Source organism: Schistosoma haematobium, chromosome 1 (genome assembly GCF_000699445.3).
Source record: "Schistosoma haematobium chromosome 1, whole genome shotgun sequence".
Taxonomy (NCBI): Eukaryota; Metazoa; Platyhelminthes; class Trematoda; order Strigeidida; family Schistosomatidae; genus Schistosoma; species Schistosoma haematobium.
The window spans coordinates 61,552,163-61,678,164 of record NC_067196.1 but is presented as its reverse complement, the minus strand read 5'-3'; the positions used below and the strand labels follow the sequence as shown (position 1 = coordinate 61,678,164).

Genomic DNA, 126,002 nt, shown 5'->3' with positions numbered 1-126,002 from the left:
TCTTTAATTCTAAGAAAAAAATATTTCACTAACGTTGTTTTCTATACATTGGAAATGAAATTTTTGTTTGTTTACTAAGTGTGTATGATCATATAGGTACATAATGTCATAGCGACGGATTGTTTACATTATATAAAGAAAATGAAACTTGACACAATTCAGTTTGTATAGATTTAGAAAAACAAACACATCTCAAAAACAGATAAGAAAAAGAGAGAAGAAACACTGCGATTTAGATATTGTTAATGAAAGGAAAAAAAGCCACGAAAAAAAACAATGGAAGCTTTTATTCACATCATTTACATTCTTGCCGTTAGTAACTGTGGCTAAAAGAAAGAAAACGATCCGTTCAGTAGACTTCTATGTAGCATGAAAACCTGCTAATGGTTAAAATGATAAATAATAGGAATTTTTTATTCAAAACTTTGCAGACTGTATTCAGTTTGTTTAATAGTTTAGTAAAAATTATCATTAAAATTAAGTAAAATTTTGTTATATTGGTAGTTTAGTGAATTAATTATGCTGAGGATATGTAATTACTCATCACAACCTCTTAGCGTAGGTATTATACACTATGATCATAATTGGTTTAGCCGACTTTTATATGTACACAAGTATGCCATCTCATCGGGATCCTTATCGATCTCGATAATTTAGAATGTCAGTGAATTTTAGAGAAAAAGATAAACTAAGAGTTTGATGATTTTTGTCATTAAAACTTGGCGGACATATTAGTAAACGTTCAATGTTTCCTTCACACCATATCAAATAGTGGGTAGAAGAATTCTGACGTAGTCGTATCATACTCATCTTGGAATACAGTAAATGTTGTGCTAATATTCTCATCACATAATAAATCATAACTTTAGTTTCATATGATTATTCTTCACAGTTTCTGACAGTTCGAAAATTGTACTCAAAGTTTTAAAAAAAATAAACCTGAATTATCACTTGATCTATATTACCAGGTGTTTTATATTTTGATCCATTTGACAGAATCCTCATCTTAGTTTAGTTTGAGGCAACTATAATTGAAAGAGATACCAACCTATTTTTATATTTTGTATGAATTCAGAAATCTGGTCAGCATTGTATGTGAAAGACCTATTACGTTTGGACGAGTATAATAGATATAAATTGTTCTAGATATACCTGAAATGTAATTGAAATTGTGAACCGATAAAAGAGAACTACGAGTAATTTGATCTTATAACATGTCATTGCCCGTGATCATTTGATTACTTTGAACTATTCGCGTAAAACAATCCATAAAATTTTGCCAAATTCATTCAAAGAAATTCGTCAAAGTAATTCCTGCATAAACGAATCATTGACCAGTGTTTTATAAGGATGAAACGTATATTATTCAACCAATTTGTATCCGAAAGATAAAATTTCAAATATAACATATCATCAAATATTTCTTCATGACTATTTTGTGATATTAGATAAGATGTAGAAAGCCCCGTTTGAGAGTGATTGTCTGTTAGCTAGCACTCAACAATATGATATGTCAAGAATATTGACTGACCCGAAATCTTTGGGTTTCGAATCCTATCACCTTGTTTCACAATCAGAAAAATTACCACTGAGTTATTCAGAGTACATCTTACCCTTTTCAAGAATCAGATACTGACATTATGTTGTAGTTTACCTAGACCGTTTTAACAATCGAATTCTATTTGAACAAGTCACGTTCCTTAAAAAAGCAGATATATACTCAATCTGAACGATAGAATTCAGTCAATACTCATGTCATAATGACAAAGTTTCGTTTTACTTTTATATAACCTGTATTACGTCTAATTGACGAAATCAACCACAGTCATAAAGAATAATCATTTCTCCCTTAGATAGTTGTAATCAAGCGTCAGAAGGCATTTGATCGATGGTTCATCACGCTTCGTGAAGTGTGTTTTAATTTTCCAAAAAGAGCTAGTCCTCCCAAACTTAAAAATATGCCTTAATAACAAGTGGGGACCAGCAGGAAACTCAAATCAAGTAGAACACCTCATCGATCACCTCCAACCATATAAAATCAAAATGTCAAATTACTTAAACTGGTGGTCACAATTTAACTTAATATACAGAAAGTGATCATTACTAAAGGACTAAATGAACACGACATTAAAAACTACTGAATAAATATTCAATGTAAATATTCATGTCCATTAGGATCTCTCCATATTGGATAATAAAGTTCCATAAATAAGATACCCTTTATTTATATTTTATGATCAAATGGTGTTCCAATTACTGATAAGATCATTCACATCATAATATTATTTAAAATCTATTTGTTTTCTTTCTTAACTATAGTCTTTGAGCATCCATAACTATTCTTTAGTTAAAAAAACATAATGACCATTATTCATTTAGTTCCAAACAAGTTATCAAACCTTTTAGATCTTCAATGTAAAGAAGAAAAAAAAAACGAACACACCTATTCATTCATGTAATGTATATAAACAAATGAGAAAAAAATACGAATTAATAAGTCAGGAAATCAGTCATCAAAATCTAGAATCGTATTTTGTTATTTACACACTAATCTAAAGGATTATATGAATATAAATTAACAGGAAATGTATTTCAACTGGATAATGGATAACAGATAATAATCTGACATATAGTTGCTTAACGGTTGAATGAATTTGAGGGAAAAAAAACTCTATAGTTCAGTCATATAAACAAATGAAATCGTGTGGTGTTTTTGGTGTACTGCTATATACCACTATGAAATGTTGTTTACATTAAGTTTTAATCATAAAACAAGTTGGCAACATATGGAAAATTCATTGTATTCTCCTTGAATGAAGGCTTTTTTAGTTCTGTCTATCTGCATATTCATGATATTACTACAACAACAACTACTACTAATAATAACAGTAATAATAATAATAATAATAATAGTGCTATTATTCATATAAATGTTAAGAGATATGTGTTGGTTTTAATCTTTCATATCCTAATTAAGAAAATGAAATGAATCTTTGTTCTTTTCTTTGGAGATTTGTATACTATCAAAATCTTAAAAATCATTCATTTTGAATAAGATTTTTAATGAAAGAAATAAACAAACAATAAGAATTTAGAAAGATCCGTTATAGTTGTTAATAAACAAATTAGTGATGTATTTCATTCGTCAGTAAATGAAGTTCATGGGTAATTATATATACAATTTTTAGAAAGAAAAATGTAAAAGACATTGAAAGATTTCAGTGAGCAATCAATTGTAATTACATCTCAGTCATACAGGAGGTCGCGACTCGGATGGCCCAATGGTAACGTCCCTGACAGTGAAGCTGGGTGACACGAGACCGAATCCGTCAGGGAGCACCAGTTCCCACAAGATTACAGATACACCTTGCTGACGAGTGCCAAGTAGCACGAAACCCGAGTCCAGGGTTTCCTGTTGACTACCTCCAACCACCATCTTATCTCAACATAGTGCACGCAATGTTGAGTCACCTAGACTGGTGGCCACATTGCAACTTGGTCGATAGCCTTTGATCTGCACTAAGAAGGACTTGACACACATGACATTGATCACCACCCAGTGATCAATTAACTGTGATTACATTGAAAGATTTCAGTCTACAATATAGTTAACCATATTCTTTTATTGTAGTCTAAATGACCAGATCTTGACATTTTTTCTTTGAAAATTACCTTGACATATGCAGTGCAAATGAAATTATTTTCTATGTTAAAAGAGAATCCATATACACATCAACATTTTAATTAGTCGTTTCTGAATTTTTCTTCTATAACTTTTAACAGCCTAGCTAAAATACTGAATTAATAAATGAGTTCTTTGTCGTTTCAAGTTTAATCATATGATATGTCTATAGTTTACATCAAGCTGTCACAAGAATAGTAATTACATAGAAAATAAGTGTTTGAATATATTGTCTTTCTGGTAGCTTCAAAAAAGTAAATAAATAGTGATCCGAGAAATAGTATTTGAATTTTATCAAAGAAAATGATGTTAAATACAAACTGCATTATTCCAAGGATCTATTGGGTGATTAAGAATGACCATGAATTGAATGTTTCAGTCATTAATGTCTCTTTTAATATGAAGCTAAATCCAAAGCTATCTGATGCTTGTACGCTAGATTAGATTCGTAATAAGTGGTTAGATTTGGTCAGCAGTGGTATCCGAGACATATATTTCGTTCCGATTGGGACTCATTAGCTAGGTGTATATAAATCACAGATAACATATCCATAATCGTAGTCTTTCCATTTGTTTTGTATCAATTTGTGTCTTAACGGTGATATCAAGGCGATCCGAACAGGGTGCTCATATACCAACCAACATTGATCAAAATTCAGCCAAAAGTATCAACAACGGGCTAATTTCAAATTCAATTAAATCTCATACCTGTTTTTACAACTGAGTAGTTATCTGGACTCAGTAAACAACTGGATAACGTGACAGAGCTTAAAGTAAACGGAACTTGGTTTGAGTTGCAGAGTAAACGCCAAGTCTGGGAACAAGCCACATTCAGCTGATGAATTTCAATTAGGACGAAACGCTTGTCCTGTTTTCTACTGCTAGCCACATTCCATCTTTAACCTGTTATTTTATTTTCACTCTGATAAATTAGTGAGAATGCTACTTAAGCATAGATGGTTGTTAGTGATAGTAGTTGCTGTTTTTCCTACCTGGAATATTTAAATTATAGAAGTGGCTAAGAAATACAAACGTTGTATGAATTTTAGTGCTCTATTAATCAGCAATTTTTGCTAAATAGTGATAGTTAGATGTAGTCAAGATGAATTAAAAGCAACCTATTTCGTTCATCAGAACAATTAAGATGACTTTTATATATCACATAATAAAGAAACGTTGATAATGCCTTTCTTTAAGATGATGAAGGGAATTACATACAAGAATAAATGTTATCTGCACTTTAACAGTAATTTAAGATGAATAAGCTAATCCTTGGTGTAGTTAGTGTCTGTCAAATGAACTGATTACTATGACAAATAATATAAGAAATAGTCCTTGCTTATGTAGAAATATCGTCTACCGTTTATCAATGTTTATCGTAATGTTTAGGTACTTTGATTAGTTTTCGGAAATCAAGTCATGAAAAAAAAACAGGAATCTTGAACTAAAGAGTATAAATCAGTCGTAAAAAACATAGAATCTGGCATAAATATTCATAAGTCTTAGTTACTACGCCACATCGACACATCAAGAAAAAAATATCAAGATGAATACTAAAGTATTAAAATTAATGGTAGTATTAGTATCAGTGATAAGTAAAAATAGTAGACATAGCCGAACTGAGATACATTATCTGATCTTGACTTTTTACTATACAGTAATGTCGATAAGAAAATATAACTTCAATACATCTAATTATCAATATTATGAATATTGAGAAACGCTAAAGACAAACGACGTAATTGTTTGACTAAGATCACTTGTTGAAGAGGCAGAAAATTATGCACTAACATTTAAAGTATTCCGTTTTAAAAGTAAACGATATATTTTCGATATTAATTTTAAAAATACCTAACTTATTAAAATTTCTTACTTTCGTTTTCCTTATGTATGCATATTGGCCATTATTTTAATGATTTTAAAGCCAAATCATTTTGCCCAGTTTATTTACATTATCTATTCATATTCAAAATAGTTTGTTTAATTGGATATTTCCACAATTGTTATACAATACGGACTCAAGTGAACAGCCTACAAATATTACTATACATAAGATGGATAATGGCTAGTAGTGGAATCCAGGATGCGCGTTCAATCCTATTTGGGACTTGTCAACTGGATGTACCTGCATCTCAGAGTTGATGTTCACTTCAGAACTCGAACTCAGTACCACTCGCTCTAAATGCCATCGCGCTATCCACTTAGATATTGAGTCCTGATGGTCACTAGTTTGTGCAATGGGGTCAAAGGCAGAAATAACTGAATATATCATGCAAATCTACATTAATTCGAGTTATCACACTTCACATCGGCCTCTTACGTCTATGTAAGGTTTCACTAAGGATAAATACATATGAGATGAGGTCCTCGAGGTATCTAAAGTTATCAGTGAACTCAACTCCTTCAGTTAAAATCAAACTAGACCTTACATTTGAAGGGTGATCAGTACTTAATAGACATTATCAGTAGAATTTTAGAGAAGACGAAACTTCACCAAGGGGAATCAATTTATCTGCTTACTCCAAATTAATTAAGCAATCTTTTGAAGATTCAGATGTAAAACGAGTTACTTTTTGTAATATATTTATTAATAAGGACAAATCGAATGAAAACTCATAGTGAATATTACTTAATATGAACAGACTAGATAATAAATCACCGAATGTGCATCAGAACAAATAATCAAATTAGGTAAAGTTTATCACATTTCAATATTAAGGACAACCCTATTAAACAAATAATTAATTCAACCAGAAATTTGTTCCACTTATGCACAAGCTGATACAGTGCACATTGTTGCGTTAAGATCCGATTTCGTATAAAGGATTTTGTCTATTGAATAAAGAAAACCATTTGTAAATTGATAAGGTCCATTTAGCGATAATAATTGGATTTTTTCGCCTTGATATATGAATACACCCTCTGTAAGGAATTAAAATAATGTAAGTTGAAAAAATACAAAAAAACATAAGCTGTGAAGCAGCGGTATAAGTAAACAACAAAAGTATTAAAATAATCCATAGAAATAATCTTTTTTTGGATGTTCCTATACAAAGGAAATATTAAGGTTATTCATCGCATTTTTAATGGTTTTGTTAATTCTGTATAAAACAATATGTTCGGTAACCCAATCAAAGATTAACAAGCACCCCTTTCATGCTACTGCCAACTGTATTTATAAATTTATATATACCTGCCAAAGCAGATACATTGGCAGAACAGAAAGGAGGGTATATCTTAGATTTTTTGAGTTTGTTCCAAAAAGCCCTAGAACAAGAGGACGAACGACTCTAAACAGTGCAATTACTGGACATCTCTTGGATACAGGACACCAGGTCGATACCTTGTAATCTATCAAGGTGATTACTAAACAGTCGAACTCCAATCTTCTGAGGTTTACTGAAGCCTTTGCTATCAGGCGTCAAAAATCTGATTTATGTGTTCAAAAGAAGATGGTTACTGATATTTCCTTGCATTCGTGACAACTATCCCTTCGTTGCATCTAAAAACTTTTTCTTGCATTTATTACATCATTGGGTTTTTTATTTCGACTGTCTTCTTGATTAGTAATCTTATTTTATTGACTGAGCTTTACTCATTTTATTCTTATCAGCGTTTACTTATTATATAATCATTTGTTCTTAGCCCTTTGGACTTGTTATAATCAGTGTTGTAGAATGTTCTTTTACATAGGGTATTAATTTGCAATATTCAGTCCATTAAATTTATTTACACCCTTGCCATACTATACTAATGTGCCTTCAACGTAACTTCCAACAAAACTCTTCCATGTAAGTAATTTAAACCCATTTCCTAATAATGTTTTAAATATCACAGGTTGTAAACAGCTGACGAGAACCAAACGAAATAAAATGAATTCATGCTATTCTGCTAGAATCTTTGTTCTTGCTCTTTTCAAAATGATAAAGAGATCTATGTGTATGAAATGTTGGAACAGTCAGAATCCTGGAATAGCAGATTTTGGGATTATAAAATTTATCAAACACAAGAACATTAAGAAAGTCTTGTAGCTCTATAACACGTCATGTAAATATTTCATTAAAAGACTTTAATCCCAAATTCAACAACTCTTAACCTTCATATATGGATACTAATGAGAAATTTCAACAAATCATCAACCTAACAAAGTGTTCGTCTTGATAATTACAAACGTAACTGTTTCTCCACATGTCCAATAATATTTTATTCCAGCAACCGTAAAGTGTGTTGCACCAAAATCCTTTACGATATCTTAATCTTATAAGCATTGGCTGACACTTCTTATATTGATTAATTGGTAAATTGATAAGGATAGTTTAAGTGTTAACTACTTATTGATATGACCAGCTATTGAACATTCAATTAATAATAAAAGTTGATAAGCTAACCAGTCTGACTCAAAACTGTCAACAATACTAATTCACTTGGTATTGTTTTACTTGAATCTTCCCATTGATGTTTAGGACTGCAGTAAATCAGTCTCTTATTGGCATATATGCATACTGTGCGTATTACTTCGATATTACCTTAATTTACAAGCATTATAAGCAAAGATGGATAGTGACTAGCAGTGGAATCCAGGACGCTGCACAAGCAAGTGGCTATTAGGACTCAGTAGCTAAGTGGATAACGCGATGGTGTTTAAAGCGAACGGTACTGACCTCGAGTCCCAGAGTGAACATCAACTCTGAGATGCAGGTACATCCAGCTGACAAGTCCCGAATAGGATGAAACGCGCGTACTGGCTTCCATTGCTAGCCACTATCCATCTTTACTTACAATGTTACTTACAATATTATTATCTATGAAAGTATTTGTTATAATCTCTTTTTCTTACGGTTATGACCCAGCTATTCCTATTGCTTAGTATTCTTGGACACCGATTCACTCGACAAGTCCCCAAATCAGAACACGGTTGAACAGGAAAGAGATTATATTCCAAATAACAAAATTAGATGGAAGTAAGATGCAAGAAAGAAGCACAATAGGGAAAACGTCAGTATACTCATAGTTTTTACATGAAAAGATTCTAGAGTATTCTCCAACTATCGACTAGTACTGATTGGATAAGAATTAGCCAATCAGCGTGCAGCAAAGCAATCGTGCATTGAGCATGCTTTAATCCAGTCTATGTCCCGCTAACAGTATTGTAAGCCACTACTTGTACAAAAAGCTCTTTTTGAAAACGTTGACAAGATTTATGTTAAATTTATCATATTTCTTCGTAATTCTTCAATTTCTTACTATTCAACCATTTAATTAATCAGTGAACAAAAGTTTACTTCTAGGTAATATCAGATAAAATTTTAAGCTGTACACGATACTGATCAAATCAAGACTAATGAAAGATTGTTGAGGATTGATGTTAATATACCTAATATTTACAAATAATTCAACGAAATGATTATTATATTTCTCCAATCGTGATCATAATTAATTATTTAAGAAAATAATTCAATATGATTAGTATGTAGCTCACCTTCATCAGAATTCTTAGAACTAATGTCCAAACGTAATTGTTCACGCGTGAATGCATAATTTGCTGTGGACACATAATACACTTTACGTATATCCAAATCTTGAATTATCAAGTCAAGTGGAAATGTATTTCGGCGAAACACCTATAAAAAATATAAAGTATGGCTTTATATATATATATATATAGGATCTGAAAGAAGTGATTTAGACTGTCAAAAAGCAAAGTTGTTCATTGTTTAACTTGCCCGTATGTATTTCATTACTTTTATGATGTAAGTAGTTTACGAAAACAATTTTCATAAACAGATAATATGATATTTATGTACGTAAGAATATACCACGTTAGCTTGTTGTTCTAGTATATTTGAATAGCTACACAATGTAACTTATCTATCCTTTGAGTAGTTGCTTAATTACTAGTAGTGGTTGTTCGTTTAAAAATGATCGATCTTCGTTCTCTGAATGCCATCATGGATCACACCATCTGTAGTTCAGATTTAGTGCTGCTGATCTAACTCTAAAAACGTTGGTGTAGAGTAAACCGATTCAAGTGGCTCTATTGTGTAGTCGCAAAAACTGACTTTAAATATTTGGAAATTCTCGATATTCAATGATTGCTACCTTTAGAAAACCATTTGTATTTAGTAAGGACATCGTGAACATGAAAAATCATCCCCGTTTATGACCTAGATCACCATTCGGTACTTGTTGCCATTTTGAATTCCTGGTTTTAGTGGTTTTAAGACTTTTTATAAATGTTCCGTTAATGGCCTTCACATTGAGTACTATTTTTGACTCTATTACTGAATAAAATTCAGAAAAATCGTCAGCTTACCACTACAATGTATGAAGGATATTTATATATGGTAGTTTCCTCCGACCTATTGCAGCTTTATAAATGTGACTGCGGAGAGTATGAAACTCATAGATCGCACACGTCATTATATTTGACTTAGAATGTGAACTAATGTAGAACTTTTCATTTGTTTCTGTTTTGTTCTTCATAAATAGTCGGCTGTACCTCCTTCAATTTGGTTGAATTAATTCCATAGATCACAGATTCTCGGCAGAAATCCAGGACATCCGTTCTAATACACATCGACTCAATGTGATAAAAGTTGAATGTTCATAGTTTGGTAAATTGTCATCTCAGAAAAATTCAAAAATATATCAGTCGTTTGATTTGGACTCAGTAACTGAGTGGTATATTTATGATTATAAGATCTATAAATTCTGAGTTTGATTCCACGTCTAGGTGTAACTAATGAGCAATAATAAAAAAAAGTATCAAATAAAGACATAGCAGTCATTCACCGATCCTCAGATTAAAATGATCATCCAATGAAGATTATCTTCGTATTCACATTCATTAAAACACTTATTTTACTTGCATAATTGTTTAATAACAATAGTATTATTTCCCTACAAAATAAAAAAGCTACTCACAAAATCTTTTCGAAGTTTATCAGTTAACAGTTTTCTCCCCACTTCATTGTCATTATTCATAGAAGTCATAGCTTGATTTGTTGGTACTAGAAATGTATATGGTTCACCAATAGTCATTGACTGAACAAAACCTGTATTGTAATATAAACTAAAATTAAATGATTAAAATTAGATCACAACAATAAATCTTATCAATTACATTAAAATATAATCTTTCAATGTATTAAATGATTTATTTTAATTAAAGCGTAAATCTTTTTATTAGAAGCATCAAAGATTCCAATGAGCCACAGAAACCTTTTCGATGAAACAACACTGGCGAGACTCTAATTTATGGACGAGCCAATCAGAAGCCTTTTAGAGATTTAAAGCCTTTCATGCGTTCAGCTAAATAAACTTCTGGCATTATAGCTGATGTCAGTTCGTGATGAAAATCCCACATATAATTTCTAACTAAAGCAAATTACTACAATTATTGTGAACTGGATAATAAAAGCACCAGTAACACTGGCTGTAGCCAGGTACTACAATAATACGGATGTTTGGAGAGCGTACAGACTCCTACATAGGCTTGGTTATCTGCACCGTGTTGTGATCCACAAGTGGCATTTTGTGTATTCCACAAGCGGAGTGCGCACAAACAATCTTGAAGCTATGTGGTCGAGGCTGAAAGAGCTTTTGAGACTTTATAATGGCTCCAGAGGTCGACTATTCTGTATCCATATGGATGATTTCCTCTACTGCATGCATTACGACTTTAGAACCTCTGAACCTCTTTCTAACCTTGAAAAGTTTTGAGCCACGTGTAAGAAGTGTATCCACTTAATTTCCTTGGTTTTGTATAACATCTTTTTACTCCATACTGACTGTTTGCTGATTGGCTAATATTTCTCAAGGTCACTTTAGATTCATTCAAAGGTCGTCTATAAATTAAAGTCTCGCCACAACTTTCATTATAACAGTAACTGAAATAACAAAAAATAACTGTAGAAACTAAAGTACATGAAAAACTGAACGGTTCATTATGGAAACCTTTCAAAATGCATCAAATTATTAGATCTATAATATGTTTATAAAAAAAGATAATCAGTGTTGAATAATTATTGAAAGGTTTGATGCAGTTAGTCTTATCAAACCGAATGTTGATTTTTTTGTTGGCTTTTAATGCAATTAATTAATTCATCAAAAAAAACTTACTTAAAATCAGGGATTCTAGCTACATATTGTTGAACTGTTTCATATGGTAAACCTGGAATAGCATCAATAGTATGAATAATACCGTTGGTTGCCACTTGATTAGCATTGATAATACGAGATGCAACATAGCCTTGATTTGGTAATCGAGCTTCAATAAAAGTAGCTAAAAAAAATAATCCACAATATAAAAAGTTGTTTACTCATTCAATTATTAACTTTCATATAGTTTAATTGACTAAATAACAAATATTATGTTTTTGCAGACCTTCCGTTCTAATTCGTCAATAATCTAAATATGTTTTACTGATGAGTATAGATTAGCACGAAACCTAGATTTACAATTTTTTGCCATGTGCCATCAATCAACTAACATTATAACATGACTAAAGGTGTACTATTGTCTAAAAGGTCATTTTATATGGAATTTGACAAATAATTTACATAAAATAAAAGCTGTACAGAGGTTAAGTAAAGTATTTGTTGATTATATGTACTGTAGAAATATCAATATAAAATAACAAATCCCAAATAACGGATCTGATAATATTGAATCAACTTGATAGTTATTGTAAAAACAAGAAACAAAATATCTGAATTCATTCTTAATATACAAATACTTACTTAATTAGTTGTGACACTTATAGTCTCTCATAATTTAACATTTTATTAATGAAAGAAATAGAGACTGAAAATAATGTTTACTCAGTAAACTGGATTTCAATGTAAAATTATTCACAATATATAATAAACGGTTAAAGAGAGGTGCTAGTGCATAAAAAAACTATGGTATATTTTTCCTAACGCTTTATAGTTATTCATTAATTCAAAAGGTAACTTAGAACTATCAGTTCTGTTTTCTAAATAACATTATATAAAATAGATATGTCACAAAAATATGAAAAATTGAACATAGACGAGAGATTTAATCAATTTTATTATTATTATTATTATTATTATTATTATTATTATTATTATTTAGACATTATGGGACAACTCAATAATTTTCAGTGGTTCTTTAATCAACTCTAAACCATCATGATAAATACTTTTAAATCATCTCAAATCTTCTCAAACCCATCAAACGACTTTCCGACGATTGTTCATCCGGTGCAATAAACAAATTTAGAGGTAGAAGCATTCACATTATAATGCTCCCTCACGATCAGTCATTCAAGTTTTTTTCATTTTTTTTTAATTCACTAGATTCAACTTTAAACAGATTATAGAATTATGTCTTACTTTTGAATTGTGAAATAGCCAATAATCAGAAAAGATAGTTCAAATGTTACTGTTGAATGAAACATTGTACTATTAAGTGGAAACAGAATTAAGCAATTGCATGTATTATATTTCATCCGATACACAAGTTGTTTTTAATCTTATAAAGGTTAATTATTTTCGTATGTATTAAACCTACCAACTCATTGCAATATGATGAAAATGACTTGTAATTTACAAGATTTCATCTAATCAATTTTACATTTTAATTAACCATATACTTCCCAATGCTTACATATACTTAAACAAGGATTTTGTCGATCTTCCCTTATTAAACTGCTGTGAAACGACAGAGAAATAATTGAAAATAACATAGACCGTACTACACTTACACTGATCGATTATTTTAAAGCGGATAGCATCTTCTAACTTTTCAATAGGGATACGACGATTTAATGTCATTTCAGCTTGATATAACTTCATAGGTAAAAATAAATATTTAAGATAAATTGCCTTAAAGGGAAAAATAATGAAAAAAACTTTAATGTTCAATTATTGACTATCTAATAATAATAATAATAATAATAATAATAATAATAATAATAATAATAATAATAATAATAGTAATAATAATAATAACAATAATAATAATAATGAATAATCTTAATATTTCCTAATAGAGAAATAAAATATTTAGGTTTATTTACAAGGTTACTAACTTCAAATGATTACATAATAGCAAAGATAATGTAAGTAGTTTATTCAAAAAGGATTTAAGAAATAATATTATGCATGTAAATATTGAGTCATTTGTTGAACCATGCTCAATATTGAAAGGGGTTCGAATCAATATTTTATGCACCGCAGAGGCATTGGCAACCCACAAACTCAAGCCTGAACTTTGCGTGCAGAAACGATTTGTCCACCCTCTCATCCTTCCTTGGCCCTAAATCCCTTAATGAGTATGTTTCTGTATTTTTTGTTTTTTCTGCACTTTTATTTAATTATTATCGTTATTTTTAAATTACTATTCTGCACTTTAAACTCTAATAATTTATTATTACCTTATACAACTTTTTTAAAAATTATCATTCAGTTTATTATTATGACCTTTGTGTTTGTCGCTTTTCTTCATATTTGTCAACTGAACTATTATCTGACCCACAAACGATTTCCTTCCTTACCCCTTGATTAATATGTTAACATCATTTGTTATTTATTCTCGAATCCATTTTGGTGATGCAATTTTTTCTATCCTCCTATAGACATATATTGACTAGTATTTTGTTGATCAAGAAAGTGTTCTGAATAGTGTCAATCAGTCAATCAGTCAGCTATAACGTAGGATCAAGCACATACATGCATCGGTCCAAGTTGCCATACCTCATTAGCACAATAAGATGAACACCAAATTCATAGAAGTAGTTACTTCAATGTTAGTAATGCATAACAAAAGATTGTATATAAGGGTATGATACGGGGAAAAATAATTAGTTCGTAGAAAGTATAAAGTGAGTTTGATCTCATGGTTCAAGGGAAGACAAAGAGTGTATACACTAACGCCATTGTAGTAGATTCTGAGCCATGTCAACCAGAGTCTCCAACTATTGGTTACGACAGTCACACGGACCCCAACCAAGTAGTCTGCATCTACCAACACGACTCAGGCTAGAAGTTAGTGACTTCAAGCATTGATGCCACGTTTTGGTTTGGCTGCCCCTAACTTTCTTCCAATCATTCCCAACACCAGTCAACATTGCGCGCTGTGGTAACCGGCGTTCAGACATACGTAACACGTGGCCCAACCATCTCAGTCAGTGAAGATTCACAACCTCATCAACTGATTTACCATCATTCCCTAATACCCCGTGTCTAACTTCACTATTACTTACCCGGTGATCCCAACAGATACAAGCAATATTTCTAAGGCATCTGTGGTCAAATACTAGTAGCTTACGAATATCTTCTACTCTTAATGATCACATTTCGCAGCTGTAAAGTAAAACAGAACGAACTGCCGTGCAGTATATTCGGCCCTTAATTGATAAACGAATATCTCACCTTCTCCATAGGTGACGTAGGTTGGTAAAAGCCAAACGAGCATTTCCAACCCGTGCAGAGATTTCATCAGACACCAACCCACTATGTCTGATCAGACTTCCTAGATAAGTGAAGCTGTCAACGCGTTCGACTACTTCACTCCCTATTCTTAGTTCAGGTGTTGACGCAGGCCAGTCCTTAAGCAACAACTTGCATTTAGAGGGAGAGAAGCGCATGTCAAACATTCTAGTACGGGACTCCTCAGAAGTGCACATCCACGATCTCACAAGCAAGATGGACTTCCTGGAGTTCTAGTGGGAAGCCGTGATTAGTGAAGTTCAACCGTGTCTGATGTGAGACACTTACCCACCGAAGACAATCGAAGATGGTCGCACGATTTTGTGGATTGGTTGAAGTCAGACATCAACACCGTTGGATGTCGGTTCAGCGGTCTAGAGGTTAAGTATTCATGTGCGAGACCGGTGTTTCTGGGGTTGAGTTTCGCGTGCGGGATGTTGGATTAGCACAGCTGAGGAGTCCCATAGTGGGACGAAACGGCCTTCCGGTACTTCCATGTTTCCATTGGTGGTCTACCATTAATCGATTCATGATCTCAATAAAAATAAATGTTGTCGAACTTCTTAAACTCTTTTCTTCCCAGTCAAGAGTTTGAGTATTTTTGTACTTGATACTTCATCAATATGATACTGAATATTCGACCCATTTGTATCGATCAATAAACTCTTAAATTTTCTACAAGAATAGCTAAACTACTTAATAGTAGTATAACTGTTAAAATTAATAATTACTGGAGTCATTTCATTAAAGTCGTCTGCACAAATCAAGTTGACAGCACGAAACTTGTTGCCTGTCATTGCTTCAAATAAATAAGATAGTGAAATTCACAAACTTGCTGGACTCGTCATTTTATGTTTGTTAACTGAAAATTTACAAGGGGTGTTGAAGTTCCTAAAATGCATTCTAAAAGGTAAGATTTTTCTAAAAATAAAAAAATTTGTAAATTGTATTTGAATGTGAACTTGAAAAAAATTCTAAGGAATACAATAAGATACAGTCGTATGTTAAGTTTTTGTCTGTTGTATTAGAAAAATTGTGAATAGTTCACCCAATATCCATTTCGGTATACAAAAAGCATAAGAGTAAATGTGCATATTAGTCTTTAGGAAGATGTATCCACCTTAGTTTTGCAGTTGATAAACTACAACCATAGTTATTAGTTTACGACGTGTTAATAATCATGAAACTGAATAAAAGCAAATATTTCCGGGCAGTTAAACTAATGTTTTAAATCACTTAATTAACTCGCTTCTCAAGTCTAGTATCAATATAACCTATGAAGATTTCAAAACTTTTATCCATCAATTAACAGGTCTATCTCTTAATTGTTTATTTGCACTGCCTGAATGATTTCTCTGAACAACTCACTATAAATAAAATCTAGTTCTTAGGTAAAAAAGAATGAAAAAAGATAAACAAAATTTTTTGTGTCGAAATTTCAACAAAGATAATAAATCACAATGTATGTTACTAGTAATGATGATATATTTGTGATATCCCAATGGGTAGAAAAATTGAATTGTTGACGTCTTGTGACTTGGTGTAAAATGCTTCTTCAAAGAATAAATAACGTCATTAGTAAATACAAGCATCTTGATGGATTACTGAGAAACTACTGTTTTTTTGAAATATCATGTGAAAAAAAAGAAATGTATGGACCAGATTGTACTGTTCACTAACAAAAAGACGTTCTGAATATTATAATGATAGAGGATAGAGTCTGCAGGTACTAGATACTATCCGAAAATGGAATTGATGGAGCTCATAGTAAAAGAATCCCATAAACAGGGTTTTTAGTAATCCTTGGATTAGTATTAGTTCGCTATGAAGACCATATATACAAATTAAATTACCATCTACAAGCCTTTAAATCAATAATGCAATTTCAGAAACACAATCTGTACTAATAGTTACTATACGAAGATAACAATTTTTCAATATTTGTTATAAATGTCCAGTTTCAGCCTCCTGAATATTTGATTAGTTTGTTCTACCATATTTATTGTCTGACAGTTGATCTAGTTTTCTTCTATGTGTAATTAATATCTTCTGATTATATTACCTCAAGTTAAATGCTCCAAATGAGTAAATAATTCAAATAAATTTACCTTTTCACTTGTAGATAATTTATTAAAATTTTGCATGGCTTGTGCATTCGGTGAAAAAATCGTTATGTCTGTAGATGATGTTAAGATGTTTTTACAAATTGTATCTGACTGACATGAAGATAACAGATTTCTATATTTAACAAGTGTCAATCAAAAAAATAAATAAATACAACAAAACAGTAATGAAATGACCATCGTTAAGCAAATCAACAGTGAAAACTGATAAATCTCTACGAATAGATCGATATTCAGTAGAGTATCTAATCTGATATTCAAATTTATGGACAAGAAATCAAGATACATTTAATGGTTTCCATTCCGAAGTGTTTTCTAAGAAAAAAGAATGTAATTTGATTGAATTATTTAATGTCAGAAGGGGGTTTGTGGAGATTTTAGAAATTTCACTAGTTGAAATCATTAGTCAATTGAAGCTAGAGCACTATGAAAAACCTAGAAGCAGTGGACGGTCGTTTTGTCCTAGTATGGGACTCCTCAGCAGTGCGCAAGTGCTTTATTGTTTAGTCAGTTAGTAGATATTTGAAACATTTTAGTTTTAAGTGACGAACTCCTCATTTTTTTAAAATGAGTTTGAATCATCTAGACTGAAATTATCACATATTTACGTCATTTTGTACTGGCTGTTTAGTAGTGCTAGTTCATGTTAGTTTTGGTTAGCTGTTCATAGGTATTTGCAATGTGTTTCGACATTCATTTTTTCTCTCAGATTTATATTAAGATGATTTTCCATTAAAAGTACAGACTTGGGAATGTTATCAAAAGAGTTAAACGAATAATATAAGAATACCAAAATCACTTGACTGTATAGAAACTTATTTGATTTAATTATGTTTAAATATGGGACCGCACTGAATACGAAAGCAGACAACTGGATATTAACTTATTCTTGCATCAAGAGTTAAATATGCCGGTGGTTTTATTGTTTGTCAAATAATACGGGTTCCTTGTAACTTTATACACAATTCTTCCTCAAAAAATGTACGTAATCTCTTAGATTAGCTTTCTTTAATCACTAGAATTCTTGGACTAATACAAGCAGACTTTGAGAGACTTAAGTAATGACACATATACGAAAGAACTGATATATTTCTGATTTATTTCACCATTTGTAGAAAGGTGTTGGACTTCCATCCAGTTAATAATATACAGAGATACTTCCTTCACATCGAAATCAATTATGTACTGTTCCCATGCTATGGTGGCTATCGGTAACAATGTGTTTTAGTTTTTTTCTACTATGCGAAATTAAAGAGTTATAGTTGAGTTATGGTGAACTAGCACACTTCTGCTTAAAATTATCAGGCCATAAATGAATGACATCTTTAATGGTCAGAAAGACTATTCGCGTGTAGTGTGAAGTCTCTACTGCGGTTCTTGGTATTTATGTGTTTGCTCTAGCGGATGAAAATGTAATATTTAGGTTGTAGAGTTCTCGTGAAGTCTAGTTCGTCTAAAGATCTGTATAATGCAAGACTAGCTTAGTGTAAGGTGACTATAATTCATGAAGACTACAAGAAAATCTGTAATATTCCAAGAGCTAATGCTTATCACATCACTATGACTTACAAGGGAATGCAAGGATTTATGAGAATAGAACCAACTGGGTGCAACTCCTGCCGTATGCCCTGTGTGATAGCTCAAGAAAAACATACTGATCGCTCTCAGTCTTATTTCAACAACTAGTCGCTTGATTTACTTTCCTGTTAAATTGTTGGTAATGATTCGCCAACCATAAAGCTAGCAAGTAACAAGAAATTACAATATTATTTCGTATTAAGAGAGTGAGAAATATCTACTAGAGTACTAACAGATAACTATCGGTATATAAAGAAACTCCTTTAAGACTGGGTAGTTCTAATGATTGAAATTTAATTTTTCTCAAGATAATCAGTCGAAGGCAGACCTGGTCCCAATTGATACTATGACTCTTGCTTTAACAGCTCATAGTAATGTTACTGTAGATAAAATAAACTCGAATTGCGATCTGAGTAGTCTAGAATTTGTCAGGATCCGACTAGTATTCAGTTTAGTGTCCTGGTCTTGAAGGGTTTAACTATGTTTTCCATAGCTGGGCACCAATGAGTCAACAAGTTTGTCTCATTGGCCAGTCGGAACGTTTTCACACCCTTTAGACGAGTGTCGGGGTTGAACAGTATCTTTGATTCGAACAAATTTGTGTGCCCTAAGAAAGCGTATGGATCTAAAAATTCTTGCACATGATAACGAATAGGAAATCAGTTCTATTTTATTGGTTTTCATATTCGAAGTAATTGCTAGAAGGGACAAATGACTGTAAATATATGACAGTATTAGAAGCAAAACCTTGGGATTACGGAGAGACAAACTACTGTAAAACTTTTTGCTGTTATTATACTCATTAATGAAGTTATAATTTGGAAAACTATTAAACTTCATTATAAACTTGATCGTTAGCACTACCAAGTGACAGCCTTTGCTGGTTCTGCAGATGACATCATGAGCCTATCGTAAAGTTCAGCTTATCAATTTTATTCCTTACAATAATTCCCAGTCTGCAGCATCAACCTCATTGACGAAATAATTTTTCTGCTGATTATCTAACATAGTTCTATTTATTCACTTGCTAAATTGACATTCACTACATTTTATCACAAATTCCAGGTGTATATGTGAGTTTTTGACTACAATAGAGGTGTAAACGAGTTTTACTATTTTGAAAAGTATCCATTTCTGAGAGTTTACATGCCGTTAATTGATTAAATGTAGGTTCTTATTGTATTGATCATACGCTTTAACTATACGTCTCAATGTGAAAATGTGATCCTTTCTATTATATTCATTCAGTTTTTGCTACGAAATGATCTCAGCTAGAACACAAAACCTGGAAACCCTAGAATTGTACATTCATGGTTTCGCATCTGAGGATCAAACCCGGGACCATCAGTTTCGCTCTCGAATTCTTAACATTAGTCATCTAACTAAGACCAGTTATTGATTTAAGCGATGGAAACTACAATTTCTACAAACCACCCTATACTACATTGAAATTATTAATTATTAACCAACTTACGAATTAATTCTATTCAGAATTTCTTCTCGTGTTTCAAATATAAATGCTAATGGCTTTTGAATGATATGAACGATTGCTTTTTGTATGATGAAACTTTTATCTTCCAATTTCGCTTCACTATTTCCACTCGATATTATAGCTAAATATTTAAAAAGTTATTCATTAAAAATCCGAGAGTAGGAGTAATATTTAATACAGAATTATTAAAGGAGTTTATGAGAATGATCTAATTAGAATAGTTCAATTTGTTTTCAATGACTCCGCCTGGAGCCCCTCTGGGGCTACATCCGAACCCAAGTTCAGATAAAGGAGAGGGGGTCAGGCATGGGGCTAGCGACCCCAGCCCGTAGAAAATTAACTCACTAAAAAACGCTAACTAGAAAAAATAATTCAAACCATTTAAACTCTGCCCTGGGAGTTAAAAGGTCTTCATTTAGAAGAGTTATGACGCTTCATGGTGAAAGCCGAGTTCCTTAGGAAGGCATGAGGCTGATGCCCCTTCTGATAACTAGATCAACCATTGAACTAATTTAATTTGTTTTCAATAAGAAAACAATGAGACTACCTAGATGTTCGTATTTCGTATAATGATAAGTTTAAAATCCCTATCATCTCTAATTATTCAAATGAATCTACAATACAAATATACGTTCAACTAAATTTTCTTTATTACATCGAATTTCGAGTATTCTTGAAACAAATGAGTTTTCCTGTTAATGCTGATGTCTTGCACTTAGATTAATTTAAGTTAGAATTCGATATCAAGATCTAACTAAAATCTCGTAAATATCTCAGCCATACATTAGATAAGTCATAGATAAAACAGCTCAGTGGAAATATCTATAAATGTAGTACCCACATTATCAGTTCTCTTAAGATTATGGATATACCTTGGTAACGAGTGTCAAATAGTACAAAATCTATATCCATGGTTTTCTGATTATTACTGTTAATCATCAAACATCAATCTTGAGTGCATACATTAGTTTCTGTTTTCATAATATAAAATCATTGTATACATCTCATTGTATTACTTGAAATTCAACCAAAACAACTCTTGTTAACTATTCAGAATAAATGAATGTTTGGCTAATTAGTCTATAGTCACAATAATATGTATATCACTTACTTGAATCACCACTACTTTTGTATAGTTGGGCTGGGTTTAATTCACTCAGTTGAATACTAGTTGCAGATTGTGGTCTATTGGGAAAACCAGTATAAATATTCATATTAGGTTTCACTGAAATCCATTCGCGATAAATAAGTTGATTTGGACAATAATGATAAGATAAAACCTAGAATAGAAGTGAAGATGAACAGATTGTTAAATGTGGTAGTTTAAAACAATTTTAACCACTAACTAAGATCATTTGGGAAACAATTAGCAGGCAGTTAGTTTCGGCGAAATTCTCACTCTAGTTTGGGATTCCTCAGAGGCAGTCATTCACTATCTCTTAAAATAGATTAAACCAAAAGTTATTAGATCTTACATGGAGTATGCTACCGATTCTCCACTAAGTTAGAACCTAATGGTTTTTACTTTTACTTCACTCATGTTGTTATTAACATGTTCATTGAGAAATCTAGGCAGTGAATTTTAACCTCAAGTTTAACTGTTTTGACTCCATAGACCAAATATTTCATTAGATCTTCTTAAAATACATCTTGGAAAAGGCTACTGGCGAGTAAAAGGTCATAATTTACTTTTTATTATCAGTAGAGGGTTGTGGAGATTATTAATTTTTCGATTGATGTTAGACCACCATAGAAAGCCTGGGAGCACTGGACGGTCGTTTCGACCTATTGTGGGACTCCTCAGCAGTGCGCATCCAAGAACCCACTCACGGGATTCGAACCCAGGGCCTTTGGTCTCGCACGTGAACGCTTAACCTATAGACCATCGAGCCGATATCCAACGGTGTTAATGTATAAAGTCGATCAGTCCACGAAATCGCACGACCATCTTCTCTTGTACTGAGGTAGATACCTGTCTCTGCCCGACACGGATTAACTCCACTGGTCACGGCTTCTCACTAGAACTCCGAAAATTCCCTCATGAAGCTAGTCACTAGTGAGTACATGGTCATAATCAGTATAGGGTTGTGGAGATTTTTAAGTATTTGATTGAGATCATGAATCGATTGATGTTAGACCACCATTGAAAACCTGGATTCAACTTGTAAGATCATGATTGAGATATACCATTAATTACTAAATTAGGATAGAATGATTTACAAATACAAATACAAATTTACACTTTTCATTTTAAGTACATATGAACTAAGCCACTTACAGAAGCTAGTAAAGTGATATTTTTTCTTAATCTGTTCAGTTGAATAATTGGTAATGAGCTCCAACCAGAATCATTAACAACAAATATAGTTGAATAGATATGTTGCGCTGGATATGGTGCATATTTAGGTTCTTGCAATAATAAGTACCATAATTCTTTTGATATACTGTTGTGGAAATATTGAAAGTGAAAATATTAATGTGTTTAGCTTGTTTAAAAATCAATATCAGTATATAATGTAGAAATTATAAAAATTTTGTTATCAGAATGGGTTTTGTGGAGAGTTTTAGAAAGTTCACAGGTTGAAATCATGAGTCAATTGAAGCTAGACCACCATGGAAAACCTGAAAGCACTAGACTGCCGTTTCGTCCTAGTATGGGACTCCTCAGCAGTGCTCATCCACGATCCCGTGCCCCGCGGGATTCGATCCCAGGACCTACTGGTTTTGTTATCATATATCAAAGACTGTATTTATTTAATGAAATATTCTAAACAAAGTAGCAGTGAACAGTTAGTTCATTTTACTATAGGACTCCTCATCAATAGACCGTTTACTGATTTTGTTCACATGGAGTCTATTGGTTTTTCAGTCAAATTATGTAACGATGAATATTTTCATTATTATATCAAGTATAGATAGTTTTACACAATTTTGCAGTACATGAAGTAACAATGCAGTATGTAAAAAAATCCATGTCATAATCATGTTTAATTTTGCATAGAAGATATTTTAATTCAAAATATTTGCTTTTAGATGAATATAAGAAAATTATTGCGGTGTAAGTTCAACTTGTAAATGAGTTCCATTGGAACCTACTCGGATTTAATATTCGATCAAAACGTACTCTCTACAAATATCTTAATTCTAAAATGATTTCAATGGACTGTCATAGATTTTATTTCAATAAAAGGGACAACCAACTGATTCCAATAAATGAGGAAGGTTTAAATCTTTTCTGGTACTTGTCACATTTCAGTAATATCCATGTATATGGATAAAAACTCTAAAATTATAATCCATTAATATATACTAATGTATTTTAACAATGTAGGAAAATTATAAAAATCTGCTGAATATCATAAGTATAATGAAAAAAAATTCGACATTAAATTACTTTTATTTCAGAAAAGTTAACCTGCCTTATAAATTTTGAAAATGTAATAACAAGACAGATTTGATGTTGTAACATGCATGACGTACATGAATTCAACCAGGTACTCGAGTGAAACGAGTTCGATAGGAGGTTTGTTGACTGGTCAAATCGACGTGTAGGTGAACGCATTCTTATATATATACATATATCCCTTAGAAAATTAGGCCACCAATGGTATGTCATTTGGCTGATCTCTTATTGATGTGAAAAAGTGTGATATATCTGTTTAATACATTTTAATCCATTCAACTTGATAACTTGTCAAACCCTATAAACCTTTCACATAAACTTTGAATTCTCATAAGACTTCCAAAATCAAATCTTAATTTAGTCGTGACTGATGGTTAACATGTACTGTAACAACCGCATCGAAAAATAAAATGTCAAAAATATCCTAACAGATCTTCTAAATTGAGCTATCACCGTCAATAATTCTGAAGTTAACTAATTGACTATACATGATTAACCTATAGAATAATGTGAACAGCAAGTTTCAGTCCAAAAGGTTATGTAAAATAAACTGGTGTAGAAGTTTTGAGTTGACATCTTAGTTGGGCGATGTGGCGGAAAAACTATCACATCAATAGTTAAAGTAGTCGTAAACATATTCTAGCATAAAAGCAAGCAGATAATGTAATCTCTGTTAGATATGTGCTCGGTTCCCGTGTTTCTTCTGTTTACTGGCAAAAATAGGAATAAAGACTGAATTACTGATTATCCTTTTGGTAAGATCAGAGACAGAAATGAAATACTAGATTAAAATAGTATTTTAATCAATAGATAATCTATGCATCTTGCTTAGTTGTTTTTTGCAGAAATAAGTTAAATTTGAAGACATTTTTCATCAACGGTCATCAGTCAGGGAATTATTAAAAGTCATATAACATTTGACAACTGTCTCATTTTAGTTTGGACAGTTTTGTAGCTCACATCTGCGACCCTATAAAATAATGAACTTATAAACTTCAAGTATAACAGAAAACTCTGGATTCTTAGACAAACCAGTTTAAATTCAACAGTTCACACGCTCAAGGAGATCTGTTTTGTGAATAAATAGCTAAATAGAAACACATGAATCCAAAAGATTTATTTGGAAAATATATAAGCTTCAACAGGCCAGTGTAGTTATCTCAACCAAATACATTACTTACCCTAAATTTCCTTGTTTTTGTAAAAATTCCATAAATGGTGATGAAATATACGGTGTGTATAATACTTGATTTACTATTTGTATTATTCCGTTTGAAGCCATAACATCTGGTGTCACAATTTTTGCATTATTTACAAAATATAAAGATGTAGAATCTGCCTGAAAATTACCAAAGAAGATTAACTAATTTTAGACAATACCTCTGGATAATCTCATCACAGATATGTAAAAATTTAGCTGGATTTAATCGTCATTGTCTGTTACAGACATATCCAATCTAGCTGAGCCCGACATGCCGGATGAGTAGTACAAAATGTTATAGCATCCAGTTAATTATGTTATCAAAATTACAATCTAATAGGCAGCAATATTTCGAAATTATTTGGGTGGATGAACGTAATACCTATTGTCGTTGTTAGTTGTCTTCCAAATGTTCTATACATTTGAGATTGTTCAAAATAAAGGTTGACAAGAAACTCATAACTTGCTGTAACCATAAAAATACTATTAATGCGAAATGGAATCAGGAAAACACACAATCACTTCAGACAATCTTCGGTAGACTTCATAAAAATGTAGTAAGAAAATAGGTGAAAAGTGTTTATTTTATTTTCACTTGGTGATACACCAATGCAAATGTACAGGAAAACACAAATCTTCCACATAGTTACAATAGCTTGAATTTTAGTCACTCGATTTGTGTATGGGCTGTGATACTGCCCGAGCACCCAGACCGAGCAAGTGGTTTTCTTAGGGGGGGCCATACCCAAAACCTTCGACCTCAAGGTCTGGTCCACAAGGCAGTGGAGCAACGTAAGGAGCTGTAGTCTCATGGTAGCCAGTGACTAACAATTTGTTCCCTCCAGATCCTCGATCCTAGGTGCGTCACTAGTTTTAAATCAGGGTTTTCCGACCCCTCTAGGTGGGTCCTTCATATCCACCAACCCGGTCAAAGCGCTGGACATTCGCTTTTCGTCATTTCATCTTCGTAAACAACACCCTCACCACGAGGAGGCAGTGAGTAGGACTTCGCTGGCAGTGGCTGTATACTCGTGGCCATGTGAGAACATTTCGAGAGAGAGAGCTAGCTCTCCCCACCCTCGACTGTACCAGGGCATTTGTGTGGCACATATTTATTCAGCGACCCTTTGTACCAGTATTTATGTGTTCAGATAAACAAAAAAGTAAATAAGCTTGAATTTTAAAATTACTTTGTAAAACAGAAAGCCATTAAACTGAATTATATCAAGAGACGAGATGACTTTTTCAATGCATTTTGATTCCCCAGTACTTTATGCATCACTGTGCCATAAGAGTATCAGTGAGCAACACCTAGTCTATCTCAGATTTTAGAAAATATATTACTCAACCTCTCTATATTTTTCCGAAACCTAAAATTACAATGCAAGGATGATTACCAAGAATAAATAGTTCAAATAGATCATTCAGTGACTCAGCTCGGTGAATCGAAATATTAGATAAAGAAATTTCTACCAAGGTTTGAATTTCTGGTTCAGTCAACGACACATGTGACATTTTACCATAACACTTGTTGGGCAACTCTAAGTATTTATATCAGGTGAATTAAGTTCCTGGTGTTAATGGGATAAACCAACTTTATTCCTGTAATTATCATGAGTATTTTACTGAATTCTTAAAAATCACTGGGTTCATGTTGTAGTTAGATCACTAAAATCGTTTGTGTACACTAACAGAAATGCTTGATAAATAAAATCTGTAAACTCACTATAGTTGAAAATCCGAATTGTTGATTAGCAAGTAATGTTGTATATTCAACACCTGTACCGAATCCAATATCGACGAAGTTCATTTGTTGACCTAATTTTGTCCATTCTCTTGTTGTTACACGTACAGATGACTGACCAGTAGTAATCCCTCCTATGATAAAGGAAGAAATAATAAATAAATTTTAATCCGTCTATCCACGAATACAGTAAGCTAGGAAATTACTATTACGAATGCTATAAACAGGGGTTCTTTTTCGAAACTGTTATTAATATTGCGAATAATTTTCGTTATTATTTTGAGAAAAGGTTTGCAAATACTTTATTGGGAAAGGATCAGATATAAATGTTATGAATCATGATGAAATACTAAGTGGATTTACAAAGATAAAGATAATTCAGAGTTGTTAAACGAATAAAAGCCTACATTCTCGTTACCAAGGATTTAACTAAGGCTTAGGAATACTTAAAGACCGATAGAGTTCATTAATGCGATGGTATGTTTTTTACGAGGAGCTTAACCCACGAACCAGTTAAAATTTACTTCCCTTTGTTCGAGTCGTAAACGACGGTGGGACTATAATTTATGGGCAATCTTTGAGCGACGCTAAACTGACCGTGGGAGTGTCCACCTAATAACCAGGATCAAATGAGGGTTATAAAACCGTACGAGGAATTAGAATTACGATTTACAGTTGACGATTAAGGTTAGAAATTAGATTTAGGGTTTTCTTCACGAATCGATATCAGCTATAATGCTAAAACTCTATTTATCCAAATGGATGAGTGAATTTCGCGCCAAAATCCAAGACCTATTATCCTAAATCTGATTGGTTCGTCCATAAATTACAGTCTCGCCTAAACGACTTAAATCTATCAATAAACCATAAGATTCTAAACAAGTCATACAGAATGATCAGGACGAGTTAGAAGCTAAGTAAACAGTAATCATAATCTAAAACACTAGATGGTTTAAGTTTATACCCAGATACATCGTCTGTGATAATCACAGGATAGGACAACACTGACTATCAACAAGGTGCTTTTCCATTTGCCTACAAGTGTAAAGAGTAAGAAAGGAATTTTACAGGCATGATCGTTTTAATTAGTTAAATGTTTCAAAAAATTTACATCTAGAGAAACCAAATAACAATAATGGTTATATTGTAGATATTGTAGAGATGTATTAATAACAAGAAATGAGTAGAATCATTCAAATGTACTGAAATTTTCATAGATTAACTTGCATAAAACGTTATAAACTTCGTTTTTGTATCCATAGATGGATAGTGATTATACAATTACATCCTATGATAACTTATTTTCCATGATGTTGAATACGGTATTTTCTTTCGAAAGATTCGACCTGATTTTTACTTTATTGTATTTTTTTCCAATAGCTATTTATTAGTACCCTTGAGTTGGAACCTCGTTTTTCAATAAGACTCTAAGCTTTTATGTATTACGTCTGTCGTTTAAAAATGTGCAATGCACATGTACAGATAAAGAAAAATAGAATATGAATAAGAAATACCCAAACAAAGTATTCGTTTCTTTTTATTTATTTAAACATACTCTGAATTATATGACCATGTATAAATGAATGTTTTTGATAATCGTCTAAACTATACCATGCTAAATCATTAGCCATATGATCAATTGCATCGTTTGTAGGTAAAATTATTGTCAAACATTCATCATCACCAAAACAACCAGGTTTCTCGAGCAAATTCTGAAGTCTCATTTCTTGAATAAAATCTGCAAACTAGGGTGAAATAAAGGACAAAAAGTAGAATTTACAAGTTACTTTTATAAAAAAAAACGTAAGTCGTATAGTATACTTTATATAATCCTTAAAAAAAACAGGTTTACGTTGATAAGTATCATAGAAATGTCATGAAATTGAATTCATAAGTTTTATGTGAGGTTACTGGATCATCAGCATTTAATGATTATTCATACCAATGATTTAGTTTTAAACGATCCTGCTATATCCATATGATTAAACAAGCAACTAAGAATTTCAAATCCCAATAGAAATGATTACCAGTTTGTAACTAGTTTTGAACCTAACCAACTTAAAAAAAGAAGTTTGTGAATATAACTGAAGAAACATTGATATCGTCTGTTAAAAGAAAAGATTGAATATGCATGTCAGTATATGGTCATAATGAATAAAAACATGAAAATAAATCATTAATCCAGTTTGTGTTTCTTATAAAATATGCCAGTGAAAGTGTTCAGAATATTAACACATAAAATTGTATTATATTTATCTATATACATTAGGGACAAATAATCTCCATAATCATCAGTATGGGGTTATGAAGATCGTTAGTTGTCTGACTGAAATTGATTCGTAATCTCAATAAAATTTTTTTATAATGTTCACGAAAGAAAAGAACTATAGTTACTGGGCAGTATTAGAAATAAGTTTTATTTTGATTGCATTAAAACAGTATGTATACTATCATATACTCCAAACTATTAGGAAAAAATGAGTTACATACAAAAGTATCATTAGTCACCTGACTATTCTATCATAACTAGATAAATGCAACATTTGAGATATTTAATATAAAAATTGTATAGGATTACAAAGATCAAGGAATGACTTAATAATTCATCACCACGATTCAGAAGAGTCAATTTGGCTTTCATATATATTCAGTCTAGTTTTGTTGTAATACATAGAAGCAACTGAATTTTTGAAAAGTAATGAGCATAAGTATTAGATAATACATTATGCATAATGGGATATATCGTAAGTTTATAACGTTATATAAAATTGAACATTAATAGTTCACTGCAGATAAAACAAATCAACAAATACATTATAAATATTTACTTTGGAAGCGATCTTTTGACAAATTGATCTCATCCGAACTACAAGCAAAGACTAAATAGTACTGGACATTTTGATATATGTTGTTACCATCCAATCTAATAGCTTCCAAACCAAGCAATCAGTAAGTACTGTTGTGTTGAGAAACAATAAAGTTTTGAGTTTGAAAACTATCTCAGTCTAAGATCTATCATGTTAACTTCTTCAAACATTTGATTAAGGATGTAATTCTTTAACATCTTATTCAACCGTTTGGTTAGAATTACATCTTTTAGGCTTTAAATCTAACTGTACATTTCTATGATGGTCTTATACTATTTACAGCAATCTAATATAAATGTCAATAGTTGAAATCATAAGTCAGTTGAAGCTAGACCACCATGGAAAACCTGGAAGCACTGGAGGAGTCCCATACTAGGACGAAACGACCATCCAGTGCTTCTAGGTTTTTCATAGTGGTCTAACTTCAATTGGCTGATGATTTCAACTGTTGAAATTTCTAAAATCTCCACAAAACCCCTTCTGAGAATCTAATATAACTTGTATCCTAAAATGAACAAATTGAAGTAAGGTTATCATATCAATAATGATTATCAATAAAAAGCTCACTTTAGTTGCATTTGGATATGAAGTTATAACTTGCCATAAATTATTATCATTAATACTTTGTGTTTCTATTAGTAGTAAAGACAAGTATATAAAGTATATGAGAGAGAAGTAGTTTATCAACATTTTATCCATAAAATCCGTTGATGTTTTCATTTTTCAAATGTTAAGTAATGCAATATTGTTGATAAGATGAAATTATATACACACATTTTAAGGGTGACATCAAATGCATTTCAGACACTTTATATATTCATCTAAACAGCTGAAAATCAATCATTGAAAACTGGTAAACTATACTATTTCATATGAAGAATTGTGATATGTATATATAATGTTTATTTGCTTATATGAATTATCTGACCATTATTTAGTTATTTCAGTGTAAACAATGTTTACCCAGCTCGAGATCAAACGCACAATTTTATGTAAATTGTTAGCATAATCATATGAAGGGTGAAAATAAGGTGAATGAGATATATACACTTAAACAGTGAATCATACATAGAAATACGAATCACAAGTATACACCATTGTGAACTATGGACGAATAAGGATAAACGTTATATTTCAACACTAGTTTGACATATATCAGTTGTGTCATGATTTAGGTTTAATCATAGAATTATCTGAAAATATTTCATGCTATACAGTAATCAGTTTAATGAATATAAATGTTTTCGTGTTGACTACTTCAAGAGCCAATTTCAAATCAAATTTCAGACTCTTGAACACAACATCTCGCATTGAAAATACTGTTTTTGACCTTAAAACGTTGTGAATATTCGAAATTTCACTTGATGAGCATCTTTTTTAAAAACCTGAAACATATCACCAGATTTATTTAGATTATAATCACAATGAATTCTCATTATAAATTGTGTGACTTAGTAACCCTTGACCATTTGAACCACGTTTTCATTCTAAGTAGCTAATCGTTTATAAAGAAACATTGTACACATAACTATAAGATTGAACTGTGATACTCAAAACTAGGAAGTTTAGTCAAATGTATTTAATATTAAAAAAACTTCTGTAACGGTTTATTTCAGTTTAAATTCCTTAATAACAATTGACAAGATGAGGTTAAACAAACATAAAACTTCTCTACGTAGAGAGATTCAAAACATATTATTTAGGTGACTAAGTAAGCAATCTTTTAAGGACAGTAGCACACTGAGATGTAAAAATTAAGGATATTTATATTTTAGCCTGAAGTATTTAAATTTCTTAGCTTTACAATTAATAAGCTACTGGTTAGAAAATAATAATAAGTACTTATTTAGCCATTCAGTGAAAAACTGACTAAAAACTCAAGTAACCTATTCAATAACATAAGTGAAAGAGAACTTTCTAAATAAGGTGTGTTAAATGAATAATACATGGCATAACTGACTACACAACTTACCACCAAACTATTAAGTGGTCAGTGTTTAATTTTCTCACGTTTTTGTCCAACAATCTATGGTATGGATTTAGTAAGAATCTTCTACATGGAGACAATTAACCTACATTTAGATAAAAAAAACTATATTCCTTGACACTACTATTAGACACCAGCATCATTGATGAACACGGTGGTTCTGATGCAGATGTGAAGGCGTGGATCAGCAAAGAAAGAGCAACATATTTACAACTGAAGAATATCTGCAACTCAAAGCAACTGTCAACCAACACCAAGGTCAGAATTTCCAATACAAATGTCAAGATAGTTCTACTAGTTGGGGCGGAAACTTGCAGAACCACTAAAGCCATCATCAAGAAGATACAAGTGTTTATTAACAAATGTCTATGCAACATACTTCGCATCCGTTGGCCAAACACTATCAGCGACAACCTACTGTGGGAGAGAACAATCCAGATCCCAACAGAGGAAGAAATCAGGAAGAAGTGCTGGAAGTGGATAGGACACACATTGAGGAAATCACGCAACTGCGTCACAAGGCAAGCTCGCACTTGGAATCCTCAAGGTCAAAGGAGGAGAGTTGGACCAAAGAACATATTACACTGAGAAATGGAGACAGACATGAGAAGAATGAACAAGAATTGGGAGGAACTAGAAATAAAGGTGCAGGACAGAGTGGTTTGGCGAATGCTGGTCGGCGGCCTATGATCCATTGGGAGTAACAAGCGTAAGTAAGTAAAGTAAGTAACTATTTGACACTAGACATTATTACACCTTTAGTCCATGATTAAAAAGAAGTTAAACTGGATATGTGAACTTTGTTTTAAAGCCCATAGTTCCTAAGATAGCAACATAGAACAAATATTCCATTGTAGAAATATCTGCAATTTGAGATTTGGTATCAATAATATATCTTATCGTTATCTCTCATTATTTATATCGATTATTTTTATTGATACTTGAATATGGTACTGTATTTAATATTTCCCATATCCTAATCAGTTCATCTAATTGGTACTGAATAAATTATGTAGATAGATAAAGAAATATGGCCTATAAATGTTAACGCAAAGTAATCAGTATTTCCTATTTTTCACTGATTATCAGTAAAATATATTTCAATAACTAATAACTATTTGTCATCTCTATGCTTTATGTATATAGATTTTTCATAATACATTTACTTTGAATGTATCAAGGTTAAATACTATGTCAATTATTTGTAAGGGTTTATATTATTCCCACTGCTGATCTTAAGGACTACAATCGACCATTCCGAGTTTTAATCTGAGTAGTATTAATATCCCCATTGGGGTGTAGGCATACCCAGCTGACGAGTTCGATATAGGGAGAGGCACGCATTCTGGATTGCACTGCTGATTCTAGGGAAAAAAAAGTGTATCTATTATTCTTGTTAACAAATAAACCGATCTCTGCAACTAAAAAATTCGTTTTACTTGTATATCAAGTATTTGTAGGTTCCATTTAAGTTAGATAATTTAAATTAATAGTAATTTCGACACCACAATGTTAATACTATGCAACATTTCCATATCAACGAATACAATTTTCAGTTAACTGATTCGCCTAGTAACGTAAATAGTAAACAATCATTCCTGGTTAAATAATAGAATACTGTTATTAATTATTCCCTTCAAAGTGTTTCTATTGTTGTAATTCACTGTGGAGATAATTATTTCTGAAACTGAATTAAAAACAATGCAGAATAAAATTGGAGTTCTTGATTCATATAAATATCATGACTGAAATGTTAGTGTTATTTTTATTTAATTTGTAATGTTTTAGGTTATCTCGTTATTTATATTTTGACTGAAAATTTAATCAGTCTTAGTCGGTATGTATGCATGTTGTACGGATAGCTGATGAGTTTAGAATAGGAAAAAACGCGCGCTCTGGATTTCATTATTAACCACACTTAATCTTGCGGAAATAAGTAATAGCAGACAATTGTTCAGACTCGTTAAGGAAATCGGAATTAGGAACCCGACTGTTAGCGAAACAATCTCAGAGAAAGATGGACATATTATTCATTCTTAATCCAGGAGATTGGATCGATGGGCAGAACACTTTAGGGATCAGTTCAACTGGCCTTCAACCACACTTGGGTTTCCCACGATCTCTAGTCAACCTGAATGGCAAGTTAATGTAGGTCCTCCGTCTCTTTACGAAGTTGAAAAAGCCATAGGAAATCTGAAACGAGGGAGAGCAGCAGGCCCTGACAGGTTTACTCCTGAGATTTTTAAGGATAGTGGTTCAGTATTAGCAGTGAGATTAACTGAGGTGTTAGGTAGAATTTGGGAACTGGACGTAATCCCATCTGACTGGTCTCAATCACTGATTGTGCCGGTCTATAAGAAAGGACGAAAGTCCTCTTGTGACAATCACAGAGGAATCAGTTTGACTAATATAGTGTCTAAAATATTAGCTCCAATAATACTTCGACGCCTAACCAAAGCTTGTGAAGAACAGACTAGAGAAAATCAGGCTGGTTTTCGACCTGGACGTGGTTGTATAGATCAGATATTCACACTACGTCAGGTCATAGAACATAGACACATTCAGACGCCCCACAATGGTAGTATTTCTCGACCTTAAGGCGGCATTCAACTCTGTTAATCATGAGGTTCTATGGCAGTGTTTGTCACTGAAAGGAGTACCAAAGAAGAACATTAACCTTATAAAGGCTCTCTACTCGAACACAACTGGTAGAGTGAGAGCTTATGGCGAACTGTCATCAGAATTGATTACCTCAAGTGGTGTTCGTCATGGCTATCCACTCTCTCCATTCTTGTTTAACTTTGTCGTTGACGTGCTTTTAGAGATGACACTTCATCTAAATTTCCAGAGGTTGAACTTCTACCTGGAGATTCAATTATTGACCTAGAATGTGCCGATGACATAGTTCTATTTAGTTAAGACTCTGACAAAACGCAGAGTCTTCTGACCACTCTAATCAACCACTCTAATGCAAGCATGTTCGATATGCGATTCTCCCCCTCGAAATGCAAAATGTTGCTTCAGGATTGGGTTGCATTGACACCCGAACTAATGATAGGGAGTGAAGTAGTTGAGAGTATCGACCGCTTCACTTATCTTGGAAGTCTCATCAGCCCTTCTGGTCTGGTTTTTGGCGAAATCTCAGCACGGATACAGAAGGCTTGACTAGCTTTTGCCCACTTGCGTCATTTATGGCGTAGGTGGAATATCCGTCTACCAACCAAAGGACGTGTTTACTGCGCAGCACGTCGTTCCGTCCTACTCTATGGCAGTGAAACATGGCCAGTAAGAGAAGAGGATATTCGTGGGTTACTAGTATTTGATCATAGGTGTCTTCGAAACATTGGTCGTATATCCTGAGACCATCGAGTAAGTAACGCAGCTGTTAGGAAACATGTACTAGGCAAGGATTGCAAATCAATTGATGAAGTAGTGAAACTTCATCAGTTGAGATTGCTGGGACATGTGTTTCGTATGCCCAACAACCGACTGCACCGACATGCGATGTTTTATGGTGTAGGAGTAGGTTGGAAGAAAGCTAGGGGCGGACAGACCAAAACATGGCACAAGTCCATGAAGTCACTGACAAGTGGACTGATCCATGTTGGTAGGTGTAGACTACGTGGTTGGGGTCCACGAGATGATAGCAACCGATGGTTAGAGACCCTGAATGACATGGCTCAAAATCGTTTGCAATGGCGCAGGTGCATCCACTCTTTGTGTTCTCCCAAATTCTAATCTTCTGAATTCTTCATGTCCCTTTTTTCCTCCTTCCAAATTTGTTTCATTGGATTATACTCGTTGAATAACATGTTCAAACTCTAGTGTTTCCGATTACTGCTTATACTCTTACTACCTCTACCACTACGGGATTTGAATCGACAAGTGCATCTCTGTGTTAATGTGGTGTGGGAACTTGAACTGATGTACATACGTACGAAGTTCTACGTTGTTACTGACTGACTGACTCCATCTATTCTGTATAATGTTGATAATCACACAGAATAACCACTAATAAACACGATTTTAATATGTTATCAACCGATGTTCACTTACAATCAAATAATTTATTGTTCTTAATTAAGTGATTATTGATACTTTATGAATAAGGTATTTCGTTGTTTACAGAGGTCAACTTATTACTTTTTCATTCATTCATTCACTCACTCACTCACATACATACACAAGTACTTTCTTAATAGAATACTCTAGTGATTGGTCACTTTTAGGTAAGATATTTAAAGAAATCAATTAAATAAATTGATTTAATTAATTTTATGATAGAATACTTTAAATGAAGGATAATAATAGATAAAGGAAGCAAATGACATATATATGGACATTGTAATGATCTGACAAATTTCCTTCATTGATTGAATAAACTTTCTGTTTGTTTTTTTACTTCCACAATCAATAGTCGATCAAACCACTTGATTTGTTTTTTGAAATAATAAATACTGAAGCAAATAGTGATAACATAAATATAAAAAAAACAGGTCACTTACTGTTTATTACAGGATCCGGATAATTCTAAAAATCTATTCTTGTTCAAGTGATGAACTCGACAAGATTAAAGAATGATATGAAAAACGATGGATTAATAATCAGGAATTTAATTAATTTCGATGCGAAAAATAAGTGAGTTTGTTTTAATCTCATGTTTATTATTTTTTTAAAAATTATTATTAAAGTCAATAATCAATAAAATCAATAATATAGATATAGGATCAGTTGATGATATTATGAATTATGGATCAATAAAGATGAATTACGTGCATATTATACAAATCTATCCGTGTCGGGTAGAAACAGGTGTCTACCTCAGTACAATGGAAGATGGTCAGGCAACTTCGTGGACTGGTTGGTGTTAGAAACTATCACCATTGGATGCCGGCTCAGTGGTCCAGTAGGTTAAGCGATCGCGTGCGAGACTGGAGGCCTTGGGTTCGAATCCTGTGAGCGAGATCGTGGATGCGCACTGTTGAGGAATCCCACAATAGGACGAAACGGCTGTCCAGTGCTTCCAGGTTTTCAATGGTGGTCTAATACCAATCGGTTCATGATCTCAATCAAGAAAAACTTAACAATCTCCACAACCCCTAAACTGACAAATATCTGTTTAGTCTAATATTTCTAGTTGTTTTGTAGTGAACAATAACACAGGTGAGGGACGATTAAATGTATTCGACAAGGTATTACAGAGCATTTCACTAAAATTTGAGAACCATATAGTAAATAATTAATTTGCAAAATATTAATCCAAGCTTAACTCAAGCTTCACTGTTTCTTTTGCAAATATCAGTCCATTGTCTCAGATTTCATTGTTCATGCATTTTCTTACCAATTGCGTTCCGTTCCCGTTCTTTCCTCATCGATCTTCTACTGAAATACATTCTATGCCTGACCACCGTTATATACTACTTATGTGGATATAAGTAACCCACACCACAGTTTTAATAGTATGCTCCAAAAGAAATAAGTATAACTATATTGATGTATGAGTTTAGTTCATAAGTTTTTATTTTGTTAGTCCGAATGGAGTAAAAAGTGTAGATTTTCAGGATGTGATCTTCAAGACAAGTATTACTACTATTCGGTTATTTTAAATCAGTTCCTAGGCCATAATTTATTCCATATTCTTTTAGTTGGTTGAAAAATTAATTTAATAAACATCTTATCCCATTAATTAAGACATATGAATCCTATTCACATCCAAATTAACGTTACAACAAGGTTTGTATAAAAACTCATAGAATATAATCTGTAATTATTGTTAGTCACAAGGGAAATTCATTCTTTTAGAAAATCAATTTGACTGTGTCCAAGTTAAGATAAACCATAGATTATTTTTTACCAACTTTTTTAAACCTAATCGTAATCAGTCAGTCAGCTACAACGTAGGATCACGCACATATATGCATTGTTCCAAGTCGCCGCACCTCATTAGCACAACAAGATGAACACCAAATTCATAAATGTAGTTACTTCAAGATCTTTTATAAGGATATACTACAGGAAGAAAGAATTAGTTCGTAGAAAGAAAGTTATAAGGCAATTTTAATCTCACGGATTAAGAGAAGAAAAAGAGTGTATAAAAAGAGAGTTAGTTCTGGTGTTGACTAAGGATAGGGAGTGAAGTAGTCAAACGCGTCGACAACTTCAGTTATCTTGGAAGTCTGGCCAGCCCTAATGGGTTGGTGTCTGACAAATTCTCAGCACAGATTCAAAAAACTCGTTCGGCTTTCACCAACTTACGTTACCTATGGTAAACGTGAGATATCCACCTATCAATTAAGAGACGAGTATACTGCGCGGCAGTTCATTCTGTCCTACTTTGTGGCTGCGAAACGTGGTCATTAAGAGTAAAAGATACTCATAGAATATAATCTGTAATTAATGTTAGCCACATAGGAAATTCATTCTTTTAAAAAGTCTTTTCGACTGTGACCGTGTTAAGATAAACCATAGATCATTTTATATTCGCTGAGAAATTTCCATTATATTAAAACACAATTACATGAACGAAGAATTTCCTCTTCAATAATTTCTCATTAGGTTCTACAATTATAAATCCAAATTAATATTCCATAACATTGGTCAGATTTAAGGCAGAGAGTACATCATTTAAAATTGTAATATGTGAGTCAAAAATCAAATCAAATCGTTAATGTTGGGATGACTAATATGAGGTTGTTGACTTGAATTAGCTTACAAGTGAAATGCAATTGTAAGATAAATGATCAGAATAAATATGGTCATCTTCCATTACCTGAAGAGGACAACGGTTCCACATATGACATGATTAAACTACACTAATGATGATTTTTCCACCAGAACACCTAGAAGTGAGCCTCAAAGTTTGTGTTCGGTGAGCAGAGGATTAGTATTAGATTAAAGAGTTTGTGGAGATCACCTTTTCATACATTACATCAAGGAATGCCCACTTTTGGGCAGTCTCACACTAGAACAAGAAATACGTATAGCGCTGTAGTGCTATGCAAGCCCACATAGCTTATTCTGGATTCCAGACAGGCCAATCTATTCACTCTTCTCGAGTCATATTTTGACCTTGTTAACTATTTGCTTATCAACTTTGACTATTTTAATATGATTGTACGTATGTGCACTTCTTATCCTATTCATCGCATGTCTGTAACTTATTTTTGTTCGAGTATAAATATCGATTCACGCTTGGATAAATAGAGTTGACTCACTCGCGTCATTTCATTTCACTTCGCATGCCGATCAGCGATCGTACGAAATGTACATATTCGAAAATCATTCTCTTATTTGACTTATTTTATTCCGGTATTCACTAAGGCGATTTAAATCAATGATTATATACCAGGATTGGCAAAATGTGTATTTCAATAGCAATCAGCAAACGATCTAACTGGAGCCAGATTTAGGGCCACAACAGTGCTTCCAGATTTTTGACGCTCGTTCAACTAAGATCAGTCCGTGACGTAATCTATGAAAATCCAATTGTCTGTACAAACCTTGTATACTAAACACTCATCAGTCAACATATCTTATACTGAATTATCCTGATATATAGCATTTATGTAAGAGTAGAATTAGAATAAGGTATTAAATATAATCCTGGGTTTGAATCGCGCGTGCGTGATCGTAGATGCGCACTGCTGAGGAGTCTCATACTAAAACGAGACGACTATCCAGTGCTTCCAGGTTTTCAACGATGGTCCAATATTCATAGATTCATAATCTTAATCAAAAACTCAAAAATCTTCACGACCCTATACCGTTAATTAAAAGTATCAAAGAAATGAAGAATCTGAATTACGAATCTCTGTTATATCAATGCCCAGATCATAATGTATCCACCTACATAAAAAATTCAGATATTTATTGAGGAAACGTAAAATTATTATTATTATTATTATCTAGCGTTACTAAATCTAGCAATGGAAACTAATAATTTTAAATAACAGCATATAATCAGAAGGGGTTCTTTGGAGATTGTAGTAATTTCAACAGTTGAGATCATGAGTCAATTGAAGCATATAACACAAATCAACCTATTTAATGAGGATAAGTATAAATTTTGATTTACCTTAACTCACTATTTAATATACCAGTTTTTGAATATTTTAGAAGTTGTCCTCTTAAACAAAATGTACCAGTTAGAAGGATTGGTGGTCTTTTCCTATCAGATCACGGTGTTAAAGTTGAAATTCCACCATATGCTTCTAATGGACGTCGTGAACGAGTTCTTTGTGCAACATTTCCAAGTACAGCCAGAGGAGTTATAGGACCTTGGTTAGGTCCAGATATGCGAATGGCAAGTGAAATACATATGTTATATTCGCCTGTCAGATTCAGAATGCCAGTTGCTGTATTTATCCCTTTCACTTTTGCTGCTACCCGTGAAATGTATCATCCAGCCGGATCCATTAATATACCATTTGAAAGCGTAAAAAGACCTGATTCTAAAAGTTTATGTAAGCTAAAATAAAATATTACCCAAAATTTAAAATTTACTTACTTACATCCACAAAATAACTTATAATTGCTCATTCAGTAATCCATTCAAGTATTTCTACTATTCCTTTACTTCCTAAATGATTTGAAATAGTTTATATCCTACAACATTTCATCTAAATAAAAATAAGCTGATAAATATTTAAGACTTGGTTTCATTGAGAGGATGATCAGATGTGAGATTTATGATTTATGAAGCATGAACACTCATTTCATCAGATAGTAGTTTGATAATTAACTGATCTTGAAGGGGAATTTCCGAATTATAAACATGACATTATTTATTGTATATACATATCACAATTTATTGATTTAACTGACAAGTAAGATAACACCTAGTCAATTGGACTAGTAAATCAGTTTTAGTTACACAAAACAAAAATCAACAAGAATGGAAGACGATATTTGATTGGATGAGAATTAAGAACACCAATGAATATAAAATAATACTGAATCATGGAATGTCGAAGATTTATATAAAAATAGTTAAAACAATATGCACTATGTTGTGACTCTTACCAGGCTAATTATCACGTGAACTACTGTGCCACAACAGTGACGTATCGACCGGTATAAGCAGTCTAGCGTCCTTATTGGCCCCTTTTCTGCCTAGCCCTGCCTGTTGGGTCCAGAACACTAACATCAACTTCCACTATACGAATCATCTATTTCAATATGTTTTGTCTATATACAAACAAACAGACAAACCAGACCATATCACATCATAAAATAAAAAAATAACAATTGTAAAAGACCAAGCCCGAAAGTGACTGTGATTGTGAGGAACTGCAATTAATGAACTGAGTATAACTTAAGAATAGTTGGTCGTATAATCATAGTCTATAAGTCAAAATAAGGCTTATTATGAGAGGAGCATAAATATACATAATCTCCTTACTCAATAGGAATACAATAAGAATATATGTATAACATTAGTCCATTAATAGCTCTAAGAAGTTACATATAATTAATCTTCGCTAGGATATAACACACCGTCGTAACTTATTCTATTTAGAAAAATTAGCAATATCGAGAATAACCACTTCAATACATGAACTCAGTTATATATAATTTAATTTCCAGTTAAAATAAAATTTTTGTCTCCTTACGATGACAATAAAATAATAAAAGTACTCAGAACTGAGCTACAGAAACTTACACTACCACTAATATTGTATTGGGTTAACCAGTTTGTTTAATAAATAACGACAGGGTCTCGTTTTTTTATATTTGAATAACAGAAAAACTTCCATTCTATGAAATCGCCTAAAAGAGATCTCTTCCCTGAGTCGCTTGCTACGTGTTCTTGTAATTTCTCTCTCTCACTCTAAAGAAGCTTGGACAATAGAACAAAGTAATAGTCTACGACCAAATGACTTTTTTATGAACCCGTTACTACCATATATAATAGCCTAAAACATATTCTGTTCACTGTTTATTTATGACATTAACGTTTACGACAAAAAATAAAAAAATTTAGCTTAAAGTTAACAATGAAACATTTCCGTGATTTACTTTGGACAAAATATAGAAGATAACCAGACCACAACATGACGTTAATCTATTAGGTGACTGGTTATCCAACTGAGTGCAGTTGCGAGGTAAGAAATTCCTGGTTGAGTTTCCTAAGGTAATAGCTATCTATGTTTGATAACAGAGCTAAAGATTATCTAACTCTAAATTTTGAACACACTATGGTTCTACTTTCTTCGTTCCCCTATTCGCTTATCCCTTTATGAACTATACTGTTCGTATTTTATTTTTTATGATTACGGGTATTATTTCTTGAACTTATTTTAGAGCATTAATTTCTTTTTTCTGTTTTGATATCATAAGTCACTTTGAGTCGATGAGTATGTCACTAATAAGTTGTTTTTGATAACTTGTGAAGATTCTAATAAACATTGATATATATCACTTGTCCTTATTATTTCATTGTAGTACATAATGGTATTCAATCTAATAAAACTTCAGCTAGACTGAGAGGAAAACCGCCATACTCAATGCATTTTGGAAATCATCTTTCAACAGCACCCAGTTTAATTAATGCTAGAAGTGTTTCACTACTACAATGCCGTCTTGGAGATGATTGCTGGCATGTAGTGAAAGAATTTACGGTAAATGATATTTTTAGTTTAACTGATAATGAATATTAAAATTTTATCATAAAATCGAAAATGACTAGATAAAATCACTAATTAGTTCATCCCTGGAGTACTTAAAGTACTGAAATTGTACTTTTATAATTTTAATAGGAATTGTGATTTGAGCTGCATTCTTAAGATGACAGTCATCTTTACTCCGTTAAACTCATCCTTAAAATCATAAATAAATCACAGACTTCGTGTATGGGTTTAAGATTTATATGAGAGAGATTTAGCTTTAAGTTAAAATGAGCAGCAAATAAAATTAATGTCCATAGATCTATTAATTAAACATCAATAAAGTCCGTTACCTGTCACATTTAATGATTATAAACTCATTTGTTCTTAGAAGAAGAAAATTCTAGAAAAAATAGAGGCTGGTTACGAAATGTAAATGAACATATGTAGACCAGACCTTAAAGAGGGAATATTACCTCTGCTCTGAACAAGATACTTTACATAAATATGTGTATATGAAAAAACATGGATATTGATGTTTCAAAAATAGGATTTTTACTCGTTAAAGAGGGATAGTCTTCAGTTATTGAATGCTTTCTAATTATAGCAATCATCTAATTATTTTGATATACACGAATGAAATCATAATTTTCATGTAATATATAACATGAATTAACTTAGAATACATGACGAAAGTTTAGGACTGATATGCATGTACAAATTGTTAGATTTAAAGAAACTGTATTGTTGGATTAATTAATTTCTCCACTTATCTATATTGTTCACAGTACAGCTCACTAAGAAAACGTACCAGTGAATAAGAAAAATCCGGATTTAGTTCACAGCTTTACGTTGCATATGATGTTAGAAATACTACCCATAGTGCACCAATAGTTGACATTAAACATTGAGATGATTTTGATTTCTCTTTACTAACGTATTTTACAGTATGTACCAGTATATAAAATACAAGAACGATATTTTTCATATCTCAAGCGACTATATGAACAGTATCGTATTTAAATTTAAGGTCTTTGGTACCACAAATAAATCAATTGGTGAGTTTTACAAATTTGTTTAGTCCGAAACAGTCAGGTTAGATTATATATTTATATTAAATCAATGAGAGATAGTACTTAAAGTAAAAGGAGATTATAACTAATAGTTGGACCAAGTAGAAAAAAGATTTTAATTTCTAAAATCTGTTAGATCACATAAGATCAATGACTTGTTTTAGACTAAAATAAACCATACTTGACCGAAGTACGTTTTTTTCTTTCCCGCATTCGATCATTTGTTCAATTCACCATTCAATGTTTTTATCAATTCACTTGTTGATTAACCATCTCTACCACTTTATAACGTGACAAGCTGGACTAATTTCATTACGACCCAGAACACTGAGTTGTTTATATAGCTGATAATGATATTTAAGAGTTATTAGTTACCTACACCAAAATTAAAGATTTATAAGTTATTTCTTTGATGCAAGAAATATATTATTTTACTGTTCTTAGATTGTTCAACCAACAATTCCTTATGTCGACTGGCCATTAGAAGCTTGTGAATTAACGTCACAAACAAGTCGATGGTCAGTAAACAATACTGCTTCAGAGAATTTCTCTTCGCTTTCAATAAAACTGGGACAATTATTATTAAAGAAAAATAATTTTGACAATATTAGAGTTAAACAAAATGATAATCGATTAGAAAATGAAAACTTACCGTATGATTTTGTAAATAAAATCGAAAACTATTGTGGTGGTGTTTTCATTCACACAGAAGAACTAAATCATTGTTACATGCTAGTGAACTCAACTAAAGCAGAACAATTTTATATCAATCCTAATGGTGGATTGTTTTTCTCTCCATTACTTGATCCATTTTTATCTGTACGTATACCAAAACGCGTCTGTCCTACTTTTGAACAAACTATTTTCAAAGTGAGTATTTATAATGTTTCGAATTATTTGAATTTTAGTATGAACTAAGAATCCCAGAAATAACGTAATCAGATCAAGAAGTAATAGATAGGCAAAAACGAATGTACTGTATTTAGAATTCGAAATCAAGCATTTAACAAGTACAAAAGAATCATTAGTTCATTCAAACACCACAGTATTTCATTTGAACTTAACACTGATTATTCAGTAATATTATACATAATAACATAAAAATATTCCAATAAAAGTGAAATAGGAGAATGATTACAACTGGAAGAAAATTTATTCTCAGTAGGATTCCTTTTGGTTCCTTTTATTTTAAGACTTATATGTTTGGAAGGATGAAGATTCCAGATTCTAAGATGTTAATAGTGAAACTATGTATTTCACAGCCCAGTATTCCAATGAATCATGTATCAATACATAAACAGACTTAAACAATTATCTGAAATCTACTTTAAAAGAAAGATAACTTATTAGGCAGACAAATAGAAACAAAGTGGATAGTGGTATAAATGGATATTACTCAATGTTCTCATAATCCTTTCTTCTTCTGAATGGATAAGATCGTAATAAGAACTAAAATGACTATGTCATTGTAAACTTAATTATTCTCTTTGAATTTTTTTCACTACAATCATGAGAACTAAAAATGATAAATGTCACAAATATTTGTAGAAACGACGTATAAATACAATTACTGTCATAATAACAGATACTGGATATAAAGAGAGATGATTTTCGAAAAAAAGTTGGTAAAATAATACGAAGGCAATATTCACCGTAATTTCACTGAGATTTATGATTACTTACTTTTTTACTTACGCTTGTTACTCCCAATGGATCATAGGCCGCCGACCAGCATTCGCCAAACCACTCTGTCCTGCACCTTTATTTCTAGTTCCTCCCAATTCTTGTTCATTCTTCTCATGTCTGTCTCCATTTCTCAGTGTAATATGTTCTTTGGTCCAACTCTCCTCCTTTGACCTTGAGGATTCCAAGTGCGAGCTTGCCTTGTGACGCAGTTGCGTGATTTCCTCAATGTGTGTCCTATCCACTTCCAGCACTTCTTCCTGATTTCTTCCTCTGTTGGGATCTGGATTGTTCTCTCCCACAGTAGGTTGTCGCTGATAGTGTTTGGCCAACGGATGCGAAGTATGTTGCATAGACATTTGTTAATAAACACTTGTATCTTCTTGATGATGGCTTTAGTGGTTCTGCAAGTTTCCGCCCCAACTAGTAGAACTATCTTGACATTTGTATTGGAAATTCTGACCTTGGTGTTGGTTGACAGTTGCTTTGAGTTGCAGATATTCTTCAGTTGTAAATATGTTGCTCTTTCTTTGCTGATCCACGCCTTCACATCTGCATCAGAACCACCGTGTTCATCGATGATGCTGCCTAGATAGGTAAAGGTTTTTACCTTTATGTTTTACAATCAGACATCAATTAAATAACCAATCGAAACTAGAGAGTAGTGGGTAACTCTTGTATTCTACACCTCACCTCCACAGCGATGTGAATCTAAGATAGGATTAATAACCTCCGTTACTAAACTCAGTCATACATTTAAAACTTAAAGAACTAATCACAATATGATCACTGCAAAACCTGAAGGTCACGAGCTCGGTTTGTGAAGCTCCACTACTGTGACGCCTCCAAGTGTGTGGAAATAAAAATGTCAATCGTTTTCATAGTCAGTTCATAACAAAAATATATCTACAGCTCTAACAAATTTTCACTAATCGCCTAAAAAAATAATTTAGCACTAATTATAGTTTATTGTATTCATTATTTTAGGTAAATGTAAATCATTAATTTATGAACTTTCAATGTTCTAGATTCTAATTTCATTTTTCTTTCCGATTTACATTGTGTTATATGTAACTTCAAAGAAAATAGAAATAAGAAATACTTGGTTGAATTCAGCATGTCAATTTGATTCTCAACTCAATGAAATTGAAGGTTGTTCTGATATTTTTGAATTTCAATTACAAGATATAGTGTTAAAAAGACCTGCAACAATACACTTACCATTACCTCAATGGTACATTAATAAATTTAACAAATCATTAAATTCTTTAACACAAACTAATATAATTGTAAATGGAATTGAAATGGATCGTTTACCAGATGTACCTGTTTATTATGTAAAAAATACAAATGTAACATTATCTACTGATGATAGGAGATTAGTTATTCTGTTTCAAGTATGTCTCCTCAAATTTTTATTGGTATATTTTATGAAAAAATTTCATTCGATCTGTTACTAGAAGAAAGAAGATAAGATTCATCAATTAATTAGAGTTTTACTAGAAATATACCATAAAACTAAAGATAATACTTATTAAAAGTTTATGTAGTTTATAAACTTGAATTATCTCAATTCAGTTATGTTAAGTTTATAGCTTCATCCTACTCAGTGTAGTTTCTAGCTACCTTATACAACTGTGAATGATAATCTATTATACAGAAGAACTTATTGGAGAATGTGTAGGTAGTTAGAATGTTTGTAGACGTCCGTTAATACTGTTTATTATATTGGCTAATGAGCTTTCTAACGTAATATTTTGATACCTTGTCTTATGTACACTTGCATGATACTCTTGATAACTCTGTACGTTTATAGTTAGAGTAAAAGTTTTTTGAACGTATGAATTCCTACATTAAAGCATAACCTAAGTCCATGAAATTACTAACTACATGTATAAAATATGTTTTAAAACAGTGTTCGTTTGAACAAAGGCAATAGAATAAAATAAAAATCAATAATCGCGGGTTTAAAATGTCATATCTTAGAATACAATTACCTATTACTGTATCCTGTTAATGAAAACTTCATGATTATAGGTCCATATATCCTGTTTAATGTAGTTTCATTTCATGTACCTTTTTGTTAATACTTCTGATCACTTCGTTTAATCTTTGAATCCCTTACTTTCCAACTAAACCAATATCACAAATAATTTTCCTATTTCAGATTATATTTTTACTCACTAATGAATTTTGTTCATTGTATAATATACTCATGTTTCCAGGTTTTCCATGGTGGTCTAGTTTCAGTTGACACATGATCTCAACTATTAAAATTACTATAACATCCACACAAAAAGCCCTCTTCTGATATTCATACAATTTTATTAGAATCTCACAATTATTCACTATGTTTAATGTTAAGAAATTCATACAAAACTATATCATTTTGTATACTTTTTGTCTGATTTGTCATTTAGGAGAAGCTAGATGAACTCAAGTTTACTGTATATTATTTTCAATCTTAATCCATTCATAATATCATCAGACCATCCAAAACTATCAATATGACATTACTCTGAATTCAAATTTTTAACTCTACAGGTCATAGATGCCTAACACAAAACTTCATATCAGTTTCAGTTTGGAAAGGACAGGAGGCTTGATGGCCTATGTTAGTCCTGGCACTAGTGGCCTCTCAATTGATCCAACTTTTTTTTAAAAGTCAACGGATAGAGCCTTAACCACGTGCTGAGGTAATGAATTCCACACATTGGTGATTCGATGGGAAAGTCGATAGTCAGCTGACAAGTAATTTGTTCTGGGTTTGTGAACTTTTTTGGAGTGTTCTCGTAAATTCTCTGTTTTGGAAGACAAGAAAAATGAGGGCAGATCATGTGAAAACTTATCACTAAGCAATTTGAAATCTGTAATCAAGTCGCCTCTAATTCTCTGATATGACAACGCGAATAGATTTAGCTTGGCCAGTCGAGCGTCATACGGGAGCTTCGGTATTCCGGGAATCAACTTAGTTGTTGTTCTCTGAACCTCTTCCAAAAGTTCACTGTCTTTTTTTAAACAGGTGCTAGCCTCTTTTATGTGGTACTCAAGTTTGGGACGCACGAACACTGTATACAAAGTCAAAAACGTTTTAGCACTGACGTGACTAAAAGCCCTACGTATTGACCATAAAGTTCTAAAACCTTTGGTGGCTATTGCACGGTAGTGTGCAGTAGTCTTTAAGTATGGGCTAACAATAACTCCTAATTCATTGTGAATCTGGACAACAAGTAGCTCAGTGTTATATCATTTCTTTTAATAAAACGTTTAAATTAAAAACATCCTAAATCCCTACAATTAAATCTCGCAACATACCATGTAAACCTGATGTGAATGTCCTTTCAATTAGGCAAAAAACGATTTAATAAGATAATCTACTGTAGTGAAGAAGAACATCAGTGGGGACACAAGTACGAAATTACAGAACATCTCACTAAAATCTGAGAACCATATAGTAAGTAGTTAATTTGCAAAATATTAATCCATCATCTCAAACTTGACTGTTCCTGTCACAAACATCAATCCATTGTCTCAGATTTCATTGTTCATGCATTTTCTTACCAATTGCGTTCCTTTTCCGTTCTTTCCTCATCGATCTTCTATTGAAATACATTCTATGCCTGACCACCGTTATATACTACTTATGTGGATATAAGTAACCCACACCATACTACTACAGATGATAATTTCTACAATATAAAAACAAACATTCATACTCATAAATCTATATTAGTTATTTTATTATTATTATTATTATTATTATTATTATTATTATTATTATCCAGTACAACTGTTTTATCCCTGTTTATTCTCTTAATAATAGCCATCTGGATATATAAAACAAATTGTATGGCAAAGTGCTAAAGTTAATGAGATAGACGAAAGGGAAATATTTAAGATGAAATCATCTGAAAATATTGATTGTATAGAATCTAAGAATTTTTCGAAATGTAAAATAGATAATATTTTTGTGCAATTAGGATGGTCATATTTACTAGTTGGTATAAGAGGTGGATTGTGGCAAACAATGAAACAATCAGTTTATTATACTAAAAGAACTATTTCATTTGATACAACAGTTTTAGGAAGGTAAGCAAAAAATTAATGCATTTTGTAATTCATTTCAACCATAGTGATACTTTCAGTGTTATATATATTTTTTACTTACGTCTGTTACCCACTTCATGAAGAAGCATAAGCCTCCGATCAGCATTCTCTATTCAACTGTATCATGGGCAATCCTTTTCATGTCTGCTTCCGATTCTCAACATAGTTGTTTTATTTGGTTTTCTTATTTTCCTCTTCTCTTCAGGACTACAAGTTATGGCTTGCCTCGTGATGTAGTTTGATGATTTTCATAATGTATATCCTATCCACCTCTAATGTCTTTACCTGGTTTCCTCTTCGACTGGAAACTGGTTTGTTCTATTCCATAATAAGTTGTTACTGATAGCATCCAGTCAACAGACATTAAATATCTTGCTTAGAAAATTGTTTATAAATACTTGTACTTATATGATAATGATTGAAGTCGTTCTCCAAGTTTCAGTTCCGTACAGCAGAACTGTTCAGATGTTTGTATTGAAGATTCTCACTTTGATATTGGTTGACACTTGTTTTGAGTTCTATTTGTTCTTCAACTACATATATATTAAAGAAATACCAACTAGGAGACTATTTGTGTCACATATCTATGTTTCAGCTCAACATTTAGTCGAGGAATGTACAATTCAGTACTATTAACAATTGAGTGAGATAAGTGACGATGGTTGGATGACAATGAGTTTAGATGTTTTTGCTAACTATGTATGAATCGCTGAAAATGTTTACATAGTGTTTTATTTTCTTGAGTCACTGTGGATATGAGTGTAAAGATAGTTTATTATAAAAGTGGCTTTTGTTGTTTTATTACATAGATAGTTGTCAGATGATTCCATTCAAACATTCATCTTATTTTATTTTTATAATTTTCACGTTTCGCTTCAATTAATTAGTTCCTTTTACTATTTGAATCATTGTTTAAATTCCATACAATTCCGAGATTATTTTTATCTACATTTAACCAGTTCCCTTATACCCATCATCTCAGAAATGTTTTCATTTGTAGATATTTGTTCATTTTCAATTTCAGTTAGTTTGTTTCTATATTCTCTTGATTTTATACGTAACCTCTCAGAGATATTAATTTAGTTTTGTTCTGTGTTCGCATGAATGTTTAACTTGACTGTTTAAATTTCAATACTGGTAGTTATCACTGTGTCTACCATGTAATTAAAATGTTTCTGAATTACAACCACAATACATTTTACTTGTCTCTAAACCATCTACGTCATCAATTAATTTACTTGATATACTTTACTACTCACAAGTAGGTTGTTTGTAGTTATGTATTTGTGATAAATTAATAAGATTTACTCAATTGTTCTATTAGTAATCCTTTGAACAATAACTACAAACTACTTCGTTACGAAAGTGTGGAGATATACTAACTTTTATTTGCATATGACCTACTTTATTGGGTGCATGATACCTCAGGTCTCAATGATATATGTTTGTTTAGAAAATAACTTGTCGTTTAATAATGTTCAGTAAACTGATTGATTGGACTTATGATATTATGTCTTGTCATTTTAATCTTTATGTTAACTGTTTTGTTTGCTATCGCTATGCTATACAAATGAAGATTTGTAATGGTAGGAGCACGAAATTCAGATCGCAAAACAAATGATAAATTAGAGCACTTGATGACACAAATTGAATCATTAGCATATGCTCCACCCGGTGCAATACTGATTTGCTTACATATAACAGCAAATAATTGGCAAATTATGGCTAACGTTTATCCTGAAGAACGATTAAATGAAGTCATTGAAAAACTAATATCAACTGGTTTTATTCCACTTGTTCAAGTAAGTAGAAAATTATTTTCTTAATTTAAATACCGTTAACGTTTAATATTCAATGTTAGTATTTTCACTTAATAGTTGTAATTCAAAACAATAGTTTGTAATAAATAGTAGGAATCCCTGTTACTTTGAGGATTTCAGTAATTTGTATCCATCACGTTAATCTATGCGTTCGGGATTCCACTGCTAGCCACTATCCATCTTTGCTTATAATGCTTGTAAATTAAGGCAATATCGAGGCAATATGCACGGTATGTACATATGACAATAAGAGACTGATCAATCTCAGTCCTAAACATCAATGGGAAGATCTAAGTAAAACAATACCAGGTGAATTAAACTTCACCCCATTGTACAAGCAAGTGGCTATCAAGACTCAGTAGCTATGTGGATAACGCGATGGGGTTTGAAGTGAAAGGTACTGGGTTTGAGTCCCTGAGGTGTAGGTACATCCAGCTGACGAGTCCAAACTAGGATGAAATTCGCGTCCGGGATTCCACTGCTAGCCACTATCCATCTTTGCTTATTATGCAGGAGAAATTCGAAAACTCATTAAGCTCACTTAGTTATAACTTCATATTAAATATAAAATAATCAAAAGTAATAAATTCAGCCTAATATGTGACATACTAAACAAAACTAATTTTAGGCTGAAAGTAAAGCTTATATAAGAGGTGTTATTAGGTAGGCCGTAACTGTACGAAGCTGGCTTACTTTCTCCTTATAAATTTATGCCAAAAAAGAGAGTAACTTCAATGATAATTACATAAACACTAAAAGTATTCGATCCCTGTCTACTATATAGCATAATTTTGGCAAAACTATTTCTCTTAAATAATCTGAAAATTACTAGTATAGGGGTTGTGGAGATTATTAAGTTTTTGAGTGAGATCATGAACCGATTGATGTTAGACCACCACAATTGAAAACCTGGAAGCACTGGACGGCCGTTTCGTTCTACTGTGGGACTCCTCAGCAGTGCGCATCCATTTCCACAACCCCTATACTAGTAATCAACATGTGCTCACTAGTGAATAGCTTCATGAGGGAATTCTCGGAGTTCTAGTGAGAAGCCGTGACCAGTGGAGCTAATCCTTGCCGGGCAGAGACAGGTATCTACCTCAGTACAACGGAAGTTGGTCACGCAATTTCGTGGATTGGTTGATGTTAGAAACTATCACCATTGAATGCCGGCTCAGTGGTCCAGTTGATTAAGCGTTCGCGTGCAAGACCGAAGGCCCTGGGTTCGAGTCCCGAGAGTGGGATCGTCGATGCGCACTGCTGAGGAGTCCCGCAATAGGACAAAACGGCCGTCCAGTGCTTTCAGGTTTTCAATTGTGGTGGTCTAACATCAATCGGTTCATGATCTCAATCAAAAATCTGAAAATCATTAGGACTTCAGTTTTAATCCATAGCTCTAAGTGATTAAGTAGATAAAATGGACTTACTTAAAGCTAATAATGTTACTTTCGAACGATGAATAAATGAATCGTAACCGCTAGGAATTATTTATAGATTATTATTATTATTATTATTATTATTATATATATATTCCTATTGGATAACTATTAAGTAATTAGTCTATGTTTATATTCACACTCCATTTATCAGAAAATGTCATCTGACCTATTTATTACTATTATACGATTTACTATTCTCAAGTTATTCCCAATAGATTAGTTACAGCCTCTCACACTCACAGCCACTTTTGGGACTGATCTGGTATAATTGTTATTTTTATTTCATGGTATGATGGGATCCAGTTTGCTTGTATATAAACTACATGCGTCTGAAATATATTATTCATACAGTGTAGGTTGAGATGGCATTCTCGACTAAACAGGCAGGGTTAGGCGAGAAACTGCTATACAGAATACTGATAAGGACTAAGAGTTGACTCAAGGCTGCTCGTACTGGTTAACGCATCATTAGCTTAGCACAGAGACAAGGTCATATAGGTCGGTGTTCTGATTGGTGATTTTGTCACGTGATAAGCAACAGGAGCAAAGTCAAAACAAATAAGACACTAAAGGAATGAACTATTAATTAAAAAGCAATATAGTTATTGACTTACCAAACGCTGGAATCTAAGGACTTGACTTCAGAAGCCATTAAGTTTATCTAGCATAAACTGAATTATAACTGAAGGCAAGGGAGCGCTGGATAGCTGTCTCTTTCAAAATGTGAACTCTTCAGAAGTGCATATAAATGACTCTGTAAAAGACTTAATTTTAAACATTCATATATATATTGACGATTGAGTTAATTTTAAACCATTAAATTGAGGCATACATTAGTGACTAACTTCAAAATATATTAACAAAGATATACTGAGGATTCGTGACCGTTAGAGTTCAATGAAATCAACCAAATAATTCAGTGCTTACCAGACGTTTTCAACTATTTGAAATAAGTAAGAATTTAAACTTTGTTAATAGCCAATTTGTAAATACCACTTTGTAAATGAGAATTCATTCTTGATCTAGGGTATCTTTTAAACAGTAAGTTATTATTTACTTGAACAGCTGAACCTTCGAATTTGTACAACATTTACTGTTAGATTGTTTTTGGTAGAGTTTTGTTCTCTGAGCTGATGATTTTTCTGATTGGAAAATCATGCACAAATATAGGAACAAAAATCAAACCAATGGGAGGCACAACCAAAACAAAGAAGTAAACAATGACAAATTTAGGGTCAGTAAGAACCAATCAACATTGAGGTGTAAAGAACAAGCTGTGAAACGCATATGGAGAAATTCGAACACTTCACCTCAATCTGAAGTTTGTGTTGATGATGTCGTTCAGAAGAACGATGAAAGCTCCACGACCAAACCATCCAGCTCAGAGAACAAAACTGCACCAAAATCATCCACCTGAGCTACAAATTTTCTCCACTGTTAGATTGTAAAATTAAGAAAATGAATGCACTGAAATAGTTCTTTAAATCAATTATTTTATATCACTTTTAAAAAAAAAAGGTTTTATAGTCATTTTGACTAATCAATATTTTGCATTCATACGTTTTTCTTTGGTGAACATAAACAAGAAAGAAAAAGAGATGAATTTTCGAAGAGAGAACGGTTTCATTTTTTTAGTGTATGGTCAGTTTTCAACTGTAAACAGTCAAGATAACTTGCAAATTATCATAGATATTTTTGAAGCAGTGACCAGTCGAATTCAGCCGGGTCTGCTGTGAGATAGCAACTCACTGAAGACAATGGTGGACGGTGGGGTAATTTCGTGAATTAGTTGAAGTTAGATATTAACACAGTTGAATGTTGGCTCAATGGTTTAGAGGTTAAGCGCTCGCGCGCGACACCGAAAGCTTCTGGGTTTGAATCTTGCAAGGCGGAATCGTGGATAAGCACTGCTGATGCGTCCTATACTAAGACGAAACGGCCCTTCAATGCTTCCATGTTTTCCATGATGGTCTAGCTTCAATTGACTCATGAATTCAACTATAAAATTATAATTTAAATATTACCATTCTTCTTGCATTAAACAATTAGCATCTTTAGGGTATTCAATATATTGTCATATATTTATTATTGATACTGATTAGCTGAAGTTTTAATCTGTATAGAAGTGATAAAAATCCATGGAATGAATTCATTTAATTCAACGAATCTGTTTATTCCTGTCATGTTCAAATCAATATTTTGTTACAGAATCCACTAAACTATGTACTGAAAATCCTTTTTCAACATACTTGAGTAGGATACAAACTTTTGAACCATCATCTGACTACATACTGTTATTTAGAATTTTACATTCACGTTTATAAGTAGTGCATGCACAAATGAAGTAGTTTTCCAGTCCTGCTGGTTTTACGGGAAGTTCATAATCCAAATAAATAAACAAGACTTAAAATAACCTTCATCAATCACAATCATAAGAGTTTTTATTATCATTTGACTGATGGATTCCTAAAGAATTATCAATCCTAACAAGCAAAATTCATACTAGTAATTTACTTGTAAACTATTCTGAGTGTTCAAATACATAAGTGAAAATTAAGGCATTTGAATTGCTTTGTTATAACACCTTTTTATCAGTTCATTTCAGTGCATACATATATTTCTTTTAAAGTTTAGTACTGGAGTAGTCAGGAAAGCAATCGGATTAAATAATGCAATTTTACAAACAATAGAATGTAATCGAAATGTTAATAATGAAGTAAGTTTATTAAATATTTCTGTATATAATTAAAGTTCCCCTTGTTATAACGATATAAATTACGTAATAAATGAAACTAAATAATTTAAAAGGTCAAGATCAATTTTGAAATAAAAGTTATAAAGAGATCTAGACTATAAAATGGACTATAAGCCAATGAACTACTGAATTAAGTCAACCCATTCAACTTTCGACCAATATCTTGTGAGAAAAAGTAAAGAGTGTATTTAAGTTTTATAGAAAAAAGTTTTACTATTTGTTTCAGATTATACCAGTCTGTAATGAAAGCCATTTTTAAAATAAATGATTAGTTATAGTGTGATGTGTGCTACTGATGTCGATAGATAGTAGTATGTATCATCCATCGAAAGTGAAATACTTGGTGGTAAAAAATTAAGAAGATCAAAGAAAAGTGAATGAGAACAGAGAATGATTAGTGTGGAAACGAAGGAACAATCAAGTCTGAGACGATTGACAGATATCTTACAAATGAAGTACTTATGGTATGGTTCTCTGATTTTAATAAAATATTCTTTAATGTTATCTTAGAATACATTCAATTGTCCCCACTTGTGTTCTCATTCACCATATTATGGTGTCGCTGCCAACCAGAAGGGAGGGTGTTATTTTGCGGACTTTATTACGGGCCTGGAGCTGAGGTGCTAGTAGGTCTAATAGCTTTAACTAAAAAAAAGTTGTTATAAACTTTGTTTATAAGTTCATGAAGTATTTTGTATTTGTTATTTCAATAATATTTACATTGTTGTTTATTATTTGTTCTCAATGTTTTTTTCTATCCTATGAATTCAATATAGTTAATGTTTCTTACATGATTTTTATCATGTCAACTATGTATTAACGTTCATTAATGACCTCTTACTATATGTATTGTATATAAGTAAAAATAAATGTTAATTAATAATACAACCAATCCAACTCCATTTTAATCGATCTATTTAATCTCCTTTAAAAAAAACAACTGAGTTTTAATACCAATTTTATCGATTGAAATCATGTATCAATTGAAGCTAGACCACCATGGAAAACCTGGAAGCACTGGACGGCCATTTCGTCCTAGTGCGGGACTCCTCAGCAGTGTGCATCCACGATCCCACACCCCGCGAGTTTCGGACCCAGGACCTACCAGTTTCGCGCCAGGCGCTTAACGAACTAGACCGCTGAGCCGGCACCCAACGTTGTTAATGTCTAACTTCAACCAGTCCACAAAGTTGCGCCACCGTTGGATGCCGGCTCAGTGGTCTAGGTGTTCAAGCACCTGGTGCGAGACTGATAGGTCTTGGGTTCGAATCTCGCGGGAGGCGGGACTGTGGATGCGCACTGCTGAGGAGTCCCGCACTAGGACGAAACGGCCGTCCAGTGCTTTCAGGTTTTCCATGGTGGTCTAGCTTCAATTGATTCATAATTTCAATCAGTGAAATTTCTAAAATCTCCACAAAACCCATTCTGACTAATTTTATTGTTGTTTTGTTTTGTCTAAAATGTTATCAATTGTTGTCCATTCACTTATTTGGTTCATTATTTTTTTCTCTTTCTTTTCCTTCACTTAAATATTCATAGAAAGTAAATAAAATAAAATATTATCGTGTAACTGGATATGATATTAATCATATATTAATGTTGAATGGTTTATGTTTAGAATTACGTTTTCATGGTGATATACAAATAAAATCAACTAGTCAATTTGATCCATATACAAAATGTATTCATAATAAAGAAAAAGAACTATTGATCAATCATTCCACATCTTCTGAATTGATAACATTAGAAAACAATGAAACAATTAAATTATCAGATATTGATTTTGACTTGGATATTAAATTGAATAAACAAATTGGACAATTGACAAATGAAATAAAACCGGAAAAATTATCACATACAGAATTATTAAGTAAACATGCAAGAATACAATTACATGAATTACTGTCAGATACATCATGTATTTTTGAAATTGAACCAATAGAATCTTTGGAAGACAAATATTCTGAACGCAATGCTATAAAGTTAGTTGACAATATTTTGATATTGTAAAAGTATAGGCTCGTTTATTTATTGGTATAACAGTCTATGAGTTTTTGGTATTACCTAACAATAGATAGAGAATTGAAAGTGAAAAAAACTGAAACACAAATGCTGTATACATAAGGACTCATGTCTGTTTTGTCCACTGTGTATTGGTAGACAGCGATAGAGTATTACTTTCACGAAAATATTCCCAATACTATTTGTTATGGTTAGTTATAGTAAGGTACTCATTCTTTGATTTTTCTTTTAGGTAGTATAAATTCCTAAACATTTGTAAAATTTGTTGGATAATTCTAATTTCGTTTTTTTGATATTGGTTTAAGGAATAACATTGGTACTCATCAATAACACTAATTTACATCTACCCCATCTGCGAACTTAGACTGCTTTTATCCTCAGTTTTTTTTTTCTCCATTTTAACTAACGAATATAATGAAAAAAAATCATTTTTATAGAATATGTTTAGTTTTCATTGGTAGTTCTTTGAATAATTTCAACTTTTAATGATTTAATTCATTAATAATGAATATCGGAGATTTCATAACTTAAACTGAAATCGGATAGAATTATCAGGTATAACCCATCGTAATCTTGCCTAATGCATACAAAATTCATAGATTTAAAAAGATATCTATTTTATTACCAATCCCAGTTATATAGAAACAATTTTCATCCCAGTATAAAACATTTATTTAAACTAAAACAGCTACTGAGATGGTGGAGAAGATTTCTAGCGCAGGCGGATGATCTTGATGGAGTTTTGTTCTCTGAAATGAATGGTTTAGTCGTGGAGCTTTCATCATCAGCACAAACTTCAGGTAGGAGTGAAGTGTTCAAATTTCTTCACATGTGGTCCACTGCTTGTCCTGTACACCTCGATATTGATTGGTTCTTGTTGGTCATAAACCTGTCATCTCCCATTGGGAGACAAACAAAACAAAGAAGTAAACAATGACAGGTTGATTTAACTGTATTTCAACTAAATGATAATCAATTAGAAATCTTCACCAAATAAGTAACCATTAATGAGCATAAAATTGTAGTGATATCATCAATAGAGGAACAGTTTACTGAGAATCAAATTATTAATCACAACTGAGATACACCGAAAGTTAATAAATAGAATTTACTCTGAATGATGAAATACGTTAAAATGATCGAAAGGAAACTAACTTAAATCAATATGTAAAATAAGGTTGGTTTCTTACTTACACATTGTATTTGGGAATCTGGAATTCTCAACACATCCTCTTATTAATAACGTGCTCCTCTTGAGTACACATAGAATTGAACATCCTGCCGCCGCTGTTTGCCCAACCATCCTCTGGGATGCAAATTCACTTGTTCTAGAGGTGCAACCCTTGTTCTTTCTTGCGTGTCAGTCGAGGGCTGCAGTAAGCTGAAGGTATCTATTGGCATTTCTCGTAACAAGTTGCCTGTTTCTGTCGTACGTTTCGTTGATGCACGTCTTCGTAACTAAATGAGATGTCACATCCATTAGTCTTTTCCAACCTCCACCTCATAGATTACTTGCCCTAGTACTCTTACAACACACACCTCTATCAACGTACCATATCTCGGTCTGTAACCTTGGACGAACAAATCGTTATGAAGAAGCGAATATTTGGATAATTATAACTTGTGGAACTATTTTACGGACTATTATTGTTTACATTTTCACTGTATAATTACTAGGTAATAGGATTATCGTATTTCTATATTCCATGTACTGTGAATTTCCATCAGACCTGCTAATTTTAATTATTACCAATAAACTATTTGCTGTTTCTCCATTCTCTGTCACTTATGGAATGGTCGTATGCAAAGTATTTCTTCTTTGTAATGCGGTGCCGTCTGATAATTAATGTTCATCAACCAATGTGTGTTCAAACTAAATATATTGAGTGAGTGGAATATAAATAATAGAACCTTGTCTGTTGTTTTTTCTCATCGGATTCAGAACTGGGTATAGAAGTTGTGCATATAAGTGGACCGATAGAAGTTAAGATTATCTCGACTTCAGTTCAAGTTTAGTCTTGTTAACTCTAAGGTATCATTGATCAAAACCTAGGAAACTAAGCTAAGTACGAAAAATTACACACAGGGTAGAAGAAATGTAAAGAGAATTGTGACTGGTGGATCGTTAGCTTTGATCAACTGCTCACTCGTGGCACACAGGAGATCCAACTTCTAATACCGAGGCTTCTGGTGTTGCTATTTTCTCACAGGTAATGCTTTTAGGTAATATCAGATGGTGAATTGTTCTCATCCCTTAACCCACAAGGATTTCCAATAATTATTCCCGATTTGGTAATTAGTCATTTTGACTAGTGCGGTACATAAAACAAAAGTTGTGCAATATATTGACGGGCGTCCCCCCTGATTTTAACAACATTCTTTAAAAGGTGTCCAGAAACTGTTCTGTTTGCTCACTTGACTGGGGATGGTGTAGCACTGAGATTATATGTATGAGATGTTGGGGGCAGAATTCACGAAAATGGCTAGAGGCAATAGGGAATCCGTTACCTGACGCTTAAGTATATGCAGTTAGTACTCATAATTATTTAGTTCGAGTGAATCTGAAATCGAAAGGTTAATTAGCATGGTTACGCGCTTGGAAAATAAGTAAGCCGAACGTTAGGACAGGCAGCCTTATTCACTCAACATTCCATTTGAATTTTTTACCATCGAAAAGCATCTAATATTTCTTTTTGTTAATAATGAATGTAAAACTCATTTAAAAGTCATGTTTTTCTAGAATCTCTGTATATATATAGTAAACGCCTATACCTCAACTCCTAGAAGTCACCTATAGAATAAGTGTATTGGTTTTTAAAACTTACTGGCCTATATCTAATAAATGAGTGTTTTTACCCTTCAGATTACAGTACCTATCAGAATTGTTAAATAAACCTACTCCTCAGGATCCAGCTTACCAGAATGACAACGTTAATGAATTTATGGAAGATTCTATTTTAGGAGATGAAGAGACAATGAAAACACTCGAAAATAGTAAAAGTTTGGATGTTACAATTACAGAAAACAAATCAATAAAAGACCAGCCATCTTCACCGACAATCATTAATCAAGATTTATTTAATCGTTTCGAAACTATGATAGAAAATAAAGAAATAAGTAGTAATAATATGATTATTAACATAACTTTTTCACATCGGTTCTATCACTGTTAATGAAAAAACCCACTTATATACAGTTGTAAAAAATACTTAACGGGTGTGGCCCCTTGTTCTAACTCCAGTTATATCGTATGATTATCGTTATTGAAATATACATATGGTCAATTCTCGTATAAAATTACCGACTTAACTCGCGTTGGTGAATAACGGAATTTAATAAGTCGAATACGAAAATGGATGTTTGAATACGTACATTTTGTACACTCGTTGATCGGAAGGGACAATCAGAGAATCGCAGCGAACGAAGCGAACAGAGAGCAAAATGAAAAGAAACGACGAGCGGTGGATTTGGTTCACCCACCCTCTTCACCGTGCGTCATTTCGCTTCGCTCTCTTCTATTCGCCTCATCCCTCTCATTTCTTGTCCAGATAAGTGAGTGTACAAAATATATGTATTCAAAAATCCATCCTCGTATTTGACTTATCGAATTCCATTATTTACCAACGCGATTTTAGTTGATGATTATATACGAGGATAGCCGACAGGTGTATTCCGATGATAATCAGCATACAATCCAATTAGAGTCAGATTTCGGACCACTAAACGGGTTTAGTAAAGTCAAAGTATAATTAACGAAGTTTATGCTATTATTTGTCAAAGTATCTCGTCACTGACTTGAAGGTCTAGCTGACCAGGGTTATGTTATATAATCCAATAAGGAATTAGGTTCATATATTTAATCTATATCATTGTAGATGAAGTATATTAAGTAATAATTAAATGTTTATGATGTGTTGATCTAAAATAATCATATGACCTAATTCAAAGAGCAACCATTTATTTTTAAATTAAATGGCAAATGACATAAAAACTAGATTTTGAGCAAACAGAAATAACTGAGGGTCATTTTTAATCTGTACTACTGAAAACGAATGACGGTCAATAAGAAAGCCATGCTATATAAAAATAAAATGGGTAAAATCTTCTATCTTATCCATCTCAATGAATATCAGCAAGATAAAAAAAGAACATTTGTTTGAATCCCTTTTAGTTCTCTGTCACAGATTTAGGGAATACTCTAGTTCAGAAATATATTTTTCAATTGAAGTATGATAAAAAGCAAATGTATTAAATATGAAGAATCTTTGGAATTAAATCGCAGGTTCAGTCGAAGGTTATTTTGCTTTTTGTTAATTATTGAATTTATATTTCAATTTGGGCATCTGAAGACAAGTAATAACTCCTTTGAATTCATTCACATTTAATTAGTAAAAGACTACATAGGTTATTTGACTGTGAATAATTTTCATATGTGAACGACTAATAAAATAGTTGATTATAGATTCAATAGATTAACAAACCATTCATAAATCCCAATATTGACAGCAAAGGAGCTCAAGGTCCTAGATAAACTTCAGTGACAGAGGTGGGACGTATGGATTTAAACTCATTAATTCCTTTTAATTAATTCAAAAATTTACCACTTTTACAGATGCATGAATTTCCTATCACGTTGTACGTACACTTAATTCAAATTAAAAAATGCAGTTAATCTGATTATAACCCGATACTCCAGTAGCACCCTGATTGCTACAATCCGAAATTCAACCTGAAATGGGACCAAGAATTCATATGTATGAGCCGTTTCAAGATAGAATACACAAGTATCCCACACTCTCAAGCTATTATTAGATTTAGGGCTAAATTCTATCCAGGATAAAATATATATGTTGAATTGAGTAAATTTATGTTAGTTAAATATCAAATATTGTATTGTGTATGTTCTGTACTATTTGTTTTGATAGGGTCTAATGAATTTGTAATGAAAATATATGAACTATATCATGTTGGAACTGTTGAAGTTTGGCTAGTTCCACCATATGATATGCCACAACTTGAAGTTAAAGGAGACAACGAGCCACAGGAGAAGCAACCAGAAATGCAAAATCACATTGGTGTACCTGCTTACAAACCGGACTTAAGAAGTGTTAGCAATTATGAAAACGTTAGACCACATACAAATAAGGAATTCACACCACCTACATCACCCATAGCTCGAGCCAAATCTTCATCTTCTCAAATACGACGGCACAAAGCTTTTCCAGATGACAGTGTTGGATCATATCAGAATCAGAAGTTGCATAATATAGTTCGTTTAAATACTGTTCGTGGTATAGAAATAGCTAAAGAAAAATCTCCATCTGGTGTGACAATGGAAGATTTCCCTTCAGATCTAAAATCCCCTTTGGCTACTTACGATGTGAGTTTAAATAAACTTGAATATTATTATTCTGAAAGAAATTGCATTCTTAAAAGTATTGTTTAAAGCTGCTCGTATTTTGTAACGAAATGGATTGAAAAATTATAATGAATATGATTTCTTATAGTATTTCCTCGACTGATGCCACATATATGGATAGCTGCTGTACTGAATTTCACTCTTTTAGTATACTATTATGTACTATCTCTAGTGCAGTTTAATTTACTAAGTTTGTTAAACTTGAAGAGAATACAAAGCAGAATTGTAAAGACAAGCTATCTGTAAGACGCTTGAAAATGTCTTCACATACATAACAATAAAGTCTGACCAAAATTTAAGTACGAGAAATGTAGTACAATTTTTCAAAATAATTTAAAGGATCTACAGTTCAGATAGTATAAAATACTACTAAGAAGAAATCTTTATAAGAAGTGAGTAAGTCACCAATAATAAGGCTAATTATCAAAGTTCAAGGATGAGCAAATCTTTTGGTTTTGTGTACACACTTTCCAAAAATGTAAATACTTCAAACAAATCTGTTAGAAACTAGATGCGATTTCCATTTCCACAGGAATAAATATATTCATGTATGTTATTATCGTCCTAGTGACTGAATCGCATTTATTTGGGAAAGTAAACATGTGGACAGAATACCACATGAGTATAAATGGCGATTGAAAGTGAATAGAACTTTACCTATCTGAAGTGACATATTAGCCATAATAATGGGATCACTGAAAAACATCTCGATAAGAATACAGAAAGCTGCCTTAAAATTTTCCAGACTAACTCATTACTAATTTCGAATGAAATACGCGAACACTTATTAAAGCCAAGTGTAGGAAATAGTAATTCTCTCTGTATTACTCTGACTGTGTAACTTTCCTTAAAAAGGAAAAAATGTTTATGGATAACAGGCAGTTGATCCCATGTTTCATCAAAAAATTGTTTACGCGTAATAGAATAGCAAAATGGGTCATAATGAGTTAATTTGTTTAGTTTTAGGTACCAAGAATAAATCGATTAACGAATTTGTAGACCTATATAAACTATCATGACAGAATTACATGTCACGTTTGCCAAGCCACTGCTTATTCACAGGTAGGATGTTGGGGGAAGTGGAATAGGGTTAAAAAAAGTACACAATATCAGCTGACGAAAGTAATAACAGTCGGTTTAAATCATGCATAATGAAGTGGACATTTTTAGTTGAAGTTTTTAGGATGGCGTAAAAAGGCGTTCGGAAATAAAAGTTCCTGTGACATAGAATCAGTTACAAAGATAATTATGCAATCGACCTTTATATGTTTGTAAACGTTGAACTTTTGCCTACGTGTTAGTTACAATTTTTCGTTATCGACCTACATCACTGTTGTCTTTAGTATTTTCACACCTTTCTTACCTTCTCCTTCCACGAGTTTTACGAAATATGGTAAATTACACTGCCTTACTATTGATACATAAATCTGATATAAAAGAAATTCATTTAAGTTACCTTTTTTTCTAACTTATTTTTCAGATTATGATTGATCCTGATATCGTTTCTAATTATTTAAGGGTAATGTCATTCAAACCAAAAACAATAAATAATACTGAAATGATCAATGATCGTTTAGAAAAATCTGCAAGAATTAATTCTACTATAATGCCAAAAGAAATCAATAGAAGTCAACGTGGTCTAAATTCAAGTGTTGGAAGAAAATTATTGAATTCACCACCTAAAAATCGTGGTATTATTGGTGCCAGATCTTTAAATACAAGTGCTTTAAGTAAGTTGTTTATTGAAAATCAAACAGACCACAGTTACAAAATAGTTTAAAAGTAGTAAGTTTGAAATATTTATCTGATTTTATATTATACTTAGTTTAGCCAAAAGAAAGATTATGTATTTAATACAAAAACAAACATTTTTGTAGAACAGATTCTATTTCTTTTCTCTCCATCACTTATCAACAACAACTAGTTCTAAGTGATCGATCTGGGTTCTTTTATTGAATGTGTAACAGCATCAAATGTTTACTAAGTCTCTATTCTAATTCAGTAATCTGACATTTTAATCTTGTCATTGCCACAGTAATGATAGATAGAATTCATTGGAAGACGTTGATACTTGAGAGAAGCACATTTTCAACAGTATTAGACACAAGGAACAAACGTCGAACTCTCGATAAATGGAATAAGTAGTCTACATTACTCAGTTCAAATGTGGGTTTTTTTTCATGAGCCGAATATACTTTTCGCTAATTTGTAAATCTAATAAAATCCATTCTCAATAACACTTCGTGTTTAACTCTTTTGAACAATGAAAATTATCTGTGAAATAATTAAAGTAATTGGTTTTTTCAAAATATACGAATATTTTTCATCGATACATTCCCTACACTAACTAATTCGATCATAAGAAAAAGAAAGAAAACCTCTTTGGTTATATAGAACGATAGTCAATAGATTTAATGAACCTTCCCTTCTTAAGTGATGGTGACACCTATACTTGGAGTTTAGGAAATAAAATGGAATTTTTCACCTAACTTAATGGTTTAAGCACCCGGCTTTTAACCAATAACATATACGTACAAAAAGCCGTCCCATTCACTTCCGTTTGGATCACCTGGAAGTATCATTATCCCTTACACTTCGTGACTTGAAGCCCAATACATAAACATATACTTGTTAAATAAATTAAATTTACTATTCATTATTGACACCTTTAAAACAGTGAGAATCATTTTACTTCTGTCATGAATTACTGCTTCAACACATATATTTTCCAAGGGAAAGATTATCTTTACAATAACCCTTGAAAAAAACTTAAGATTTAGAATTTAGTGCACTAACTAGTTCCAAAATCAGTAAAACATGTATGTTGAAAAATTAAATCCAATCAAATTACACATGTGAGCTGTAAATCACGTTTACCTTTGTATTATTTTCGTACATTCATATTGTCACGTTGTATACAAACTAATGAGGAGTGAAATAAACTATTAATGATAAATCTAGATGGATTATACTCACTCAGTATTTTAATACAATTCAGTCATGATTATTTTATCGAAAACTGAAAGGTTGACAGCACATATATAAACCAATAGACTAAGCTTTGATTGTTAGGATGGTTCTAAAAATATTGTTGGTAAATTGAATAAGTCAAATCAAGAAAAAAATAACAGCAAAAAGTGAAATATACGTACTTATACCATAATTTAAACTGGAGAGAAATAATGAACTTATTTGACCGAAATCGACTGATTTCATTCCATATCACTTAATATCTTCAACATACCCGACCGTAGCTGCAACCCTTCTGCAATGGTTGAGCTTGCCTAACGTGCTGACGCAGTCGTTTTATTGACTGAAACACTTGTTCCTTCAAGTCCTGAGATTCCAAATAGATTGGTTGGGAACGGTAAAACCAAAAGCAGAAGCTTAAAGTCTAAGGGTGAAGTCATACAGATGACTATATCAGATGGTGAGGGCAGTACTATTTTTCTTGGAAAACCAACGTCTGAGACGATCCTGCCTTCCCATGACGAAAGGAAGGAAGCATAAAAATCCGAGCCTAGGATTAGCACACTGCACCTTACCACCCAAATTCTCGTTGCTAGGGTTTCACGTCTTAAAAATACGAAGCTAAGACATCAAGAACTACTCACAGAAAGACTGTATGACAATGCGTATTCCCGACCGCCGCCTGTTTCAACGCATAATGTTTATTTGTGAAGGAGTAAGTTGAATGAAAGCCAAGGAAGGGGAAACCAAAACGTAACATCAGTCCATGAAGTTAGTAACTGTTGGACTGAACCCTGTTAGCAGGTGCAGACTATCTGGTTGGTGTCTACAGAATTTTTTCTACTATCACTGCTAACATTACTAATTATACTACTCTGGTATTTGTCTGAATACTTTCATCTTGCTGTGCTCATATGGTATAATGAATTACACCGATCTACATATGTGCCATGTCCTAAATTGTTTATGACTGATTCTTGGAGCGTAGATTACGATTACTTTATGAAAGCTTATCAGGCATTATGAACCTTCAGTGGTAACCTTATATATATTGTGAAGAATATTCTTCGTTCATATATTGATGTACTTATATGATGGAAATTCTTAAACGGCCAGAAATATTTGCCCAAATGGTTATAAGGTATGGCTAAATTATCTGAAATTTATCGCTCTGCTAAGAAACACTTTTTAAAAGATTGTATATTATAATTAAAGATATTACATTTTAAACATTCTCCACAGTACAGTTTTATTTATTATTGAAACTAATAGTAGTATTGTACTTGTATAGAATATTCGTAAATAATTCTTTTCGTCTATTTCTTACAAAATATATTACATTAAAATAGAAGGAAAAAAGACAAGTTGAATTCAGGAAGAGAAATTCAAACATAACCAATAAATAATAACAATGTATTTCATAATGTTATTTATTGTTGAATACAATACCACTTTCATGATACTAATTCTTAACTTTTGTAAAATAACATTCCGAGTAGAGTAATAACTACTCGCGGATGAAGTAATATTAGTAGTGATATAATGTATTGCCTATAAAATATGTTACTTTTATTATGTAAAGTTGAATATCGTTTAATTCAACTACTATGCTTGGGGTTATTTTCCGACGAGTGAACAGTAAGTCCTTCATAACCTTTTTAAATTATAGATAAAATAATGAGATAATAAAATAGTAAAACCACTGTTTATTTCCGTTATCGTAATGATTGCAAAATAAATGAAATATTTTTAAAGAAATTCAATATTACATAGTAACTAATGGAAATGAAAATATAAAAAACATGCGTGCACTGATCAAAATGAAACTTATTAGTTTGTGAAGAACTGTCCGACTCTGAAGTAATTCTCATCATAAACTGATATCATCTGGAGAATCATTAGGAATTACTGTGCACTGGATGGTTTTTCACCTTAGGTCTGGATTTCTTACGAATATACACATACGGACGCACAAAAAATGATCTCACAGTGAGCGTGATATATCTAGATTAAATGACTTATATTCCCAACGTCAATCGAATCAAATCATGGTTTAACAATTATTCAGTCCCATTGGCAGATAGTCGCTATATTCCAGACTACCGTGTTTGAAATGATCATACAATCTGTAGTAATATGAAGCCAACAACTCTAGATTTCCAGACTACATTAAGAGTGTAATTTTAGCTATCTTAATTAATTAGAACGATTAGAACTTTCTTCGTGAGAATGATACCAAAAAGACAAGCATAATCTACCTCGGATGAACTAAAATTGCTATTTAGGTAAATATGAACTCCGTCCGCTCAACGGACATGATAGTCATCGATTCATCCTTAAAAGCATTTTTGCCCATAATATCAATCCTTGAAGGTTCTTAATAACAGCAGACCACGCACAAAAAGGTGTTCTAGTTGAGTGCTGAGAGAAATAAGAGTCATGAACAAGTGTGAAATAGATAATTCAGTGGGAAGGTTTAGGAATTAAATTGCTATTTTATTTGGGATCACAAATGTTGGAAGGAGATAAGCTTCAGTCATACGCTAGTCTTCCACACTATTCCTCGGTAATTTCTTATATGACAGTAGCATAAAGTTTTTAGGGTTTAAATTAACTCATTCACGAGGTACTTTAGTATGGCTCATACTCTAAGTGTGGGTTAATGATAGTGATCAAATTCTCAAACCGCAGTAGAATGAAGTTCGAGCCCAGCACTAAGTGAGTGAAGATAGAATGCCTTAAGCAGTAAGCTTTCGTTCTACTATATATGGCGCACTAGACTACTTCATTGGCAACGAAATTTTGCATTACATCGACGACTTTATGAAACATTCATAGTTTTACATTTCAAATCAGTCCCAAAATGATACTGGATTCATGTTGAATCACCTCACATTCTACACATCATTTCATTAGACAAACAACTCAAGATCAAACTTCTTTGGTAAACAACCACCAAAAGTATTTTTCAAGGTCAACCTATCTTTGCCTGTTTCTTAAGGGATAAGACAAACTATTAGTCCGCCTCATAGATCTAAATAACAAAATATGACCCCCTCCTATTCATTCTACCAAAAGGTCAGAGCTAAGATTTAAAGTTACGTAGTATTTTAGCTTGTATTTAAGAAGGTGGATCGACATAGGTATTTAGCGGTTTTTTCTTCCCCAGTCCACGTTAAAGACTTCATATAGAAACTGTTTTGATGAAAAAGTAACAGATAGTAAATCCACATAGAATCAGCTGAAATAAATCATACAAGACAAATCAGAGAATACCTGCTATTGTGTCTGCATAATTTAAAATGACACTGAGATTACTACAAACTACAACTCCGAGAAACATCCGACTGCCCGTCTAAGTAACAATAAGTGAACTGAATCCCTCTTATCTTTAAAGAATTTACTTGCCTAGCGCTCAATACAACAATGACTTATTCAATGATACTGGCTTACCACCAGTAAGTATGAGAATACTACTGTAAAGTTGGTGCTTAGCACAAAAATGAAGTTCGAAAAACAATTTGTAATTACGTTTGATCATTTGAACATGGGTTTCAGGATGTGTAGCGCATAAAGGACAATAAGAAGTTTCCCGGCAATGCTTTATTTAAGTCATGACACTAATGATAAGTGAAGCCTTGCAAACCTCACGATATGAATTTTCTTATCGAAGACAATCTAAAATTAGGAAGGTGTAAAGAACAGCTGTCTGGTATGTTGATCATACCTCTTCTCGATAACTATAAGGACACGTTCACTCATCTAAGTGTGTATAATCTAAAACACGTTGATAACTAAAGTATTACAAGAATGGTTTAGTTCGGGAAACATAAGACGAACTTTTTGAAGTGACTTCCTAGACGGGATCTCCTAATAAGTGACTAATTAGTTAGAAACATGTAAGCTATCTGGTAAAGGAAATGTACGGGTTTTAATCGTGTAGTGACATCAGTGCTACCTAAATACACTTTAGACAGAAATGTATTTCTTCCCAGGAATATTTGACTTCATACTTTACAATTAGCACCAACAAACGAAGCCACGGAAGAGACAGGGCTCTCGACAGTGGGGATCGACATATTCATAGGAGGCAAACATTCCCGATGCACTACAACTACTAGGGTGCGGCGCGCCACTAACTTAATTATGCCCGTTTCGACGATAACAGTCGCAAACTATAAAGTAATTTTAGGCAAGTCTAGTTAGAACATATTAACTGCCCATCCGTGGATAATGGACTTACACTTACCACCAACTGATCAGACGTTTCCGCGATTGGATTTCACTATAGACGTTGCTCATCACACTCTGAAAGGTGCTTTAAAGCCTAGAGAAAGTATATCGACCGATATTTCCTATTCATTTTTGAGTAGGTGTATTTTACTACGATTCACGGCTAGTTAATCCCCTTACTTAATAATTTCGTATACCCATAGGAAGAACTATTCAGAATTAAAGCTAATTTCCTCCGCAAAACAAGCCATCGACGGTTTAAGGTGAAACGTGTAATTATACAACTGGGAATGAATACTAACAAACTGAGAACAAGGAAGGTGACAAAATAAATCGAGATTTACACACTGCTTAGTGAAATATTAAGTAAACAGGCCCGGCAACACAATAAACACAAGTCTAAACATTCACCTAAATATAGAAAAATTACCGATGGGTCATCACAACACAAAAGCTTAAGTGATATCACAAATCTTACACTCGACCAGGACATATTAAGATGGTTTAGTTGGGTCGCAGATGAGACGAACTGTGTTCATTTAAAAATCCGATTAGCTTTATACACGATATAATTCAGAGCAGTAACCGCTACTCATAAAAGAAAGCCCAAAAAAGGAATGCACGTCTAGAAATTATATGTGGAATGGGGGTTGACGGCGTTATTTAAATAAAGACTTACAAGCTGATGAAAATAATTTTATTGTCTGCTTAAAAACATTACATATGGAAGTTAAAGTCATTTTATTTCGATCCACTGTACTTAGTAACTGCTTTTGTACCTTCAGACACAGCATGTTTCGCAAGTTCGCCAGGCAATAGTAGTCGGACAGCAGTTTGAACCTCACGACTGGTAATAGTGGATTTTTTGTTATAATGTGCTAAGCGACTAGCTTCTGCTGCAATCCTTTCAAAGATATCATTAACAAAAGAGTTCATTATAGACATCGCTTTTGATGATATCCCTGTGTCTGGATGGACTTGACGTAACACCTTATATATGTATATGGCATAGCTCTCCTTCCTCCTTCGCTTTTTTTTCTTCTCAGACTTAGGTACCTTGACTTTAGATGATTTTTTAGCCGCTTTCCCAGAAACAACTTTCGGAGGCATCGCGCCAAACAACGACGATGACGAAAATGTCACCCAGACAAAATAATTATTTTGATGCAGATAAACGATAAAGCACAAAGGTCATACCTACAACAAAGATCGAACTAAAGAAGTAGGGTTTATCATGACCACTAGATCACAGTATCATCAGGTTACCAAAGAAAGAATGTTTGAGCAGGTGTGAGAACTACAGAAAAATCACACTACTATCAGTACGAGAAAACGTTTTCAACAGTGTTGCCGAACCGGATGAAGGATTCAGTGGACGCGCAGTTTTGAGATGAACCTGCCGTATCCCGTAAGGATCGGTCGCGCATAGACCAAATTGAGACAGTATGGACCATCGTTGGGAAATATATCGAATGGAACTTGTCACTATACATCAAATTTCATGATTTGAATAGGCGTTTGACGGCGTAGTTGAAAGAACTGTGAAATTGTGGTTTACATCGCTCGTAGTACTATTATAATAATAGGCGTAATCCCAAAATTGTAGATATGTCATGATGTGAAAACTTAATTTAAAAAATCTTACGCGGAAGTCACATCATTGTCTATTCTGACTCGTCATATCGTATCAATCATCGTGGTTATGTTCGGTGATTGTAAAGAACACACAAGATACAGAAGCTACTCAATGTCTGTTCACTGGATATTATCAGCAACAACCCACTGTGGCAGAGAATAAACCAGGTTCTAGCTGAGGAGTGAATTAGAAATAGATGTTGGAGGTGGATAGGATATACATTATACAAATCGTCAAACTGCATCATGAAACAAGCAGTAACTTGTATTACTGAAGGTGAATGGAAAAGAGGAAGGCCTAGGAACATATTGCGTTGGGAATCGGAAGCAGATATGAGAAGTGGGAATAGCAACTGCAAAAAACGAGATGGGATTTTGTAGGACCGAGTTCTATGGAAAATCTTGGTGGGCGGCTTATACTCCTATAAGTAAATAAGTAATGATAATTAGAAACACTTGAATTAATTTACCAACTATAAATTCCGAAATCGTGCTATTAAGGTCAGGAAGAACTAGATGATCACGAACGAACATATTATATTTAGATTTCCTAATAAACGCAAAATCAAGTATAAGGGAATCACTATTTCGTACAAATGCAAAAACCTCTACAGCTTAAATGGAAATCCAGATTTCTGTAACTGATCGTACTTCTGCTTATATTCATCATATGTCTATCCGGCTGTGCATTGGTTATAGTCTCGGTATGATCTGAAATGTACTCATTAGTATTAGAACCACCGACGAAAAATGGAACGGACTCACCCGAGTTTTTGTAACGTGTCCGATTGTTGTAACTGGCTTGCATAGGAACCACAGATTTATCAACTCTTTAATAAACCTTTCTTAGACTATGGAAAATCATTTCAGCAATTTTTTCACTGCTTCTTTTGCGTATGGTCTGATAATTCTGACCTTAAAATATCATCTCTTCTTCTCCACCGGTCTTTGGATTTTGCAGCGGTAATATGGTCAATGTTGGCTCTAAAAGTCTTGAAGTTTCTTGCGTGTAAATGAGAATGAGAGAGCTTTAGAGTCGTGCGTATATATTCGCTGTTCGATTTCAAAGTTATCAAGTCAAGCACTACATTGCGACCGTCTTTAGTGAACAATAAGGATGGCTGTCAATGAAACACTCTTAAATTCTTCAGACGCAGGATAGAGAGTCTGTAACAGCTCAGGTTGATTGGTTAAGAGTTCATCTCAAACAACAAAGCATATGTTAAATCAGTATATTTCAAGTATTCATTCACTTCCTTATTTTGTATAGGCGTTATATTTACTATTGTCTTATATTGAATGTTGGGAGGCTCTGTTTGTCTGAACAGATAATCCCACGCTCCACTGTGACTGCGCGAATATCTAAATAAAGACCTACTCACTACTTGTCTGATTTCTTCTATCAATAGCACGAGGGTTACCTATAGGAACGAAAGGTCCACAATCAGTGATGAGGAATTCATATTCTATAAATAATGATTTATCCTCTCTAATCATCAAACCACAATATCCAAGAACAGGGGGTTTGTGACCACTAACACTCAAAATTTAAACTTCAGTGGACTTGATTATAGCATTAAGATTTGACGATTTCAACTTCACAACTGAAATGACGAACTTGACAATACCAGTGTCAACAATAATGTCGTGAAAAAGATTAGTGGACAAATATAATCGTTTTTCAATATAAAGTGACTGACTCGAACTTGTAAATAAGTATAGCAACATGATTATTAGGTTTGACAAAATTATTCAGATCTGAGTTACAAAGTTTAACATTAATTGAGAAGAAACAAACAGTAGTTTTACAAACCAACGTGGATGTGTCCAACTTTACCACACTTAAAGTATTTATCATGTCAAAAGACATGAATTACGTAAATGAAATTAACCATAGGATAATCTGTAAAATGTGATCGATAAACGAACTCACCATTAATAAAGTGAAACGCCCACCACCACGTTAACTTTCTTTGACCTTGTATGACTGTCTTGTTTATTCACCAATCACAATTTTATGTACATCATAAAACAATCTTTGCCTTGTTGACTCATTCTTCCTATCCTCTAGTTACCGTTCGATATGTTATTCATGTCTCTGTTTTTACCTGTGTTAATAGACTGTGCTGTTTGTTTTGTACATTAACGGTGTCAATTTATGTTTTAGAAACAGATGGGGTTTATCAAACCAAATAGCTTACTTGTTCTGACTTTGGCTAAATCAAGACTCTGTGCTCGACAGTCTAGAGAATATCTTAGAGTTACACCTGTAGGAAATTGCATCCTACATAATCATTTACCAAACATGTGCTCACCTTTGTAACCTCCTTCGCGATTCCTTCTTGAATCATTTTTCGTGTTTCCATGGGGATGGGAACCATTATTAGACAAACACGAGCTTGAGCGACACTGAGAATATAGTTCATTGCGACGACTGAGCAAAATATTAGAAACCTTCTCTGACTGAAAATCAAGTTTATGCACTGCCTCACAATTAATACATGTTTTAATTTCTTAGAACAAACTCTTGAGCTTCTATAGTAATTCTCCTACTAAATTCAGAATATTCATCTCATTAGTCAACCGATCGCGAAGCTGAGTTTACAATCGGTCGCCCAAATTGCACTTCGCGGCCTGTTTCTTTAGTTCAAGTAAAGATTCTTTAACTTTCTGATCATTTTGTCGTATCATTTTATGTATCTTCGATCTTTCTTTGCATTAGAAGCTAGTACACTGCACATGACTAAGTAGTAATCCCCTGAGAGATTCAGATGACAATGAAGTTGCTTTCTCTGGGAAAGCTAGTTTCTTTAGCAGATGACAAGCTTCTTTGATGATGAACGTCAGAAAATAAGCTGTGAACCCATCATCTTTACTGTATTTCCTATTTATGCACCAGGTTTTGGACCGCTCCATGTAGTTTTCTAAGTGATACCAATTTCAATTATTATCGAACTGTCCAGGATTTTAGCCTTTTTCGACGTCAATGTGATAAGTAGAAGTACTTGAACTATTGCGTTAACTAGGACTTCCCGAAACAGTGAGTTAGACCAAATAGAACTAGGCTAACACAAGCGAACGTATAGTATTTAGAATTCTAAAGCATCCAGGAATCAGGTACAAAACAATCGTTAGTTCATACAAACACCACCCACACTCGAACAAATACTACTATCTTTTTACACTTATGGATCGTTTGACACAACAACCAGAAAGTTTTGTTATTAAATTTCATCTTAAGATCACTTGGACACTTTGGTCACCCATCGGTTATTAGGACTCATTGTAGGTAGCGGTTCGAGTTCATCTTATTCATACATGACAAAACTTTTAAGTCTGCTTTGCAACTGAGTATACAGCAAAATGGAGAGATGCACCGGAAACATCAATAAAATTGTTAGTATGTACTGTTAAGTATTTACCAAACCGCCTGTAAATAGAGATGAGCATTGAAACTAATTTAACTTGTTAGGTCGTATGATGTTGCTATCAGGTGACACGTACATGTTAGACTTGTCTACGTTCGCACGTCGGTCCATCGTTGATGCTTGCATAGTCACTGTGGCAGAATAGTGAAGTAGAGCAGTAGTTAAACAAATCAGAGCAGTCGTTCTATTAACCATCGTCTTGCTCTTTGCATTTCAGCCGGGAGCGCACTAGTTCATATGTCCTTGAGTCGTGAGCCAGTCCTGAAAGCCGATATGGCTTGTGTGCTTTTCAGGTACAGAATAATTCCATTACAATTACGATTAAGTCTGTCAGCGCTATAAAGAAACCAAACAATTGAATTCCACTACCATACACTTCTGACGTTAACTATGTCCCTTTCAAGTCTAATTGTTCTTGAGAAATTAACTTCTGAGTTATCTAATTGAAGACACTTAGTTCGGGATGAATCGAAAATAACATCCCACTAACCTATTAGACGTACAAAGCTAGCTAACAGTGGCTGTTTCCAGATAGTCTGGAATAACAGTGTTATGACTTTAGGCTGCCAATAGGTTGTATAGTTAGTGAAATTCCTCTCAGAACAAGTTGATGTACTTGATATGCTGGAACTACAGTTAATGTTTCTCCTAAAATATATTTGACTACTTTTTAAGAACGGTCTTAAACATCAAACAGTATAAGCTAAGTGACAGCAAGTCCTAAAAATATAACTTTTTTTGGCCAAAATTCGCCTGCGTAACCTCTGTCACATAACTCATTCACATGGTCGGGCAGGTTACCAATCAATAAACCATTCATCGACTAAACCTGATTCAATATGAATTTAATGTAAAATTGTAATATATTACAAGCAATGCAAAATTTAAGAAAGTTAGTTAACAGCTTCAGACATTTCATCAGAGAGGCTTTTACCAACAATATGACGTTCTTGTTAATGAATGAAAAGTACTGCTTCAATTCTAAATGGTTAGAATCAGCTAAGTCATTCAATGAAGCAGGTACACTTCGATGAAATTACAACAATTATCCGTTAAATTAATGTATACAAATTAATTAAAGCCTATACTTACAATATTAGGCATTAAAGAAATACTTTTTATTTATGAATATTCTTTTGATAATTAAAATAACCCATAGTGTCATTGAATAAGAAAAAGAGAATTCAGCGAAGAAAATTTTCTTTTGGACGAAATCATTATCTGACCCATAAACGATTTTCTTCCTTACCCTTTGATTAGTATATAACCTCATTTGTTATTTATCCTTGAATCCATTTTGGTGATGCAATTTTTTCTATCCTCCTATAGACATACATTCTCCATATACCTATATATACGAATGTACAGCTTAAGTAAATGATTTCGTCAAAAAGAAAATTTTCTTCGCTGAATTCTCTTTCTCTTATGGAATATTCTTTTCAACAGTCTTACATATGAAATTTTATTGTGTTAGAAGTCATAAACAATGAATATTAATCCACAATTCTAAGAAAATATACAGATATTTAAGTGAGGATTCTAGATACTTTAAATTTGAGTATAAAAAAAATTTAAACACTTTAAATGATCAATCAACAAATGGTTTAATTTTATGAAATTTTTGACACAAAATATTTAAGTCAATCAAATACAAGATTAGGTGATATAATAAAATCATTCATTTATGACATCTAATTATTTACTATAATTTTATCATATATACATTATAATGTAATTTATACTTGATATTGAAAGCTTGAACATGATATACTTTATAAAAAGAGATAAAATACTCAAATAAACTTAATTAATATTCTCAATGATAATAAAGGATATTGTGCGTAGTTAAAAACTAATAAAAAGCTTATTAGGAATGTAAACTTTAACGATAAATAAAATCACAAAATAAAAGGAAAACAAAAGCAACAATTAAAGGGAATAAATTTGAATAATAATGTGATACAAAATATTACTAATATGTATGAAGTATTATTATGCTATGTCACTTTACATTATGTTACACTAAATGTTAAAGTAGAAGAGTAAAAAATAATCAGTAAAGATATTCATTTATGATTATGATTATTATTATGCTAAGCAAATAAAATTACAGTTTATTTAAATCATGATTGAACCTTGACGACTTCGAGTTTTTGGATAACCTGAGTCTACAAGAAAGCGCTAAGAAAAAAACAAGTGGATTAAAAAAAACAAATAAATAAGTATATGTTCACTTTAGTTTAAGCAGTGAAAACTTTATTTTAAATAATTGAGATCATGAACTGATTGGTGTTAGACCACCACCACCTGGAAGCACTGGACGGCCGTTTCGTCCTATTGTGGGACTCCTAAGCAGTGCTCATTCACGATCCTACTCACGAGATTCGGTTCATGATCGATTTTATGATCTCAATTAAAAACGTAATAATCTCCACAACTATACTGATAACAGTAAATAAACTTTTCTTAAAAATAAATGTTAAGGACTATCTATGTACAACTGTTAAGAAACTACTTGATCAATAAGTATATATAAACAAATAATTTGGTAAAAGAACTACGTAACACTCAGTAGAGAAAAAAACATACTTCGGTAAAATAATTTGTAAATAATCTTAACTCTATAAGATCGTAGAGTAATTAAGAATAACTTCGTTTTGTGATTGACTCTTTTATTTCTAATTGAATTCATGTGTTGATCTAAGCTAGAGTACTATCTTTTATTTCTATCAGAAGTTATATTATCTTTCGGTACTTTGCAAAACGAATTTTACAAGCTTATAACCATTATCTCTTTATGTATATAAACATTCAGATCACGTTAGTGGTCAGTTCTTTATTTGTGTAAAATAACAAATTACTAGATTTGTTTGTACACATAGAATAATAATAAGATATATGTAGTGTACAGGCGATATAAACTATGTAAAGGTTAGTTAGAGATGTATTCATAAGTAACTAGTGGTAAAACTCTTCGGTATTGTACGGTCCATTACAATTGCTATCGAATTCAAACAAGTTTACTGCTTAGTCAGCGGTTCTGTTACCAATTTATAAAAATAATGACAGTAAAGTAAGATTTAATAATGCAACACTATCATCTGGTATCAAATTCCTGTAAAACTATTAACAATAACTGTCAATTCTACATATCAGTAAAAAATTTTGATAAATTAAGGAAAATATTTGACATTTCTCCCCGAAATCACTATCTTGCTAAGATTCATCCATTCGAAATTTCATCCGAATGTATGGCAAGTATGACAGAATTTTGTTATGTACTAAGAAAAATGTCTATCAGCATTCATTGATAAATTTCAGTACACTAATAAGTTCTATCCTCGGAAAGTGCCACCGATCGTTTCAACTATAGCGCCAGACCACCAAGCGCATCATTGAGTACAATTTCGGGGTTGATACAATATATAACCAAAAGGAAATGTCGTAGTAGCTTTCTGTGCGATTAAAACGTAATCCATTTAAGTAATAGAAAATATTCTTTTTAAATTACGTTACAAACAAGTAAGTATATAATTCAAAATATTTCTTTTTGACAAACTTTCTATAAATGATAGCGGTAATAAAAATTTAAAAATACACTTTGTGATAGGATTCAAATTAATTAATTAATGAATAGGATGATAAAAATAGGCCTTATTCATTGACTTGGATTAACTCTTGCTATGCAAGTTTACGAATAGTATATTTTACATAAGAATGTTAAGACAAAACCGTATTACAATAAAATCAAACTCTTTAATTAACCGAACTCTGAACAAATAAATGTTAACATCATCTGAACAATATACTGACTGTTTCCGGTAAAATGACAATCAATTAAAAATCAGTAGAAACGTCGAATTATCAGATAACTCCTGTTTATCAATCTTTTCTTATTATTGATAAAGACTATGTTGTTACTATAACAATGAACTACTGAGATTTCTTAACATACCAAAATGTTGCATTTCCACTACTGAATGGAAAGAAAAATGTGATGGAAGTACATTTTTTTGGCTTATAATAACAATAATAATCTAATATATTCTCTTTAGGAAAATTGATTTTTATCAAATACTAAGTTAGTTGAACGACTAAATACTTAACTTTTCAAAAAACAAAAATCAGTAGTACATTAAGGAAATGAGAAAGCCAACTAAAAAATGTCAAATTAATCAATCGAATAAATATTCATACTCTTACATCATTCTCCAAAGGTGAATCGGATTCTTCAGTATCATATTGTGGATGATGATTATATCTGTTATGAATTCCAACAGATATAGGATTTATGCGATTAGATTCTTTCATTTGTCTGTCGTGTTGCAATGCCTGTTATGTAATACACAAACATATTTATATAATAATAAGAAATCGAACCGACTGATCAAAATACAAATTGGCTTCAAATTTTTCCCAGTTACGAACGACCGAATAGGTTTGTTTTCATAATCTTAACGTAAGTACAAGGCGCAACTACATATGCTTCTACTAACTTTTTCTGGATTTATTTAAGCAGATGCTGATTTTGTGTGCTATGTTTGATTTACTGCTAATATTTCTTCGCTGATAAATTATTTTCATCCCAGTAACTTTAAAATTGTTTTGGTTCATATTATTAAATTGACCTCTAAATTCTAGCCAAAGTAATTTAGCATACTTGAATTGTGTCTGACAATGAAATCAAGGACGTGAGCTTTATTTTGGACTCGTCTTCTGTGTATATTATTATTATTATTATTAATGGCTCTATTTCACATATATTTCCATTTAGGTATTGACGTTTACCCTGAGACTCGAATTTAGTCTCTGTCGATTCAGATTCCAACGCATTATACACTAAGTTATTGAGTAAAGATAGTACTAGTTTGTTTACCGCTTGTGATATTTATTCGTAAGAGTATGTGCTATCACGCTGTTTTTATTTGGGACTGAATTTTACTTAGTCTTTCCTTCAATTTAGAATCAAGAAGGTTATAAAGAGGCATGTGCTAATAAGCACACATACAAAGAAAGATTGATTAAAATTTCATCGTGAATATCAACGGGATAATGCAAACTCTTGTGAGTTATCATAACAAATTAGATCAATTGTAATTATAAAACGTAGAGTAGAATAATTCACTAGATATCAAGCAACATGTCATTCAAGAGATATTTAGCGATACTACTTAGTTAAGTAACTCCATGTGTAACTCTTCTAGGGTTAATGCTGGTCTCAATCTCGGGTAAAGGAGGATGGTTGGGAATGAGGTTAGAAACACAATCTCGTTGAATACAACCTTGCTAAAAAATGTCAACCAGAATAGATACATAAAACCATCATACGGAACTCATACGACAGACTACACTGCAATGACGTTTATAGAGGAGATCTGACAGATGCATTCCATGTGACGACCGGTGTCGGACAAGGCTGCTACCTCTCGCCCATTCTCTTTCATTTGCCGGTTGACTAGAATTTAAAGACCTTGAAAAGTCTTGTTAATATGAACGCTTTATTCGGTTCCTAAGCTATTCTGTTAACCCGCAAGCTAGAACTAAGAAGCGACCTGAACTCGAGAGAAAAGGTGCAAAATAAGCGAAAAACACTTTACTCCAAAGGTTCAGTTTTGTACAGAAAAACACGGTATTTATAGATGTTAACAGTTGTTAAATCAACACCATATTTTGGCCAATCCGCTGAAAGACATATTATGCTGCTGACCAATAGTAGCACGCCACATTGATATTCTAGAAAGCTCCATCACGCTCTGATTGGCTAGGTCTCTTCGGCTCCTTTAGGGCCTCTTGAGGCTCCGTTGCAGTTCTCGGAAAGCCGACTCAACAGACCTTTATATCTCAAGGGAAGTGCAGAATACAATGGACAGTTTCCATGCAACTAGACGATTTGGGCTTCACACATGATCAAGCCCTTCTATCTCATAAACACCAACAAGTGTAGATGAGGAAAACTAGTGTAGCGGCAGCCTCTGCATCAGCAGGCCTCAACATACACAAGGCAAGAAGCAACATCCTCAAATACAACAGGGAGAACACCAACCAACCCAATCGCACTTGATGGAGGAAGTCCAGAACAGGTGGAATATTTCACGTAGATGAACAAAATCATCGATGAACAAGGAGGATCTGATGCACACGTAAAGGCAAGGATTGTCGAAGCAAGAACAGCATTTCTGCAGTTTAAGAACATATGGAACTCAAAACAACTAAATGCAAGCCAACATCAAAGTGAGAATCTTCCGTATGAACGTCGAGACAGTTAGTTCTATTGTACGGAGCTGGAACGCTCAGAACTACTACAATTATCATCGAAATTGTACAAGTGTTTATAAACAATTGTCTGCACAAGATACTCAATGTCTGTTCACTGGATATTATCAGCAACAACCCACTGTGGCAGAGAATAAACCAGGTTCTAGCTGAGGAGTGAATTAGAAATAGATGTTGGAGGTGGATAGGATATACATTATGCAAATCATCAAACTGCATCATGAGACAAGCAGTAACTTGTATTACTGAAGGTGAATGGAAAAGAGGAAGACCTAGGAACATATTGCGTTGGGAATCGGAAGCAGATATGAGAAGTGGGAATAGCAACTGCAAAAAACGAGATGGGATTTTGTAGGACCGAGTTCTATGGAAAATCTTGGTGGGCGGCTTATACTCCTCCTCGAGGGTTAACGGGTGCAAGTAAGTCATTATTAATCTAGCAAAGTAAAATAATATTAATTTACAGCAATTGTTTACGCAATTTAGTCGATTTTTTGATACATTTACTGGTTAAAGTGGAAATAGTTTTAAAGAGATAATTTACTGACAAATCTATGAGTGAAAAGCAAACTGTAATAATGTTATCAACCACTTCGTGGAGCTTTACGCTATGTTGTTAAAATGAATTTATACTGATCCACAAAACATTTCTCAAATTCCAAGTACAATATTATAACATTTTGTCATGTGGTATAAACTGGTAAATGGCCTAATATATAAATTTACCTGATTAGGCGATAAACGATGTTCATGAGATGGCGAATAAATATTCTTTTCAGTATTATTCCAAACAGTCCGTACTTCATTATGTGGTTTGTGACGATAATCATCTGCTAATAAAATAAAAAAATAGCTTTTTGAAAAAAGTTTGAAGTAGTGTGCTTTGTGCTACTTATGCTGACAGGTATAAGTAGTATGTAGCAACAATCAGGATTGAAATGCCTGCCAGAAGAAGATTGAATTGAAGAGGATAGGAACGGAAAAGAATGGCAATTGAAAGAATAACGATGCAAAGGACAAATGAAGGAGGATGTTTAAATAATTGGTTTAATGTATGATTTTCATATTTCGCTAAGACTTTGTGTAAGTTTGTATTAACAAGAAAAATTGGTTTTCCAGACCGGAGTTTTCTTTCATAACGGTAGTTCTCCATTAGTTATTTGAATGAATTTTTTAAAATTAGGATTTATAATCGATTATATTTTAAGCCTCAGTACAATTAATGTTCAAATGATTTCAGCATACAAAAATTGACAATTAGCTAAAATATGTATGGTATTTAACGTGGTGCTTGAAGGTAGTCAACATGAAACACTGGAATTGGGTTCCGTGCTATTTATTTCCCTTTCAGCTAACTCAAATTACCACCCTACATCTCAACATAGTGCATGCGATATCATTCACCTAAAATAGTGGTTAAACCGCAACCTGGTCGACAGAATTCGATCTGAACTAAGAAGTACCCGGTACACATGACATTGGTCACCATCCAGTGATCGGTCAATTATAAAGATATGCAAGGAACAAACATAGGACTGTTTATTCAGTTAGAAAAATGCATGCCCCCATTACGATGAAATATGTTAATTATAAAGTGCAATGTTGAATACTACACCTAGCAAAAATTCAGTGTTTATATTTGAAAATAGAATAATATTGCTTGACCTTCAGTTAAACTTTTCATAAGCATTATAACTTAACCGAATACGTTGTCTATAATTTATTTCCCTGAAATATTTAGTCGGTTGTGCGACTTTTTTTTTTCAAATGAATTCAGCATTGGGTGGAAAGTTAATAAAAAAATACATTTTTGTGATCTCGGAATGAGTAGAAAAATGTATTTCTGACGTTTCGTGACTTAATATAAGTCACTTCTTCAGAGTGAAGTTGCGCAATTGTTGTGTTCTCTGATATCCATTTGACCGAAATTCGAATTTTGAGATTGTGAATGAATCGTTGGTCCGTTCACTTCATTCTATTCAATAATTACACTAGTCAGTTAAGTAAAAAAATGTTCAAAGCATTCTTAAACTTATCAAGCATTATGATTATCCAAGAATTAAATTGTTAAAAAACTATGATGTCTAAATTCCAGACCGAATGAATAAAAAGTATGAGACTGAATTAATTTAAAATAGCATTGCAGTTAAGCTGATAATCGCAGGATTAAATTCTCATAAATTTATATATTCTATTCTATGTAATACTTTAAGACAAATCTTACGTCTCAGCTTCAGGACTTTTATGCATAACTCAGTAGTTGAATTGGAATTGTTCCAGTGACTCTAAACTAAACGGTTATCATTACCGCAGTCTATGTGTTAAAATTTCCCTAACCTAGCCAATAGCTGTTACATTCATGTTTCTTTATTAAAATAATTCTATTTCAACTAAATAAATCTTTAAAGCCATGAGAAAGTATTTTTTCACTAAACCTTTCACATGCTTGAACAATGTGTGGTAATAGAGATGAACAGCTATAGTTGAATCAGTCAGTCCGTAACAACGTGGAACTTCGTACGTACGTACATCAGTTCAAGTTCCCACACCACATTAACACAGAGATGCACTTGTCGATTCAAATCCCGTAGTGGTAGAGGTGGTAAGAGTATAAGCAGTGATCGGAAACATTAGAGTTTGAACATGTTATTCAACGAGTATAATACAGTGAAATAAATTTGGAAAGAGGAAAAAAGGAAGGGACATGAAGAATTCAGAAGATTAGAATTTGGGAGAACACAAAGAGTGGATGCACCTGCGCCATTGCAAACGATTTCGAGACATGTCATTCAGGGTCTCTAACCATCGGTTGCTATCATCTCGTGGACCCCAACCACGTAGTCTACACCTACCAACATGGATCAGTCCACCTGTCAGTGACTTCATGGATTTGTGTCATGTTTTGGTCTGTCCGCCCCTAGCTTTCTTCCAACCTACTCCTACACCATAAAACATCGCACGTCGGTGCAGTCGGTCGTTGGGCATACGAAACACATGTCCCAGCAATCTCAACTGATGAAGTTTCACCGTTTCATCAATTGATTTGCCATCCTTACCTAGTACCCGTTTCCTAACAACTACATTACTTACTCGGTAGTCCCAGGATATACGACCAATGTTTCGAAGACACCTATGATCGAATACTAGTAACCCACGAATATCCTCGTCTCTTACCGGCCATGTTTCACTGCCATAAAGTAGGACGGAACGAACTGCTGCGCAGTAAACACGTCCTTTGGTTGGTAGACGGATATTTCACCTACGCCATAAATGACGCAAGTTGGCAAAAGCTAGTCGAGCCCTCTGCATCCGCGTCGAGATTTCGTCAAACACCAGACCACAAGAGTTGATGAGACTTCCAAGATAAGTGAAGCGGTCGACACACTCAACTACTTCACTCCCTATCACTAGTTCGGGTGTCGATGCAACCCAATCCTGAAGCAACATTTTGCATTCCGAGGGAGAGAATCGCATCCCAAACATGCTTGCATTGTTGCTTAGAGTGGTCAGAAGACTCTGCATTTTGTCAGCGTCTTCACCAAATAAAACTATGTCATCTGCATATTCTAAGTCAACAAGTGAACCTCCTGGCAGAACTTCAACCTCTGGAAATTTAAATGAAGAAAGTGTCATCTCTAAAAGCACGTCAACGACAAAGTTAAACAAGAATGGAGAGAGTGGATAGCCATGACGAACACCACTTGAGGTAATCAATTCTGATGACAGTTCGCCATAAGCTCTCACTCGACCAGTTGTGTTCGAGTAGAGAGCCTTTATAAGGTTAATGTACTTCTTTGGTACTCCTTTCAGTGACAAACACTGCCATAGAACCTCACGATCAACAGAGTCGAATGCCGCCTTAAGGTCGAGAAATACTACCATTGTGGGGCGTCTGAATGTGTGTCTGTGTTCTAGAACCTGACGTAGTGTGAATATCTGATCTACACAACCACGTCCAGGTCGAAAACCAGCCTGATTTTCTCTAGTCTGCTCTTCACGAGCTTTAGTTAGGCGTCGAAGTATTATTGAAGCTAATATTTTAGACACTATGTTAGTCAGACTGATTCCTCTGTGATTATCATAAGAGGACTTTCGTCCTTTCTTAAAACTGGCACAATCAGTGATTGAGACCAGTCAGATGAGATTACGTCCAATCCCAAATTCTACCTAACACCTCAGTTAATCTCGCTTCTAATACTGAACCACCATCCTTAAAAATCTCAGGAGTAAACCTGTCAGGGCCTGCTGCTCTCTCTCGCTTCAGATTTCCTATGGCCTTTTCAACTTCGTAAAGGGACGGAGGACCTACATTAACTTGCCATGCAGGTTGACTGGAGATCGTGGGAAACCCAAGTGTGGTTGAAGGCCAGTTGAACTGATCCCTAAAGTGTTCTGCCCATCGATCCAATCTCCTGGATTAAGAATTAATAATATGTCCATCTTTCTCTGAGATTGTTTCGCTAACAGTCGGGTTCCTAATGCCGGTTTCCTTAACGAGTCTGAACAATTGTCTGCTATTACCTATTGCCGCTGCCTTTTCCATCTCTCTTGCTTTCGCTACCCACCACTGTTCACGATCATTGCGTAGACTTCTTGTCAGCTTGCGCTTAAGCTGACTCCGCTCTTCGTTATGTTCAGAACCAGATGGAATACGTTTTCGAGCATCTATCAGTGCGGTAGATGCTGCTGAGATTCAGTGTTTCTCCCTAACCTTGCGGTTTACCGTACTTGCAGACATCACTGCTGTTTCCACAACTTTTCGGATATCATTCCATGCTGCATCGGGGTGGGCATCACATACATGGCTGCCTAACTGTTTTCCTAGTTGTTCCTGAAATATACTCTTAGCTTGACCACCATTAAGTAGGCCCCTAAGAGGTTTCCTTGCAGCGTCTTTCCTACGTCCAGTAAGACGCAGGCAAATACGTGCTCGTATTAGAGCATGATCTGAATTTAAGCATGTGCTGCAGAATGAGCGACAGTCTTCTATCGAGCCCCTCCATCGGTGGCTGATAGCGATGTGATCTATTTGGGTCCAACGTTGGGACGAATTAGGGGTCGCCATGTTAAAAGATGTTTTTCCTTATGCTTAAAGTTAGTATTTGCAAGGAACAGGCGGTTATCTGAGCATAGCTGCAACAGACAGTCGTCATTATCTGTTCTTTGAGCCACGACACCATAAGATCCACCTAGGTGTATTTCCCTTTCGCTCAGATTACCTACTTGAGCACTAAAATCACCAGCCACTATTACTACATCAGAGTGCCTAGCTTTTCAGAGAAGCTTTCTGTAAAACTTATCTTTTACATCATCTGAGCTGCAGTCTCTGGGAGAATAGGCAGAGACGACGAAGAGGCAACAACGAGTGTCCCTATATTTCCGAGTCCTTACTGTTCCGTTTAGTCGAACAGCGCACAAACCATTGTCTACTGGGATCCACTCTAAGAGAGCTAGTTCTGCCCTAGGACTCAATGCTATACCTACGCCGGCGAGGCCACGGGAAGCAGAATCAGGGCTTCCAGATACACGAAGTGTGAATCGAGTCGGTTCTTTATTTTGGCATGGTGAGATCAAATGAATGACGCTACTCAGATCCTAAATGCGCGTTTCGGAGACGCAGCACACATCGATGGTGCGAGACTCTAAAGTCCTAGCTAAGGAAGCCTGTTGTCCTATTTGGCACAGTGTTCGGACGTTAAAAGCTCATACGCCTACTTTAGAGCGTGGTTTCAGGAGACCAACAATAACGTTCCGCGTACTCGAATCTTTTGCTCTAGTGGTCTGAGGTGATAAAAGGACGTGTTAAGGGTTAGTCGTGAAGATAAGAGTTATTAGGAGGTGTAGGAAGGATTTGAATTTGACCAACTTGGTCTCGTGTGTTGTTACGAGTATGAGGGCTGATATCACTTCCCGGTTGCCCACACCGTTGAAGGGTATTTCTTGAGGAACCTGAAAAGGAAATTGGATTAATGTTGGCCTTAACGACCTGAGAGCGTGACCGCAGAGCCCAAGGGACAACTACTTGAGGCCGGTCGCGCACGGCATTTCCGTGGGAGGTTTTTAATGTGTTAGCTCCGTTCTTTAAATAGCCTTACCGCTGGAGACGGAAATCCGTGAGGTAAGGTGAGGTGTGACAATTTTAGGGTCAATCTTTTCTAACCCCTTTCTTCCTTGTGAGAAGGCAGCATCACTGCGGATGCTGGTTGTTCGCGGGAAACACCTAACTGCTGTCACACTCCTCTACAGTCATCAGTACGACTTTGCCCTCAGACCTTGAGTTGCTGCTTTCAGTCTTACCGTTCTCCAATCGACCTGCCTAGCATGGTAAAACTTACAGAAACATATGTTTCAGCCAATATAGCTCGGTTGAGTCATCACGATAGGCAAGCCCGACCACCGCGTCAAGGTAGCAGCTACGGTCCGGCTATAGTTGAATAAATCGAAATAAGAATTATTTCCCACGGTTTTCCATGTAGCTATCACTTCATGAAAAGTCTTGTATTTTAACATTATAGTGGCAATATTATTAATCACAGCATTATTATTTTTGCCAACCATTTTTATTCAAGTATTCATTCATTCTATAGTTGAATAAAAATGGTTGGCAAAAATAATAATGCTGTGATTAATAATATTGCCACTATAATGTTAAAATACAAGACTTTTCATGAAGTGATAGCTACATGGAAAACCGTGGGAAATAATTCTTATTTAGATTTATCTTAATGTACTCTTTCTCTATTATTTGAATAGTAATGATTATATAACTAATTCAAAATAATTCATTTGAAATTCGGTGATTTAAAGCAATACAATCAATTCTAGGACATAACTGAAAACTTAACATCTTAATCATAATTAAGTTTCTAGGTATTTCTACTAATTCACACTTATAATTCTTGATTTTTTACAACTTAAGATTATTAATTAGTAACATACAACAAGAGTTAATGTGTTTGTAACTGCGGTAATTTGCAACTGTACCTACCATCTGAAAGTAATTCTTGTTCATCCACATAACGTCGTCTATTATTTTCGAATTGAGTTGAACCTCGTCTTGGTGAAGAAATTGAATTTGAATAATCTCTAGATCCATTATAATCTTGATCAATTTTGCCTTTTCTTTTGTCATTTTTAAATGCATTACTTTGACGTCGGTGCGTTCCATGTGACATCTCGTTTTCAACAGACTGATTTGAGTTTGCACCTGTCCCAATTCCAAGGATACGTTCAGCTTTTGTGACTTTACCAGTTGGATGACTGGCTCTCCAATATGCTTCTAAATATTCAGCTAAATGTTCACAGGCATCTGGAAGTTGGTTTTCTTCTAAAATCACATCAAACTGATCCTTAAAAAAATTTGAAAAACATATAATTAAAAACCAAAATAAATTAATTTACTTTATTTAATTTTTACGTTTCGTATTGTGGAAAGATGTCAATAATTAATCGCAAAAAGGCCCACAAGAAATCAAAATTGACAAAAGTAATTTCAGCCAGTCAGCACTCCTGATGAAATTCAGTAAATTTTATAAGTCAGCCTATTTATCTTCGTTGATTTTATTAATCAAACAGACAAGTTATCAGCAATTGTGGGATACTTTTTAAAAATCCCCAGAACTTGAAAATAACCAAATAAATAATTTTTGACTAATCGAAATGAATCTATGAAAGTGTAACATTATTGAACTATTGATAATGATAAAAGCTATCAGAAATCATGACAGCAATATATGTCAACAACATATCGACTAAAAAAATATTTCCAAGTAGTGTACTGATGAAAACTGAACCAGTAATAAACCACTGTTCAATACTTACTATAAACCCAAATTATGTGGCGAGTATCATCAACCAATAACGTCCCGTGTGCGGGATTGTGGATACACACTGCTGAGAAGTCTCATACTAGGACGGGACGACAAACCAGTGCTTCCAGGTTTTCAATAGTGGTCTAGCTTAGATCGACTCATGAATCCAACCACCAAAATTATTACAATCTTCACAAACCACCATCCTGACGAAAAAATCTATTTATACAACATAATTTACAAACAAACAAAGAGGTCTGAAGAAACTCCTACATAGACAGCGATTCATATTGTGCGTCGTAAAAAGTATTTTTCAGGTTGTTTAGCAATGAAAATATTTTGAACAATGTGAAATGAGAGCTTGACATTTACTATATATATAACATTTAGTTAATAAAGCATTTCTTTCTAAACTCCAATTGTGTTATACGGAAGCAGTTTAGAAGAAATATTTAACTTAAAACTACACGTAACTATTTTTAAAAACGTGTTGAAACAAATATATGACTTGGGCATAGAGAATTATATACATGATGAAGGAGTTTACGTACATTCATAAGATATTCACATAACTAAATGTTTTGAGATTTCAGCACAACATCACACAGTAAAATTATGTATAAACCCCGTAAGATAACCGAATAATTAATCACGGGAATTTTAAGATGTTAAGCACCAAACAAAAAGCACATAACTCTAATCTTGTTCTTCTGCTGTCATACTCCTTAACGATCCTACTTATTTCATTCAAACGTTTCTTCAATGATGATCAATTTGGTTTGATCTTTTATGCTTAATTGTTTTAAATATCATTGAAAGCTTTTTATTTACCTAATATTAGAATCATGTATGTAGAGATCATTAACAAAATTTAGTCTTGTTTATATGAGTTCAACATTTGAAATCTTTATTAGAAAATAAACATTTCTAGAAAATATTGAAAAGCTTATTGTTTAATTGAAAGAATAACTATTACAAAGTTAATTTGTTCTCAACTTACATTAGTACATTGCAAGAGTTTTTCAGCTGCAACCATTTGAACATTCATGTTTCGCGCTTGAGATTTACCACGTGTTTTAATCAAACGTTGAAGTACTTTTGTTGAACTTATTTTTAAATAAACTGTAATTGGTGCAAGAGATGTTTTAGATAATTGACTTGGATGATTAATTGTATCACAGTCCAGTACGACGAGTTGTTGTGTACGAGCTAAATCAAATATACGTTCGATTTCCTGTTGAACCTCTTTAATCAAGAAGAAAATAAATAACAATAACAACGACAACAGAACACATACAGAAACAAATTATATGAAATACAAGTAACCGTCAAACAAACTACTGTAATTTCGCAATGATACATTATAAAAGAAGCTATTTAGAAACTAGATAAAATACTGCATTATCTAAAGGCAGGTAAAAATTATAGTTTGATGGGATATATACTGGAGTTGACTGAACATTTAGTACCTTCAGTATTCATTGGGAAGAATTTTCATTCACAGTAATGTTGAACAAAATCTATTGAAAAGGAGAAATTTTCAAACTTTCATTTTGAAACTATATAACTAGTTGCAGAGACTTGAGACTGACATCATAAGATCATACTTGATAGGCGATCTTCAAGGCTATACATAATAGTTCTACTTATAACCCTCAGTCCCTACGAAAAATATTATCTACAGCAAATCCTAACAGCTCTCTCAGTGCTTATTCATTTCGTCTTATTTCTCAAATGTCAATGATTATGGATAGAAAATGTTCCGACGGATCAAATCTGATTCGCTAGTGATTATGTTTCATAAGTTGGCCAGTCAAATTGCGTTTCAGCTCCTTAGTTAATAAAAGGAATTCAATTTTAACTCATCAATGTTAGTTTATGTGGAACATACATCTAAGTAGTTACATACCCACTGAAGCTACTTGAATATGATAGGCTATATCTGTACTGAACAAATATAGAACTGTGTGACAGGTGGATAACAACTAGGCTGAACAATCTGAAATTATTTGACCTCTAGATAAAATAGCATTTCATTTTACTCAACATAATTAATTATATTGCTAATGTACGTAGTGTTTTCTTCGGTTCTAAATTTATGTCATGTAAGCACATGCTATTGTGAAATGAAGAATAAAACAATCGATCTCTTAGAAGTGGTCAAAAGCCTGCTCCTCAGTATTGATTATAATATAGCAATACATATTTTCTATTCCTACACAAAGCTATAGGACTAGATATCATGAAGCACTTCATTGTTTAAACAAAACCATATTTACCTAATTTTTTGGCTGTTACTATTTATTAGCAAAAAGTATAAGTATGTTTACAAACTTGTTTATTCTACATGAAAGCTTCCGGTAAATTTATTTGTACTGGTTGTTTGAATCTTCCCACTGGTGTGTCGGAAGCCAATCGATCGATCCTTTTTTTGATATATATGTATACTGTGTGGATTGCCTAGATATCTACATTAATTCATTATCATTAAAGGCAAAGATGGATGACAGCCAACAGTAGAATCCAGGATGAACTTTTCGTCCTATTTGGGATTCGTTGGTTGGATGTACCTCCATCACTCCGGGACTCAAACCCAGTACCTTTCGAGTCCCAGAGTTGATGTCTACTCTGGGATGCGCAGCTAGCCACGATTCACCTCCTTATAAATTGCATAAAATAATCCAACATCAGATTTTAGCTAACATGATAGAAAAAATTATGTTTGGAAAGTTTTCGTCAGCATAAAAGTTAAATTGACTACCTAATGAAATAATAGTATGACCAAAATTCCTGATAATTCAATATTTACCTAAAGATTGATTTCTTGTAGAAGATTTATCCATAATAGCTCTTCTAGTAGGGTTATTAAGTAGGGATCGTTTAGCAAGTGATATGTCAGCCGTCACTCTAGTTATGATAATTCTGAAATAAAAAAAGAATAAAGTTAAGCAAAAAATGAATTATCTACAGTGTGTATACTAGGAGAAGAAAACACCATCAGAATAATCATTAATTAGTTGAGTAAATTTTGTAAAAAGATTAGTCCACTTTAAACACTACTATTAAGGATTTAAGTTAACTGAAAAAACAATAAAACCTATGAATACTTGATAGATATTTAACCTTAGTTTTGAACACCTCAGTAACATGTATCAACGAACTTATACGAAATCGAATCCATGTGGTCCAGGTCACAAGACGACCACAGTAATTAAAAGGTGCTGAGTCGGAATCCAAATGGCCGACATTTTCTAACTTCAGTCAACTTGTGGTAAGGATTGATCGTTATTAAATATTAATGGTAACTAACTACTTCCCGTTTATTATCACTGACAAAATAGGTGGGGGGATTACTAAGAATGAAGAAAGCCTATTTCGATACTAGTCAACTGATCTCACTATAAAATTGTATTCGATGATTATCTCATCATTCTACAAATAAGCTAAAACTAAAACACCTGTGTTAGTGAATATCAGCTTCAGCATTTAGTACGACAGTGCTCATGGAAAAACTTAAAATACTTGTGGTTCTATCCTGTCTTACATTTTCTGTACATATCAGCAATAATGTCCTAACTAGGTCAATATAGATGTTCAATAGTCATTAGTTTACTAGCTGATTAGAAGTTGAATTAATTCAAAAATGAAAATATTCCAGCTAAAATAAAACTAAAACCCCTTAATTATTTAAATTAAGTTGAAACAATTAGGGCGGAAGAATGTATATGTAAACTCTCAGTGAATGACAATCTGTTCCAAGCATTTTCAAGGAAATATAATCAAAGTTATCGAATAGAAAACAGGTACATGGTTCTTCAGTTAACTGTATACTAAATAGGTCATCCAATCACGTTAGCAATGTTTAAAGTAGGCCTTTGCTTTGGTGTGTTTGAGACATGTGGTGTGAAACGAAAAGTGTGTTATGATAACAGATTATGTGTTCGTTGAAACAATTTATTGATATTATACACCGCACCTTTAAAGGGAATATATGTAGTGCCGATTAATTTACGATTTTCATTGTTAAAAAACACCCAGTAAATTTAGAAGTTAGAAGAATTTAGACTTGCAACGAATTGCTTTTTTATAAAATTTTATAAAAATGACAGGCAAGCTTTTCCTGAAGTATGTATACCGAAATTAAGGAAGACAAACCATGAAATTTCGTCTCTTTACCCTAATGTTCGATATAGATAACTTGTTTCATATTATTTCACTTTAACTCATATAAGTTAGTAGACTTTAATAAATTGAGAGTCATTCAAACAAGAATAACTAAACGAATTGTAGGGCTAAAGCACTAAAAAATTCAAATAGTTAATATTTACACGTCACATTTCAATCTACTGACGATAAAATAGTTATGTTTCATACGATATACCGTAACTGTTTTCATGTTACTAAGTATTACTGTTTACAAACAGTCCCACAAAAAAATTATTCACGGGCATATATACATATTTTGTAAAAAACAAAGCCTTACCTTCCTTCAAAACGCCGTTTTAAAAAGTCAAACAAGGCTTTCTGCATCATGTCAGTTACTTCATAACCTTTTAAAGAAGGACCAATTAGAACTACTGGACGCATAGATGGTACGACGTCGTAAGGAGGTAAATTATCACTCTGTAATATTTAAAAAATATATATAATTGAGGTGATCCATTCAAAGAAAAGAATTATGAATGAAGGGAATACTATTCATTGAATGTCAGTAAACAGGAGCTTAACTTTTATTAAATAAAAATAACTGATAATGAGTTACTGTCAGTGGCTCACCTGAGGTTTCTATTATTACAGTACTTTATAAAACTGTATTCACAGAAAACAAACATAATTACGAAAACTACTTTCTATAGAATAGTTATGATGTAGCTAACAGCAGAATATAAGATGCTCGTCCTACTTGGAACTTGTCAGCTGGAGATGCTTGTATTGGTATTACCACTGGGATTTGAACCTAGTATCTTTCGCCTGAGACACTCAACACGTTACCAAGTGAGCCACTGAACTCATATAGACATCAGCATGTGGAACGGGTATGAATTTTATTATAATTTGTAATGATTTGAAATATCCTGTTTTTGATCTACTAGACTGAATTTAGATACACGAAAACTACTATTTGAAAACACACTTCATGATAGAAAGTGGCTTGATTTTTGCACCGATACGTTTGTCCATGTAAGCTACCATGCACATTAATTCCTAAGCAGTAATAGCTTTACAGCGATACTTTTGACTGATGGTGAGTCTAGAAGCGTAGTAAACTGAATAGTACGGATATACATCAAATAGGTACAAGGAGGTATTTCGATTGTAAAAAGACCTTCAATATCCAAAGAAAATCTCATTTAAACGGTTGTTAGTTTAGAAACCGTTGAAATCGATTTTATATACATCACATTTTTTAACAAAACATCTAACCTATCAATTCATTAATAAAATAAGAGTTTTTGGATGAAAAACTGCTGAACAGTCCGTTATGTTATCGAGTCTTAATAGATCAAAAAACATTTAAAGAAAATTATTGAAAAAATCATTTGATTATAGAGTTTCTTGATAGTTGCTTACATTAGTTTATAGGCATTTTCCTTAGTTATTGTAACAGTAATGGTTAGACAACCATTAAAACTCATTTACTTGAAATTTTTTCTACGAATGTCACTTTAAAAAAGATCTAGATTTTATGGATAGAACTATTTTAATCACGAAAGCTAACAACAGCAACACAACAGTAGTCATGAATAAAAAGCATTATGATACTGAAGCTTTTGAACATCATTCCACAGGAACATATCAAAAGATTGATCCAAAAAGTCTTCAAACGGTTAAAAATAAAGTCAAATCAGAGACAAGTCAACTTTTGAGAGAACTAAAACCAGTCACTGTAGTCTCTTTATGGTTTACTTTTAAATCCCAAATCATGCACCACTTAGCGTTTTTATGGTTTACCTAAAATTCATAAACCAGACATCCCACTAAGCCCGCTAGTAGACTTTACAAACACGCCAACATATGCATCATTTAAATATCTGAACAGCACACTAAAGCCACTTTAACATGACTAAGATAATATAACTAAAGTCTCCAAAAATATCGGGATTAATTATCGAAAAGAATAAAATCATGGTAAGTTATGTAGCTGTATCATCATGTAATAATATTCCACTTGATAGATCCTTAAATTTTATTAGTGGTTTACTAGAGAATGACAATACTTTATGTCAGATGTCCCTTATGCACCAGCTTAATCATAAAACCCCTAAAACTGTGCTTCAATTCAACCTTATTTACCTTTAATGAGACATTATACAAGCAAACAAAGGGTGTAGCAGTGGAATCCCCTGTGTCCCCGATTGTAGCTAACCTGTTTATGTCACGTACAGAATCAAATATTTTTGCCAATTTGGACCACAAATGTAGATGATACTTTTGTTGTCATAAAACCGACTCACCTATGATCTTATTTTTTCTGAACTGATCAATACACTTTTATCTCAAATCAAATTTACAAATCAGATTAGAAATGAACACGGTGAGCTGCTATTTTTACATTGCTTAGTTAAAAGAAATGTAAGTGGATTTCTAAATCTAACCATCTACCGAAAACCAACGCACTTAAATAGTTATATCGACTTCAATTCAACACATTCATTGAGTGCAAAAATCTCTTTGGCACTAAATATCTTTAGAATAACAAACGAGATTATTACATCTGATGAGGTTAAATAAAAAAATCAAAAGCACATACATAACATCTTATAATTTAATAATTTTCCTATGAAGATTATCAAGGGTCCAATAAAACTATACCTTTTACTGCTAAATAATAATTCGAATGAAATACCATGGATTGGTATTGTATTTTAACCATACCGCCATGGTACAACAGAACTCCAGTGTCTTAAAACAACACAGAATTAAAGTATATTATAAAACAACGAATACCCTTTGAAATGCTTTAGTTTGCATAAAGGAAAAAATCCCCTTTATGTCAACACAGAATTGTGTCTACAACTTAGGATGTGTCGATTGTGATGCTTTATAACATGTAGGGTCATTTCGTGAAATCTTGACTTGAGCCAACGAACATCTTAGGTACACAAAAAAAACCGGCTTATAATCCCAGAGAAAGACACCAAATTAAATCAGCAACAACAGTTCATGCGATTTACAACGACCATCAAATCGATACTAAAAACATCAAAATAATACAAAAAGGCTATTCCGAGTACAAAGAAAGTCAAGTAGCTGAAGCTTTTAATAAATTGCTTAATCCTACTACCCTTAATAAAAAAGACCTCACTATCCATCCGACTTCGACCATCTATTTGAGTTACCATATCTGATACAGAAATGTATTTTGATAACACATGATTTTAAGGACAGAATAATCAATTTATTTCCCGTCTCTTAAAATATTAATAAATAAGCTAATTAGTAAACATTGTTCAATGTAGAAAGTTGTTTTACTGAAGAAAGTTAAATTGTAAATAACTTTAAAAATATAGTAAAATTTACATATTTCGCATTTATATTTATGTACACCTAGATTTATATTGAAATGATTATATTGTTGTTCGCTTCTATTACCAGTAATATCTGTTATATTCGCATGAGAAGTAATGTTGATATATCATATGAAGTGTATCAGTGTTTTGATTGCTTCGTCTTATATACAAAAAAATAACTTAAGACGTTCTGTGATCCTAGAGAGAAAGAAATAGTTATTGTTTATATCCATTTTTGTAACCTAAATTACAGAGGAAATTTCAATAGATAACCACTGAAAATTATAGAACGATAAACATTTGTTTCATTCTATACTTTGAATTTATCACCGATCTAACCAGATCTACTAATAATTTAACAATTGCTTGGTTTATGTTAAGCTTTATTTAAATATCAAAATTGTAATCTACATATTATCAGTTTGAAGTATCTGTTGAACAGTTTGTGATTTAGTATCCAAACCTAGTGTTACAATAAAAAAGATAACCTAAAGACTTTGAATAATTCAAATATTCAGTTTATCAAACTGTATCTAGATTGAACATTTGCTAAATGCTAGAAATGTGAAGAAAAATACAATAAGAATGTATATTAAACAACATCAACGTATTTCAATTATATTTGTAAAATATGAATGACAATCTAAATGCTTTTATCCTAAATACCTTTATTTCTCATCCATACTTTCAATCGGACACCAAGAGTGCCTTCAAGACTGAATATTTTGTAATTTTAGTTTATAAAATAATATAAATGGCTATTAAATGCAATTTACACACAAAAAGTACTTTTGTTTAATTCGTGAGTCTTTTTTTCAGTACTCTCTTATATTCGGTTTAAGGTCACACTGTCTCTGTAAAACATATAAATATAAACCATCTAACAAACAGAAAGTTGACGGGACATGATAGGAGCCAACAATATGATAGTCAAAGCGCAATTATCTCAACTTGAACACATAGTAAGTACCCTATAGTCTATGGACAAGCTGTATAAAAACTTTCAGCGAAATTAAGACAAAACTTTATGATATATCGATAAATAAACAATTTCAGAGTGAATAAATCCAATGGTCACAGATGTTAGCAGAAACAAAGACTGGGGAAGTTGGGAATAATGAGTTTATCCCTTTTTTAAATCCAAACAACAAATAATTTCGAACAATTAGTTGAAGATGTTAGGATAATACGAAATGTCAAAAGTTAAGTAACACAGTCAAGTATTACATATGTACTATCATCATAAGAAAATTAATAAGAGTTAAGAAATAGTCTCATTCTACTCACTTTCTTAAAAAACGGCTTACGACCAGCTCTTGCACTGACGGAAGCTTTGCCTGATGGTGTTTCTCGTCTGGGATTACTGTCTTCATCATAACTTCTGTTAATGGTGTCAGCACCATCAGCTATAGTTGAAAGCCACAAGTCGTGTGATGATTATTATAATCAAAGAAAATTTTTAACAATTGTAAAATATGCGTATACCTTAAAAATATACTCTAATCATGATACTGATCACAGTTATCAAGAAAAAGTAATTTTATCATAGCTTCATTATAAAATAAATATTTATAGATTATTGTAAAAAAGGTGTGTATTACCCTAGACCAAACAGGAAGCATAAATAATTCATCTATACGATAACTCATAAACATGATATGTGACCTACTACCTCATTTTCTTAAGACAATGAGCTTCAACATTAGAGATAATTCCTGAAGTAGAATCTCGTTTTCAAATTAAGAAATAAAACTAAAACAATGAAGTGATACGCATGTTCATTTCCAGGGAAATGACGGAAAGTAATAAACAGTAGATAACCCCCAAGTAGAATCTAAAAATTTCTTGATTTTAATTCTAAGTTGAGCGATGAATAAGTGAGAACATGTTGGAATCTGTCAGCTTATCAGAATTTGGCGTGATTATCGAACAAAGCAATATTCTTTGGTGTTGTTTTACTTGTATCTTCCCAAAGTTATATTCTCCCATATAAAAACGGATGACCAGCAAACAATAATTATTTTAGGATGGCTTTCATTAGTTTCCAATTTTTTGATTGATACTCACTTAATTACTCCTGACTCGCTCGTGGAGGGGCATAAGCCACCCACCAGCATTCTCAATCCAACTCTGTCCTACGCAATCCTTTCCGGTTCTTTCCAGATGCTATTCATTCTTCTAATGTCTGCTTACAATTCCCAACGCAATATGTTCCTAGGCCTTCCTCTTTTCCATTCACCTTCAGTAATACAAGTCACTGCTTGTCTCATGATGCAGTTTGATGATTTGCATAATGTATATCCTATCCACCTCCAACATCTATTTCTAATTCACTCCTCAGCTAGAACCTGGTTTATTCTCTGCCACAGTGGGTTGTTGCTGATAATATCCAGTAAACAGACATTGAGTATCTTGTGCAGACAATTGTTTATAAACACTTGTACAATTTCGATGATAATTGTAGTAGTTCTGAGCGTTCCAGCTCCGTACAATAGAACTAACTGTCTCGACGTTCATACGGAAGATTCTCACTTTGATGTTGGCTTGCATTTAGTTGTTTTGAGTTCCATATGTTCTTAAACTGCAGAAATGCTGTTCTTGCTTCGACAATCCTTGCCTTTACGTGTGCATCAGATCCTCCTTGTTCATCGATGATTTTGTTCATCTACGTGAAATATTCCACCTGTTCTGGACTTCCTCCATCAAGTGCGATTGGGTTGGTTGGTGTTCTCCCTGTTGTATTTGAGGATGTTGCTTCTTGCCTTGTGTATGTTGAGGCCTGCTGATGCAGAGGCTGCCGCTACACTAGTTTTCCTCATCTACACTTGTTGGTGTTTATGAGATAGAAGGGCTTGATCATGTGTGAAGCCCAAATCGTCTAGTTGCATGGAAACTGTCCATTGTATTCTGAGCTTCCCTTGAGATGTAGAGGTCTTTAAATTCTAGTCAACCGGCAAATGAAAGAGAATGGGCGACAGGTACCAGCCTTGTCTGACTCCGGTCCTCACATGGAATACGTCTGTCAGCTGTCCTCCATGCAACACTTTGCAGTGTCGCATGAATTCCGTATGATGTTGACGATATCCCAAGTACTCCGTAGTGTCAAAGAAGGTTCCATAAAGTTCTCCTATTCACGGTGTCAAACGCCTTCATAATCAAGGAATTTGATGTATAGTGACAAATTCCACTCAACTGATTGTTCAACGATGATCCGTAGTGTCACGATTCAGTCTATGCACGACCGATCTTTACGGAATACGGCAGGTTCATCTCAAAACTGCGCGTCCACTGAATCCTTCATCCGGTTCGGCAACACTGTTGAAAACGTTTTCTGGTACTGATAGTAGTGTGATTTTTCTGTAGTTCTCACACCTGCTCAACCATTCTTTCTTTGGTAACCTGATGAGGCATCTTTCTTTCCAATATATCGGCACCTGTTCTTCCTTCTAAATCTTCCTCATTAGAACGTGGAATATGTTTGCAGTTACGTCTGTGTCTGACTTCAGCGCTTCAGCTGGCATGTCGTGTGGTTCAACTGCCGCCTTCCCACTCTTCATTTGTCTGATGACCATCCTGATTTCTTCGATCGTTGGCAGAGTGACAGCTATGGGAAGGTTTGTATGTGTTCCTTCGATGCCGGTGAATTCAATGGAGCTGATCCACCTAAAGTGTTCCATCTACCAGTTCTTCTGCTCTTGAATCTCAGTGATCGTCTTGTCTTCTTTGTCCTTGACTGGTCTTTCTGGTTTACTATATTTCCCTGCTAGTTTCCTCGTTGTGTCATATAGTTGTCTGGTATTTCCTTCTGTTGCAGCTTTCTCCGCTGTCGTTGATAGGTCTTCCACATACTTGTGCTTGTTAGCTCAAATGCTCCTCTTCACTCACTTATTTACTTCAGTGTATTCGGTGTGTACTTTGACTATCTCTGTTCTTGTTCGGTTGTTCTTAATTTCTATTTTCTTGTTCTTCGTTCGTTGAATTTTGCCAAGGTTTTCGATCAAGATCTATTCTTTATAATGACGCTTCTTACTTTCCAGCAACTACTGACATGCTGAGGTCAGTGTTGTTTTGACCCCTTTCCAGTTGTCCTCCATATTAGTTCCTTCTTCTTCCAAAAGACCTTGTAAGACTTGGAACCTGTTGTTGAGAACTCTCTTGAATTTGTTCAGTTTGTCAGTATGTCGAAGGAAGGCTGTATTGAACCTTTGTAATGCTGTTTCTCCAGTTGTCCAGTGCTTCTTGACTGATAGCCTAGCCAATAAAACCAACATTTTACAGTTATTTTCCCTACAGATATCTGAGAAAAAACCCTCTGACGTCGTTTCGTTATACAATTACTGAAATTTGATAAACGCATATGAATAATAAGCGAGTGTATATTTGTAGTTATTGATTTCCTTTCCAAAGGGAAGTCTAGAAAACCTAACAACTACTACGTATTTAGATCAATAGGATTAATAAAACCTTTATATATTTGTGGTTGTTTCCAGGATATTAAACTATAGCGTAAGATCAAAGTAGACAAATTGCATACATGTTATATATGAGAGGTCAGATAGTTATCTATGCTGCTCCTGAAGAATATAAGGGCAGGACACTAATGAGTAGTTCATCTGACCTACATTTCTTCTTCCTTTTTTTAATTTTCAGTCACCGGTTAAGTTAATTTTAGCGCTGCTATAAAGTGTGATAAACTGATATTATGCATATTTGTGCCTCGTTCTTTATTGTTTACAACCGATGAACTAATATAATTTCTTATATGCTTTTGCCTAAGACAAATATTCAAGACAAATTTATGGACGAAACAAATATGAGTACTCTACTTACAAAGAATGAGACAAAATGTGACTATATCGATTAAACATCTCAGTGGTTTATATTTATTAATTCTAAATCAAAATATTTTAGACATAATGTTACAGAGATTTACAACAAATGAGATGAAGTACTTTTCTGTGAATAGGAAGGATTTAAACCTTTTAATTAGAGGTCCATATTGAGAAGGAATTTCGATAACTAAAGGTAGACTCAAAATACAATTAAAAACTTAAATTGTTATAACATGATCTCCACTGGAAAAAATAATGGATGATTTTATATAGATATAGTTCGAAATAAAAGCAAACCCAAAATACCTGGTGGTGTTGATGGCCTTGAATTTCCAGTTCGTGAATTATCAAAATTACCTGTGGAACTTTTGCTAAAAAGAAAAATTTAGAACAAGCATATACACAATACAGTCACAGATAAAATCAAGTTAAACAGCGAAGTCAAATAACGGACTGATCTTAACTAGTTCACCATCGAAAACAGGAGGTACCAGAAAGTTGTGTTCTCCTGATGTGGGACTAGTCAGAAATGTATATCCACGACCCCGCCACCAGGAATCGAAATCGAGATCTTTGATTTTGCGAGTGAGCGCTTAACTATTCATATTCATATGTAGACACAAACATGATACACATGGTGTTCGTTATATTAAACTGATGAAAAACATGGTTAATATACTTACCTCATACCTCTAGCACCGAAATTTTGCATAGCCTCCAATTTCGCTGGTGACGGAATAAAGCCAACATCACAACCTTCTTTCACTAACCGACCAATCCACCATTCATTGTTAAATTTTTCTTTAATATGCAGAAAATCTTTAACCTAAAGGCATATAGATGAATAACCTTTCAGAATAAAGTCGACCTAAACCTGTTTTAAATAGTCAGGAAACAACTAGGATTAATGAGTGATTTACTATGCTAGGACTAATACTAAGGATTAGGATGGTCAATGATTTCTGATTAGGATGTAAAATATGGGATTTAGGATGTGATGCTTTAAAACATCTTAACCTATTTAAGCAGCAGTAGATTGCTAGGACAGTGACTTAGGTTTTAGAATTAGAATGTGGAGTTCAGTATTTAGTGTTAAAGTGAAGAATTCGGAAATACAGGGTTACAGATAGAACTAACGATGTCGTTTAAGATTTGAATTACGTTTTGCGCTCAGTCTGTGTACAGTGCTACGCATAATCCCACTTTAGCTTCAAATCCTAAGATTTACATGGTAATCCCAAACTAAACCCCTAATCCTAATTGTTATGTTGAATTTCTAAATTCTGTATCTTAAACTTTAAACTATAATCCTATCTGCTGCTATGCACCATGGCCTTGAAGCGATTTGCACGTTCACCATAGCCTCGGTGGTACAGTTCAGCTTTACTATTTTCAGTGAATTAAGTTTTATAGTAGTATTTCTAAAATATCGAAAACGATACAATTAAACACGTGTATCAACAAATATTTTTGAAAAAAAATCCTCTAAACTCAACCCACAAATTTTAGACATCATTTTCAAATGACAGATTGCACGTCGTTGGCTTTTTGAACGTTATTAAGTTTTAATTGATGCTCGTATAAAATGGTTCATATTAAATTAATAAATGAAGTACAACTTTCTAATCAATTTCAAGTGAGATGTTTTGACATCATCGATCAATTACAGTTCAAAAACCATTGGAATTAGAAGTATCAACTGCAACAAAAAGCGGCTTAAAGCCCCGTAATGTAAAGGCTAGTGTGTTTATCATGAAAATAGAGAATCATGTGTTTAATCTTTAGAAGGGTTACTACTGAACACTCTCGTTTAATCCAGATACATAATTATATATTTGTCTTGTAAGTTGACTTTCATTTAGTAGTTCACCGATATTAATCAGTAGAGACGACAATTAAATTACTTTCATTTACACTTTTTCTTTTTCCTGCTATTACTTCCATCACCATTATTATTATTATTCCTATTATTAGTCTAACACGATTACTTCATGAAGGAAAAATTGCATCGGTTGTTTCTTTGTAGATGTAATAAATTGTAATGTTTGAACAGTGCTTTTAAGGACCAGATTTTATCAAATTTCCCCACCTAAGTTTTATAAATTATTCATAGTTTATTGAGTATATTTCGCTCAAACTAGACAAAAAGATCTAAACGACTTCAGTTTTCATCTTAGCTATTTGTAATTTAATGCGAATCCTCACACTGGAACATAACCATATGATAGGTTTTAAATATTCTTAAAATGAGTTAAAAGATGACCAGTAAGTGTAAATTTCGAGCATTTTAGAACCTGGGAGATTGGGAAAAAGTTTTGAAAAATACGCAGATTCACTGCCAAGAAAGCAGTGAGATAATCATATTCTATCAGTAAAGTTCTTCCTCTTAGTTGCGCATACTTATTTTGTTATACATTCGAATAATTTTGACGTGATTTATAACAAGAACAGATACACCAGATAACTTCTGAAACAATTGCTTTGGAGATTTCCACCAGTTTTTCCCTACACCCATAAGGTTTCACAAAAAACATGATAATATCTAACCCCTCGGCCAGTATCATATCCCCATAGGTGATTGTATTTGAGGTTGATCTCTAGAAATTAAAATGGGAAACCGTAACATGTGGCACAATACTAAGGTACTGAAGATTTGTACATCACTTGCTATTCAATTAACAAATATAACGAAAACAATTCATAACGCAAAATTTATACCCTGAGGAATAAACTCGATTAAGACAAAATTGCAGTTAGATAAGTTGAATCTAATTCTTTAAATAATTTACCATATTCATCGATAATTCCCCATCATAATACAATGTCGTATACATATCACAAGAAAATCTTAAGAACCTTTATTTTAGAATTTACAGTGCCTTAACTTTGCACTGCAATAATTCATAAAGGATAATCCAGACAATGCTAGCTTTAAAAGGTTTGCTTTTGTTCGTTGTTAATACTTTACACTGGATGTTGATCAGTCTCTTCTGTTGTATTTCCACTTTGAATGAATGTCACAAGTATTTACAGGTTTTATCATATTTTCGGATAGCGGCTACCAATGGTGTCCAGGATATGCGTTTCATCATACTTAGAACCTATCATATTAGCTAGTTTGGAGATCATTTTAACGTTAATAATCATAAAAAACATCTAACAAACATTGTCTATTTCCTTGTATTATTTTTAATAAACAAACTTACTTGGAAGCTTACAGCCATTCCAGGAACAGGGCAATCATCGACCACCGACCCATGAAACGCAACATTCGTTCGCACGACAAAAACAACCTTGGATGTCTAGTTTGTGGAAAACAATCAGTAAAATTTTCAACGTATAAACGAGTCTGTGACCATTATAAATAATCAAACTATGTAGATATCCTCTAACACTAAAACAAACTATTAAAAACTACTGATAGAAGTCTATGTTGGACATGGGAGTTGTTTCGTAAAGACAGACAGAAAAGTCAACGCTATACTCCAATCTACAGAAGTAAGTAGCAATCGGCAAAATGAAAAGTACTTCTAAATTGTCATCAAAAGCGACTCCACTAACTTATCGACCACAAACTATGCATAAACACTACTGTTGCTTTTCCTAAGTTGATGGACAAACTATGCTTGAACAATAAGAACTGAAGTTAGTTTTGAACAACACTTCCCATATATTTATATATATACATATATATGGTAGGTCATAATCATAATGTAATCAGCTTATAACTATTTTCCTCCTGAGGAACACTTTCATGAAACAATGGTATATAATTTTGTCAAGTGTTCATATTGTAAGGTGAAATGGTTTGCGTTTCTACAAGCAACTAAGAACTAAGACTTTTAATCAATTATCAAGCAGTAAAATCAAGTTGATCACGAAAATGGTAAGTGTCAAACATTTGGCATTATAGTTAAACGGCAACAATTCATTCAACTTGGTATTAGAGATAAGAATTCACTTAAATACTACATCTTGCTTTTAAATGTATGAAGTAGCAAAGGTATATGTTAAAGAATAAAAAATACCTTGGCTTTTTCAAGTAGCATTCGTGCTTGTTCTTCTGTTTCCTGACGAGCATTTTCCTCTTTATAATCGTCTTCATCATCATCTTCCTCTTCATCGTCATCATCATCATCTGCTCTATCACAGTACTCCTCGTCGTCATACTCCTCGAAGTTGTTTCCGGCAAAACCGCCACCTGAATATCCTCGATCACCAGCCATTATAATCAAAAGTCTAAGCAACATAAAAATGTAATTTACGGACAAAAATTCCCAAACACACGTTCTATCAAGATTATCAGATACTGAAACTACGATCATTAATCGTACAGTTTTAAAAATCATTTTTGAATTGTCTTACTGAACAAACATATTTTAATACATTTTTTAGTTAATAGTATACGTTTAAAAGGCACATATTATCTCAAGGCGTAGTCTGCAAGATACAAATCTCGTAAAATGATGCCATAACTTGTCCCTTTTCTACTGTACATTATGTTTGATCAATATTAAAAAAGAAATATTTAGTGAGTAAATGATATATTCTTAAACTATCCTTAGATGGAGATCATTCAATACATCTGCAATATAGATAAACTAGTGTTTGTCTTTCTCTAGATAACCTAGAGTCATTAGCAGAGTTCACTTTATACCAACTGTCATTAGTGGCTATAACATTTGCCTTAACGATGGTTAAATCTATTTTACTACACTAAATAAACACATATTAGCAGATGTTTTCCACTTTTAACACTCTAAACAGAAGAGAACGAATCACTTATACGGTATTATTTGGTCCTAAGAGCAGATAGTCACGCTTTCAGAATCCCGAACTCCATAATAAGAAACTTCAGAAAAATCTTCTTAATGAGTTTTCCCACTTTAAATATGAAGATTGCCACAGTTCTCTCTATGTATAGTAGATATTGTGTCATCGAAAGTTAAAACAAAATTTTAATAAAGATATTGTGCACGAAATTTAATACATTTGAAAATATCAAAACCGAAGTAAATAACGTGAAATCTGAACAAAATCACAACAGACAAAAACCTTATGTTTTACTTTTCTAACAATTATAAGACTAGATATGAGCACACTATGTTTCTAATACAATGACAAATTTGTCTACGCCAAATAACAAATCTTCATTCCTTAGACTTACTAGATATTATTTACTTCCAGTTACATATAAACAAGATTAAATGAAGGTTTTGCTACTTCGGCTGGTATAAAACGAGACAACTTATACAATAAAGTTACAGATTGACGGTCCTAAAACCTTACTTTCCAACTTATAACAAAACTGGACTACATTCATTTACATGAGTCATATTACGTCAATTTGAACAGATGCACTTATCCTTATAACCCCAAGATATCAAAAAATGAAATAAATAATGCCATAATGAGAAAGAAGACAAGTAGGCGAAAATAAAAAACATGGTGCAGTAAAATGTTTACTGTGAGGAGAGTATGAAACGAATAAGTTAAACTGTGACCCATCTTAAATCTCATAACAAGGCATTTATTGATTGATTTCTGAGATCTTGGTATTGTAACTCATTAGTAAATAGTAAAACTACCTGCGAAAGATATCGTATGGCGTTTACATAATCATAATAATAATGTAAGGACATCCGACGACAAAATTATTCATTTAACTGAACACATAAACATTGGTACAAGGGTGCGCCAAATACATATACGCCACAAAATAACAATGAGGCCAGTAGCAGTTATCATTGGTTTGTGTGAGTTACGATACTGCCCGGGTGCCCAGACTGAGGCAGGTGGTTTTCTTAGGAGACCACACCCGGAGCTTTTGACCTGAAGATCTAACCCACAAGACAGTAGAGCAACATAAGGAGATGCAGTCCCATAGTAGCCGGTGACCAACAATTGGTTCATACGCCATTTGTTCCTTCAGGATCCTGGATCTTACTTGCACCACTAGTTTGGAATCGGGGTTCTCCAGCTCCCCTAGGTGGATCCTCCATATCCACTAACCCGGTTGAAGAGCCGAACATTCGCCTTTCGTCTTCTTGATTTCGTAAACAACACCCACGCCACGAGAAGGCAGTGAGTAGGACTTCCGTGGGAATGGATTTACATGTATGGCCATGTGAGAGCATTCGGAGAGGGAGAGCGGACTCTCTTCACCCTTGACAGTACCAGGGCATTTAGGGGCGATATCAGTGATTTACTGACCACTAAAATCGCTATTTTGAGTATTGGAAGCTGTTTAGTACTTAGCTGAAAGAATAGAGGAGTGTCTCGGCAATCTACTTAACATTTTAATCTTTTGATTAAATCGTTTGTATCCCGTATTTTTTCTCCACTTAACTGATTTGTTCCATAACGTTTGAACAATTTGTTACTAGAGCTGCTTGGCCGTTGCGCCACATCTTAGGTCAAACTATTTGTTTTAGAATTAGTAAATGATAAATGTAGAGTATGTGATTAATAGCAATCTAACTTTACTTTAATATACTCTACAAAACTTTCGGAAATTAAGGGACGAAAATAGTCTTTATTTTTCAATATATTCAACTAGGATCTGATAGAGAATGCGAAAAATGTCTGCACCAAAACTGTAGAAGGTTATATAAAATAGCCATAAAGTGCAGAAATATATAATGACTGCTGTTCATAAGCTGAATATGATCTTAGTGTCAACTTTACAATGAGTTCACTTAGGTTGATTTTAAAGACAGGTCTTGATTCTTGTCTTAACGTAGTTCATTAGATTCCATAAGAAAAGTGTACTATCACTCCTCACTTTGTATCTTTAGGTATTATGAGACTATTCAGAGTTATGTTTAAATCATCGTTGATTTCACAACTTATCAGCTACGTAATACATTGCTGAGGCGAAACTAACAATCGCACAATAAATATCATCAAATGCCAATTCGACAGTTTTATTTATATTCCAACTGCAGCACAGCTGCAAAATCAGAGGAACTTGGCGCATAGCCCTTACTTTCAAATGGCGTAAAATAGCAGAACTTTGAACGTAAAACTTAGCGTCAACCAAACGATATCTACTTACCAGATATTTATGTACAAATTTAAAAACTGGTCTGATGGAGGCAAGTTTTCAGTATCAATAAGGTTCTAAAACGAAATAAAACTACTAGAAATAAGATTATTGATTTCGTAGATCGGTTATCACAAAATGGTTACTTATTCGGATAAATACACTCGTCGACCGTGTGAATTAAAGACAATTATGAAACACATTTATGGAATGAGAGTTAGTTTCCCCATTAAAACGTTATCTTCTAAAAAATTAATTATGTTGCCATAAAAGCTACAGAAAAGGTCTGACCAATGTAACACTTCAAGCTCAAAAGCTTTTTTCTCCTTTTATTATGTTTTATGGTCTAAATTATGTACTGCCATTTACCTCTCCCAGTCATTTTATTATGAGGAGACAGTTTCGTAGAAAGAAAATGCCTGCCGTATGCAAGCTTAACTGTTTCCCGAAATCAAAGCCCTTTAAAGAACCAACTCTCTGGCTTGCAAGTGCTAGAATGATGCTAAAAATTACTTTACAACATACTACGAACCCTCAATCAATATGATAGCACCGAAAGATGATGAGATATATCATTTTAAAAGGTTTTTGTAATTAGTAAAAAAACTACCGTCTGAAGTCACAAACAGTATACGACTATGTTGGAAACCCAACCTCCCAGGTCTGAGGAAATTTTGGTGTTTTGGTGCCATTTTCACCAAATTTCCCCAAAGTTTACTATAAGAACTTCCCCAGCTGGGGAGCTCAGGTAGTTAATTACTAATGAACTGAGTAGAAACGAATTCAAACTCGCTGCCAGCAACAACATATAAAAAATACGAACTGAATACAAGAGTAGTGACCCAAAAAGCACAGAATTGTAGTACTGGTAAGTATGAATTCAAACTATCTGATTAGTCAATTTAAAGGTACTTTCATCCATAGATCAGAATGTTGACGTATTATCGAGATTTGGATACTTGTGATAAATAATCACACTGGTAAATCGAATAAAAATCATCAGATAAGGGATCAAAGGCCTGTTAACTATAAATGACACATTTTAAGACTGACCAACTCTGTTAATTCAAAACATCTACATACAGCAGTACATCTAAATATCTCGTTTTTGAAAGATTAAAACACATTCAGATCAGATCAGACCCAGATTTGTGTAGTAAGAACAGAAGGCCCACAGCCTATGTTATTCCTTTTCTAGTATGTTGCTGCGAGTGTACAGTCTTCTCTTGAAGGAGTCAATTGAAGGTGCGGACACCACTGCTTCGGACAGCAGGTTCCAAGTATTGATGACTCGGTGTGAAAGCGTGTATGCATCGGGGATATTTTCGTTCTTGGATTTTCTACTCACCTGCTATGTCCTCTGAGTTGTCCCGACCTGGTGGGATGAAACAGAGAGATTATGATAGGTCCAAAATCATTTCTCAGTATTCTGTAAACAACCTTGAGGTTGTAGTGACACACTTTTATCACGAGAATACGACTGGTTTAATGAAAACAATCATTATCATAACCAACTGTACCCGTGCTTGTTTTAACGTGCCTTTGTTTAACTGTGCTAATTTCGTGCTTCCATTACCTTCCACCATTGTTCCGCGGTTTTTGGCTTTGTTCGCACGTACTCCATTCTCCTGCTTCCGCTTGTACCGGTTCTTGGAACGATCTTGGTATTCGATCGATACCACGAGATCGCCAACGAAATAAATCTGGTTACATTCAACCTACGCCTTCTGATTTCTTTGGCACGTGTTTCTTGGTAGCGGTGTCCATAGTCAATTGGGAATCGACGCCACGCTACAACTGGTGAGCCGAATTCTGGAACACGCTGCAACCTCTGGTCCAATCGCCCAAAGAAGTCAATTTGGTGAGTCTATTATTTATCTATCCACGTCTGTCGTATATTCTTATATTACTTTTTACTATATAATACACTCGACATGACGGATAACGATAAGAATAGCATTAATATAATGGACTCCCATGAACGCCTACCGAATCCTCGACACTTTTTACTCGCGTGACGATAAGTTCCACGCTTTATTCGAGAAATTCTCCGTACTCACTGAACCACTCGAGGAGATTCTATCGGTGACCAATAGTGTGGTACACCACATCAGATCCCAGTCGCTCTTGAAGATATCGAAGGAACTGCTATCACGACTCCTTTCGGTCTGTTTGAGTTCCTACGAATGCCTTTTGGATTACGGAATGCTGCTCAAACTTTTCAAAGGTTTATCGATAGCATTGTACGAGACCTAGATTTCGTTCACGTCTATATTGATGACCCGCTAATCGCATCATCAAACGTAGATGAACATTATCAACATCTTACTCTATTATTCCAACGCCTTTCGGATAATGGAATAGTAGTTAACCCAGATAAATGCGAGTTGGGTAAACGAGAAATAATATTTCTGGGTCACGTTATCAAGCAAGAGGGTATTCTACCCTGCGAGGACAAAGTGCGAGCAATAAAGGAGTACAACGTGCCCTCCTCACTCAAGGAACTGAAGGCTTTTATCGGTTTGGTTAACTTCTACCGTCTTTTCACCCCATAAGCTGCAGAACGGTTACGACCACTAACCGACTTACTTTGCGGCAACCCACGCAAGTTAGAAATAAACGATACTGCACGTACTGCATTTTCAGAGATCAAAACGGCCTTGACTCAATTTACACTCCTCACTCATCCAGACCCTTCAGCCACGCTTAGTATAGCGGTTGATGCATCGGACTTTGCCAAGGAAGCCGTTATTCAAAAAAACATCTCCGGTAGTTGGCAACCTCTTGAATTTTTCTCACGACGCCTTACTCCCACAGAGACGAGATGTAGCGCTTTTGGTCGCGAACTGCTAGCAGCTTACTGTGCACCCAAACATTTCAGGCACGCAGTAGGAGGACGTCAATTCAGCTTATTCACCGACCATAAGCCCATAACGTATGCTTTACATACCAATTCTGACCGCTACTCACCACGAGCGTGCAGACATTTGGACTATATCTCCCAGTTCACGACAGACCTTCGTCACATCAAAGGCAAGTCGAACTGTGTTGCCGATGCTCGATCTTCCTGCTATGGCCGCCGCCCGAGCAAACGATCTCAGTTGCACAAAAGCACTACAATCTACTTCCCTTCAGTATCAGGAAGTACCCCTAGCCACGACTTCTGGCACCATCCTATGCGATACTTCCACCGGTCTTCCTCGACCCACCATACCTTCTGCTTACCGCCGTCTCGTATTCGATGCCCTGCATGGATTATCTCATCCAGGTATCGCAGCTGCATTACGTCTCATCGTTGCACGATACGTCTGGCCTTCCATGTTTATCGTCAACCTAACGTATCAATAGATGAAATAGCAGTATTATCGGAGGTATTCACACTAGCATCATCCCTCTCATTCACAGGCAAGCTCATTTGCGGTGACTTCAATATGCCCGAAATTTCTTGGCTGCCAGTCAAAGCGCCGAGACGCTATGAATCATTTATTGAATGTCTAGAGCTTGGACAATGGACTCAGTATGTCGATAGCCCTACCAAACATCAAAACATCTTAGACTTAGTCTTTACCAGTGGCCTCATCCCCAATACTTTGTATATTGGAAAAAAGTTCCCAGGTAGTGATCACAACATTGTCATATGCAGCCTTAATGTAAAAACCACAACTGATAGAAGTAAAACCGTAACACTTCGTAGAAACCATCGCAAGGTTGATTGGAATAACTTCCACAATTACCTAAGAAGCACTGATTGGAGAACTTTCTTTACCTCAAACAATACCGACTAATTAACCAATATATTTTATCACAACATCAAAAGTATCATCAACAACATCGCACCTTTAGAATACTGTAAACCTACGTTCTCCAAAGATCTCTATATACCGGTCAGCACAAGAAGACGTCTTCAAAGACATTGTACTCGATTCCACAACTTAAATGACTTTTCCTCTTTAGTAACGATGAAAGAAATACTTGTCCGAACAGAGGCAATAAGTAAACGAAAAGCAGTAGCACAGGAAAAACGTGCAGTTGAACTTAATAATAACTCCTCTGCACTCACCATACTACTCCAAAATAAACTTAAACGCTCCAAATCGAGAGGGAGTATATTCATTAAAGGCAAACAAGTATACGAAGATCCCAAACTTATCACAGAATTATTTAGTGAACATTTTTGTTTCTCACTAACTAACGAAAAACCATTTAATGATTCAGAACCAATCCCAGTAACTCCCTGTGAAATTACTAATGTAGAATTCAGTGTACAAAATATCTCCAAGGCAATCAGTACATTGAAACACTCCTACACTGATGGACCAGATGGTATTCCATCTAGCATGCTAAAACGTGGAGGTGATGATTTGTGTGTTTTGCTTCTCAAACTATTCGCGATATCACTCTCTTCAGCGTGTTACCCTACTGCCTGGAAAACTACACATATCATTCCCAAAATTAAAACAGGACCTGAAGCAAACGTTGAAAATTACCGGCCTATAAACATAACTTCAGTGGTATCCAGAGTGATGGAAAAAGTAGTTAAGGCGGCTGTAGTCCAATATCTACTAACTAATAATCTCATCTCGACCTCCCAGCATGGATTTCTTAGGTCCAGATCATGCGATACATGCCTAGTAGACTACCTGAATGATATAACTCTGAAACGCGACAGCGGACTCCTTGTATCAGTCCTATTCCTAGACTTTAAGAAAGCCTTTGATAAGGTCCCACACAAAAGGCTACTCGTCAAACTAAAGTCCTTCGGAATATACAACCCACTGTACTCATGGTTTGCTTCGTTCTTGACAGAACGTAAACAGATGGTAAAGTACAATGACTGTCTCTCGTCCCCTAGACCAATCACCAGTGGAGTCATCCAGGGAAGCGTATTAGGTCCACTTTTGTTTCTTATGTATATAAACGATATATGTGACACCATAGAATTTGGGAAAACATACTTATATGCTGATGATCTCAAAATAGTATACAGCTATAATCCTGAGACACTAAGCGAAAGTGTATCCCAGATCCAAAAGGACCTCAATAAATTAACTATATGGAGTGAAAAATGGCAATTACCATTTAACCTCAACAAGTGCGGGATCATGCACTTTGGAAAGCATCCCTATAAACCGCAACTTCACTTAAATGAATGTAGTGTCCAAACACTCGAATCAGTACACGATTTAGGAATTAACTACACAGGAAGCCTGAACTTTGAAGAACATGCATCCTCTATTATTTCTAAATCTAGACGGCTAATTGGTTTTATAATGAAAAACTTTTTCACAACAGAGGGTAAACTTACTCTCTACAAAATATGTGTACGACCATCCCTTGAATACTGCTCTTTTGTCTTCTCTAATATGAATATCGCAGACAAGATAAGAGTAGAAGATGTTCAAAGACGTTTCACACGTCAACTACTAGGATGTAACTCGAATATCGATTACACAGACAGATGTAAGCATCTATCTTTAGAACCTTTATGGCACCGTAGGCTAAAAAACAATTTAATATTTCTCTACAAAGCGATATATGGGCTCTTCTTTCTAACCTCCTGCCCGACTATCACCCACGACCCAGCCTATAGACTTAGAAACAACGCATATACACTACTTACCGTAAAACACCAAAAACAAATGCGTTGTAAGTTTTTTACAGTACGGTATAGTTTATTGTGGAACAGGCTGCCAATGCCTATTCGTAACTGTGATACGTTTACCAGATTCAAAAAGTTAATAACCCTATTTCTAGACTCCAAAGAGCTTCAACATTTCCTTGAACTCCCGCTCACCGATGAGGCACTTTATTACGGACCGCCTAGTATCTAGAAAGAACAAGATTATAACAAGTTCGACTGTTACTAATACGAATATAACCAAATCACAGAATATATGGCTTATCCTTTCCTATTATTCATTGTTTATTAATCATGACCTTATGCTCCTAACCCTAGCTTTCAGTTCCCAAATCTCTACAGGTTAAATGTACATTATTCTTCCTAAAAGTCATGCTTTTTTTTCTACTGCAAGTAGACAGATAGCTCAATCTTATGGATGCTGATCTACCAAGGCCGATCATACAAAGCCCAAAGCCACAAAGTCTTGTGAGTTTCTCAATGCTTTATTTGTCTTACCCTGAAATTTTTTTCTTCTACAATTTTATACCCTCTCATATCTTTTGATTTGCTATTAGCCCTTACTCCTTTTAACCATTAGTTATTTTCATAGCAGTGTGATATACTATATGGACATCTAACCCATAAAACAAACTTTTCAACTATCTGATTTGCTTGTAACATGGACCTAGTAGAGACAGTGTATTCCAACTATCGGCTTTGATTAAAGCAGTATTCATACTTACCATAAACGTAAGAGAGCCTAACATCACAAAAGGAGGGAGGGTGGCGTTACTGACCAGCAAACATGATGGTGGGGAGGTAAATTCAATCCACCCATGTCTGTAGGGCAGAACATTTTGTTTAATTACGGCTCCTTATGATTTAGTGGGATGTCACGAACTTATGGTATTGATGCTGATTTATCACGCAAAATACCTCATTAAATCGTGTTACGAACGTTGAATTGGTTTCACTTCCTACCCAGTAATCCTATTACAAGCAAACTAGACAATTCGCGAATATACGAAGCCTACTCAAGACCCTATAATACCTGAAAAAAATAATAATACAAAAAAAGGGGCTCTGATAGCATCGATAAAAAAAGGAAGACAGCCAATTGTATATCACAATACTGTTTCTAGCACTATATTTTATTTTATAATCACACATAACCCCATACTCTCAGCTCCTTTCCGAATCGCCTCCATTTGTCAGTTGTATGTCCACTCACACCTTGTTAACACTTATTTTCTTTAACCTATTAAAATGCTCTTTCTTAACAAATACCTTAATAAAAGAAAATTTGACTGAGTAATCATACCTTAAACATTTCTTCATGAATATTGGCTACTCTGCCTCTCCTCCTTTCTTTTACTTGCTCCCTCTTTCAGCCCCCTTGTGATATGGAACGAAAGATTTCATCCTGCACCATCCTAAAAGCCTTAGACATTCCAAAGGGACATACGGTTGCGACATTTAGAAGCTCCCATCTTCAATGGACCTATCCTTGACCATCAGTTGCACATTCGCAACGCAACTTTCGTGAAGCGCGCCAACTGTAGTACTGTTTATAACCGTCTACATTCATATCTTATAAATTATCAACCCAGCTGTGTAATTTACTACAGTGGATATTGTATCATTTGTATCAATTTGATCTTGCCTGTAAACTGGCATCCCTCATGTAACAAACTGTTATTTGAGAATAAAATTATTATTATTATTATTATTATTAAAGATGTTCGTATGTGGGCGAAGTAATGCTAACAATGTCAACGATCAAAAGTGCACAGGCACGTAGCCGCCCCCTTGGTACATTCGCTACGCCTGATGCTCGCTTCGATCACGTTCACTTAGACATTGTAGGACCACCACTGCCATCATCGCATGGGTATGATCACTTACTCACGTGCATCGACCGTTTTACAAGATGGCCCGAAGCCATTCCCATCACGTCTATTACGGCAGAGACAGTTGCTCACCGCTTCGTAGAACGATGGGTAGCGCTGTACTGTTGTTTCTCGACTGTCACGACTGACCGAGGACAACAATTTGAGTTCGCATTATTCTCCTCGCTGACTCGGCTTCTTGGTACGGAACGTATACGCACTACGGCCTACCATCCAGCTTCTAATGGTTTAGTTGAACGGTTTCACCGCCGACTTAAAAGTGCTCTTCGAGCACACGAGAAAGACAATTGGTACGAAACCTTACCGCTCGTCCTCTCAGGTATCGGAACGAGCTTGAAGGCAGATATCCAATGTTCCGTCGCTGAACTTGTATACGGCACGACATTGCATTTGCCCGTGGAATTCTTCACACTACGGATCAGACCTGATTTCGGTAAATCAGACTACCTCCAACGACTGTCTGTATTTATGCGAACACTGTCTCCGGTGTCAACTCGAATACAACATCGACAGATCGCTCTCCCTCGAGAGTTATCTACCTGTTCACATGTTTTCATACGAGTAGATTCGGTACGCAAACCTTTGCAACAACCTTACGAAGGACCTTTTCACGTGAACGCTCGTCACGAAAAGACCTTCAAGGTTGATAGACATGGCCGCATCGAGATGGTCAGCATGGATCGTCTCAAGCCAGCACATGTTGATGACAGTGCTCTGCCCGATAAATTGAGACCCAATGGTAGACCCATCAAACCCACTAGCGGGGTCCCTACGTCTACTGAAGATCCCACGCTAGATACACCTGAGACCTCATTCTCACGTCCCAGTCAACAGCATGAGTCATCTGCACCATCTACGGACAGGACGACAGTCTCATGTCCAGATCAGCAGACCACGCCGCTCTTGACTTCGGATGAGATTGCAGGCTCACGCGATGCGAACGAGACTACCATCTCACGTTCCGGTCTCCGAGTACGGTTGCCCGTACGCTTCCGCGACTAGCCGCACAGCTAACAACCGATACGGCGTAGGACTATTCCTATACGACATGCATGCTACACCCTTCTCTTTTTTGATTTTTTTCTGTATCCTGAGCTCACGCCTCCGACCATCGCCCGTTTGGTACCGTCGACTTCAGTCAACTTTGGCGAAAGCTGGCCTGATCACCCACGCTCTTGTCAACGTACTCAGTCGATATTTTCGTTTCGAATGTTTGGCATACGCTTGGTCTCGAACTTTGTCGTTATGGTCGCTTCTGGTTCTTCGACTCAACGTGGTTTCGTCCTACGTCTGCAGCGTTTCTGGTCCGCATCCCCTACGAACGCAATCTTCAGATTCTGGATACAAACCACTCAGGTGTGGCACGCCAACTCAAGCAACAAGTACAGCACGCCGCCCCTGGTACCGTTCTCCAAAAAAGAACTTCGTTGGCAACTCGAAGACCAACGATCGCTCTCATGTTCCGCCATTTATCGAAAGTGTAAAACCTTTCTAGCGGGGGGCTCCTGTAGTGACTCACATTTATCACGAGAATACGACTGGTTTAATGAAAACAATCATTATCATAACCAACTGTACCCGTGCTTGTTTTAACGTGCCTTTGTTTAACTGTGCTAATTTCGTGCTTCCATTACCTTCCACCATTGTTCCGCGGTTTTTGGCTTTGTTCGCACGTACTCCATTCTCCTGCTTCCGCTTGTACCGGTTCTTGGAACGATCTTGGTATTCGATCGATACCACGAGATCGCCAACGAAATAAATCTGGTTACATTCAACCTACGCCTTCTGATTTCTTTGGCACGTGTTTCTTGGTAGCGGTGTCCATAGTCAATTGGGAATCGACGCCGCGCCCAAGGTACTCCAGTAAATACTGGTCTCCGGATGGAGCACTTGGAATTTATTCTTACTTCCTGTCTGCGGCCTAGTAGTAAATCCTTAAGCCATTTTAATAAAGGTCCGGAAATATCAAGGCTTTCTAACCTCCATGACAGTCTAGTAGCTGGTACCTTGTCAAAAGCCTTACCGAAGTCTATGTAGACAACATCCACTGAGTTTCCGTTGTCTGGTGCCTCTATGCAAAATTCCCTCGCTATAAAAAGGTTTGTTGTAACAGACAAACCCTTTCTAAAACCATGTTGTTCTCTGTTTAACAAGTTATTGGTTTCCATAAATGCTATTATGGTCCGTTTGGCTATTCTTTCCAATATTTTAACTACAACACTGGTGAGGCTTACAGGTCTGTAGTTCGATGGAACTTATCTTGTTCCTGTTTTATGTGTTGGAGTGACGGTTGCGTCATTCCAGTCCATAGGCAGCACATCTTGGTCAGTTGAAATATTGAATATTATAGTCAGATGAGCCATGATGTCTCAAGATTTTGGGGTGTATTTCATTTGGTCCTGTTGACTTTTTCATGTCTGAGGTGTTAAAAGTCTTAAGCACATCGTCTTGATCGAAGTCCACGGTGAGCATGTAGTCTGTTGACTAAGTATTTTGATCTGGTTCTTTGTTTAGAGGAGATTCCTGAGTGAAAACTGCCCTAAAATAGTTAGCCATAGCCTCTGCTTTTTCCTCTATCATTTCAGATTCACTCCCTTCTTTAATTAGGCTGGGAATCCAAAGATGCATCCTTGTTCTGTAGTTTACGTACGAGAATATTCTCTTGGGCTGCTTGAGTGCATATTGTGCCAACTGCATTTCGTATTTTCTTTGAGCCTCCCGAACTTTAGTTATACACGTGTTTCTTACCGATCTGTAGCGCATAATTGTACCTGCTGCGCCACGGTGGATAGCAACCTTCTAACATTTCGTCTTTTGTTCTAGTAGACGTTGGGTATCCCGACCTATCCAGAAACGGCCGTGCTTCTTCTTCTTCTTTGGGACTGGCCAGGGTGTGCATGTTTGAGTTATCCGATTGTTTAACTGCCTGAAATGAGTCCATGCCTCTTGTACTGATCCCCTTGAATCAATTTCCCAGTTTTTAACCGGTGCTGCGGAGTTGACTGCCTCTATATCTGCCTTCCATACATTAGGATGGTTCGGTGCAACTGTTTGACAGGCATCTCAGCCATGAATTTGAATAATATGACTGCATGGGCAGTTCGCCACAGTAATGGGAGGAAAGTCATTTGACCAACATCAACACCGTGTGTGAAGATCAAATCTAAAAGAGGAAAAGAGTTGCTTAAGTCATATCTTGTGGGATTTCTAATGTTTTGGGATAAAGCTGATCCAATCGAGGTTTCTAACAGTTTGCTATCAAAAGATGTTATTGATGACCTTACTTCTAAGTTAACCCAGTTTATATACGGTGCATTAAAGTCGCCTACTACAAGGCTTTTACCCTTGTTACACCAGGACTTAAGTTTACTTAGGAGAAAATCATCTGCTACACATTCTGGACTGCGATATACTACAACTAATTCAATATCTTACCGTCTACATTTCAGCTTGCATCGTACCAGTTCACATGTGCCACTGTTTTGACTGCTCTTATGGATAGGGTAATTTTCGTGTACAGGACAACACCGCCTCCCCTACGGTTTGATCCATCAGCCCTACTGGGTAAAAATCAGTCAACTGAATTTAATTATCTAACACTTCTGACGTTAACCACGTTTCCGAGACAGCAATAATGTCCGGTTTTTCTCTATCCACCACTGACTTGAGCTCCGTCATTTTATTTATTAGGCTGCGAGTATTTGTGTAGCATACCTTTAAGTCTGTGGAGAACTTTCCCTTACGACCCAGAGTGGTTTGGAAATCGTTTTGCTCCGAACTTTTACGATTTGAAAACCCCTAAGAAAGAGGTTTATTTCACCGTTTCAGAGGCACTCGTTTATTTCCATTTATACAGCTCGTCTCTTAATACGATCAGCTAGGGTGAGATCCTCACGGGCGTATATTCCGGATCCAATCACTTTACGTGATTTATCTAGAATCAGGTTCCTTTCTTCAACCGTGGTGAAGAGACGGCTACTCTGAGGACTTTCAGAATCCACCTTTTGCCCTATTCTATGAAGCTTACAGATGCTAACTCCTGAAACTGTTTCTGGGAGTAGGTTGCTTAATAAGGACTTAATGTGATCGGGGTCGTGCTCAAATCTAGCCATTGGTTCCTTATAGGAAGATTCTCTTAATTTATGAAAAATGACTGACCTTTCGGTGTGGTCTGTCTTGACACGCTGAGAAATTTTAGCTCCTGAAACCGTCTCTTCCTTGCACTCCGATTTTAATTCGGCGTCACGTTTTGTTTTCTTTCTTTTTTCCCAGGTGTGACTACAAACCACTCAATTACCTTATTTTTTCTTTTAATCACTCCCTCTACACTGCTAAGATGGGCTCATCGATAGTTTGTGTTACATCGATTTGCGAATCCGGAACTGAATCCGCAGAACCACGTGCCCCAGTACGGTCCATAGGTACTTTCTTCTTCTCGGCGCGCTTCTTCTTTCTCCTAGTAACAATGCCTACATCCATATGCTCATCTGTTTCCCTGATGAGGTCCACCTTTATTTTCCCATTTAAGTCTAGAGCTAGGCTCGTGATAATGCTCTCAATTTCCATGAGAGCAGAGTTTCGATCATCCTCTGCTGCCTGTTTATCAGAGGGCGATTTCCTAGCTAAGTTTACCTGCTCGATCGCCTCTAGAATCAGCAGGGACTTAGTGGAACCACATGCTTTACACAACCAACGTGGTAATGGCTTGTAGCACCGTTTATATGCAGCCGGTGTGAGTCCGGTGCAAACATTCTGACACCACTTATTGCAGCTATCACATTGCATGCCCTCATTGACCAGGAAATAGCATGCTGGTCTACCACAACGACGTTTCAATTGCGTCATAGATTTGTTTTATGTTTCTATATAAATAAAATGAAGAAACAATAAAAAAATCCCACTTCAGTAGCTACAGAAAGATTTTAACAACTATGGATGCAGACAATACTCAAAGATATATTCGACAACTAAGACTAATCGCCAGTGCCTTTAGTTTTATGCATCTGTACTCGTTAAGTACAGATAATAAACTTCTCTAGAGGAAAAGCTGTACTCTTGAGGATTACTTTAACTGAGATAATTCAATTAAAGCAAAAACAGTAGTCTTGATGCGTAATTTAACGATAAATACTATAAAAATTTACTCAGAGGAAAAATACCACTCTCCCTTTTGAATCACAACAGACGATAAGCTGCGGTTGCTAAGTCTTGAGAAACAACTCATCATTCAACCTTAAATATTTATTATGAAAGCATTACATGGTGCTACAAACTGAATAAAGTCTAATGCAATATAAAGTATACCTGACAAGAAGTACCAATTAAAAGAACATGAAGTATAGTTTACCCAACAATTTCATGGATCGGCTGATTAGTGAACATCAAGAAAATGTGAAAATTACCATGAAATATATCGACTAAATACATCATGGTTTTGAGAGTGAATAAGCAGAAAATCCTTAACAGATCTCAATCGTTTTGTTATCCAGAAACATTTGGGTACACTGTGTTTGTTGTCCATGAAACCTGTAGAGGTAAATAAATTCACTAAATAAATGATTTTGTCAGTCTTTCACATTGATACTGATCTCATTAGTTTTACTGGATATATCTAGCTGGAAGGGCTCGATCACGCAAACGCCCCACATCATAAGGGGATAAGTTGTGTTACTCATCTCTTACAACCGCTAGTCAGCTTAGACTAAACGCTTCTCGACATATTGATAGTCTTTTAAATATATCTTTGAACCATTTCATTTCTGACTCCAGATTTGACTAGGTTGGCATACTTCGATTACAAAGGTATCACGTACAGTAATTTGAGAGGGTTATGCTCACAAAGTCTGTGTGATAAGCACCTAAATATAACAAGTTTCCGCAAAAATTTCCTCACTAAAAAACCCAATGATGTTAGCAGACCTGATACTCAAAACTCACGAAATTTCACAGCCCGGGATACGGTACACTGCCGTTTAACGCTACAAAGTAAGAGGTACTCGTAGTTCATGCTTTATTAGTGTGTGGATTCTCCTGAACAAAATGATCAGACTTTCATGTCATGTATCTTCTCGACTGATTTGCTAGATACATGTACAATCTTACTTACTTACTTACTTACGCCTGCTACTCCCAATGGAGCATAGGCCGCTGACCAGCATTCTCCAACCCACTCTGTCCTGGGCCTTCTTTTCTAGTTCCTTCCAATTCTTGTTCATTTTTCTCATGTCTATCTCCATTTCTCGGCGTAATGTGTTCTTTGGTCTTCCTCTTTTCCTTTGACCTTCAGGATTCCATGTGAGGGCTTGTCTTGTGACGCAGTTGGGTGATTTCCTCAATGTGTGTCCTATCCACTTCCAGCGCTTCTTCCTGATTTCTTCCTCCACTGGGGTCTGGTTTGTTCTCTCCCACAGTACGTTGTTGCTAATAGTGTCCGGCCAATGGATCTGAAGTATTTTGCGTAGATAATTGTTAATAAACACCTGTATTTTCTGGATGATGGCTTTTGTAGTTCTCCAGGTTTCTGCCCCATACAGTAGAACTGTCTTGACATTTGTATTGAAAATCCTGACCTTGGTGTTGGTTGACAGTTGCTTTGAGTTCCAGATGTTCCTCAGTTGTAAATATGCTGCTCTTGCTTTGCCGATCCGCGCCTTCACATCTGCATCAGATCCACCCTGTTCATCAATGATGCTGCCCAAATACGTAAAGGTTTTTACATCTTCCAAATCTTCTCCGTCAATTGTGATTGGATTGGTGCATTCTGCGTTGTATCGGAGAATCCTGCTTTTCCCTTTGTGTATATTGAGACCTACTGCTGCTGAGGCTGCTGCTACACTGGTCGTCTTCTCCTGCATCTGTTGTTGCGTTTGGGATAGAAGGGCCAGATCATCTGCGAAGTCTAGATCATCCAACTGCATCTTAGATGTCCATTGTATCCCGCGCTTCCCTTCAGATGTTGACGTCTTCATGATCCAGTCGATCACCAGGAGAAAGAGAAAGGGTGAGAGTAAGCAACCTTGCCTAACACCGGTCTTCACTTCGAACGACTTTGTCAACTGTCCTCCATGCACGATTTTGCAGTGTAATCCATCATATGAGTTCTGTATGATATTGACTATCTTCTGAGGCACGCCGTAGTGTCGAAGAAGTTTCCATAGTGTTGTTCTGTCCACGCTATCAAATGCCTTTTCGTAGTCAATGAAGTTGATGTAGAGTGATGAATTCCATTCAATTGATTGCTCCACAATGATCCGTAGAGTTGTGATTTGGTCTGTACACGATCTATCCTTACGGAATCCTGCCTGTTGGTCACGAAGTTGGGCGTCTACACAGTCCTTCATCCTGTTTAACAATACCCTGTTGAAGACTTTTCCCGGTATTGAGAGAAGAGTGATGCCCCTGTAGTTATCACATTTGCTGAGATCGCCTTTCTTCTGTATTTTGATCAGTAGTCCTTCTTTCCAGTCTTTTGGTACTTGTTCCTCATCCCAAATCTTATTGAAGAGAATGTGGAGTATCCTTGCAGTTGCCGCTACGTCTGCTTTTAGTGCCTCTGCTGGAATGTTGTCCGGTCCTGCTGCTTTGCCACTCTTGATTTGTCTGATAGCCATGCTGATTTCTTCAATTGTTGGTGGGCCAACATTGATTGGGAGGTCTGTGGGTGCTGCTTCGATGTTGGGTGGGTTCAGTGGAGCTGGTCTATTCAACAGTTCTTTGAGGTGTTCTACCCACCTGTTTTGTTGCTCTTCAATGTTGATGATTACCTCGCCTTCCTTGCTTTTCACTGTTCGTTCTGGTTTGCGGCGATTTCCAGAGAGTTTCTTTGTCGTGTCATACAATTGTCTCATGTTTCCTTCTCTTGCAGCCTTTTCCGCCGTCGTTGCTAAATCCTCCACATATTTACGTTTGTCGGTTCTGATGCTCCTCTTCACTTGTTTGTTTATTTCCGTGTATTCAGCTTGTGCCTTGGCTTTTTCTGTTCTTGTTCGACTGGTATTGATCGCTGCCTTCTTGTTCCTCCTTTCTAGAATCTTATCCAGTGTATCAACAGTGATCCATTCTTTGTGGTGGTGCTTCTTGTGACCCAGGACCTCATGACATGTTGAAGTGATTGCCTCTTTGATCCCCTTCCAGTTGCTCTCCGCAGCAGTTCCTTCTCCATTGAGTAGATCATGAAAGGCCTGGAACTTATTGATGAGGACTATCTTGAATTCGTTGAGTTTGTTAGTATCCTGAAGAAAGGCCGTATTGAACTTTTGTGATACTGTCTGCCCCGTTGTCCAGTGCTTCTTGAGTTTCAATTTCATCTTGGCGACCAGCAAGTGATGATCTGATGCTATATCAGCTCCTCTCTTGGTTCTCACGTCCTCTATAGTCCTCCTGAACGTTTTGTTGATGCAAATATGGTCGATTTGGTTTTGCGTGGTGTGATCCGGTGAAGTCCATGTGGTTTTGTGTATGCGTTTATGTGGGAATATGGTGCCGCCTATGACCAGCTTATTGAAGGCACATAGATTTGCAAATCTCTCACCATTTTCGTTTCTTTCTCCCAGTCCGTGTCGTCCCATGATGTCTTCATATCCAGTGTTGTCCGTTCCAACCTTGGCATTGAAATCTCCCATCAGAATGGTCAGGTCCTTTGTTGGGCACTTCTCGATGATTGACTGCAGCCTATTGTAGAATTGATCTTTAGCGTCTTCATTGTAGTCGTTGGTAGGCGCATAGCATTGGATGATGTTAATTGAAATGCCCTCTTTCTTTGTTTTAAACGAGGCTTTGATGATCCTTGGTCCATGAGATTCCCATCCTATAAGTGCATTTTGCGCTTGTTTGGACAGCATCAATGCAACTCCTTGTGTATGTGGTGCATTTTCTTCTTCATGGTCGGAGTATAACAGGAACTCTCCTGTAGTTAGTCGTTGTTGTCCAACTTGTGTCCAATGTGTTTCACTGATCCCAAGCACCTCCAGGTTGTATCTCCTCATTTCTGCAGCAATCTGGAAGGCTCTTCCGGTGTCCCACATTGTACGAACATTCCATGTACCTAAATAAATGGTCGCTCTGGTTGTCAGAAGGGGCATCGGCCTCATAACTTCCGAAGGGATTCGGCTTTCATCATGAGGCGTCATAATTCTTCTAAATGAAGATCTTCTGACTCCCAGGGCAGAGTTTAAAAGGTTTGAATAATTTTTTCTGGTTAGCGTTTTTTTAGCGAGTTAGTTTTCTACGGGATGGGGACGCTAACCCCATGCCCAACCCTCCTCCTTTATCCAGGCTTGGGACCGGCAGTAGCCCCCGGAGGGACTCCAGGCGGAGTTACATGTACAATCTATGATACCTTTAAATAAATGATCAAGACTCTGATAATATAGACCTCGCTGAGATAATGATGGAATGTTCGTAAAGAGACTCTTCTCTAGTGCTGATTTTGAGATACGACCCATTGTTGGTCATCCATCAAGTAATTCTAGGATTACAGAATGAGACAAAAGGTATATACCTAATTTTTGCAGACAACTGATTGCACTTAGGGTGATACGCATTCAAAAGATCAGTTGGGACGGGATAAAATATCAACCTTGTCTAATGAATGATACAGAAAGATGAAACAGGTTTTTATTTAGTCAGATGAAATGAAACCTACTCATCTCACTAAATCTTCTCGACAAGGATTCCTTGATGACACGCATCAACCGCAATTAGGCTGCCATTCATCTAGTTAAGTAATTACTATCTGACTACTCCCATCCTGAAATAAAGTTTCTTCTACAGACTGCTGACCCAGAATCCCACTGCTATTTAAGTGTACAGAAGTACGGATCTCTCATGATAAAGGAACTTTTGACGTACTTTAAGTCCAAAAAAGTCCGTTGATTCATTCGGACTACGACCACCAGTCTCATAAAAATTTAATGAACACACACTTCATCTTCTGTTGATTTATTCGAACATCCTTTAGTCAATGACGAACCTCATTCTGATTGGAAAGTTGGTTTGTTCATACTTTAAGAAGGCAACAAGATAAAAGCTTCCATGCTATCCACAGTAGCGTAAATCATACGAATGACTCTCTCCTCAGCTACGTTCATGGCGGACAGCCTCACAGGGACACAACCATCAAATGCTTTTTCGGTGTTCTCTCCAGGGTTCATCATCTCATTATGCATCCGAAACTGAGGTAAAGGGGCACAACCCAAAGTCTTATAATGTGACTATCAAACTATCAAAGCTAGATGTAAAAAAAGATATCCTTTTCTACTCTGTCAAATGAGTTCTCCA

The 126,002-nt window shown here is 34.4% G+C and overlaps 4 protein-coding genes across 5 annotated transcripts; 1 reads left to right on the top strand and 3 right to left on the bottom strand.

Annotated features, from left to right (window-relative positions):
* Positions 1-6,252: 6,252 nt before the first annotated feature.
* On the bottom strand, positions 6,253-30,267 carry MS3_00001791 (uncharacterized protein; the record flags this gene model as incomplete). Its single annotated transcript, XM_051209285.1, has 13 exons — positions 6,253-6,604; positions 9,162-9,303; positions 10,607-10,754; positions 11,804-11,966; positions 13,414-13,534; positions 17,248-17,377; positions 20,315-20,453; positions 21,444-21,612; positions 22,611-22,776; positions 24,917-25,074; positions 26,663-26,814; positions 28,236-28,425; positions 30,115-30,267. The coding sequence occupies 13 exons, from the start codon at positions 30,265-30,267 to the stop codon at positions 6,450-6,452; spliced, it is 1,986 nt and encodes a 661-aa protein (XP_051074726.1). The 3' UTR covers positions 6,253-6,449.
* Positions 30,268-36,089: 5,822 nt separating this feature from the next.
* Positions 36,090-70,815, top strand: MS3_00001789 (uncharacterized protein; the record flags this gene model as incomplete). 2 transcript variants are annotated; one of them, XM_012942062.1, is made up of 13 exons in its annotated part: positions 36,090-36,172; positions 39,650-39,996; positions 41,978-42,153; positions 43,656-44,030; positions 45,923-46,291; positions 48,718-48,983; positions 50,578-50,803; positions 54,890-54,976; positions 56,555-56,997; positions 59,901-60,157; positions 61,963-62,417; positions 63,937-64,186; positions 70,706-70,815. In XM_012942062.1, the coding sequence occupies 13 exons, from the start codon at positions 36,090-36,092 to the stop codon at positions 70,813-70,815; spliced, it is 3,444 nt and encodes a 1,147-aa protein (XP_012797516.1). The 2 variants fall into 2 exon arrangements, with proteins under 2 accessions (XP_012797516.1, XP_051074725.1); XM_051209284.1 differs by lacking the exons at positions 36,090-36,172; positions 39,650-39,996; positions 41,978-42,153; ... (1 more) ...; positions 45,923-46,291; positions 70,706-70,815 and adding exons at positions 55,526-55,641; positions 66,776-66,802 and having other exon boundaries at positions 56,634-56,997.
* Positions 66,612-70,769, bottom strand: HIST2H2BF (Core component of nucleosome; the record flags this gene model as incomplete). The annotated part of the gene is made up of 2 exons (XM_035731014.2): positions 66,612-67,080; positions 70,339-70,769. The coding sequence occupies one exon, from the start codon at positions 70,767-70,769 to the stop codon at positions 70,401-70,403; it is 369 nt and encodes a 122-aa protein (XP_035588737.1). The 3' UTR covers positions 66,612-67,080; positions 70,339-70,400.
* Positions 70,816-76,477: 5,662 nt separating the features above from the next.
* Positions 76,478-109,280, bottom strand: CACNB2_1 (Voltage-dependent L-type calcium channel subunit beta-2). Its single transcript, XM_051209283.1, has 14 exons — positions 109,248-109,280; positions 108,207-108,271; positions 105,178-105,388; positions 104,356-104,451; positions 101,833-101,975; positions 101,456-101,520; positions 97,605-97,723; positions 93,290-93,429; positions 91,616-91,728; positions 89,807-90,051; positions 87,984-88,344; positions 81,722-81,825; positions 78,926-79,054; positions 76,478-76,903 (listed from the first exon to the last, which is right to left on the bottom strand). Exons 3-14 carry the CDS (start codon positions 105,373-105,375, stop codon positions 76,841-76,843), a joined length of 1,776 nt encoding a protein of 591 aa, XP_051074724.1. The 5' UTR covers positions 105,376-105,388; positions 108,207-108,271; positions 109,248-109,280; the 3' UTR covers positions 76,478-76,840.
* Positions 109,281-126,002: the final 16,722 nt, after the last annotated feature.

Excerpts from the sequence above, each read along its gene's own strand:
- CACNB2_1 (XM_051209283.1), bottom strand. The coding sequence starts at position 105,375 with ATGGCTGGTGATCGAGGATATTCAGGTGGCGGTTTTGCCGGAAACAAC. Across the intron at positions 101,521-101,832 it reads TTCGGTGCTAGAGGTATGAG|CAAAAGTTCCACAGGTAATT; the intron begins GTAAGTATATTA and ends TTTTCTTTTTAG. Across the intron at positions 76,904-78,925 it reads ATTCACCTTTGGAGAATGAT|CGCTTTCTTGTAGACTCAGG; the intron begins GTAAGAGTATGA and ends TTTTTTTCTTAG.